The following is a 144,179-nucleotide window of genomic DNA, read 5'->3' as shown; positions in this document are numbered from 1 at the left end:
GTCCGCTAGCTTTCTTGAGTCCCTTTCATACTCCCGCACCAATTGAAGGGTGTTCCTCCCAAAGTGCAAGGCAATATGTCTGTGTAGATGGAAACCAAGGAAAGTGGGTGAAGAACCTATCAGACAGGGTCCTCACCAAACCAGAAGAAAATGTGCTAGCCAAAGGACTCAACTTTGCCATAGCCCCACAACAGCTTCCTATAGTAGACCTCATCACAGCAACAGAAACCGCTATAAGAAATAACAAACTTTCTCATCCTGTAGCAGAACAGATCAGGATGAAAGTTTCAGCCACTCTCTCCAGTGCAAGACTTCCTCCATCCAACCTCACCATTCAGGAGAAGAAGGCCATCACAGCCCTAAGCAAGGATCAAAACATCACCATACTGCCAGCCGACAAGGGGAGGTGCACGGTTGTGCTGAATTCATCGGATTACCACAACAAAATTACTACACTCCTCAGTGACAACAATACTTATGAGGTCTTGAGACGTGATCCCACAAGCAACTACAAGAAAAAAGTTGTTTGCTGCCTGCAACAACTTGAAAAGGAAAAAGCCATTGACCGCCCCACTTACTACCGCCTGTACCCTGGAGAAGCCACTCCATGCATTTATGGACTCCCAAAGATCCACAAAGAAGGAGTCCCACTTCGACCCATTATCAGCAGTATAAACTCGGTCACCTACAACATTTCCAAACACCTCGCCACCATCTTATCACCGCTTGTTGGCATCACACCCCACCACATTGAAAACTCTACAGATTTTACTAACAAGGTCCAGAATCTTGTACTGGATCCAGATGAAACCATGGTGTCCTTTGATGTGGTTTCACTTTTCACTTGCATACCTACAACTGAGGCAGTGGAGACCGTCAGAAGACGACTACAGGAAGACGATTCCTTACTGAACAGAACCAGCTTCACCCCAGATCAGATTTGTGCACTTTTAGATCTCTGCCTTACCACAACATATTTTAAATACAATGATGGATTCTACAGACAGAAGCATGGATGTGCCATGGGCTCCCCAGTGTCTCCCATTGTAGCCAACCTTTACATGGAGGAAGTGGAAAGTAAAGCTCTTGGTTCTTTCAAAGGGAAGGCACCTAGCCACTGGTACAGATATGTAGATGACACCTGGGTCAAAATCCAAACCCAAGAAGTAGAAGCCTTCACTCGTCACATTAACTCAGTGGATAAATACATACGTTTTACCAGGGAGGACACCAGAGATAACAAGTTACCATTCCTGGACTGTGCGGTGCTTATCGAGGAAGATGGAAGCCTCAACATTGAAGTTTACCGGAAGCCCACACACACAGACCAGTATCTCCTCTTTGACTCCCACCACCCTCTGGAACACAAACTTGGGGTGATCAGGACCCTACAACACCGTGCGGAAAGTGTTCCCTCTAAGGCAGAAGGGAAGCATAAGGAACACACACACATTAAGAAAGCCCTCAAAACATGCGGTTACCCCAACTGGGCCTTCATCAAATCAGCTAAGATGCACAGGAATGAAGGCCAAACACAAACTACAGAGAATGGGAAGGACAAGAGGAACAACATTGTCATCCCATATGTGTCAGGCTTGTCAGAGAAACTCAGAAGAATTTTCTCCAAGCATGACATCTCAGTATACTTCAAACCAAGTCACACCCTAAGACAAAAACTGGTTCATCCCAAGGACAAACCCGCCAAACACAAGATCAGCGATGTAGTGTATGCTGTTCAGTGCAGTGAAGAGTGCTCGGACCTCTACATTGGTGAAACCAAACAGCCTCTTCACAAACGAATGGCACAACATAGAAGAGCCACCTCGACAGGACAAGATTCAGCAGTACATCTGCATCTGAAGGAAAAAGGGCACTCTTTTGAGGATGCCAATGTCCACATTTTGGACAGGGAAAACAGATGGTTTGAAAGAGGAGTGAAAGAAGCCATCTATGTCCACTGTGAACAACCATCATTGAACAGAGGAGGTGGATTACGTCACCAACTTTCCCCCGCTTACAGTGCTGTCCTGAGCTCCCTTCCCAGACGTCTCAACCCCCATTCACACCTTTGTTCCAGTGACCTCAATAGGCCACAGGAAACAATGGAGCGGAGTCCTAAATTGGTTTCAACTGAAACCACTGATTAAATATGACCCACGCCCCCTTCACACCTGGGCACATGTGTTCAAGCACATGATCAATAGAGGGTCATACTGTAACCACCTCCAGGGGACTACGCCCACAGGGGTTTAAATACCTGGGTCTCTCCACCATTTGGTTGAGAACTGAAGAAGCCTTTCGGATGAGAGGTGAAACGTCTTCAAGAAACAAAAAGAAGTCCAGTCGCCTTTTTCAAGCTCCAGAGACTACTATGACCTGGATAACTGAGAATCTACACAGACATGTGTTTACAGTTGTTGCGTCCAATTAAAGTTCATTTGCGCCTGCTTCCCTGTTGTCTGGAGGTTGTGGTTGCGGGTGCAGCAGATGTTTTGGCTAACCATGACTTTGTCAAACCACAAAGCACTGGGCTGACAGTTGAATGGAGCTGTCCAGTGAAAGACAGGAGCAAGATTTACTGCACTGAAGATTGCAATCACTAAACAAGAGCCAAGGGAGTGTATGAAAATTATTATGAGAGTGCGACAGTGAAAAAAGGGAGCGGTATTGACAGCTGGTGTTTTGTTTGGTCAATTTTAGTCATGTTTTCAGTAAGATATTAAATGCAATTGACCAAATTGTTCAAATTAGGTGCTACCATATTAATATTTACTATGTTGTGCAGCAACCACAACATGGTAAATATTAATATACCAAAGAAGAATAATCAAAGGACAACCCCGGGTTAGGCTCTGCTTGCTTTGATCAAACAAACTGCAGAGCCTGCCTCCCTGCCTTGTTTGGGTTCTCTTGAGTATCTGAGCCTGCAGTGTAAGTGTTAGGCCACTAGGTGTCACATCTCATCAACTGTCACAGTTGTGTAGCGACTGTAATTTGAGAAGGACAAAGCAAATGTCTCTCAACAAGATCAGAAAAAAAAGAGTTGTTTTTGCTCTTAGCACTCTCTCTGGCATCTGCTCTCTCATCCACATATCATCTGCTGACTTCAAAGCATCTGAAATGAGCCTGACCATATACTTTAAGCACTGTAGCAGCATCTCCTAAAAAGGACAAGATGATTCACTAAAATAAGCTTGAACTGAACAAAGACTAATGATAAGTGTTTCCCCCCTGCAGCCAGGTGAAGGTAGTTATTTCCACTAACAGGATAAACTGATCCAGATGGCACGAGGACTCAGCTCCAGCGCCATTGTGACCCTGTCTTCACCTACCACCAAGAAAGGTATTATTACCAACAGACCAGAAAACATCTGCTTGGAAGAGCAAGCAAAGGTCACTGTGTTGCACATTTGTCTCCAGATTCTCCTGGTTTGATAAGATGGTGTCTAGGCCTTAAATATGGGTCTAGTCAAACTTCTTTGAAGGCTGTGGGCAAAAGTGAAACTGCGAGTGTCATACTGTTAATCATCTGAGCATGAAGATAGGCTTGTTGTGAAGCGAAGCTGAATATATTGGCTAGTGAAGCACAATGATACAATGTGCAAACTCCGCATTGGTTCAGCACAACAAGAAAGAGCAAACAGATGAAATTTTGTAGACAAAGCATCTCTCACACATACGCGTTTTACATAATTGGGTGTGTCTAAAGCATTGTGCGCAAAAAGTGTGTGCGCTTGTGTGTGTGTGTGTGTGTGTGCGAGAGAGAGAGAGAGAATTTGTGAATGTAGATCATGTACAGGTCTGCAGCTGTGTAAGCAACTGACCGGACCTTCACATTAGCAAAGAGTCTGGTCTTTAAACTTGAACACATGTACAGCATGCACATACACAAAGGCTGTGTGCAGGAACATATACATGCTGCACATGCAGGGTAGAATTAATGACATGCAGCACTGTGTATGTAAACTTACTGCAACATAATTAAAAGCTGTGTTAACCCAATGCCAAGACCACCTACTGGATGATGGGGGGTGAAATTAAAACTGGAAAAATTAAATGACGATTTGTTGCTAACTCAGTTCTTCAGTTCTGACGTATCCAAACACACCTGTCAGTCTGTGCCTGTGTTTGCCCAGGCCTGAAAGGCTTTCCATTCTAGGAAATGAATGCTAAAAGTTTTTTCCCTTTGTCTTCAACTTCTTTTTTTCTATTTCTTTTCTTTTTTTTAAGAGTAAGTGTTGTTGAGCATCTGCTGCAAATGAAAAAAAAAAGTCACCTAATAATAGAAGAGACTGAATTAATATTCTCGCTGCCAAAAAATAAGACAAGCTGCACCACAAATCCTCAGCAGTTGGTCATTTTCACCTGAGGAACTGTCTTGGTTTTTTTTTTTCCTGACTTTCTTTCTCTTACTTTAATTTTCTGCTTTTTACAACAAAATGTACTGTTAGAAAAGTATCAAAAATATTTCCTCTGTACTATTCCTCAAGGTTTGCATGTTAATGACAACTTGATCCAGTAAATAACTAAAATAAAGATCCAAGCATCTTTACAAACAACAGGCAGCTGACCCTGGAGAAGGCTGTGGGAACCTGATAGCTTACGACCTTTCGTCTCCAGGCCTCGACAAATCCCACAAGTCTAGAAAGAAAACAACAGATACGCACGCAGGTGTCAGCCTCTGCAACCGACAGGTGGGATTTGTTGATGGGAAACGGATTCCATAACAGAATAATCAGTGAAAAAATTTTGTTTTTGTATTGCTTGAAAGGATGTGGCGATCCCTTGTGAATAAGGGAGCAGCCGAAAGTAGCTTTTCATTGCTTGAAGTGCCTACGGGCAGGAAATTTGACCTCCTGTCATAAGAAAAGCCAACAGAATCAGGTCTGTGTCCAATCTCACTCCTATTCTTCTAAAGCAAATACCTGTATCACCTTTTTGAAGCATTAAACAAAACATTTACCTATTTTTCACTTATTTTATTTCACATCAACATGTGAAATAACTGACTGCTATCAGTTATTCACTAAAAACTGAAATAATCTGAAACTTGCACTAAAACTATTGAGCAGCTCAATATAAAATTGTGGTACTTCAGCACATTAGCTAAATTCAGTAATAATAACAAGGTTTTATTTATATATATATATATATATTTATTAACCAACCTATGTTTTATTTTTAAAAAGCAAATGCTAAGCTAAAGTGGTGCCAAGATTGTTTTTATTTCTATCTATACAACCTGTGTGGCCATCAATCAACTTTCTTTCAACATTTCTCCCCTGAGCTATTTTATATACAGATGCTGCCATTGCTATTGCCACCATTAAAAAAGCTCATTGTATTAAAAAAAACAGTTCATGTTTCCTGACAGAAAATGTTCAAAGTCTTTGCAAACATGACATTTATCAAATATTAACACTCCCCTCTAAACATAAAGCATAGGAAAGCACACGCGGCATGAGTGCAGACAAGCCCTGAGGCAAAGTGTTTTGCACATTCACACATTTACATACCTGGAGGCCAAAATCAGCTTCTTCTAGTTACTCTAAACCGGTGCAGTGCATCTCAAATTACCACTCATTCTCAATTGTCTCCTAATTTAATGATCATTAAAGCTTGATTGTACTATTTGAAAAAAGTAAAAAAAAAGAAAGATACAGTTAAAGAAAAAATGAAGAAATGGTTATTTAAACATACCTTGGTGCCTTTATGTGACTTGCCCAGCTACCACAGGAAAATCGTTTGTGCTCCGTGCTGTGCAAAAGTGCTGGAGGCTCGAAAACATTGGCGAGCAAGCTTTAACAACAGCCTTGACCCGTGCAACAGGTGTACCCTGCAAATAAGGGTGGAGGAAAGGAAAAGGAGGAGGGCTTAAACCAGAGGGAGACAGTAGTTTATTTGAGGTGGATGAAACATTGTGTTCATGCTACAACAAGCCCAGATGTCCTTTAGTTCACTCTCTTTCATGGTTGTATTTGCAGAGGGGTCTGGTTGTAAATGGAAAACATCGCTGTCACATTTGGTTTTTGTCTGAGAGAGAAGTCCATATTAACAGTCACACAGTCTTTTAACACTGTTTTTAAAAAGTGCAACACAAGAAACAGAGAAATTCTGTCCTCGTTGGAGACTCTGTGGAGAACACACTGGCCTTCATAGGAGTTCAGCTGTGGTTGCTGGAGGTAACCTCTTTTGAATAAATATAGCTGTGTACTATCTCATGCACAGCCCGACCCTGTTCTCACTGTACCCAGTGTGCCCCCCCCCCCCTACCCACCCCCCCGTCAGTGAAAATGGAGCTCAAAATTTGGGTCAAGCAGCCCCAGGAGTCAAGAGGCCATCTTATTCAGATTGCAGCATCTTTGCATGTAAAATAGTGTGTCTGCTGCATTTATCATAATCATAAGCTTCCTTTTTTACCTTTATGCAACATTACTGAAATCAAAAACCATAAAGAATTGTTGAGCATACACGTCAAAGTGGATTTGTGGGTTAGAACAGTGAGAGGACATAATAGACGTACTTACATTTCTTGAAATAAAGATCGCTGTAAAGCACAACCACCCAAATGCTTCGCCTTTCCATAGAAGCGCTTTGGCTTCTTGAAGAACTGTGAAGAATTGTTTCAACTCCAACAATGACAAGGTGACCCCTTTAACACTGTTAACAAGATACTGTATTTTTCCCTGTGGAGCTGCTTGATTTACTGCCTTGTAAAGGCAGAAAAATCAGGTAAAAAAAAAAATCTGTAAAAGACCATTCAAGTCCAATCTTTATACATGACAAGCCAAGCCTGCCTAGCAATGAATCCTGTCATCTAATCTATGTCTATGCTTTTAATTTACTACATAAAAAGCTTTAAAAAGGAAAAGAAAGGAAATAATTGCTAAAAAAAAAAAATATATATATAAATATGTGTAAATATACATACAAAATAGATCTATAAATATAATTGTATTTTGATGCCTTGGCAATATTGTTTTTAGAAACTGTTATGCCAGTAAAGCACCTTTATACTGACTTGAAATGAACTAAATTAAACTATATCTTCAAATAATAATTAAATTATAAGAATTTTAAGTCAGAAGTTATCTGGTATCAGATACCTTAATCACCACTATATAGTATCTTATTTCACCAATAAATAAAGAAGTATGAAACATTAGTTAGCATATATGACAACTCATGAATCAGTCCCATTATACTTTTTTTTTTAACCTGATACCTGACTATTTCTTAATTTCCCATTTTTGCCCTTTTCTTTCTTTCTTTTTTTTACTCAGTATCTTACAACTCCCAGGACTGCTCCCTGCTCACACACTGCTGGCACGCAGTAAAGTGTTGGCTGTTGTCTATAAAAGCACCGAGCTGCATCCTTCACCATACTCTACAGAAATGACTTTCCACCGGCCCGGGGACTGTGGCGGGTACAGTTTAAGTTTGTTATTGCCATCATCTAGTCATATCATGAGGGTTAGGGGTTAGTAATTTGTTCTATTTCTGATAGAAATGGTCCTCTGTACATATATAATCTTTGTCCAGAGAAAATAGTATGCTGTCAGAGACAGATGGCATGCTTTTAGACAATGAATTGGATTTACTGACTGTTGCCTCGTGTGCTCAGCTACACAGTAACTGCAGGCACCATGCAGTATGATGCATGCTGCATACAGAGCCTTCCACTTCTGAGACTGTCTCAGCATGAATATACCTCCTCCTATAGAAAGGATGTTATCTCCAGCTTCTTGCTGTGTTGTTCATGTGGAGATGTAGGCCAGTTTAAGTCTGAGCACTAATCCTTCCCTCTTCAAGTCTTTAATTATTGAGAGTGGTTCAGAGACAGAGCACAGACCTGATGTCTTTTTACTCTACATGCTATGCCTTCACTTTGGTGATCCGCAGAAGCTCAGAAACACTGAGTAGAAAGCAGAGTCATGATTACAAACTGCTTTAAGTGTGAGACTTTATGAGATTTATCTTAATGAAGAGAGTGGAATTTGAAAAAAAAAATATCTGAGGATTTGGAAATATCTTCAAAAGGAGGAAGCTTTCTGTTCTTGAGATTTCCACGCTGCAGAATTTAAAAAAAAAAAAAAAAGAAACAGAAGTAGCATCACCATAGCAAGAAAAATGCTGTGACAGGAGATTTTCTTATGTTCAAGCATGCATCCTGATTTTGGTGAAGGAAAGCCCTCAGGAAGTTCAACAGATGGCTCCTACTGGACACAGTGGCAGGTAATAGGTGTCAAGGCACACAAGAACAATCAGGTTGTTTTCATTACAACAAGGCAAATATAATTTCTTGTTATTTTGTCTCCCTATATCCTGACACAGCTATTTTTAATAGCTCTCTGCTGCCGCATACATTTGATTGAATACCCAGCAATTGCCTTTTCTCTATATCTATTTTGCTTCTAGTTCACTGATGCTTGGTTTCACAGGGTAAAGCTTAGTTGCAATCAGCTGGTTGTTCTTCAGTGTTCACAGCTAAATTTACCCTTGCTACCTCTTGCTCACAGATATAAAAGATCTTGCTCCAGGCAATCCAGATATATGCAACAAAATTACTAATGAAAGCACTTGATATGCAATGCTGAAGTGCGTATGCTGCTTCAAAAACAGCTTGTAACACAAACAGAAACACTAATGAGTTGGGTTTTGATCTGCTGTAGGAGGTGCAGGTCTGAGACCAAAGTAAAATATTTGAAATTCAGCATTTGGTTGTGTTGCCTTTCAGATCTTATCAATGATATACGTGGTGATTGCTTACCCAACCATGACTACACTTGCAGGAATACTGCACGTCCTTAGGCTAACTCAGACTTCAAAGATGTGTAGTTTTGGCAAATATGACTCATTTCCTCCTGTCAAGACCGAAGCATACATTTAAACAGGCATGTTGTTGGAAGCAGAGATATTTTTATGCACTGTATGAATGAAATATGAAAAAATAAACTATAATAATAATTCTCCAAATCCATACTGACGATATTTACGTTGATCATGATCACAGTTGATCGTGTTTTTTTTTTTAAAAAAAACTTCAAAGGATGCTATAACTTGCCTACAAGTCTTCAGCGGGTGTTCGGAAAACATTTTATGAAAGATTTTAGTGTTTTCATAGAAGTTGATTTTACCTCCAACTTGGATGTCATTAAAACTCTCACCATAGGCCCAATCAAACCAGACGGTCCTGCTGTGCAGCTGCTCTGAGAGGAATTTAAACTGTATATGAAGAGCTAAGCAATAAGGACTCCTCTCACGATGTCAAACTAGAATACAAATTATCAGAGTGAAACAAGCTCATCACCAATAGCATGCTTGCCTTAATATGAACATGATTTTAAATTAAAGGCTGCAACTTTGTAACTAATAAGGCGTAATATGAAAAAGCAAACATCATTACCTGTTTCTGGCCTAAAATCCAGCCCATGCCAACTACACGAGCTGCCTCTCAGTTATTGTTGTTGAATACTCTATCTGATGTGAAAAAGGCTGTTTTGCTTTAAAAAAGCAAAGTGCTGAAATTGTGTTTAATGTTGGAATGATAGATGCTGCTAAAGAGAAAGAAAACATTTTGATACTGCAAAGGTGTGCATGAGCAATAGCAACCTCTAGTGGATCACATGGTCTTGGGTGTGAAGGTGTCCGCCTGGTGGAAACAGTCATTGGGAGACTGCAGATGACTTTGCATCTGTGCGTCTGTGGGCGTGAGAGAAAGTGAGTAAGTGAAGGGGGTTGAGGTGGTGAGCATACATCAATACTGTAAAGACTGCAGATACTGTAAATGTGTGGGCATGTGCCTGCAGAGCTCAGGAAGTTGTTAACACAGAAATGTAGCTGCAAGCAAAAGCCTCTGTGTGTGTGTGTGTGTGTGTGTGTGTGTGTGTGTGTGTGTGTGTGTGTGTGTGTGTGTGTGTGTGTGTGTGTGTGTGTGTGTGTGTGTGTGTGTGTGTGTGTGTTGGCTCAAAGTGTGGGTATTGCTGCCTTGCTGTGTGCGTAACATTTGAATGTATTTAATTTCCAGTTTCACTCATTAAAGAGAGGATGTTGTTTAATGATGGCAACAGAACACAGCACTGCAGTTGCACAGTACTAATGAAAAGCTAGCCTGTTGATACCCACACAACAGCAGTATGGAACTGCCATTTGCACCTGCAGGTGTGGCATTTTAGAAGCAGGCAGTTTCGACATGTTAAAGTCCCACAACATGCAAATGCACTGTCATGTGTGCGTGTTTGATCATTACACCTCTGCAGCAGAGACTGATGAGCACCAAATGATCTCATCTACAGAGACTACCAGCTGTGATGCCATGTGAAGGGATGAATGATGCCTGGAGATTTTACTTCCATCAGATGCTCCAACTTCCCCCTTTTTCATCTTTTTATCCAATCTTTCTCCAGGAAGCTATAGAAAAAGATAAAAATAGGTGCAAGGAAAGATGTGGCAGGGCAATTTTAAGTAAATGGCACATATTAGTACAATTAAATCTAGTGTTTTTTATATTCAAAGGCATGAAGCAAGAAATGAAGACGCAAAGCAAGCAGCATTGGTGAGGAAATGATACATCAAAACATGGGGGGGGAACAAAACATAAAAAAAATAACACCCACTCACACCTAAGACAGTGCAGAACTCCACATAGACCCTGCAGACATGCACAGAAACCAGTAAACAGTAGCTAATCAAAAGCCTGATAAAACAGTTTATTTTTAAACACAAATGAAAATTTTTTTCTTTCTAATAGAATACTGAACATATTTGTCTTGTGGGGAACATAAAGGAAAATAAAATCCCTGTCTGGAATAACTCCCAAAACTAAGGCTTTAAAGTGTGATTGTGGTCACAAAATAACGCTTTATTTAAGGGTTCATGAGCCCAAAAATATAGTTTAGTTTAGCAGCTCCGTCATAATTACATGATTACGTCTAGACAATTAATTCTATTCAAATGAAGTAAGAAAATCCTAATCATTTTCGAACATCACACGCACTGCCAGGGTTAACTCGCATGCAATTAAAGATCATACAGATTCGTGATGGAGTATGTAATTTTACTTTCATTTGGATATAATGACCATGTGTCAGTTTAAAATGAAGAACTGAGGATGACCTAATAATAAGAAAAAAACGATAGAAAGGTATGAGTAATTCAATCCCTGGGTCACATGAGGCTAAATAAAGACACTAAGTCATTAACACCTGAGCTTCTTAATGATCAAAACCAGAGGTTATCAATAGCTAATTTTCAGGTATGAGCTTCACAAGCAGTGACACCCAGTTTTTTCCTATTTTCCTATTATGCCAACAAGTCATATGTGTGTGTGTGTGTGTGTGTGTGTGTGTGTGTGTGTGTGTGTGTGTGTGTGTGTGTGTGTGTGTGTGTGTGTGTGTGTGTGTGTGTGTGTGTGTGTGTGTGTGTGTGTGTGTGAGAGAGAGAGAGAGAGAGAGAGACTTTATTTAATTATTACAGCTTACTAAAAATCTTAATTGTCTTTACTTGCAAAGCTGAGGGATAAGGAGCACTCACAATCCTGTTCCTGATCAGAACAGATGAGGACTGGGACATGAAAAAAAAACTACAGTTCAATGAACTCCAGCTTCACAAAACTGTAGTTTTATAAAGTATATCCTTCTGACCAACACCAGTTGTGTTGAACAATGGGGAGATGGTGAACATGACCAACATAAACAGGGAAAGGCTGATAACACACAGGGAATTTCATCAAGGTACTATTTACTTCAAACTAGTAATAATAGCCAAAGGCCTTCAGGTCCATTATATTTCAAAAGTGAGATATGTGCTAAGCAGTATATAAGTAGTTTAACAGCTGAAAAAAAAAAATCCATTCATACACAAAGGTTCAAAATAATTGAGTGCTGTGGCTGATCAGTGGATGAATGGGATACCGAGGGAGGGAAGTTTCAGGAAGAATCACCTCAAATCACATGTGTATCTCACTCTTACATTATGCATTAAGTTGTGAATAAAAAATAAATAAATAAAAATAATAGAAGAACACACACAGAAGAGGAGATTCCACCTCCAGAAGAGCTCAGCCAGCACCACTAGGCCCTCAGCTTTTGAGTGGAACAAAGAAAAGAAAGTATACCTAATGTTACCAAACTGTCAATAAAAAGCACCCTGTTAATACTGAAAAATACCAGAGTTACTTACATGGAAACACAATCCACACGACAGAATGAAGCTAAACAATTTACTGTTAGCACAAAACTTGACAAGTTACGCATGATTCAAAACATTGAAAAGAGCACTGCTTTTGTTGCCAGAAAAGCAAAAAATGTGGCTGTCACTTTAGTTAAAACCTAGCAAATCAAAAAAAAAAAAAAAAAAAAACCCTGTAAAACAGTTTAAACAATGTAAAAGCATGGCAAGGTCAAACATAGCCCATAAGGCCAAACATGAGAAAAGCATGGGCCTATAAGGCAAAGCATACGCCTGAAATGTAAAGTAAAGCCTATGAGGCAAGTATCAACCTACAGTATGAGGCAAAACTGGGGCTGGTAAAGCACATGATGTAAAAATAAATAAAAGACCCTTCCTGTTTCTAGGCAAGATAAGCAATAGAGTTAGCAGCGGTGGCTCGAGGGTAAAGCTATTAGCCACCAACCCAGCTCTGAAGTCCCATTCAGGCAGTGCCTTAAGATTAAGGTAGGCGGCCTATACAGTGATTATCCAGCTACAGCCGTCAGTCCACAAAATGGATCTGGACAGCTAAGAACTCAGGTGACAGACAACAGAGTTGATGAATTTTATATATACACATAAAAACAAAATTCCCCACTCGCCCTGCAGGTGGTTTTTGTTTGTCCTTCAAGCTCAGGTCCTCTACCAGAGGCCTGGGAGCTCGAGGTTCCTGCACAGTATCTTTGCTGTTCCCAGGACTGCGCTCTTCTGGACAGAGATCTTGGATATCATTCCTGGAATCTGCTGGAACCACCTCCCCAGTTTGGGGGTCACTGCCCCAAGTCTTCTGATTCGTCTTCTGATTCCCAAGGGGAGAAATGTTACCTCCACCTTCCACATCCTCTCTAGCTCTTCTCTCAGCCCTTGGTATTTCTTGAGTTTCTCATGTTCCTTCTTCCTGATGTTGCCATTGCTACATCTATAACGGTTTGTCCGCCTCTACCATTTCAGGTTGGTTAGCCATCACCAGTTTGTCTGTCTTGTTTGTATCTAGAAGTCCCACAGGATCTTAGCTCATCATTCTCAACCACCAGTGGGGACATATCCCATTCTGACCTTGGGGCTTCCAGGTCATACTCAGCACAGATGTTCCTGTATACTATGCCATTTGGTGATGGTGTTCCATGTATGCCCTGCCTGCTAGCATCTTGCACCCTGCTGTTATGTGCTGGATTGTCTCAGGGGCATCTCTGCACAGCCTGCACCTGGGGCCTTGCCTTGTGTGGTTTCAATATCAGCAACTTCTTCTATTTACCGGTGGTACGTGCCTGTCCTTCCACGATGGTTATGATTCTTGCTCCTCTTCTTTCTCGGGTTTCTGCTGCCTGAGGTATTCGATAAGCACGTGATCAGTTGTGGCCATCTTCCTGATGTACATAATCATGGATCTTTGTTGTTTCATCCTGGATAATGGTTCTGACACTCACTCGTCCTCTGCCTCCTTCCTTCCACTTAGCATACAGTCTCAGGGTGCTGGATTTGGGGTGAATAATGGGACTGACTGACCAACTACTTAACTATTTAACCCAGCTGAATATTTGTGCTTCTGTGTGTATTGATAAACATGGGTTCTGTCTAAACTTAGCTCACAGCATAATGTCAGTGACATGATAGCTAACCTTTCATGTCATAGGTAACACTATAAAGATACAGGGCTTCTCTAGATAACGCAGTATCATATTTGCTTCACTTTACTAAACCATTATCATATTGAGAATCGCAATTATGGCCAGCTAATAAGTGTAGCACTGTATTAAGTGCGAATATTTTAAACATAAATTTTAGATATTCAAGCTAAGCTCAAACAGTGCAAAGAGGCAGCGTGTACAGTTTGAGAACTCCTGACACATTCACCTCCTCATCTCTACATTTCCTTTAAATTTACCAATCAGCAATGCTGCAGCTTCATTTGTGTCTAATGTAGTATCCCACAAAGCCAAAGAAACACTTTGCATGATTGCACCAAATGTTTCCATAATCTTGTAGGCCTGACTAATATATTAATGCGCTGGTGCAGAACAGATACAGAGTAGCCTATATATTTATAATGCATGACAGACATTTCAGAGACTGAACTAGCAGCTGTTGCATTTTTTTTCCCCAGAAGTATCATGACTTACTATTTCACATTCATGAGGATTTTCTGCCCTTTGTACTCAAAGACACAAGTATTATGTATTCCATTTGTTCTTCTGTGACTAGTTCCAAATCTGCTGAAATGGGATGTTGTACATTTTTGCTCTCTAAACCAAGCCACTAAGCATCTGAAATGCATTCGTAGTGTTGTCTTCCAAAGCATGTCACTTTGTGGACAAGAAAGCATTTTTTTTAACATAAACACATATCTATGAAGTCCCCACTCTAAAATGGATACTCAAGCGCTTCATTTATGATCTTCGTTTTTGAAATAGACCATTGGCACCATTAGCTAATGGCCACCATGCTGGACAGAATTGTCTTCATCTGCTCCTAAATCCTTCCAGTAATCTTTGTTTAAACCACAGCTAATCCCACACATGACTGGCTGCAGCTGACAAACAGTGATGACAACAGCTCAGAAGAAGAGAAATTCCATGTTACTTTTATTTAATGCAAACAAGCAACCAAACGTTCGAGCTTTGTTCGCTTTGCACTCAAGCACTTATGCTAATCCACCAGTTTCTTCTCCATCGTTGTCAGAAAATAGCTTCAGCTCCCATTTGGCTGATTTCACCCCCCACCCACCCACCCCCATCTCTAAATGTCCATGCTAGCATTAAGGAACCATCTGTGGCTGTGTTTCATTGGACACTGGCTCAAGGCTCTGATTTTTAAATAGAAGCGATGGAAGACTTAGCCCTAAATGGAGCATAGTTAGGCTTTGTATGTATAAGCATGAATGTTTGTGGGCATTACAGGATAAACATTTTTAAATAAATACACACTAAACATCAGTAAAGAGTAAAATGGACGCGCTGCAAAACAGCAACACGTAGGCTTTAACCATACACAAGTACAGTAACTGTATGCTCACATAGAGAAAGGGTGGACTACAACTGTGGCTCCTCTTAACACTGCTCATTGCCTTTTTAATTGCCGTTTGTCTTTGCACCCCGCGGGAAATTTCAGAACCCATAAAACCACAGAGAGAGCATGCAAACTGTGTTGAGAAGGTTATTGGGCCACAAGACTTTATTTCTTCTGCTGATTGTCCTTTATAGGTTTACTCTGCATTACCCGATCATCTATTTTGGAAAAGAGGACTTCAGGACACAGGACTCATTGCTGGCTAGAGTAACACATGTAAAAGCCTTTTATACACTGAGAACTGAACAGTTTGTGCACACGACCGTGCATGAGGGAGTTCAGAGAAATAAGCCCATTTCTTCTGGTGAGTGAAGAAATGGGAACATTTTTTTCTGACATTTCTTATGATGACATTTACAGTCTGACTGGGAGGAAAGAGAATAAAGAGACAAAGAAATGTAAAAACAACACAATGTAGCAATTTGGCTGCTCATCTCACAATTGACTTCGGTAGTTGGTCTTGCTTTGCTCGGTTTTTGCGCAGGAAATAATTGGTGTGACCTGTGGGATTCCAGCATAGATCAATTATCTGTGTTTTTGTGTCAGAGCAGTCTTGCTGCAGTCTGACAGGGGAAAAGGTCAGAGAGGCAGCTAATTGAGCAGGTACTCATTCAGTGGAAAACGTCGAGGCAGGGCGCCTGGGCAATAGGTGAAATTTTTAAAAAAGGGTTGCAATTTAACACCAATATATTTTGAATATAGCAACATCTCTGTAAACACAGCAGATCTTTGGTTTCATCTCAAATAGAACGAGGAACTTGGTGATTGTGGAGGAAGGTACTGCTGGAAGATGAATTGTGTAATATGTTTTAGTGAGAAAATAGAAAAAAGAGATAGAAGTGACATTTCAGAACAAACAAAATAAGCTACAATGAAGACTGTGTGAAACTTTATTTGTATAATGGTTAGAAAAAATTTGGTCTAGGGCAGAGTATAATAAAAGTACTGTGTATATATAAATATATCACGCAATATATCATCTGCTGTCTGTTTTCATTTATTGTTAATCAAAAAGGAAATAGCTTACTCTGACTGCTTTCGAGTGACAGAGATAAATGCATTTCATTTTCACTCAGTATGGGATAAAGAATACAGCTCACACTTTATTATAATGATATACTGCATCATTACTATTATCCTTACCTAAACAGATTATTTATTAGGCTATAGCAATTCTCAGAGCACTTTCTTCTGATTGCACAAAGATAAAAGTTCTCCTTCCACTGACATGAAAATCCTGAGAGTTTTGATTGCTAAAAGCCAAGGCAGTCACCTCTGCCGGGCATAATCAACCAACAGCTTCTCCCAGTGCCCCATAAATCCCCCTTTGTTCCTGCCTCTGACTTCAAGTCTCATTTTTCAGCATTCACTTCAAGGACGAGAGTTACGGAAGGAAACCTGCCTAAAACCACAAACAAGCTCTGCACAGTCCTCCTGTGACCCACTGTTAAATTGTGAGCCCTGAAAGGCTTATCCATTTCAGAGCTGTGGGCTTTGGAAAATGTTGGATCTCTAATTATCTGTATAATTAATGCTGATTGCATTTATTCTGTTGTAGTCCATGTGTTTGCTGTCAAAATTGCCATGGATGTGACTGGGGAGATTTGAACAGCACAGTTTGAACAGCCCTAATTGTTGGCACAGGTCAAAAAAGCAAAATGTACAAAGGCACAGCTCTCATCATGTGAATGAAACAAAGTGAGTTCTAGTATTAAAAGGAGGTTCGTCTTGAGAAGAACAGCAGTGTGTGTTCCTGAATTGCAATGCCAGTCTGATGTGTATGGAAGCTTGTTTCGCCACTGAAAAAAAATTGCTTTGCCATCATAACTCGAAATTTCGAGTAATTTTCTAGAAATTTTGATTAAGTTGAAATTGAGTTGAAATTTTGAGAAGTTGAGTCAAAATTTTCTATGGACAAAATTTTCTATGATTCATGAAGGATGAATCATAGCCACTCTGATCAGCCATGATTTTTTTTTTTCTGTAACACAATAATCAGATATTTGGTAGAAGGTAGATACTGATATTTCAGAGTATGACCAAAGGCTACTGTAACTGCATAGTTGAAAGCTTCAAAACTTTAATTAGAGAGATAACACCTTTATTACACAAAGTGCTTCACAAAACAAGTTTATAAAACCTTATTAACAAGCAGTTAAATGTATTTGACAGTAAAATAACAGTAATAGATAGATAGATAGATAGATAGATAGATAGATAGATAGATAGATAGATAGATAGATAGATAGATAGATAGATAGATAGATAGATAGATAGATAGATAGATAGATAGATAGATAGACTAGGAAAGGTAATTTTCAGCTACTAAACACTAACACATTACTGTGTTATAGTTAACACCCTAAAGACTCAGTGGCAGAATGTGGCTGAAAAACATTCAAGGTTCAAGTGCAACAGGTCAGTATGATTAAATCCAAGGATTCCTCAGATTCATTTTATCTAGGTTTGAGTTCAGTTCGCACAGGTTTAAACACAGGTAAGTTTCTTCAATGGGAAAAAAGCAGGGCAGGCAGGAACTACCAGAAGCAGGAAGGCTCATCAACCAGGAGGGAACCTGTGATGAAGACAGGCAGGCAAGGTAAGTAAAGCAGGTAAGGTCAACTGGCAGGTTAAGTACTAGGAGCCCTGAGCAAAACTACCACACTAAGTAGTTCAACAATCAGGCAGTGGGTGGAGAGGAGAGCCGGGGTCAGTGAAAAACATGTGCACCAACTGCAGTAGTCAACAGCCGTGCCTAATTCTGAGGAGGTACGCAGAGTTAACCACACCCACACATAATGGAGAGGGAAAACAGATGGAGCAGGTAGGGGAGAGAAAGAAAGATGGTGTGTCCACACCTGAAGATAAAGGGGACTATGACATACTGTCCTCATGTTAGATCAAACACTGCTGTGCATGTGTATAGCTACTCAGTGAAGAAGCTACACGCAGAATATACAAATGTATCTTCAAATAAAAACGCAGCACCCGAGGTGGTGGTGAATCAGATCAAATTTGTATCACATTGATACGGTGGCAATGCATAGCACAGAACTCTGAGTCTGCAGAAATCTCACATATAGTATAGAGCTGTGCTTAACACATTCTGTAAAACAGTTTATTGCAGGCACCAAGCGCTCATTAGATGCGCTGAGAAATACTTTTACATAACTGTTTTTCCTAAAGACTGGTTAATCAACATGCAGTGAGAGAGTGCTTTGAGTATCATGTGTGCAAAGGACAAAACACGGTAGAAGGCTCTCAGCATATTTGTTATTACATGACTATTTTTGGCATTAATACAGTATTTGCCAGTTTTAGCAGTCCAAGAAATGTATTTGTCAGGCAGCCTCTACCACAACATGTGAAAGCAGCTTTTTTTTTACATTACAATCCAGTAAAAACAGAACAAAACCTTTTTTTCCAGTAAAATCTGTGATCTTAATGCTTAACAAATAATCATAACTGTGGAGGCCTATGGAGGATGGATATGGCTCAGCACTCACACCACAGTACAGGTGCTTGGCTTTTTTGGATGTAGCAGCAGCATTTGTATCAAACCAATTAAAGGATCCTGAATAGAAATAAATTAGAAATTTCAAGGTGTAACATACATCTCTGGTTGCACCATCTTCACCAGTGCTGCCACCAACACAGCTGGCCAGATTGCGTTGATTAGTTGACCATATCCTCTCTACAGAGTGGGAAGCTCTAAATTTGGAATTCAATTACCCAGTGAGCAAAAAGGTGTGCAACCGACACCAGCTGCCTATTCAGAAGGGAAAATTTAGCAGAGGTGGACAGGTGCCTCAGTGTGACTGCATGCGTGTGTGTGTGTGTGTGTGTGTGTGTGTGTGTGTGTGTGTGTGTGTGTGTGTGTGTGTGTGTGTGTGTGTGTGTGTGTGTGTGTGTGTGTGTGTGTGCGCGCGCGCGCACGAATGTGAGTGTGTGCACACACGTGTGAGTGATCCTAGAGGAGGACAGGTGTTTGGCATGTATAGATTCTCAGAAGTGGTCACAGCATTTCCAAAGTGCAAGTCAGTAGGGAAAATCTCAAACTGCAGGCTTTTATGTTTAATTAAAGGGATAGTACTCCAAAATAAATAAATAAACCAACACACTAATTTTATTATTAAATAGCTTTTAAGCAGCACTTCAAATCAACTGTAGCTGAATTTCAGAAGGAGTGTTTAGTCTGATTTATTTATTACTAGCAAATATGTGTTTTAATTTATTTTTATGTCTTTTTTTAGTCGACAGTGTGGCTGGTATTGTTTTCACCCTTTGAGTGTGTTATCGTGGTTGAATGTGATCCTGGTGATGCCTTCTGCACAAAGGCAAAGTGCTTTAAGTAATTTGGCAGGTGTTTGTCTTGACAATGGTGTAGCTGACATTAAAATGAAGGCCATATTTGAAGAACTGACAGAAGGGGGCCAGAAATGTGGCATATCCAACAAAAATCCAAAAACTGCTTGCAACTTGTTAAGAAAATGTGTGGTGAAAATTAACATCTTCAGTAGTGAAAGCTGAACATGCAGTGATGAAAAGCTCAGATCTGTAGCATAGCTCTAATGCTTCAATTTTTGTTCCCAATTTGTTAATAAGCTGTCAAAGCCTATTCTTACACCACATGCAGTTAATCAGTGTTGTCAGGGATGTTGATGAGCAGGTGCAGACATCATGCATAAACAGAACTATTTCCTTAATTAATCACACCAGTGTTCATGGAACAGAGTGAAAGGTCCTGAAAGGTCCCATCATTTCTGTGAAATGACTACTAATTCTATGTAACTCGAACCAGCAACCTACTGAGGTTCCTACTGTGTGTGTGTGTGTGTGTGTGTGTGTGTGTGTGTGTGTGTGTGTGTGTGTGTGTGTGTGTGTGTGTGTGTGTGTGTGTGTGTGTGTGTGTGTGTGTGTGTGTGTGTGACAGAGAGAGAGAGACCATCTGTTTATCAGCTGGACCACCACATGGCATTACTGGTCTGCCACAGCTACTTTCGAAATATTATTTTAATTTTTAAATTGTAAACATACATTACCTCAAAAATTGACATGAAACTTAAATGTATTCTGAAGTACTGTGCCAAATAAGGTCAATTAGATAAATATAAACTAATGCTTTTAATATACACTCATCGACCACTTTGTTAGGTACAACTGTTTAACTGTTAGCACAAATATCTCATCAGCCAGTGGCAGAGCATGGCAGAACCAAATGCATTTAGGCATGTAAACATAGTTAAGACAACCTTCTGAAGTTCAAACTGAGCATCAGAATGGGGAAGAAAGCCGAGTTAAGTGACTTTCAACGTGGTGTGGTTGAAAATCCCTGACGGGCTAGTTACAAAGCTTGTGGATGTGCAGCTGACAAATGTGCAGCAACTATGTGATGCTATCATGTCAATATGGACCAAAGTTTGTGAGCACCCTGTTGAATCTATGCCATGAAGGATTAAGGTAGTTCTGAAGGCAAAAGGGGGTCCAACCCCACTAGAAAGGTGTTCATAATAAAGTGGTGAGTGTATGTGTTTATATGGTGTAATAGAAGTTGCAATTACTATCTTGTAAACAAATGCTTTGGGAAAGATTAAATAGATAGTCTCTGATTACATATGATTACACTCCTGATATATTGCCCTCATACTAACATACAAAACCCACCTTCCCTAATTAAGCAGGTAATCCTCCCTCATGTTCCCTTCTCATAGCACAGATGCTGCTGAAATACATGCTTAGAGAGAGGCAGCAGACAGGAGATGCTTTAATTTAAATGCACATGAGCTGGGATTATACAGGCTTCATGTTGCAGCAGACATGACACGAACACATGTAGAAATGCCTGCCATGTCTTGCGAGGTAAAAGGTCTGGATCTTGAGACCTTTTACTATCAGAAAATCTCCTTTTAGCTTAATTGTATAAGGCAGCAGAGATGCCAGAAAATTGATGTAAAATGCCAAGAGACAAAACCAATCATTTGTTGCACCCTGGTGTGTAGACTCTTTTCTTGCTCCAGGTGTCAAGTGAATAGTGGCTCAGCCTTCACCTCATTACCAGTTCAGTTTGAAAATTTTGTTCTCCAAAAAAAAAAGTGTAGAAATGTCTAATGGAAGAGTGATCAATAAGCAACAACACTGTCCTGTTTTAGAGAAAATTGGTTTCTGTAGTCTGTAGAAATGGTTTGAGAGAGACTGATGCTTTGGAATAGATCCACATTCTTCTATTACCCCAGCATTCTTCTAGCTGAGATTATTTTACTGCAGACCTCAGTTTAAAGCATTGATTTTTGTACTTCAAATACAAGAAAACTAAAATATCTACATTTAGCAAAAAAAAAAAAAAAAAGTGAGACTAAAATAGATGTAGAGTGGTATTTTGTAATCGCATCTCTAATGAGAAAACTAATGAGCTAATTATGAATGAGGCTAATCTAACTGTGAGTGTGTGTGAGTGAAAGAGATTTCTGTGTGTAAAAGGTAAAAGTCAACCTTTTAACAAACACTTGTATTTTCCCCTGGCTTTAACCTCCCCAGGGGACAAGTGCAATCGAACGTGACAAGTGGAAACAGGCCTACAATAAAGCCATAAAAATGCAGTCCTCCTCGTGCATTAGCTTGACTAAATCTTCACTGATCTCTCGCCACACTTGATCTGCCTCCTCATCTTTCTTAGCTAGTTTGTTTCCCTCTTTCTGCCTTAGTTTGTGGATATCATGATTTTTTTCTATAGTACAATGCCTCTAATCTTAATATAAGTCTGTTCCAAGCTGAATTTAGATTAACTGACACAATTAAAAAGGCGACAGCAAGAACAAGAGCAGTGTTTGGCCTAGTTAGGCTGCAGACTGTGAGCTGTCCGTGGTACTGAATCATTTCACATCTCTGTCTTTTGCTCACTTTCAGTTCACTTCAGTCTGTATTCTTTTTGTATAACATACAGACTTCATACAGTGATAAAGAAGAGGGCAACAAAATGAATTACCTTCCCTGTGCCAGAGACCACTGATAAAAACAGATGGGCAGATGCAGTGTTGTTTTCTGTTCATTATGGTTCCCTGTGTGGAACATTTATCTTGCAGAACAGGACTCCAGTAAATATAAAAAAAAAATATATATATTTTTTTTAAAGCTCACCTGAAAAAGCTTTCACATTATCATATGATGGACAATATATTAGACATATTTTTAAGATTTTGAATCTGCATTTTTGTATAGTTTTGGTGCAGCCAATGGTATCTGTTAAGGGTTTGAAACAAACCACAGAAATCTGTCTGTGAGTAGTTTTGTGACATTTTAATTGTGTGATATTTCAATTTACAGTATGTGCGGGCTGGTTCTGAAACCCTTATTTTTTTTGCTTGATAAAAACACCTTTGATGAAGATTAAATAGGCACACTTTCCCCAAATCCATAATGGATTTTACATTTTTCCAATCATAATCTAACCTATTCATCCCAACTGGAGCTTACAGATGAAGCAGGAAAAAAATCTTACAAATGTAAAATGCTGAAATTTTGCAGATGGTTTTAACTATGGAAAATGTAGAATCTTGTGTTTTTGTCTCATAATTTGGATATAACTCAGAACAAATCCATTATGGTCGTTAGTTAAGAGTCTCCCTTGCAGATGGGAAAGGCAAATTAAAGCCTTGCTAATTGAAGAGAAGTCAATAGCTTACTTGTGCATCTCTGTCTGTTACTCTCTCACTCCCTCTCTCTCTCTCGCTCTCTCTGGAGTTTGTTGGTTGGTTGCAGCAGTGTCTCAGTCTCTTTCCTGGCTTGTCTGACAGGCAGAAGCAGTCCTCCTCTCCTTCTACTTACCTATCTGTGTGTCTCTCCCTCTCTCTGTCTGTCTCTTTGTTGATGTGCCTGTCTGTCGTCTTTAAGCGTAAAGGTGAATCTAGGGCTCGGTAATGGAGACCACCGTGGACCGGGGTTCTTGCTTTTACCCCCGCGAGAGACACACAAACTCACCGGACAAATAAAGCGTCAAAGGACAAAACGCCGGGTTTCAACGGAAAGCGCCCGTCACCGCTGTTTACCACAGCGGCGCTCGCAAGTGTGATCTTCTTCATCCTCCTCCTCCTCTTCCTTTCTGTCAGCATATCTTGAAAAACAGATGCCCTGCTCGGGAAGTTACGGACTAAGCACGGATAAATTCTCCAAGTCGTCTTATCCAATTTCCAAGAAGCGCTCTCACCCGAAGGTAAAAACGGCTCCACAGAGACCAAAACTGTTGAATTACTCGTTATTGTTTGTGTCTGGCAGCCTACGTATCGCCCACTGAATCTCTCTGTATTTTACATATTAAGTAAAATCTGTTAGACACGAGTGAACATTTCGTCCAAAGTGGGTGGGAAGGTGACTCATGCTGATTCAAAACGCTGTTTTGGAGCCAGTATTTACACTGCGCCTTTGCGGGTTTAGAAGACATAACAGGCTAGAGGCTATTTCTTGAAAATTCACAGGCGCCCTCCCATGATTTGGTGCTTGCTGGTTTCCGTGTGGTTAAATAAAACAACACGGGGCCGTGTGATGTTTTGATGTGTGTCTGAAATGATTGATGCAGTTCCTCCTCCACAGCTTTCTCAGTATGATATATTTTTTAATTAATTTATTTTTTTGACAGGTACTGAAATGCTTATTGGAGGTTTGGAGATTATGTAGTAATGATTACCGCATGCAGGTTTTGTGTATGGGAATGAATAGAAATATAACACACAACTGAGAGAGAGTCTGAAAGCTGATATTAAACGGTTCATTCTTACTAGCACTTTTTTTTGTCACACATTGCCTGTCAAAGTCAAGAATCTTTTCTCCAGCACTTATTTAGGGTCAAGTGATTCTAATGAGCCTGACTGTCAGCATCATCATCAGCATAATGGTTAAAAACATCCCAACGCAGACCATCTTGATGGTCATTTATCAAGTTTTTTTTTTTCTTTTCTTTGGTGACTTTATCACACAGTGAATTGAAACAGCTGCAAGTACCATCTGTTTTGTGGCTACTGGGAGCCATACATTTTGTGAAATATTAGATTTATGTAAATATTAATAATGTTTCAAGTGCTAAAAAATGGGGGGTGGGGGGGGGGGTGGCTAGATCAGAGCTAATGATTTAGCTCAGACTCCCAAGTTCCATATTTACAAGGTCAATTACTCCACAAACTCAAATGAATCACCCATCCCACAGCACGGGCGAGTGGAGCCAGCTCATCATTATTGAGGATAGAGAAGATGTTTTCAGCAAAAGGAATCGGCAATGTTGACTAAAGAGTTTGGCAAACTGCAACCTGAGTGGCATAAATACTAAGAAGAATGTGGCAGTCTCTGTTTGGCACCTTAAAAAAAAAGGAGCAGCACTGTTAACTGATCCAGAGCCAGCTGTCCTCAGCCAGTAATCAAGATTTCTAATTCAATCAAATTAACTCCAGTGTGGTTGTCCTGTACACATAACATGATGACACGAGACAACTTGTAGTGGCTTGATGTGCCGCAGCATGCTTTGATCCTTTACTGGGTTGCAGTGTCTTTCATTCCATCAAATTAACAGTGGATTTAGGTCTAGCTACCCTTTTAGTACAGCTTTTTGAGTGACCTGAAAAGCAGCCTAACTGCTGCGTTAGTGGCCTCAATTTGCTTCAACTGCAATAAAAAAAAAAATAGTAGGCCATGCTAACTCATAGCCATTTATGTCTATCTTCTCTCTCTTGTTCTCTCGCTCATTCTCATCCACTTTCACACACATTACCCCCCACCCCCACCCCACACACACTAGTATGCACTCACTCAAACTGTGTCTCATCGCATCTCATCACTCAGCAGCACTCTGCCCACCCCTCCTGCTTGTCTCCATCACACATGCACGCACATGCACACATGCACAGAAAGAAGCATACCAGCCCTCAGCCATGTTGTTTCATTATTTGATGAAATCTGTCATGCTTTCACTTACTCGTGTGCACCAATTTTTTTCGTGTGTTGCCTGCTCTTCAAGGCAGCCCTTTGACCTCAAAAAACAAGGTTATTAATGTCAAATACTGTATGGACGGAAAGCGCAAGCACCAGAATAGAACTTCCAAACCTTGGTGGTATTTCAAGGGCAGGGCATTTCTAGCTTTGCTTTAGAAGGAGGCCACAGTGTATTGCTTAGGGCCATTTATTATGTATAGAACAGCCGTGTATTAAATATCTGCTCAGTCAGGGGGGCTAGATTACACCATATTGCATCAATGAAGTGATGAAGGCAATATGGGGAGAAAAAAAATCCTTTCCTTCTTGGGTTTCTACAGAGAGTTGCGGGGAGCTGTGACTTGTTGAGTGTGTGGGCTCAGTGATGATTAATATTAAAATGGAAGTTTTAACGTTAGCGCAGTAAATATGAATTATTATGTTGACTTCCTAGAGGAAGGGTTCAGGACATGAAGCTGATGTCACTGCTGCTGAAGTTCAAGGATGAAAAACGTAAAAGGAAATCTGTGATCACAAATCAACAGATTGTTGCACTGCAGGAACAGCTAAAGTAGCAGAAGTCTATATTTAAATGGCCTCACTGGAGAAATAAGATGTCGTCATTCCTCCCAGTTGGAAACTGTGTCTGCAGAGGAAACCAAATTTTTTATATCTTGTGTTCCTTTTTCTATTTGTTCCCAATAAAACTTTTTAGAAATAGATCACAGTTCTGCGTCTATTTACAACATTGTTTCAGGCTGTTTCGGATTAAGAGCGTGTTAGTGTTGGGGGGGCAATTATTTGCTTGTTTACCTTCCATAACAGTTGGGATGTCGAAGCAGCAGTCAAAACTGATCAATGCACACACTGAAAATGCCAGAGAAACCTTTTTGCTCTTTGTCGGTCTGTTATTGTCACTTACAAAAACATGCCTGTGAGATGTTGAATGACAAGCAACTGTCTTATTATGTTCTAGTAAGAATTTTAGCAAGAATACCATCAGAAAACTGGATTGTGCTAAACAGAAGCTCAAAGTCTCTATTAGTTAGGCCTGATTTGTTTAGAAAACTGCAGTGATATCCGGGAAAGATAATGGAAGTTTTGTTTGCCATTCAAATTGTCAATGTCTGCTGATTACAGAATGCAGCATTCAAGAAACCAAAACTGTGTGTAATTTTAGACAATTATCATGTCAATGTCACTGCTACAGTTTCTTGTTTTGCTTGCTTTTTTTTTTTTTTTTTTTGCTCTTATCTGCCAGACATTTAAATTTCAGCTGTTCCAAACTCTCTCTCATTTAAACCAAACACCAAACCAAAAAACACACACAAAAAAAGGTTGTGCTGCTTCTCCTACTCCAAATGCCTCCATTTTCCTCAGTGAAATCACAACAGTGCACAAAGTAAGACACTTCTGACACCAATTAAAGCCTCCCCTACTTGTCCAAAACACCGTGCTATCCACTCTAATTAAACCTTACGTCTCACTTCTCCAGAGGCACCAGGCTGAGGAATGACTGCCAAACCCCCTTTCCACCTGCACTGGAGCTAATATCCATGCACGTTGGGATAGTGGGGTTGGCACAAGTTCAGGCTGGCCAGGGGGAGCTACACCACCCAGGCTGTTGTAATTCTGCACACAACATGATGAGCTACTATCGCTGGTGTGATGCCAGGAACGATCCACTGACAGTATAAAAAGATTGTTTTGTGCAGCTATTAGCGAAATGTTTTGTTTTTTTGTTTTTTTTTTAGCATGAATTAGCACACTTTTTACAGTGAAGGACTCAACAAACCATGGAAAAACACATCATGTTGTGTTAGGCACATGTACTAATAGTTCCTGTGTTCAACAGCAATTGTTTGATTTTTTTTTTTTCCATGTAGTGATCGACAGGAGAAGTTTTGTTTTTCAGCTGTTTTGGCTGACAGTCTGTTTCCTTTGAGATGATTAGGTGAGTGTAATCTGATAGAGTATGAGAGCAAACAGCAGTGACTGGAGGATTTCACCAGAGTGTAAAATGTTGTTATAATGAATCCATGTTGGTTGTGTATTTTTGTATCTGTATATATGTATGCAAATGTGTATATGTGCGTGTGAGACAGCAAAAATCTGTTTGTTTGTACTTGCTGGTGGCTGTGTGTGGCTGTGTCTTTTGAAGTGTTGTAATAATATTTTTGTTCTGTCTGTGTGAAATGATTTGCCAAGCCCTCAGCCAAGTAGAGAGGAGAGAGATTTTTTTTTTTAAAGACAATCATCTATTACAACTGTCAGTGGTGAACTATTTTTAGTTTGCACTTTATTAGCGTTCTTCACATCAAGAAGGAAAAATCAGGAAAGAAAAGAAAAATAATTTCACCCTATTAAGGACAAACCTGTTAAGCATTAAAAATGCAGGGGTGAAAGTTACCTTTTCACTGAAAAAAAATTCAGTTTTGAAGGGTAAGATCTTTGGAAAACTACTAACCACTGGATTTTAGATAGCAAATGCCTTTATTTTCACAACCAGCCACCCACCCAGCCACTGCTCTTTTTCTAGAGAGCCTCCTAATAACAAGGCTGTTCCACACTCAGGCCTGCATTAAGATGCAGACCCTTCTCTCTCCTACTCTTTCTCAATGGCCTTAATCCTTTCCTCCTCTGCACTATGAATGATAGCCTCAGCAACTAGTCTCCTGTCTCTGGCAGGCACAGGCCCATTGCTTAACATAATGGTGAGAAAATGGCTGGAGTCAAAAGATGTGTCGTGGTGAGAGAAGGTCAGCCTGTCAGCTGCTTGACCACAATGGTTGGGGCAGAGATCTGGGAACCCTGGGGTAGAGAGAAGTTCCCTGTTGCATGGTAGATGCACACCCCTGTGTTTAATGTTTATATTCTGTAATGTAAGATTACTAAGTATAGTACAGGAGATCAGAAAAGACCGGTGCTGTGGTTGCACACTTCCAGGAAAATTTAAGAACCTGCTCGTTTTGTTTAGAATCCATGAAGCCAGCTCTGTCTTTGAATTCAGATCAGATTTGTGACTGAACAGTGTTTTCATGAGCACCTCAGCTGTCTCGTCACTTTAGTTCTGTTACTTGTAACTGCAATAATATACAAGGAAGAGACCAGGCGCCAGGGTGGCTCAGTGGATGCGCAGGTGACCATGTACACCAGGGCTCTTCAACTCCAGGCCCCGAGGGCCCCTGTTCTGCAGGTTTTAGATGTGGCTCTGCTTCAACACACCTGAGTCAAATATAGAAGTCATTAGCAGAACTCTGGAGAACTTGACTGCATACTGAGGAGGTAATTCAGCCATTTGATTCAGGTGTGTTGAATCAGGGACACATCTAAAACCTGCAGGACAGGGGTTCTCGAGGCCTGGAGTTGAAGAGCCCTGATGTACACCACACACCTGTGGTGTGGGCAGCCCAGGTTTGCGTCCGATCTATGGCCCTTTCCTGCATGTCTTCCCCTATATCTCTCTCCCTACTCTCCTTTCTCTTCACTGTGCACTATCAATTAAAGGCCAAAAAATATCTTTAAAAGAAGAGGAGCCTGACCGATATATCAGCTGTTATATTGGCCGATATTATCTATTTGCCAATATATCTGTATCTGCCTTCATAATTGCTGATAAATGGAAAATGTAAAAAGCAATGCAGAGGTGAGAAACACCCTTCAGCTATGTTGTGATTGTTGATATTCTTGTAAAGTGTCCACCAGAGGGCATATTGCATTTTCCTTGTTGGCAGCATCTGTTTGGAATGCCACAAACACAACAAGCAGAGTCTGGCAGAGTTTACATGAGTAATACCCGACTTGTTGTGATGTTTTTAAACTGTTTGTCACATAATCATAGTAATAACTACACACAGCGGATATTAGGGAAATCTGTTTATGTTTCATGTGTCTGAAAGCAAAAAAAAATCAGCCAATCACCAAATATTGGTATCGGTATTGATCTTAAAGATCCTATATCAAGCTGTCCCTAATATAAAGCCATACATTAACTGCTTTGAGCTGCTAAGATGTGAGTTATATTATTGTGATAGCAACAACATTGGTTAAGACTCTCTGAGCTGTATATTTTATATATAGGTCTTCAGCTATTACTCTCTATAAGAAAGTAAATAAGTGTTTCCCAAAATATCTAGCTATTCCTTAGCATTAACTCCATTAAAGCTATACTGTAAACAACCTTTTTTAACTCAACAAGACAGTTCTATTTATTATTTCAATTCATTAAAGAATGCCCCTTTGCTCTCCGCTTCCGCCATGTTCGTAAAGCATGACAGGACTGTTCTTTATTAAAAGCCAGTTCACTTCCCAGCCAGACGGGAACTCACTGAGATCTAAGACCCCCGCTGGAAAACAGAGTAGAAAAAAAATTAAATTAGAGGACACGAGAACAAGCCGAGAGGCGACCCACCTCTGTGTTCAATTTACTTGTTAAATCTACTCACGATGCTTGAGCAATCATCTCTCCCTGTCACTTACACACACATACAAAGACTCAAGTACATACGTTGTGTGGAGAATGGATTCACTTGGAAACTGTCTATGAATATTGCATGCTTAATATTATCTGTGCTGCTTGTGCAATGCAGGTGGAAAACTTGTCTGACTGATAAATTACAAAAGGCAGCTGATAAAGGCTAGCAGTGGATGTGGGGTTTTTTCGGTTTATGTACCCTTTCATGTTACGCTCTCACTTTGTAACAAGAATAAGGTAATGTGAATCAATCAGCGCACAATTTCACATATTTCTAACATACCTACAGAAACATGAAGCACCCGATCCTGTATTTGGGAATCTGGCAGTTAATCTAACCCTTCAAAGCGCGTGGACACACACACACACACACACACGTATGCACGCACACACACATGCACACACACACACACACAGACACACACACACTACAAAAACCAATCTGGTCTGTGATCAAATTAATCGGGGCTTGATCTTAACACCCTCCAGTGATCTGTAACATGCTTTTAAACACTGTGTTGCTCTGCTACTGCTCTCCTGTGACTTCAGAGAGCCCATCTCTAAGCACCAGATACAGTTTTAAGCATACAGCAAATATCTAAGAGCCTTCACTTTAATTAAGCCACTGAGTTAATATATTAAAAAAAAAAAAAAAAAAAAAAAGCATTACTCCTCTTAAAAAGGAAAAATGAACTGTAATCCAAGATCTGCATTAGTATATTTCCTCATCTGCTTCACCCTGCATGGTTTCATCTCTGAAATAAATCAGGTGATTCCTTTTTCTTGTTCTGTTTTCTCTTCTTTTGAACTGTGATTGCCTTTTTTTTTCCCTTTTCTGTATATGTAGTTTGTGTGTTAGGCTGGAGTTTCTGGTCATCCCAAAAATGAAAAGACTTTCATCACTTAGTACCAGAGAAATGTGCACTTGTTAGTTGATGTCTAGAACAGCTAATAGCATCAAATGGTATCCAAATCTATCATCTCTGGCTTGTGGCAAAACGGGAGTGCTCTTATAAGACGATATCTAAGATTGCTATTTGACAGCAAAATAAAGTGCACGAAATCCATGACGCATAATTGCATTGTTACAGTGGGCTGACTTTTTGCCACCATTTGTAAATTAACTAACGCAGTGTGGCACAAATTAATGATGCCAAAAAGACTCAGGGAACCAAGCGGCAAAAGAATATGGAAGAAAGCCTCGGTTTCCTCGCTAATTGCCTGACATGATGCTAATTGAGCTGCTGCTTCTGTTACACAAGACATAACTTATTAGTTGCCACATCACAACTGTTTATACTTGAAGAGGTTTTTTTTTTTTTTGATTAGTTTATGCAGCTCTCTAGAGTGATTTAAAGTCTCATTTCTTAACTCAAACCAGAGTGTTTCTTCCTAATGAGAGCTGGAAATGGCCAGGTTGATAGTTTTCTGGAGCCAGACCTTTTAATCGGTCTTATCCACCGAGGTGAGTGATTGATTCGTCTAGCGTCTTCACACGAAACAGCAGTTTCTCGATTAAAAAAAAAATGTTCGACCAGCACTACGACAGTACAACAATTAGCCAATCGGCACAATGAGTGGGATTAATACTGTTGTCAAGTCGTTGTCAAGTGTTCTCGGTCTGTGAAACGCTGCAGTATCAATTGCTTGCCTGTTTTTGGCTCCCCTGAGGCGTAGCTGCTGAACGACAAATGAAGGAACACGCTGAACTGTTTTACTTTGTTCCACTTCACTCTTTATAAGCTTCGGCAAAACTTGTATGCCGACACAGTTATGCCTCAGTGTCTGCTTACAGCAGAGTCAGGGTTGATAGGCTGGCCTCAAGTGATTGGTTAGGGAAAAACAATAACCCCCCCCCCACCCCACCCATCATGGATATTGGTTTGAGTGGACACAGGAGACAGAAGCAGAGTATAATAAATTCTGTTTGATAATAGACTAGCTTGATTACACTTTGTTAAGTGCTTCTTTAAAACACATGACAGGTTATGTGGTCTAATCAATATTTTCTATGCTATCTCGCACACTGAATAGATCCTGGTATGGTGCAGTTTATCTGAGCAACATATTTGGACCAAAAAGGAGACTTTCCCATTTGAAACTGAAATCCAGTCTTACACCTTTTATGTTCTTTCCTCATTTTTAAAATTATTTTTACCTTTCTTTATTCATTCTTTTTATGCAAAGTTATCTGTGCGTTCTTTTAGTCTGTTTTGACATTTCAATTCTTCCTTGTAAAGTGCTTTAATATACCCTGTCTTTGAAATATAAATAAACCTGCCAGGCCAGTTGTTCTGGAGTAATTACTGGAGTCCTCTGCAGCACGGACCTGCAGCTGACTCATAAAGGATATTGCCGAGTGAGAGGAAAAACAGGAAAGCAGGAAAGTGAGAATAGTGGAGATAAATAGACAGACACTGACACTGCCAGGTTCACATGTCAGCTCTCAGAAAAAAATAAGGATGAACAAGGATGAGGCAGGAGCTCTTGAGACACACTCATACTTAATGTACTGTATTGATAAATCTATGTATCAGGGCAATTCTTTTTAAACTATAACCATATCGACATAACTGGTTCATATTCAACAATTTATCATTTCTGTCAGTGTCATTCATAGCTTGTTGCTTTTTTTTTTAACTGCATTCACTCTTGCAAGTGCAATTTTTATCAGATTAAAAGCTGATGATGTCTTTTAAATAGACAGAATGCAAAAACCCGTGCAATACAATCGGTTTACTGTAAAAATGACAAGTTGCTTTTTGGTCATCAGTTTGTTTTATTTATACATTTCTGCATCCTGCATGAAACATTTATATAAAAGATTGTCCCTTGGTTCACCACTAAGTTATCGAAATACTAATATGCTAGACATGGTGGGATAGGCACCAGCATGGATGGATGGATGGATGGATGGATGGACAGACGGATGGATGGATGCTAAACACAACTAAAACTTCTAAACAAAATTTTAGTATTGTCATCATCCACTTTTACACGTGCACTCCAGCCCTGAAATTACTGCAGTTGAATGGGACAAAGTCCATGCAGTGTTCAACTGAGGCCATGTATCGATGTGAAAGGTAACTGAATTAAGTGAATTCACAGGGAATGGTCTTTATGTGTCCTGCCTCCTCTGTGCTCTACCTAGCCAGCACCTAAACCAAATAAAACCAAATAAAACATTTTCTGTCTGAAAATGACTGAAGTAGACTATCTCCTTATGGGTACACCGCAAATGAGAAAGAGCAACTTCAGACCATTTCCCAGCATGATTGTCCTGGCTGTTATCAGTGTGTTGGCATGCTGATGTTAGTATTTAGGTGGAAGCACTGCTGCATCTAAGTATAGCCTCACAGAGCTGTGGTTGTAGATTCTTGTGTAAATAGTACGTCTATCAGCCTAAGATTGTGTAGCAACCCCTTATGCTTCTGAAATAGCTCTGACAATTGAGCAATGGATTCCACAAGAGCTTAGCAGCAGATCATTTAAGTCCTGGAAACATTAATGGTTTATATTTCTCTTTCTAGCACATTCTATTGATGTGTACAGTTCGAGTGAGAATTTTTGAAGCCGAGTCATCACCTTCAACTCTGTCATGTTCGTCAAACCACTGTTTAACAATTGTGGCTGCATGGCATTGTGCATAAACCTTCAGAAAGAGGCAGTTGCTATAAAGGGGAGTGTGTGGTTTGCGTCAATGACCAGATTGGCTGCATGTGTCAAAGTAACAGTCACATGAATGCTAAGACCCAAGGTCTCTCAGTATAACTTATATCCAAGCATACCTTATTCCCATAGTGCATCCTACTGACATCTGTTCTTGAAGTGAAGAATACAGCCAGCTAACAACATAATGTCAAGTAAACATGATTCATCAGACCAGACCACCACTCTTTCATTTCTAGATGGTCCCATTCCTCATGACTTTCAGTGATGTTTTGGCAATAATCCAATTCAATCCAATCACAGTCGCTCAGTTCCTTGCCTCGTCATTTGCTTGTTTTTCCATCAAGAAGTGACTGTTTACTTGCTGCCTTATATGTCCCATCCTTTAACAGGTGCCATTGCAAATAGCCTGGCTCATGTATCGTTTTGACTTCACTTGCTTTTTTTTTTTATTATTATTATTTAGTTTTGTAAATACATCCAATTTGCTTTTAGACACGCTCTACACTGCACTTCAGAAAACTGTGTAATCCTCTTTAACCAGCCATACTAAAGATTTAACAATATAAAATATATCATGTCAAATTTAGCCTTCTCAATAACCGCAGCAGTCGTCAACCATTTATTATAAGCTGAACTCTTAGTGTAACTTTATCCATGCATCCCCAAGTGCTAATCCAGTCATAGAGGATTAACAAGGTTATCTATGCCAGTCAAATCATGGGTTAGCTTAAATCAAATGGCCTGAAGTAACCTTCGCTTGTATGAGAAGAGTGAAGCTAATGTTATATCACCCTTTTTTGCTGCGTCACAGTAGCTCAACACTGGGGAGCTAATTCACGCTAACCTTCTTCCGTCACTCTCATGGTGCTGAGTCATTGATGATTTGTCAGTGCATTTGAGAAGTTGTGAAGGGAGCAATAAGCCCTCTTGGCACTACAGCTCTAATCATATTACACCAGCTTTGTACTGCACCCACAACAGTCAGGATAAAGGCTCTCAATATAGAATTTTAGGATTTCTCATAGGAAGCAATAAGTCATAACTTTGTTAAGAATTAGGTTTGTGTTGATAATTATGTTGCAGTAAAGTGCACATACTACAGTTGATATTTCAATTTAGCAATTTATGTAAACTCTGGAAAGCTTTTCCAGTGTGAGAAAAACCTGAATACACTGCATAAAAGCATTATTTGTATGTCGCTTCCTTATCCTTGCTCTATCAGTAATAAGCCTTGGCCTGAGCTGGATCTGTATTAAAGAGTGTAAGAGTTCAGACACATAACTACAAAATAAATGTTGTCAGTAACGCCAGACAAAATCTGCAGCAAATTCAAAAATTGGATTGCTAACAAACTCATGCCAGAGTTGTGTGATGGTTAAAAAAAAAAAAAAAAAATCCTGCCTGCCTGCTGTATTCTGCACTGTAACAGGGAAAAAATGCATGCCCTTTACTTGATAGTCTCTTCTCCTCTCCTCTAAGACACAGCCACAGCTTGGATCTATTTGGTCTCTGGATGACTTTATTAGAGTTGATGCTCCGACTGATGCACCTGTGGTGGAGGTTATTATACTTTTATCAGTGAATCATAAAAGGTACAAGCAGGTAATGAACAGCAGTGCCACACAATAAAAAAGAAAACACTTCATAGACAAGTGCATCTGATATATGATCGCTCAGGGTCTGACAGAAAACATGACACAATGTGGACTCAGCTTTTTACCACTGGGGATTCATCCACAGTACATCAGTACCTAACAATTTAAAAAACTTATCTGATGGGATTGTAACCCCCCCCCCCCCCCCCCCCCCCCCCCCCCCCCCCCCACCACCACCACCACCACCACCACCACCACCAAAAAAAAAAAGAAAAATGAATTTTGTAACAGGTGTAAATATATTTATCTGATTACCTGCCCCCTACCAGCATTAGCAGTAAGTAAAGACAGAAAAGCACAAATTCGCATCCAATTTAGTAAGCTTTACTCATAACAGATTATTGCATTTTATGTTTCTGATTTGTGATGTTTTTTTCCTTCTAAGTGTGTAGACTAAAATAGATGTGCTCTGCATGGTATTGACTTGTTGCCTATTTTATAAATAAGGTGGCTAAATAGCGTATGCAGAAAAAAGAATTTTACTGCTGAGTATTTTATTTACCTTAAAAGTGCTGCCTGATCCAAACCTTGTGTCATGTGGCAGCAATAATGCACAATGGTTGCTATAATTTTAAACAGGCTTCATCATTGTGAGACAGAGGTTCATTTCAAGTGACTGAATCACCATGATATTAATGTTCCCTTTAGTTCTACTGTGAATTTGTGACATTTCCAATATTAATAACATGATGTCATGTCACTGTATTGTTTCCTGCCATCATATGAATCATATTAAATGCCCATGACCTGATTTTTGTTTTTGTTTTTTTTTTATGCTCTGTATGTAGACTTTGTAGGCATGCCAGCTGCATACAGCAAGCTTGTATCTGGCCTATATAAATTAATGCCATTACTGAGCAGATTATAATGCAATCATATTTGACCATGAGCATTTGTTCATACAGTTAAATGAAAAGAAAAACACAAATGCAATCTTGTGCAAAGTCCAGTCTTTATAATGTGTTATAATACAATGTAAGCCTTATTGTAGTATTTGTGAGCAGCATGATTGATGGTCTACTGCAAATATTTCTAGCCTCCTGTCGTTTCCCATGTCTTATCAGTAACATCTAACGCTGTTATTTAACTGTGACAGCGGTAAAAAAGAGTCAGAGAGCAGTTAGTGAAATTACACAAAATTACAAGCGTGGCACATCAGCTGATTTCAGAAGAAGAGCAGCATTCCCTGCACTACAGCACTTTGTGTGATTAACAGCATGAACTGACTAATCACCTGTCCTTGGGGTCTTGTGTGAATGTGTGTTTAAAATAATTTTGTTTTTGTTTCACTTCTTTTTCTTTTTCTTTTTTTGTATCTCTTTCATCCAGTTTGGAGCCGTGCTAGCACCTTTGTGAGACTGTACAGACACGCCTGTGCTTCGAGCTAAATTTGAATGTGTGCATGCTAAGATGTTCACAATTACAATGCTGAGCACTTTCTTTCTTTTTTTTTTTTTTTACCATGTTCATAGTAGTTCAGCATATTAACAATTAGTACAATTTAAACTTTTATAACTAGTAAAAGTTAGAGAGAAATCCAGTATCACTAATTTAGGTGTGAAAATTGACTCAACTTTAAGGCTTGATACTCAGGTGAACACCGTGGTGAAGTCCTGCTTCTTTCAGCCTCTTCTATCCAAAGGTATTCTCGAAACAGTCATACATGCTTTTATAACATCTCGTCTTGATTAGTGTAATGCACTTCCGATTGGAATTACCCAGGCCTCCATTGCTCACCTACAGCTGGTGCAAAATGCTGCTGCTCGATTTTTATCTGGTGCAAGCAAGTGAGAGCACATCTCTCCAATTTTAGCTTCTCTTTACTGGCTTCCAGTTCATTTATGAATGCATTTTAAAATTCTTTTATTTGTTTTTAAGTCTCTCAATGGTCATGCCCCATTTTATCTGTCTGAACTGCTGCACCCATATGTTCCATCTCGTTCCCTTAGGTCAGCAGACCAGATGCTTTTAACTCGTTCCAAAGACGTAACGCAAACTCAGAGGTGATCAAGCTTTTGCAGTTGCGGCTCCAAAATTATGGAATGATTTGTCGTTGTATGTCAGACAAGCTCCTTTTTTTTATAGTTTTTAATTTATCTATTTATTTATTTAACTCTTACACTTTTTGTTTGATTCTGTATTTCATTGCCTTTCAGCCTGTCTTGGCCTTTTCTGTTTGATGTTATTGTACAGCACTTTGGTCAGCCCTGTTGTGTTTTTTAAATTAAGTAGTATGGTAAAAATGTGACCTGAGAAGTGAGATGAAACCACAGTTACTGCAATTGATCTTGATGGGCTATAAAAGTGTGTACAAAATATTTAGTCAGTCATTTTTTGAGACAAATGAGTACTGACTGTGACAGGATGGTCATTGTTACCTCAGGACCTGTCTATTCCTCCTCCTGTGGTGGTAAGTGCTTATCCTAAAGTCACTTTTGTATAATCCTGACCTGCAATTTGGGTCAAGTTTTTGGTTGCAGGAGAAAGGTGTAGGGATAAAATATAACTCGCTGCCAGAGTGAAGATTACTGTAAGTTTCCAAAAGCAGTGATCAATAGTTATGGCCCTAAACTGAGTTCTGAACTGCGTGCTCGCCTCATTTGATTATAGTAATACTAAAGTATAACAAAGTGTACTGGAAGTCATTTTAATTACTAACTCATTAAAGCCTAAGAATCTGTGCAGACTGTAAAAAGAATAAGTACATGATATTATTTACAAACAGCAGCTGTTTGTGGACTTTTGCCTGGCTTGAAGTGGTAATATTTAGGACAATCTAGATACATTAGATCACTTCACTGTTTTAAGATCAGTGACACAAGTGGTAATTAGTTCTTATAGAGTGCCGGGCTTTAGTCCATTCTCTGACTTATGTAACATTTTGTGGGTCATGTTGTGTGACAGAATTAACAGTAGAACTCGCTCTCTGTGACACTGCAAGTAAATACATATGACTTAGTGTGCTGAGCCATCTGTACAACCACTGTGTGTGTCCAAGAGGCAGTAAGAGAGGGTTGACCTTCACAAAGACAGCTCTGCACTTGTCCTGGGCTGTTAGCTGGCCACATGTGAACATGCATATTTGATACAAAACCTCACTTGACCTCTCTGAAGGTGCAACAAGAAGCATGCCTTGTGACACACCTCTTCAAGTGTGCATATTTTTATTTATTTATTTTTTGTGTGTGTGTGTGTGTGTGTGTGTGTGTCTAAAACTTTTGTGCGTGTAGCTTATTTGTTATTTACTATAGTATTAGCTCTTAAATGACCAAGCAAGCAAGGGGCCCTGAGTTCCTCATGCTTTAAATAGGCCAACTGCTGACCTGATTGCCAGCCCTGCTGTCAGTTGAAATAGAAGTGGTGCTTCAATGAGGTGAGGAGCTAAATGATGCTAAATGAAGAGGAAGGATATGGAAATGTACATGGGTCTAGGCTGTGCAAACGGTGAAAATGGCCAAACGTGATCACTGCCTATATGAGTGCGCACACACAAACAAAGACACACACACACGCACGCACATGCACACACATAGGCAAAAGCTATGTGGACACCTTGATAAAACTGACATGAGGTACAGTAGAAACTCCTCCTTGGCAATCTGTAGCCCCAACCAAGTGACAGTTTTTGTTAGACAGAGAAAATAAAAAGACGTGTGCGAGCATGACAGTGAAGTGGTACCATTCTGGTGATGGACAGCCTGAGTCTGGAGTATATACTATGTTTTTGTGAGTGGGGGAAAACAAAGTGTTCATGCATAGATTATGTCCATATGTGTCTATTGTGCCTTTTGACTAGCCTGTACCAATCTGGCTGATAGGAAGCTATCAAATGTGGATTATTTTAGAGTGGAAAGCTCTGATTTGTCCAAATCCATGCTCTGTTCTGAGCAAGCTAATGCCAGGGTACTCTGAGGTCAGCTTCTGTCTCTTTTAATGCTTTTGCATTATTCTCCCTTTTATTCCCTCTGCATTCTTTATCTCCTTTCCTTTTCTCGTTCCCTGTCCCCTCCCCCCTTCTTTCCTCCCTCCCCCTCCAGAAACTGCCACTGTCCTTGTTTTTGACCTATATCATGACCTGGACAATGTCCTGACAACACAAGGAACCATCAGATTTTGTCCCTGTGCCAGCTTTAGCTCCACTCAGCCATGAGCCACCGTGGTTTAATAAGACTGGATTTCGTCATCACTGACTCATAGCAAGACCAAAACACTAATGTATTTTATGAACAAAATGCAGGCTCTTACATAGGCTTAATTTATGTCATTATGCCTTCCAAAAATGTTGATTTTAATAACTGACACATCATCTTCAGTCATTTCAGTTTATTGCTTTAGCATTTAAATATGGGAATTTCATGCACTAGTTTCCATTAGCACAGCCAAACCATCTCAAGCAAACTGTATGCTGCCATACCTGGGAATATTTGTGTTGAATATGCAAGGAAAGAGCAGCACTGTGAGATCCTTGACTGAAGCTGACTTACTTTTTAGTTCCTTTTGTGTCTTGTCTAGTTGATCTATTACAGCAGAGCACTTTGTTCTAATTTAAAGATGATTAAAGGAAGCACAATCTCCTGAGGAGAAAAATAACACAACAAAAGCAAACACCACATAGCAACAGAAGAGGAAGCTCTAAACTTCTCATCGTGACAGCTGCAACAGGATTAGTGAATCACTATGACAGCCTGACATCTGAACCCAAGGGTAGAGCTAGCTGGTAAAGTTATGCTGATAGTTGTTAGTGACTGGATTTTGACATTGCCTGTTGGTATTATTATAAACATTGGTAGCGCACCAACAGTATCCATGCAAGAGCTTGTGTCATGGTTTTTATGATGAGGGCAGATTTAAGAAGGATTTCTGGTTAATCCTTTAGGGGTTGCCCGTGCTGGGAGATAATAGCTCACTTCAGCTGTAGTGCTGAGAGTACAGATGAAAGGTGGATATCTCCTCTGGTCACAGGGCACTGATGTGTCGTAAAAACAATATCAGGAACTGGTATTCTGTAAAGCATTTTTCTAAGTATTTTAACAGAGGGAGGCTATTTAACTGTCAAGCTGTGATCTAATTCAAGCACAGCAAACACAGACATCCCATAGACTGTATGGATGTAGCCACTGTGACCCGCCCACTGGTTTGTGCTCTACCATTATAAAGTCTCAAGTTTAGCATTTTTGTTTATTGAAGCCAGATGTCTGGACGATAGGGCAGAGCAGTCAGACTAGACTACAGCTGGCTAGCTTGGTTGTCCAGATGCTTCCTTTATTCTGTATTTTTAAGTGTGATGCTAGTTTTTGGCTAGCAGGCTTAAAATTAAATGTACTCCCTAAAATACGTACCTGCTGCATCCTGTTAGTTTGACCAAGTAAGGTTTGAATCTGAAACAGCTTGTTTCAGAGGATAATGTGAGGGGCTGCACAAAGGGCCAACTGCTAATCCTTCTAATACAATCCTGGTATAAAAATATACAGGCTGGAAAAGAGTATGACACTTCCCCTTTAAAGCTTGTGATTATTACACTCTGTATCGTCCTTTGCCGGATGACTGTTGCCCTGGAACATGTCAAGCATATAAAATTTTAGGTTTTACTAAAAATAGCAAAGCTCATATTAGTGAGATGCTTTTAATGTGCTCTACAAATTAAAAAAAAAAAATGTGTGTCTGATAAGCCTGATCACTTTCACCCACCTTTGTCTACTCCTAAGTGTACTAATGCAGCATCCCAGCTGTGCCCTTTGCTAAAATGATAATCCGATTGACCAGACCCTTAACTGAGCACAGAGTTCATTATCTGACCACTTGGTAACCTCTTGGTGACCAGAACCTTATCTGAGCGCAGAGGTCACACAGAGATTCATTCAGCTCATTAAAATAATGTGCCACTACTGCATCTGGACTGCGCTTTAAGCTTGTGAGTCAGCTTCATCAAGCACTGACCTCATTTGGCGATTTATGATGGGTTATGTGTTTATTCACAGTTGCTGTGGTATAAATTTGGCTGAGGAACTTCCTTGTGGCAACAAGGCAATGACATTTGTGGCTTTAACAAAAAAAAACAAAACAAAAAAAGTGGCATTCAGGACATCGAGTTATTGCTTGAAAGGTTTTAAAGGTGTAGTTTGCATTTTCAGCAGCAAAATGTTAATCTGATGGAATATTGGGCGATTGACACTTTGATTGTCTTACACAGTTAAAGGGATTGCTAGTTAATTAGCGAATATATATTTTAATGTTAACATGTCAGTGTGTTAAATTAAAGCACAATAAAGCATTCATTTTTGTCAGGTCGTCACAAAGCAGAGGTATGATTCTTAAAGTAAGTCACCACATAAATCTGTCACAGAAATTTAATGCAAGTAACAAAATGAGTGTTTTGTCCTAAGAGAGTTAATGTCCCAGAGTGCAGAGCAAATTCCAGATTATTATAATTCTGTGCACCCCCGGCTCCTTTTTGTACTTTCCACACTAATTTAGTTTGCTCTGTGTTTGCATAGTTTACACCTCCACCACAAACGTAACAACATATTCATGTGCCTGCAGTCAAAAACAACTCAAAGCAAGATGTGACAAATTTATGTGTGCATAATTTGAGTTTAAAATATTACATTTGTTATATGTTTTGTATTTCTCTTTATCACTGTAATTTTATTATGGATGGTCCATGCACTATAAGATTAATTAACAATGTGCGTGAAATTGCCAGCTTGCTATCAGTGCATTTATCAAGCACATATACTAGGATTATTATTTTCTTATGAATTTAAGTAACATGTTTAATTGAGTCTTGTTTACCTTTACAAATGTTATTTACTGATATTTGTTTTCCACTGTAATAAAAAAGAGATAGAGAGAGCTGTCAAACTAATCACACTTTGCTATCCGTAATTTAATTAGAACATTTAATTAATTGTAAGGATTTAACTTTGATAACTGGAATTAAGAGATTAAATTAAAAGTTTTACACTGAAGGACATAAAATAATTTGCCTGTACATACCAGTGGGAGAGCAGTTGTCTATATTAATTATCTGTAGCGATATTTTACTTTCCTTTTTTTTAATCCAGTGGATTTATCATATAAAAAGAGGTTATTTCACATACTGAGGGTAGTGCAACAGATAAAAACAACACAAGTCAAATAGAGGAAGATGGTATTACTGCATTTCAATGAGTGTCTGAAACACATTTCCTAACAGCTCAAAGTAAAAGATAATGTCAGCAACAATGACAACAATGTCTCCTTCAGGACAGGCTGTAAAAGACCTTTAAAAATAAGAAAAGCAACTTTGTGTTGCATGCGAAGTTTAGCCTGCTAGTATGTTGTTGTCAGATGAAGATCAAGAGGCAGCAATTGCTGCAAATTATGTCTTGTGTCCAGACATGGCTACTTTCTTAATACCAATCAAACTGTTTTTTTTTTTTTATATGGCACCAGCCTAACTTACTGTCATCCCTGCTCCCACTGCTTCACTCCCTCTCTGTCAAGTGCCCTCTCATGCTTTTTATCAATGATGGGGCTGAGATACAGAGGTGCTGCCATCCATCTAGTCCTCCACAAATAGCTATTATAAAGCACAGTTTGTTGCAGCCACACTGCTTTTATTTAGTGTTGAAACAGGCCAACCATTACATGTGCTTATATGTGCTCATATAGACACAAGTAAGCCCACATACCCTGCACTTTTGTTGTGTGTACACAAGCATGTGCACAAACCCACATCAAGTTATTGTTTCATTTGTGGTTTTGGCATGTTTTTACCTTTGGCATCAATATACAACAGTCCTATGAAAAAGAAAATTTTTATAGGACTCTGTGCAGTCCTATAACTAAATACACCCTCAATTCTTCTATAGGAATTAAGAGGGTAAGTAGCAACCAGCAACTGCTAATTTGATTGATTACTGCTACTTGATTAACTGATCACCAACAAGTGTGAGCACCTCCATAAAAGCAGATGTTTTGGCAGTTTTTTTGGTCTGGATCATTCAGGTGCGAGTTAATGCCACAATCTTCCCATGTTTACCCCCCAAAAATTCACCTGAAGGTCAGACCGTGCAATGCTCAGAAAAACTGCAAAAAAAAAACCCAAGAGCTTCATCTCAGACTCCCCAGGCTTTGGTTTGCATGTTAAATCCTAAAATTCAGTACAGTTAGAAAAAGACTGATGAAGGATAGCTTGTTTGGAAGGGCTTCTGGTAAAAACCGTCTTATTTCTAAAAAAGCACAGCTTAGGTTTGTAAAGTTGCATCTGAGCAAACCACAAGACTTCTGGAGCAATGTCCTTAGGACAGACAAGGCCAAATTGGAAATGTTTGGCCATAATGCAAAGGGGAGAGGTGATGATTTGGGTTTGTTTTGCAGTCACAGGACCTGAGCACCTTGCAGTCATTCAGTCGACCATGAACTCCTCTGTATGCCACAGTGTTCACAGACGAATGTGACAGCTAGAGCTTGGTCAAAACTGGGTCATACAACAGGATGATCCCAAGTACGGCAGCAAATCTACAACAGAATGACTGAAAAAATAAAAAGAGTCAAGGTGTTGTAGAGGCCCAGTCAAAGTCCAGACCTCAACCTGATTGAAATGCTGTGGTAGAACCATAACAGAGCTGTGCATAAACGAATGCCGGCAAACCTCGATGAATTGAAGCAACGCTGTGGGCCAGAATTTGTCAACAACAACGTGAGAGACTCATAAACAGACTCATAAACAGACTGATAAAGTCATACAGAAAACAATCACTTTACGTTCACTTCAAGTTATTACTGCTAAAGGTGCTTCTACACGCTACTGAATTAAGGGGCGTCATTAGTTTTTCACAGGACTGCATAGAGTCCTGTGAAAAACGTTCTTTTTCACATGAATTTATGTGTAACTTGTGGACACAAACCCAATAAGACTTGGCACACAAGTGTGCAGTTCTCCACAGCTCATTTTTTAAAGTTTATTTTAGTGTCTTTCAGCCAATTGTTTTGGTTTTCCACCTCACACCTTTTATCTTTTGGTTGTTTCTCACCTCTCTCATGAGCAATGTTAGCAAAAATGCAAACCTGAGTACTGTATACCAGCAAGCTCAGATACTTTAACTCTGCCTGCTCAGTACCACATCAGTAGGTTGAAACTTAGTTCACGTACTGAGGAATTTAGCTGCTATAAATCCAGTCTCTTTTCTCAGGGATTGAGGGAGACCAAATCAATGTTGCAAGTTGATTAGATTTATATTCACAGTGCAGGTCCAAGTTCTGTGAATGCTAATGTTGCACCTTTTTTGTTTGCCTTGTGACCTTTATAAAATGGTGAATAGTTCATTTTGTGTTTAGAGCTTGTTAGTTTGCAGAATAAATCTTATAGACTTATAAGCCCATGAATAGTAACAATAGTACATACTGTACAATTTGTACATTATAAAAAATGCAGACTGTTTTCTGACTCGTTTAACCAGCTGTTTAAATTGGAAACAATGTGCAGTACAATTCTGAGGTTATTTGAATCAAGATTAAAGTGATGCAGTCTGACTCAAGTTACACACTGATTTCTACTGCAGTCTGAAGTGAAGCTCAGCAGCTTGCTGCACCTGAGGGAGTCAATGAAAGAGGCAGCCAGAAGTGTTTCTTTCTCAAATAGTTTATTAAAAATGAATTTGGCCAGTGGCTTTTTCGTCTTAACATCTGTTCTCTTTTTTCTTTCTTTGACTTATTTGACTGGTGTTCAGTAGTTACTGTGGTCCTGTCATTGTAACATAGACTGCAGTGGTTCGCATGCCGTACAAATGTGTGCGCTGCATTGCACAAAATAAACACATATGTTGAACATAGGCTCACTGCACTAGTTCTGACCAGGTTAAGCACTACTGTGTCTCTTTTTTTAATTCATATAAAATATAAAACTGTTGCAATTTACTGCTTAAGTATTCCTGCTGGAATGTTGCACATTTACATTTACATTTACATTTAGAATTAATGCCTAGAAAAAAGGATGGCCCTAATATTGACAGGCAGCTGTGAATGTCTCTGCCTACGTCTCTGTGAGTGACGCATTGCAGACCTGATTGAATCTCACATACAAAACAACCAGTGGGCAGAAAATTTGTCAGTGAAAAAACATGTTTTCCTTTTTTGGAATTCAAATGACTTTATGCTGCTGAGTGTTTCAGACACTTTCTGTCTTTATGTCTGTGAAATAGAGAACAACAGTGTCACATTGGAGGGGCAGTATGAATTTCTTTTATGGTTTTTTTTACTCTTTTGTCTTTTAAATGCTTTTCCTGTACGTGCCACAGCTGGATTATGAAATCATAGTACAGATCTGTGCAGATAAAGACAATAAACTAACTGCTCATCAGCCCATTTTTGTATGTGTATAAAAGCTGCAGACAAGCTCTAGCTGTATACAAGCACATAGGTAGCTGCATTTGCACATTCACTTTTTCTCACCTTATCAATTTTTGATCAAGTCTGCAACAGAATTTCCATGTGCGTTTCTACCAGTAAAATGAGGTCTTAAAGGACAAGAAATACAAGTGTGTTAGCTACACGGAGACAAAAGTCAATGTATTTGCTTGCCATCTGCATTATTTTCCATCAAATCTAGTACTTTCATTAATTATGGTCAAATCAGTGTTTACAGCTGATGCACATTAGCATGTGACTGCGTTTTAGGCATATTCGGCTGAGTAGACTGCTGCTGGACACAGTGCACAGTGTGTCGTTGTTTGCAAATTATTTACTATATTGCTGTCAGTGTTTTAAAAAAAAGCCCAACATGCTGGTTCTGATAGAAAGGTGTCAGAATACACAGTGCATTGCAGTTTGTTGTGTATGGGACTGCATAGCTGCAGACTAGTCAGGGTGCCCATGCTGACCCGTCACCCACCGAAAGCACCCTATGGGATGAAGGCGAGCCGGCGGAGGCACTGTGATGCTTTGGGCAATGTTCTGCTGGGAAGCCCTGAGTTCTGCCATCCATGTGGATGTTACTTTGACAAGTACCCCCTACCTAAGCATTGCTGCAGACCATGTACACCCTTTCATGGAAATAGTATTCCCTGATGGCTGTGGTCTCTTTCAGCAGGATAATGCACTCTCCCACAAAGCAAAAATGGTTCAGGAATGGTTTGAGGAGAACAACAATGAGTTTGAGGTGTTGACTTGGCCTCCAAATCCACCAGATCTTAATCCAATCAAGGATGTGCTGGACAATCATGTCCGATTCAGGGAGGACCCACCTCGCAACTTACAGGACTTAAAGGAGCTGTTGCTAATGTCTTGCACACCTTCAAGGTTGTAGTGGAGCCCGTGCCTTGATGGGTCAGGGCTGTTTTGGCAGCAAACGAGGGGCCGACACAATATTAGGCAGGTAGTCATAAGGTTAAGCTTGATCAATGTATATCCTCTGAAACAAAAAAAAACAAAAAAAAACTGTTTAATTTTTTTAAATGCAACCTCACAACTGATTTTAATTAAATTCCTTTGTTCCAGGACTAGATTCCATGCTTACCTTGGAATTAACAAAGTAACAAATACAGGGAGCGAGCACGAGAGAATAGAAGTATTATAGTAATCTGAACCTGAGTGATGGGATCATGAATCTGGAGTCAGAGAAAACATGTCTATAGTGAAGCTGCCTTCACCCCATTGCTTTCTCATCACTGCCTTTTCCTGTTAACCCTCCCATCCCCCCTCTCTCTCCATAAGAATCATCCAGCTAGATGCTGTCTCCATGGCAATTCTTATGGATCCCTTTGACAAGGTCACCTTCACTTGAGAGAAAAAGTTAATAAGAAAAGAAGGCAGATGGCATCTTTAGGAAAAATAGAAAAATATTAAAAATTTTCAAGACTGTGACTAACAAGTAGAAAATGAGGAGAGAGGAAGATAATTGTTTTCTTAGTGGGGAAGAAAGATGTCAAGGGAGATGGAAGAAGATGGTGGAAAACAACAGAAGAGAAGCGCAGGAAGGGGGAAGGGCACATAAACAAACAGCTTCATTAGCAGACCTCAGACTTGAGAACCATGCTTAGTGAATGGTGCATAACAAGGGGGGTAAAAGCCACTCATGAGTTCACGCTTTCCTCACACACTTTCTCAGATAAAGCTCCAGATTACCTGGGAGCAAATTACCAGATGCATGTGAAGATGCCAGCTGGCAGTTGGGATAACATGGTTTTTCACATATGCACACATACTCCATCATTTCATGTTTCACTGTACCTTGCCTCCATCTGCCATGACATTCCTCATGCTAAAGTTAACCCACTTTGACTCGACCTGACTGTGGCCACAGCCTGTACCCCCTGCAGAGACTGCTGGAGGTTGCCATCGCCTAGGGACATCAATATTTCAGGCTGTCTCAGCACTCTCACTCACATGGGCCACTCACAGCCCAAGGGGAGGTGCTGACGGAGAGACAGAAAAGCAGGGAGAAGGTTAGAGCTGGAGACTCATAAAGAAAGGTAAATTACAGTGTGAGGCATGAGGCGGTGGAAGCCATGAGAGAGGTGAACGGATATGATGCAAAAATTACAGTGTGCAATTCGAACAAATGAATAAGATCGTAAAGAGAGAAATGGAAGAATCACTAGGGTGGACGAATGACAATAGGTTGATAGATGGGGGAGTACTAAACACATTGTTTCTGTTTTCTTTTTGGACAGAAGCTTCTGCTAGAAATGAGAGAAAGCGGGAAATACTGTATTGGTGATGATGGGAAGAATTTGTGTATTTATATAAAATCCATTTGTTTGAGGACAACATTAAGCAGTTATCTTTTCACGATGAGGCAACGTACAGATAAGACACAGATGAAGAGATTAAAAAATCAGGATGAATTAAGAGGAGCTTCACCAGATACTAATTCATGCCCCATCTGACTGTGGATGACAGAAAGCCTCCTGCCCTCTCCTCCTCCTCACCCTCTTGTCCTTTTGTCTCAGCGTGAAATAGCTGCAATAGCCAACTGTTGCTACGACTGCAGCTGTTGCCACAATGGTGGTCATTAGTTGGGTTGTTACCGTAGCAAGGAGTCCCAGGGGCAATTAGACAAGATACATTGCTAGCACAGTGATGGTTGATACACTGAAGTTGCGTTTAGATGTATTTTCTAAGTAGTCCTCATAGTGATTAATAGTTCTCTAGACATTATGGTGTTCTCATTGATCTTTTACTGACCTGTGAGCAGATGTCGAATTCAAATATATAGCCAATGTGGCCCATCCATATCGGCATCCACACCACACAAAATGTAATGCCGAGTGAATATTTCCAGTGTCCGATTATTTGACTGCACTGGTTAAGCTGGATAAAATATTTTACATTGCATGGCAGTACACAGTCATGTGAAAAATAAGTAGAGCCCATGATTCAGTGGCTTTTAGAACCATCTTTAGCAGCAATGACTTTAAATAATTGTTTTCTGTATGACTTTATCAGTCTCTCACATCACTGTGGAAGAATTTTGGCCCACTCATCACCCCGATACCGTCGTTTGTGCTGATGTACAGTTTTGGTTTTTGCCAAACACGGCACTGTACATTATGGCCAAACATCTCCACTTTGGTCTTTCTGTCCAAAGGACATTGTTCCAGCAGTATTGTGGTTTGTTCAGAACCTATTTAAACCTAAGCCATTCTGCCATGTTCTTTTTAGAGAGAAGAGGCTTTGTCCTGGCCACCCTTTAAAGCAAGCCATACTTGTTCACTCTTCTTCTAATTGTACTGTCATGAACTCTAAGATTTAACAAGTTAACTGAGGCCTGGAGAGTCTGAGATGTAGCTCTTGGGGGGACGTCTGACCTTAGAGTGAATTTGCTGGAGAATTCACTCCTGGGAAGATTGAGGCATTGTGTTAACACACATCTGAATGCTCCAGACCAACGAACTGCTAAAACTTCTGCTTTGCTTATGATCAGTTAATCAAGTGCATTTGATTAGCAGCAGCTGGCTGCTACTTATCCTCTTAATTCCTATGGAAACAGTAATGATGTACTTGGTGTTCCACAGGAATGCATAGAATCCTATGATTTCTTCACATGAGTGTGTCTAAGGGTCATCTCCCATGCTAGTAGCTCTGTTAGGCTTCTTAAGGACACAGCAAAGCTTTGAAGTTGTAGTGAGCAAGTGGGACTGAGAGCAGCTGCAGCAGTGGTCAGAGTTAATGTGAGAGGAAGTGGTGTTAGTATAAACAAAGCAGTGAATGTACAATCGTTTTCTGATTGTTTCATGTGTTAAATTCTAAAACATGATGAAACACGCCCACCCTGCAGCAAGGTACTGCATTGCAGAATTTTGTTTAATTGCTGTCTAACTGCATGTTTTATCCAGTGTAGCATGGTTTCGCTGCTTTGTGTGTGTTTACAATAGTTGATTAGATATTCATATCCAGAAATTACACCTTCAAGGGGACCCAAAAGGAAAAGTCCAGTATACCAGGCTTGTTAGCACTCATGGTCTCAGAACCATGAATGTCTCTACCAGTTTTCACAGCAATCCATGTATTAGATATTTCAGTCAAGATCATATTGGTGGTTAGCTGGTGCTATATCTTCTCTGCTATACCCTTGCCTTTTGTTAAATTAGCATTTAAAATATTGTTTCAGACAAGTTAAGTACAATAAAACTGAAATTTTTTAACAGCACCAACATTTGTCAGTGCTGATGGACTAGCTAAAGAAAGTATGCCAGAGCAAGGTTACTTATAGGCCACAAGAACTAGAGCAGGAAGTAGAGCAAGAAAGTAGCACTCACATAGCAAACCTATACTAAAGCAGCATTTTGCAGTATTCTCCCAGGAGTGGGCTTCAGCAAGTGACATTTGATCACAATAGGGATAGTCAAATATTGCTGTTCTGAACAAAGGAAAGAATGAGAGAATACTGAGCACTCTGACCTGTAATTTAATGTCACCATGGAGCAAAGTGAGTGTGGTTGATTTAAAGAAAAAAAAAAAACCACTAAAGGTTTTGCTGACATGACTAACAGATGTAATGACCACATAGTCACCTAGAGGAAAAATTAGCATCATACTACTCCTAGTGTGTGTGGGTGAGAGTGAGCCTAGTGGTGGTAGTGGTGGTGGTTGGGGTGAGGGTGGGATGTGAGTGGGATGTGGGGGTGTGTGAGGTTGCAGCGTAGCTGTCACTACATCTGCAAATAGAGAGACTGATTTAAAAAAATCAACTTTGGAATGTGTGATCTCCCTAATCCTTTCATGGTTTTATCAAAGGCTTTATCCCCACCCCACCCCACCCCCACCCCTCAAAAAAAAAAAGCTGAGAAGCTGTGTAAAATATATATAAAACAGAATGCAATGAGTTGCAAATCCCATAACCCACAGTTTATCAAATGTTTAACCTGAGAAAATGATCACATGTAATCTACTGAGAAGATAGATAGATGTCATAAGTATGTACAGTTTTGTATACACTAGAGACGGTAAGAGAGAAACAAATGAGACAGTAGTATGATGTCATGTTTTTTTTATTTGAAAATAGCATTTTGGCATCAGTTTCTCAGTGGAGTATTCTCTGCTGGCATTATGCCTTTTGTTATGTGATAGTGAAAAAGAAAAGAGCAGGATTAAGGGGAGGAAAGGCGGGTGTTGATTGTTTATTTGCAAAGCAGCTCCTCCAGTCAGATCAAAGCAGGACTGTGAGTGATCAACTCTCAGCATGCAAAAAAGATAAGAGAAAGAAAATCTGACAGATGAAAAGAGACGTGCGCGCAGGGTTTATGAGAAAGCAATTAGACAGAGTGGCAAAACAAAAGTTCGGTGGCCGAACAATAAGAGACGGAAGAGATGAATGGGCGATGACAAAGACCAGGGGCTGATGAGCAGCAGAGATGCTGTGTGGCCCCGCCGTGAAATGCTTAGATCTGGCTGCCTCGAAGCTGAAAGTGTGTCACAGGAAAGCTAGGTTAAATCAGCAGGATAACGTTGCTTCAGTGAGTCCTGCATTTAGGCCTCCTGGTTAGAACTTACTGTTACTGTTTGTGCAAGTCAAGCCCTGAGAAACCAGAACAGCGTGAACCACAATGAGGAGTTTAGCTTGTACATGGGCGAGCCAGCCCTGCGGTAAAACTCAGCTGTGAGGATCTGCACTCGTCACTAAACACGGCTCAATCACTTGAAATGTTTTTTTTTTTCTCCTCATATGACCCTAAAAGCTCCAGAGGCTGGCAATGCACCATAATTCAAAATGCAAAAATCAAAGCCTTGTGCACTTTCCAAGATCAATGTAATATTGACAGAATTAATGACCTCAATATATGCAGTAGTATAAAGATAACATTTACATTGCTGATATATTACCTATCACATTATTATTTCGTTTTCTTTCAACTTTTGTTTTTCAACTTGAATGAACATTGAGGTACTGACCTCATTTGCAATATATATGAAAAATGATCATTTCCCCAAATCAACAGTCTATCAGCATACAACTTGTTTACAACATTATATACCTGAGGCTGGAACGATGTTATCTAAATGTAAATCTGAATGGCATATTATCAGTTTTACTGAGTCTTGACATACATATTTCCTTATGCAGTCATATGCCTAATGACACAAAGTCATATAAAAAGGCACATTTATGCCTTTATACACCTATGGTCATGGTTCACACATTTTATGTTTTTTTTCTTATGAGTTTTATCTATCTGGCTGCAGCTGTTACTGCCTCTTACAGTCGAATGAAATAGTTAATATAACGTTGGCATCTTCGTGTGCGTGCTGCTAGAGCAAGATGAAAAAATTATCAGCCCGTGATCAAACGTTGCTCAACAGCGCCACTGGTGGTTGAAGACAGTTGCTCAAATGCAAGCCCCCGGAGTGTTAGAACTGATGCTGAGAAATTTTTGTCCCTGGAAGATATGCTTGTTGGTCTTGTTCATGTTGTTTGTAATATTACTATGGTGAAAAGGTTAATTACAGTTTCATGAATGCTACAGACACATTGATTATGGCTGATGGCTGTCAATTATACTTCAGGCAAAGAAGTGGAGGGAGTTGTAATTTTGTGTGTGTGTGTGTGTGTGTGTGTGTGTGTGTGTGTGTGTGTGTGTGTGTGTGTGTGTGTGTGTGTGTGTGTGTGTGTGTGTGTGAGCTCGTTCATTCTTGCCAATTTTGTCACAGGGAACTTACCGTGGCATATTAACGCACATGAATCGCACAGCTGACCCGTGGCTAATGAAAGATGAACCCAGGGGAACAGAGCAAAATTATGCTTGGATTATTTCGGGTTAGTTCTCAGTAGCTGCAGGTTCACAAATCAGGGAAAGGTGTAGGTCTTAAGGTTACTGATCAGTCCTTCCTCTGTGGCACAAACGCCTTTTCTGAAACTTAAATTTAAAAATACAAAATTTTGTAGCGTGCAGTGTTAAATCCTTGTTGTTATTCGCACATCATAAAACCAGTGCAGGAATGCTTTTTGTTCTAAATAGTAAGAGGTTAAACCTATACTGTAAATACTTGACTGCAAACACAAGTATTATGTGTTGAAGTAGAGTTTACTTTGAACTGCTAAGCTGAGCTTAAAGTATTTGACAAAATTTGAAGTCGATCAGAGATTATTTTTGTATCAAGAGATGAAATTATTCCTTCAAACACACATGACCATCTAGTTTTCAAACATTTGGTTCTCACGCATTGGCTATGCTTACATCATTGGTATAATTTGAAAATTGTATGTGAAAATAGAATACAAGTCTGTTCATTATGTAGAGTAGTTTGAGGCAGCACGGTGGTGCAGTGGTTAGCACTGCTGCCTCACAGTTAGAATACCATCTGGAAGGCCTGGGTTCGATTCCACCTTGGCCCAGGCCTCTCCCTCTCTCTGTGTGGAGTTTGCATGTTCTCCCCGTGCTTGCGTGGGTTTCCTCCAGGTACTCCGGTTTCCTCCCACATTCCAAAGACATGCACTTAGTGGGGTTAGGTTAATTGGCTAATCTAAATTGCCCATAGGTGTGACTGAGTGCGTGAATGTGAGTGTGAAAGGTTGTCTGTCACTCCGTGTTGGCCCTGCAGCAGGCTGGCGACCTGTTCAGGGTGTACCCTGCCTCTCGCCCTATGACAGCTGGGATAGGCTCCAGCCCCCCCGCGACCCTTAACAGGATGTGCGGAAGCGAATGGATGGATGGATGGAGTTTGAGAAAGATATCTGGAAGCCATTCTTGAGAAAGGCAAATGGGCAGAAAAGGCTGAAATATGCAAAATTACACAAGAACTGCTCTAAAAATTGGTGATGGTGGATGAAATACCATCTTGGCAATGGGAAGTGGTCAAGTTAAAGTTTTCTCATCTTCAAGGCAAGCGACTAAAGTGACAACCAAGTAGAGTGAAAGAGGCTGATGATTGACAGATGACAGGATGGTAAAAATGTTAGAGAGTTACCTGGGCAATCTGATCTGCTAGCAACAAAGTGATGGGCAGTGAGTGAATTGCTTCCTGTGTGGACACCCCTAAACAACTCAGTCCATTAGATCACTGAATATTCTGTCGCTTTGTCACAAATTGTCACCAAACTCATACCAAATGCTCTCCCTTTGGAGTGGGGAAAAAAGCTTACATCCTCTGCATCTTCCTGTATTTCATTATCTTTTCCTTGCTGCACAACCTCATATCCTTATTCCTCTTCCTTTTACATGAGACTGCTATTTCCTCTGTAAAATGTTTATCTGAGCAGTTCGCTCCATGTTTACAGTTGTTAACTCTATTGCACTCAAGCTCTCTAAATAGGTTAGACAATACTTGGGCCCGTGGCTTACAGCTGTGAGCGTGGCAGATTAGATGGACCTGTCAAAATGTCAAAAACATTTTTGAGAGCAAAGCTATTCAGCTGTATTCTGGTAGCAGATACATACACAGACTTACAGTTATGCTTAGTCATTTGCCTAAATGTCCTGAAACATCTGCAAATATTAACAAGGGAGAAATGCTTTTTTTTTTTTTCTGATGTGCACAAGTAAACTGTTTTGAAGGATTTCACATATTGTTTTGACAAGTTCAACCTGTCATTCAGAAGTAAAACATAATAATAATAATAATAAAGTCAAGCTAGAGTGACACGGCAGTTTAAATTTAGTGCCTGTTTTGCACTGTTTGTCGAATATTTGACTTCTAAATTTTTGTATGGAGGTCTCAAAACTGGTTAAAGTTGAACTGGTTAAAGTATTTGTTGTTGCAGACATTAAAAAGAAGAAAGGGCCTTCTTGTTTTTGATGTACATAGTCAAATTATCCCTCTATAATTTTAGTGAGCAGTATGGCAAAGTCATATTACGTAAGCAGAAAAAGGTTGCTCCTGTTCCAGTTGCTGTGATTTTATTGCCTCCAGAAGCATTTTCCTAATCTAATCTATGGTTTCTTAATTAAAATACTTTATCTCTTTAGATGTGATGTTTCTTATCTCCAAAGGCTTATTGAATTCCCAAATGAATGAAACACAATAAGCAGTTTTGAAAACAATGAAATACATGAAGAAAGGACTATAATAATGCTCACTTCTGCAAGTCAAAGCTAAGCTGTCCAACAAGTCTTAGAGGACTTTACTGGGAACATATTAAATGTACATTGCTCTGCACATTCAAATTACACAGCTTATTATGAGCGCTGACGCTGATGACCCATCTTTGTTTTGCAGGATTTCTTCCTCTATGAGCCAACTCTTCACTGACCTCAAAAAGCAACTCTTCAGCCGCTCCAGTGAGGTACTGTAGATCTGCTCTCAGGTCTTTGTTATTCTGTCTTTATTTGTTGCCTATTTTAGAATCTTATTGACAGGAATAGAGTGTGCAGTGCTGATGTGATGTTAGCTGGCTGGTTGCTGTTGTTGGATATACGAAAGCCACTTAATCACCAGGAGAACTGGCTCATAAAGAGCTACATAAAGACAGCACGCCTTGACCTTGCCCAGACTGATAGATCCTAAAGGCTGTGGGAGGCCAAACTTTTTGTCCTTTGTACAGACTAATAAATCCCTGAGGGTGTGTAGTCGCAAAGGCCAAAAACAGATCATGTCAGTGTTTTGATGTTAAATAATTCGAATCTAACACAAGTACAGTAAGTGTACTAGTGTTGTGTTGTGTTGTGTGGATGAATGGACATGTTTTGTCATGTAGCTTGTACAGTGATGCCTGCGAGCAGCGAGCACTGATGGAACGTAGCTGTGGTGCACAGCATCATGGCTGTCCTCGCTCTCACGGGGCTTCCCTGAGGTACAGCACTGGACTGATGATTTCACTCTGGATTAATTTCAATCTGAGCACAAATCTCTATTGCAGTAGTATCCATAGGAGAAAACTGCCACTCATTCTGTGGAGCAGACAATTTCTTTATATAGCCACAGAGAGCGATGCAGGCAGGGGATCATTCTTGGAAAGACTAAGATGGATGCTGCATTTTAAATGTAAAAGAAAGTAGACACATAATGTTTTTCTTTTGAAAGTGCCAATGGAGAATAAGAAAAAGTGCTGGAAGCTTCTATAAATGTGTATCTTGTTAACTTTCCATGCCATTATTGGTACCTCCTTGCTGTTTGTACTCAAAGACACAAATCAATACTCTTCCTGCAGTTGTTGCATTAGTGATTTTTTTTTTAATTTCTTTTGCTTCACTGAGCTGCTACAAAAACATACACAACAGTGACCCATTCATCGAGGCATACTGAAACATCAAAGGTGAAAAGTTTAAAAGCCTAACTCTTTTAGTCTTACAAAAACACCTTTAATAAATGTTTGAACAAATGCTGCCCCCTGTACTGACTGAATCAATGTTACCTAAAAAAAAAATAAAAAAATAGAGTGAAGGGAGGAATCATACCACCCTAATCCCCCAAAAATCTGAGAGACTGTGTAAAATGTAAATGTTTTCAGTTGGTGAAAGGTCTGGATTGCAGTCAGGCCAGTTCAGCACCCTGACTCTTCTACTGTGAAGCCATGATGTTGTAATAGATGCAGTGTGTGGTTTGGCATCATCTTGCTGAAATGTGCAAGGCCCTCCCTGAAAAAGATATCCTCTGGATGGGAGCTTATGCTGCTCTAAAACCTGTATATGCCTTTCAGGACTGATGCTGCCATGTCCAAAGGCACTAATGCACCCCCATACCATCAGAAATGCAGACTTTTGATGACAGGAAGCCAAATGGCTCCTCTCCTCTTTAGTCCAGAGGTCTGGTGTCCATGCTTTACATTTTCAATTTTGATCAATCTGACCAGAGAACAGTTTTCCACTTTCCTTCAGTCCATTTTAAAAGAGCTTTAGCCCAGAAACCCAGTGGTATTTCTGGATCATGTTTCCCTGATAGAGCTTTAACCTGCATTTGTGGATGGCACAATGAACTGTGTTCGCAGCAGTGATTTCTGGACGTGTTTCTGAGCCCATGCAGTGATTTTTATGACAGAATTATGCATGTTTTTTTATTGCAAGGTATAACTGTTTGTCAGATAATTGCAGTTGCTTCAGAAAGCATCAACACTAGATATATGGTAGGATTTGGTAAATCATATTAGCTGAGGTGAGGTCTAGAAGACAGCTAGCAGTCATACAGTCATAGCCACTTGTTTCTCCATCCGCTCATCACTCACTGAGTCTACACCCTTAGTAAACCTTAACTTTCAGCCTCAGTACAATTTAAGCAGGTCGGTCATATAAAAGAAAAAAAAAACAATGTAACAATGCAGGAATGTTTTTGTACCATGTTTGTACCAATGTTTTTGGCTATGAATATGAATATTTCTGCTGTACAGTTGAACATTTTAGCTTTTGAGTCTGTGGGAATTGACTCACTATTAGACATAACCCCCAGTGGCCATTTAAGGAATCACATCTGCACACTGCTTATTTTTTTCATCCAGTCCAATAAAAATGTCAACTGATTTTTCTAGCACACACTTTTATGATCCCGTCACACATTTTAGACTAAAACAACTATTATTTTTTTAATGGATTTAAAGCACACAAACAATATGCATCAGCAGAGAGAAAAACAAGATATGCCTCTTATATTTGACTTTAGTAAAATCAGCCACTTCTTAGTTAACAAATGTACTTTGTCTCTGTAATTTACATAATTCCCAATTTTAATTTACATAGTAGGACATTTAAAGTGCCTCTCTACTCACCATTTAGTACCTCTTAGGATTTGATCCAGTATTTCAGTTCATTAATCACACAAACATTACATGCTGCACTTTAACTTGCTGTTAAATCAACAGCAGTAAGAAGCACCATCATATATAATACTGCATGCTATATTAATGCTAATTAGATATAAAAACAAATCACTATGTGCAATATTTTCTTTTGATGATGTCCATTATGTGCATTTAGTTGATGATAATGAACAATCGATGAGCATAAAACATTCCAATTGAGATTCAAATGCTTATTGTCATAAATGTGCATGTTAATTACGTGGATTCTGTCTGTCAAAGATAAGGTGTATGCATTTATTCAGGATTGTTTATGTAAAGCATTCCAGTATGTAAAACAAAAAGGTCAGAGCTCTTTGTGATTATGCGGGAGAAGCAATTGTACATAACTGCATCGAACATTTGTATTTGTCCTGCTGAACTGAGCCGAGTGTACAGTAAACATGCACACATTGTCTTTGTTTTCCTTTTCAGGAAAATACCTTTACACCCCCCACCCCATAGTGAGTTATAGGAGCTTCCGTGTTGACACAAGGATTATGGTATATTCAGTTGGTTTCTTCACAAAGCTAGCCCTCGCTAAATAACAGACAGCTATGCCCAAAGCTACAATCACACTGCCTTCATTCAACACGCGATCAATTTTTTTAAACAACACTTTTGCCTTTAATGGATAACATTACTATAAAGATTGACAGGAAAGCGCGGGGGGGGGGGGGGGGGTGCAGCAAAGGGCCACAGGTCAGACTATAAGCTGCATTTCAGCCATGTGGCCTATGGTCGCCTGCTCATCCACTGAGCATCCCCGTTCCCTAATCTGCAATCAATTTTCTTTTATCACATGTTGTCACAGTGTCTATATGACAAAGTGTTTAAATTATTTTTACATATTACTCTGACAGACAAAACTGACACAGTGACTGTCTTTATGACTTTCTTATTCAGGGTCCAAATTTGTCAGGTTTTACATTCTAATGTGTGGCCAGGAATATCTTCAGCCTAGTCAAACATCTTCTACTATATTTCCATTCTTGTTCTAAACTTAAGCTAATGACACAGTACTGTAGATAATGGTGGAGAAAATTATGTGCCTCTCAGCTGTATGTAGCAGCCTGAAGCCAAGGCTGCAGTCCTGCAGGGGATTTTGTCTCTCATGAGAACACTTTGTTCTATTAATTTGCATAGAGGCAACGGATTGGCTTTAATGGAGTCGCAGTACAACGCCTCACACAAGGTGCTTTCATAAAACTTGTTTTTAGAATGCTGAATCTACTTTGGCCAAAAGAACAGAAGTGTTGCTGACACTATAAAAGTCACTGCGGCCCTATCTTGGTACAGTGAGTCATTAGATGTTTTAAGGCTTTTGCATCAGTCAAGTTTTTTTCTTCATCTAGATAGATAGGTGTGTGTGTGTGTGTGTGTGTGTGTGTGTGTGTGTGTGTGTGTGTGTGTGTGTGTGTGTGTGTGTGTGTGTGTGTGTGCGCGTGCGTGCGTGCGTGGTGTGTGTGTGTGTGTGTGTGTGTGAGATGAGAGAGAGAGAGAGGGTGCTGTGTGCACTGTGTCCAGTTTGCGTAGGCATGTGTTGTGTTGCATTAACATGGTTTAATCCTCTGCATGGCTTATTGGATACAAATCCTTCCCAAAGCTTTTAAAGCTTCTGCCTTTTCATTTCTCTCCCCCCCCTTTCTCTCCCTCCTTCCCTCCCTTAGTGTCTTCTTTCTTATTTTTAACTTTTTTCCTAAACCCACCTATGTTGTGGTTTGAATAGAATTTTCTTACCCCAGTATTAATAGGCCACTCCTTGTGATTACTGACCTGACATTCAGTCTGTCTCTTTTCCCTTTGATAATGTTTCAGTAAAAACATCCCTTTTGTAGAAAAAAAAATAGCCACCATTTAATGGCTGAGCAGCAAAAAAATCACTCTTAGATTGGATTACTTGTTTGATGACATCTACAGAAATCGCTTGTTGGTGCCTGTCCCTGATTACCCTTTCACCTGTTTGAGTGTTTGCCATCATGAACCACTACCAGCTTCTCCAGCTTTGCCTAGAGATGGATTTAACCAAAAATAGGAATACATTTAATGGTGATGACAAAGTGTTATTTTTCAGCTTATATATTATGAAATGAAGAGAGAAAATACACGTTTTATTCTGTCAGTCTTTTTGCTCATCATTCTCATTTGGCTATTTTGTGAGACAAATTAATATCTGGGTAAGTGTGTCTATTATTAACCCGTGGATTCTATTTTAATAACTCTCCTCTTCCAATTACTGGTTCCCTTAAAAATCTCTATGATATGAAAGATGTAACCTAATTACTGTGACAGTGATGGATGCTTCAGTTTCTCATGTGTGATCTCATTTCAGTTAACAATTGAAGATAGAAAGTACATTTAAGTAGACATGCCAACCCTGTATTAATATTGTTTTAATATAGTTAAAGTATTTTACAACAGTTACTGCAGTTTGTGACTGAGAAAGGGTCATTGAAATATCTAGATGCTCACTATGAGGACCTAATGCAGAGCAACTGTATTGTCAGAAGTATTTGCTCATCTGCCTTCACACACATATGAACTTGGGTGATGTCCTATTTTTAATCTATAGGGTTTAATATGATGCAGCTATAATGGCTTCAGCTCTTCTGGGAAGGCTTTCCACAAGGTTCAGGAGTGTTTATGGAAGTTTTTGACCATTCTTCCAGAAGCACATTTGTGAGGTCAGACACTGGTGTTGGATGAGAAGGCCTGGCTCACAGTCTCCACTCTAATTTAACCCAAAGGTGTTCTGTAGTGTTGAGGTCAGGTCTTTGTGCAGGCCAGTCAAGTTCTTCCACACCAAACTCACTCATCAATGTCTTTATGGACCTGCTTTGTGCACTGGTGCGCAGCCATGTTGGAACAGGAAGGGGCCATCCCCAAACTGTTCCCACAAAGTTGGGAGCATGAAATTGTCCAAAATGTCTTGATATGCTGAAGCATTAAGAGTTCCTTTCACTGGAACTAAGGGGCCGAGCCCAACTCCTGAAAAACAAGCCCACACCACAATCCCTCCTCCACCAAACTCTACACTTAGCACAATGTAGTCAGACAAGGACCGTTTTCCTGGCAACCGCCAAACCTAGACTCGCCCATCAGATTGCCAGACAGAGAAGTGTGATTCATCGCTCCAGAGAACACGACACCACTGCTCTAGAGTCCAGTGGCAGCGTGCTTTACACCACTGCATCCGGCGCTTTGCATTGTGCTTGGTGATGTAAGGCTTGGATGCAGCTGTTCAACCATGAAAACTCATTCCTGTTCTTAAGCTAATCTGAAGGCCAAATGAAGTTTGGAGGTCTGTAGTGATTGACTCTGCAGAAAGTGGCGACATCTGCACACTATGCACCTCAGCACCTACAGACCCCACTCTGTGATTTTACATGATTTTACAGCTGACTGTGGAATATTATAATATAATTTCATGACTGGACTTGTTGCACAGGTGGCATCCTTCACCGAGCTCCTGAGAGTGACAATGTTTGTCAAAGCACTCTGCACGTCTATGTGCTTTGGGTTTTTTTCACCTCATTTGTATTCTTACATCCTCATTTTACATGGAATTAATATCAAAGTTCCAGATAAAGTTCTTGTCTGAAGGTAATTTTTTTTTTTTCATCCAAGTAATTTATTTATAAGCTCTGTCTTATCTGCCACACTTGGAGACTTTTGTAGATTATCCCACAGTATGGCTGCTTTGCCTGTTATTTTTATCACCACCGAGGAGTGCAGTCATAGAAGACAAGTTATATTTAACATTGAAATTAAATCTAGCAAAGAAAGGAACAGAGCTGAGGTCATTTGTCCCTTTGTGGGTGACTGTGGCTCCCTGTGTGTGTGTTGTTTTGTTTTGTTTTTCGCATACATGTGTTGCTGCTTTTGTCTTGATACCTGAATTAGCCTTTATCTCACCCCCACCCATGCATAATTCAACAGAGAGCTGTATTTTTGCTGTATGTGATGGCAGCAAGTTGTCAAGGAAAGCACTATGACTTAACATCTGAGAGCCAATGACAGCAGGAGCCATAGCCTGTCATTTTCACTGACTGCTTCACCTATGTGAATGTCTCTCTGTGATGTCTCACTCCTGAAAAATCTTCTCCCTTCCTATTCTGCACTTTTGTGTTGAGGGGGGTTTTTTTTGCACTCAGTTACTCTTCTCATTCCTCTTTTTATTGTTCTCTCCATTTTCCAAGGCCATCTGGTCCCCTGTCCTGAGCCTCATGTCTGCCTATAATATCCTTGCTTTCTGAATCCATTTGACAAGATTAATAGATTGAACCTCAGAGAGCTGCTCATTTGATAGGGATCACTGGGAGGAGATGAGCAGACAAGGAGTTTTTTTTTTCCTCCCTTTCCCCCCCCAATTTGATATTAAATAGTATTCTGAGAGAAAAACAACAAATCTCTCTGATGTGAATTGAGGATGACACGTAAGCACGACGCTTAAAATGTGATCCCCTTTATCACCTTTGTGTCAGACTGGGTCACAGACACATTGAAACCACCCAGCTGGCAGGATCAACGTCACTGCCCTGAACTGTATTCAGATGAAAATGCTGCCAGGTGGAACCCCACTTGATAAGCTGATTGGTTTGACGTCAGCTATGTTTTATTATCTGGACAGAGTAGGATCAATATTATTGATTATTTTATTTTAACTTATATTGCTTTGCAGTATAGTATATTACTAGTATCAAATCTTGTCTAATTCTAATAATATATCACTACATGGTAGGTTGGCGTTTCTTTATTAAACCACTGACATGGGAAAGGAATAATATTTTTACATTACTCCCAGGAAAAATTGGGTTGTGACTCAGCACATTAGTTAGACATGACAAACTAATTACACCGTGACAACGCAAGTCGGTTGATGGGTGGTAAATCTCCAAATAATAATCCAGTCACTCTCAGACAGATTGGCAGAGTTTTGCAAATAATTACCATCTAACAAGCCCTTCAACCTCTAGACTTTTTATTTATTTACTTACTTTTTTTGTAAAACATCTTTGAGTTTCTTGAAATCTATATAAATCTAAGTTATTATTATTGTTACTATTACATCCATTTTCTTTCACTTACCAACTCAGGGTTGGGGGGGGGGGGGGGGGGGGGGGGGGGGGGGGGGCTGGAGCCTATCCCAACACCGACAGATTTGCAAGACGGCAACAGATTTGATTTCACTGTTATCACTGTTACCTTTTTTTATCACTAACAGACTGACTCATCTCATTGTTGTTTCATCGCTGTCTTGATGCAGCAAAGATACTTGAAGATTTCGACTGACTGCGAGGGGTCGCAGAGCTGATCCCCCTCATCAAAGCAACCATTTCAAAGGCAAAGAGATTCCAAGTTCATTGCACAAGATCACAGTAATTTCAGTTGTTCCATGGTCTCCAACCTTTGTTTTCCCTAGTCTGACTGTGGCGTTTTACTTCTAAATCCAATCTAGAGGGCCTATTCTATACAGTAGGCCCTGTGTGCTGCCAAACAAAATGCCTCTGGTTTCTGGCACTGTGTCTGTGGGGCCAAGGCATTAGCATTCTGCTCAAGTCCCCTTCTGACTTGAGCTGAATACAAAGATAGCACACAGACCCTTTCACAATGTAGTGATCACTAATCCTACTATCTGTGACATTAACACTGCATCCATCCATTACTCAATGAGAAGTGACGGATTTAGTAGCACAACACAGTACAGACCTGTCTTTTCTCTTTATGCATTTAGTTTTTTTTTCATAATTCTGTTTATTAAATATTCAAATATAAATGAAGGAAGAAGACATTAGTAATGCAATGGGCAATACCCTGCACTTGCACAGTGGTTTGTTTAAGTGAAATACTACAAGTAATATGTGAATCCAATCCATGTACTTTAGTCCAAAAATGCTGTAATTGCCCACATCATTGTTTAAATTCAGATTATAACCAACCCCTGGTAGTCCCAGTGGACTGCCCCATTTCTGCTGAAAAGGATGAGTCCATCCAATGATATAGTGTCCAATTTTTTCCATATTCACATGGACTCTCTGACCCACTTCACCTTTATGATTTCCTTGCTAACATTAAAAGAGACTGGATCACATCCTCTTTTTCTCTACGAGAGGCGGGAACCTTCCCAAGCAGACAGAATAGTGGATTTGCCGAATCCTGCTGACTTATTGCTGTCCCAACAGTTGAACACAGTGCCGTCTGGTGTCTACATGAGATTTACATTTGGGGCAGTTTGGTGAAGTACCCTTTCTGTACTTACATAGATATGCAGATATGATGCAAAATATTATGCTGAAATTCTTTATACCTGTTGCAAATTGAAATTCTGGAAGGCAATCACAAAATCCCGTCCCACACATTTGAGCAAAGTACAACCAGGATGTTCTTAGCCAAGAAAGTTTATCTGGGTTCAAGCTTAACATCTCAAAAATTTGGATATAAGGTATTTCAGTTGCTTGAACTTAAGAAAAAAATCTATCTAATAGATGTGATACATCTGGAATTTGTAGTGAGTTGTAATTCAGATCTGTAAATATTTGTAGTAGTCTTGATTTGATATATTATACTGAGCTTTCGGTGAGTCAAAGGGAGGTTTTAAATCCTCTTGTTCTCAAAGATGTCAAGATTCTAACAATAAGTGTGAAATTTGCTCCTGTTCCCTGTGACAAAAGCTCTGGGTTATCTGTCAGCCTTGCTATAAGATAAAGGGTGAGTCTTTATAAATATTTTTGCGACTTTCCTCCAGGCCCACAATGCATTAGTATCAAGATGGTTGCTTTTGACAGTGTGTGGCAGCTCTTTCAGGCTTTTACCCAACAGGTTCACAGGAGAGAAAGGGTTTACAAACAGCTGACTTGATGTCAAACCAGGAGAGTGTAGACATTCATTCACCCACAAAGAAATAATCCTGGCTTGTATGGACAGCATATAGTATTCTGCATTTGGTGTGCCCCACCCACCTTGCTCTTTTGGAATTTGTAATATGGCAATTTTAACCATAGGTTTTCTACTATTCTGGATAAAGTCTGATATTGCTTTATTGAAGGTTCTAGCATTGTTTACATTTCGATTTGCTAACAGCATAGACATGCTATATAAAATTTTGGAAGGAGTGTCATCTTGATGAGGTTGATTTTGCCAAGAAGAGATACAAGGAGATTTTTAACCAGAGGCTTAATGTTTTCTGTATACAGCTGATTCATTTTGGGGGGTGACTTCAATTCCTAAATATTTAAACCCTGAAGGAGCACAGTGCAAAGGCCAGATGTAGGCTGGTTCAGTACTAATTTCACCGATCAGGATCTTTCAGGATTTCTGACTTGTCAAAATTTATTTTATGCCCAGATGTTAGGCTGAATTCTTCGACACGTTCAGTTAACGCTGCTAATTTAGAAGTGTTTGTCATTGTCAGAAGAATATCATCAGCATACAATAAAATCTTGTGTTGTTTTTGTACCAAATTGTTACTCCTTGTATATCTGGGTTTTGCCTGATGGCCAATGCTAAGGCCTCTATTGCAAGAGCAAATAAAAAAGGGGACAGCGGGCTTCCTTGAGTTGTGTTTCTTTTTATTTCAAAGGGAGCACATAGCAGACCATATCAGAATCGAGGCTATAGGTGCTTTATACAATAGTCTGATCCAGCCCACAAAGCCAGACCCAAAACCAAACCTTTTCATTACTTAATGGAAGTAAATGCTTTTTCAGCATCTATGGAAACCACAGCACCCAACATTTTATGGGTATTGAGATAATGAATAATGTGGAGTAGGTGTCTTGTGTTATGATACAAGTTTTGACAACTGAGCCAGTGTCTTGGACGATTGATCTATATGAGGGGCATAGCTCTGGGTTTGTGTTTTTCTTTGGTATTGATGTTATACTGGTTCTGTACATAAATTCAGGGAGTCTGCAGTCCTCGAATGATTTATTATTCATTTAGTTTTTAACTAAAATGTCTGTAGATATTTGTAGAGGTTTATACACTCTATTGAATGAGCACCACTTATTAGGTGTCTAACTCAGTGTTTGCTTGGATTGCCTGAATTAAGCTTTTTCTTTTTCATTTTGAAAATATGCAGTGATAATAGACAATGATTGTGCCTTTGAGAGTCAGTTATGACTGCTTCAAATATATTTAAATTTCACATTTAAATGTTCCTATCTTCACTAAAGACTGGTTGTTTTTCTTTGTTTTAATTGGAAAAAGTAAAATTTGTGGGATTTTTTTTTCTGTTTCCGTCCTAATCTGTTGATCATCATCTTACAACCCTTGGTGGAGGTCTCAATCACCCAGCTCATTATTCACTAGTCCAGTTGTGGACCTATGATGAACACCATCTCTCTCTCTTTGGTGCTTTTACTTTCACCACTATAGTAAAATACATAAATCCTCACCAAATGTTTTATTCCATCACATTCACAGCGCATGCTATCCTCAGGGAACCTCAATAAAAAATGTTTTTATTCATTTTCTGAGTAGCCAGGTCAGCTACTAACCAGCCGGATGTACTGGAAATAATGCCAACTGAATATTGCTTTTGAACCACTGGAAGTCCTGAAGCACTCCATTCAGTGAATGCCATTCGAGGTTCACTCCTGTTTTACTTTCAGTTTCTCCCTTTTCACCTCCCTTGTCTGCTATCACTACAGGTCTCTTTTTCCATTGTTATTCTGACTGTTCTACCCTCCATCATTTCAGCTACACCTGGGGACAGGTATCATTTGGTAACAGGGAAAGAAAAGCATTATCCTCTTCCTGTTTTGGTTGCAGAAATCAATTCTTCATTTCCCCAGGAGATTTTGTACCCAGTGGCAGATAGAATTGCACACACTGTAAAACCTAACGGTATAGCTTAATAAAAGGAGTAAGTTCATTTAACTTAATCAGCTGAAAAAAGTTGGAGCCACTCATTCCCATAAATTAAATAGAATTAAAAATGAATTGTTGAAGGTCTAACTCAGTTGTTTTGAGTACACTTAAATTTGTTGAGTATTTTGAGTTGTGGTAATGTAGTTCCAGTTAGCTCCACTGACTCATTTTCTTGGAGTTCACCTTATATCATTACAAAAAATGTAAACACCACTTCATCTTTCATCTTTCAGTTGTTGTTTCTATTTCAGTTTTTAAATAATCACATACCAAATATGCAGATAATTGTTCACGAGCCCCCAAAGTGTAAAGATTTGATGTTGGTCATATCAAAAAGATAGACTAATTAATTAAATCAGTAACTGTTAAATAAGTTGATTCACAGAAAATTCACCATTTTAACAAATAATGTTTGTATAAGTACATTTGTAGATTTAAAATAAAGAGGCACTCCTGAGCGCCCGGGTGGCTCAATGGAAGAGCAGGTGACCATGCATGCCATGTGGCAGGTTCACATCCCGTCCTGCATGACTTCCCTGTCTCTCACTGCTGACTGTCAAGTAACCCCCCCCCCCCCCCCCCCCCCCCCCCAAAAAATGGCAGTTATTCCTCAAATAATTTCAGTTGAACTAACTCATCGGATTTTACAGTGTAGTGAAAGCTTACACACAACCAGTCTGAATGCTGATAGTGAAATTGCTCTATAGCCACTTATTTAAGTAAATATACTTCATAGTAATAAGTTCAAACAAAAACCAGCAATGTGATGATGTAATCACTGTGTCAACAGTAACAATTTTGTGTGTGTGTGTGTGTGTGTGTGTGTGTGTGTGTGTGTATGTGTGTGTGTGTGTGTGTGTGTTTACAAGTCCAATTATAGTTTCAGACACCCTGTGTTCTTTAATTTTCTCCACACGTCTCTCCTCCTCACTTGTGTTTCTTTTTTTCAGCAATCCAATTTATGTTGCATGCTAATTAACAAGACTGGCCTCAATTAAAGCAGTAATTGGACCGTATGGAAAATTCAAACTGAGAAACATCACACCGATTCTTTGTTATTCCCCCGTGAAGACCTCTTACCGAGCCTAGCTTGTTTTAGCAGTGATTTACACAGGATCTAGAGGGACATTTGTTTGTTGTAGAAATATGGGGCTCTTTGGTTGGACAAAGGTTCCATTTATTATCAGTAAAGTAACTAATGTCAAGATAGGTTACTGTAAGAGAATAAAGGCAAGCTGATATTACTTGCTATTTTTTTAAATAATTAATCCGTTCTAAAAGAGAGGAGAGAAGCTCCCAGATAAGCTGAATGAAAATAAATAAATAATAATGCATTACTGCTGTATAAAATTATTTCTAAGATGTTAAACAGCTGGTTGTTCATACACCTAGCAGACCAACGTGAACTCCTTTCACTGGAAAAAGCCTTTACTTCGTCCACTGTTAGTCACATCAAATGACCAAAATGTGTAGGGTCATATTTTGTTGTTTTGTAAAAATATTTTACTATATGAGTCAATAGGGAATAGTACATTATTTATCTTTGGAAGCATGTGCTGTGATTTCTACAGGTTCTGAGATGAGAGAGACTGCTGTGGCCTCTGCAATAAGGCTTTTCCTTAGTATTTAAAGTTAATTAGCGTGTTAATCTCCTGGCATTCCAGTTGCTTAAATGCATAACATGGAGTAATGCATATTTCTCTGCATCACCACTGTGTTTAAAAATGTAAGTGATAGTTTGATATTCAGCAGCAGATGTGCATCATTTCTCATTCTTTTGTTCTGCGTTCTGTGACACTGAAAACTCACAGTGTAGTTTTTACAGAGACAAAGCTTTACTGCTCTGCAGGAGAGCAGCTCACTACAAAAACTTTTAACAGTAGGCTGCTCACCTCCTCAGCCTTTCAGAGAGGCTTTTCTTCTTTTTAACTATGAGAGAGGGGCTGTGGAAGCATTGCACTTTGTTCTTTATAGTAATGGATAGATGGACACCATACAGTTTGTATCACTCTCATCCTGAAGAGCTTTGGAACAATTAGCTGTGTGAAGTTTGCAGAAGAAGTGGTCATTCAAACTCCCTCGGGAATGTGAGATTAGGATGTTAAAAGTCAGACGGAGGAGGTGAGACAACAGCATTTAGGTATCCTAAGCAGCAGGAGTGAGAATATGCAAATAAATGCAGTGCTAAATGCCCCTGTGGAGACAAGAAAAAGCACTGGGCAGCTTCCTGGCAGGCTCCTTCTCCTCTTACTACTTTGACTGTGCAACTCTTAGCATTTGTTGTTACTGTGATGCTCTACAGACATGAGATTCAGCGTGTCCCTACCACAACAATGGAATTATAACTTGCTTTTTTTTTGTCAATTATGGTCCCTTCATAGATGATTGGCAGCTTTCTTATATCGCGTTATTTCTGACAACTGTGGGAGGAACAGAAAAAAACTCACGACAGAGCGACAGTGCTTCTTGGACTTTGATCAAACTCGATTAACAGATGTCTTTACAGAAATCTATTTGAGCCAAACCTGTTTCAGACAGCTATTAAAAGGTTGTTGGTTTTTTTTTTTCTGTAAATGTGTCACAGTCACTGCTGTAGTAGCTAGAAATATCTTTGCTAAAATTGTACCTTTGTTTCAAGATCCACATATATTTTCAAAGATATTTTCTAAGACAATAAGTAGTCCATTTTTCTCCAGGAAAAGAATTGAAGAATTGATCTAAAGCAACATGTTAGCAATATTTCACATTGGACTGGGCATTCCATTCCTTTTCTCAACTCGCTGATGCCAAAACATTGTGAGAAGGCAAGATAGTTTTCAGGAAGTCCTTCAAGCTGTCATTGTGTAATTTTTATAGAGACTGCTTGAAATGTTGTGTTACCAGCATCGTCCACCATACATCCTGTACAATTTACACTGTATATCGTGTTCCCTTGATTATATCCATACAGACAAGGAGACTTCACTAAGCATGCATGTTAAAATAAAAATGTCCATTTTCTGTCTCACTTGTTACCTCAAAGGCTTTTATGGGGAGATATTTTATCCATGTTTGCCAGCTTGCCTATTGCTACTTTATATCTCAAACCCTCTTTTTTGACGTAACACTGGCTGACATCTGAGGTGGGGTTCGTCTAAACGTAAGTGTGATTTTTTTTTTTTTAAAGTGCAAACCCGGCATTCTGATTCATAAAAATGTTTCTGTGCTCACTGTCTCATCATAAATGCCACATTTACTGTTGCTGTTCATTAGAAGAATGCATTAATGTAGCCCCCATATTGCTCAGGGGCTTTTACCTCCTTCTACACTTAAGTCTATGGAGGAGGAGGTATGTACACAATCTCTTAACCTGATTAATCTTCAGCTGATTTTTAAGCAGTTTGGCTTGTTGCAAATTCTAGAAATTTTTATTAATGTGTGTGCTTATATGCCAGAGACCATGTTTTGATACTTATCATAATAGTTTTATAATTTCAAAGAATATTTTTGTGTTCAGTAAAGTGTAAAAATTGATGGGATTACGCTCATATTTTAACAAGTTTGTTGTGCCGTTCTGTTAAAGTTTGAATTGATTAATTATGTTGAATCATGTGGCACAAAGTCTCTTCCCTCCTCTTCTGTAGCAAAACAAGTGTGTATGTGTGTATGATTCACTCGGGGTAGCGGTCTTTGGCCAATTTATTGATCTCTGATTTGCATAAAAGTAAATATACAAGATCCAGAACTTTAAGAAGACTGCATTTAATGAAGGGGTCACCAGATATGACCAAAGTCAGAGGCTTAAAAATCAACAAACACAAAGCAGCATAAAATGTTACAAAATATGTTAAAAAATAACGATGATGATGTTACTTTGAATCTCAGATTACCTATGAATAAGACGCAAAGTTAATCAAATTTCTGAAGGATTAGGGTTAATTAAATCAGACAAAATCAATGAAATGTAAATAATTTCAGATTATTTTCCAACAACATCAATTTTGATCATATGGCCGCTGAAGTTAAGTTTGTTTGCCTGCTTGTTGATGTCATCGTCTGACTTGGGTCAGATCCACCTCTCTGTTAGCTGAAGATGAGCAGCGATAACTACTTTCCATAATGCAGCTTTGCAGGCCTCGATTTGTGGCCGTCTTTTAGAAAGCGTGGCAGTCCAGAGTGGATGAAGCGGGTCCCGGCAGGGCACGGCAATGTGTCAAACACTGGTTGGCAGGATGCTGCTTTTTTTTTGCTTTCTTTAACTGCACTGGGCTTCAGAATCTGCAGCGTGGGTATTTGGTTTTACCTCATCAAAATAAAGAAAACTGCATGGATCTGTGGAGAAAAATTCATTTTAACTTCAAAAAGAATTATCATTAAATTAAACTTGGTAAAGGCAAAATGTGGAGAGCGCTTATGAAAAGCAAAACTTGTAAAATGAATTCTTTGAGGTACTTGTAGAAAACTTGAAAAGATAAGAAAAATGAATTTACGAGTAAGAGCTGAGAGTCTAATAAATAAGCCAGCTTTTGTCATGCTGATCTGGTAGAGGTTTTGGACTCTGCACACTAAATAAGAAATAAATTATTTCCTGTGATTAGTTTAAACTTTGGGTTTGATCTTCCTTTCATTACAACCCATGAAATAGAAAGTGAAAATAAATAAAGAATGATGTTAAGGACACATTCTGGAGTATGAAAGAAAAAGCATTCAAACATTCACATTTTAAAAGATAACGCAACAGTTCATGCTTGATTAATCATTATTAATCAGTAATATTATAAACAAATGCAATAGTAATACAATCATTTAACAAAATGAATATTCTCAAAGTAATTCATGTACTTCTTAAGAATCACAGCTATAATTGATTGTGATTTTTGGAACTCTCAAGGCTACAAAAACCATATTAACCACTTTATAAGAATGTTGTAACATTTTCTTTAGTGATGTAAATGTAATCTATCCACCTCTGGTATATATGGCTATGATGGGGCACGAGGAACATATCCTGTGTGTGAGTGTGAGTGTGCGTGTATGTGTGCCTGCGTGGGTGTGAGAGTCAGACAAAGACATAGAATGTCCTTTCAGATGTTCTGAAGAGGTATGGAAATAACACAGAAGATTAATTTTTTTGTTGAATTGTCCATTCTTACAGTAGATGATAAACTCACCAAGAAGACATTTTCTAAGTTATTTCAAGGTCTTGCAATTAGAACACAGTCTCATTTTTCAACTTTCTTATTGCAGATGATCCGCAGTCATCCCGAATTCTCCTGCAATTCAGTTGGATGGCTTTCTGACGTAGTGGGGAAAGCTCTTCCTGGGTCTGGGCAGTGTACAATTAGTCAGGTTTATGGTCAAGACTTTTGAGGTTTAGGCCAGTTTAGTGGAATATTAGTGTATGCTACACTTCTGAATTTATCTTTTGGGAATCTACACATGAAACAAGTGATGCTGAGCACACTGTTAAAAAGAAACTGTAATTTAACAGAATTTATTCTATAAATTTTACAGAATTTTGCTGTTATTTTGAAATATGTGAAATATCAATAAAATCACAAAAATAGACAGTGAATTAACATGTTTAATGTAAAATTACATGAAAAAAAATGACCTGTGAATAAACATGATTTTTTTTTTTTTTACAGGAAATGGATTATTTTTTCACACAAAAGGACTATAAACATACAGTCACACGAGTAACATAATTTCTTCTCATGTTTATGACTGGAATATTTCCATAATTTCATGAAACAGAAAATTTCTTTTTTATTTTAAAGGAAATTTTTTGGCGCCCCTGCTGTCAGAATATTTTTGTGATTTGAAAAGATTTTTTTTTTAACCGTGCAGCTCTGCCTTCTTTTTTAGCTACAGTTCGGCATTTCTTTCATTATAAGTCTGCCATTTTATATAGGAATTGCTCTGAAGCCATAGACAGACCTCTTGAGTTGCATTTCCCAAGTCCGGATCTGAAACAGTTCACTTCTTTAAAAAAAAAAAATGCTGTCTCATTCTTCCTGACCGTGAACATAGAGGAATCCTGTAGTCTGAGAATCTGACTAACTGCACAAACCTTTTTAAGACGGCGTGCACTATTAATCCTCCAGAAGGAAAAAAAGGATTTAGAGTAAGCTCCAACAGCTGCCACGCAATGCTAACTTTAGCATTATCAACATGTCACTTCTGGGAAGCTTATTTAAATAATGAAGAGCGGGCTTGCACTGTAAACTTATCAGTAGTGCCCAGCTAATATTTTACTTTGCACCAGATTGAACTGCATTAATGCTCTCCTGCGAATATAATCAACAAACACATTTGGCAAGAAGACTGCGTGGCTGTGCTTTGGTTTCTGTTTTAAGGCTGTCTTTGCAATAAGGCTAATGCATGTAAATGGAAAATAGACACTAGAGGGGCTGGGGGAAGATGAGATTAAGGCCACATCAACTGGATGCAGCTAGAGCTTTGGCATCATCAACACGTCGCTGCAGGATGTCAGAATGTCAAGCTATGTGCAAAGCTTTATTAAAACACTCCTGTCCAGATCATCCTACTAAGAGCTCTTTTTTCTCTCTCTTTGTGTCACACAGACACACACAGAGTGTATATTATGATGTTACTGGCTGTATCCAGCTAGAACCAATGGGTTACCGGACTATATGTTCACCATCTCAATAACTCACCCGTTTCTCTACCTTTACCTTTTAAAATGAACTGTAATTGTGTTATCGTCCTCAGTGTGTTTCTCTGACTCACTCTCTCTACCTCAGTCTTTTTCTACTACTGTCTTCCTGCCTTATGTAACTCCTTCTTCCATCTGTGATCAAACTGTCTTTTACCTCCTGTCCCACCCCTTCAGTAAGCGACAGCCCATTAGCACAGCATTCTTTGAGCTTTTCTGGAGATGTGACACGTGACCATGTCTGGCTTAGTGTTTTAAACTACCTGCTGTCTGCTGTGGGAGAGATGGTTAGCTGAAAATGGTAATAACATGCTGAATGGTCAACAGGGCAGCAGATGTTATTTTTAGCGTGTGTGTGTTGGAGTGTGGCACTTCTTACTTGCTTGTTTGTTTTCCTTTTTTCTGAGCCACAGTTGACCATGACCTCCAGAGGTCTGATGCAAGGGAGTGGAGGAGCACATCTGGTACTTGGATGTCTGTGTTTGTGTCTGCCTCTGTGTGTGTGTTTGTGGATTGTGTGTAAGTTGAGCATCCCATCTGGCCAGGCAAAAAAAAAAAAACGGGACTGAAGCCTGGAGCAGGCTGTAGGAGGGGGCTGTCACTCATTCTGTGAAGATGCCCACATCTGTTTATCTTCCTTATAACAAGGAAAGTAAATAATAACTCAGCAAATAACTGAATAATAGATACAACGCACACCATAAAGCCCACTTTATAAGTAAATATATATAAGTAAATATTTTATTGTGGGTTAGCTTGCACTCATGCTACAGTAATAGTATAAGACATATCTAATGCTGCCAAATGCACCATATAGGCCTGAGGCAGGTGTCCAACCCCGAAGAAAAGATCAGCAAAAATAGAATTCCCACGCAAACACACACAAACTTGCACTTAGACTGACTCTGCGTCTTAGAGGCTGTAAATATCGACCTCTCACAAAACTAAGCCTCTTTTTCTTCTTCTTCTTGTCTTCTGGAGCATAGCTGAAAGTATTTCTTTGACATAATTAAATACTTGTAGGTTATATTTTATTTTAAAATGCCAGTGTGTTTGTTGCTTCAAGTGTTTTGGCCGTGAGGTTTTTGTGTATGAATATGCATCACTGTCACAGCAGTCTGTGAACTTAATGTATGCGTGCAGTCACACAGTTTGCAATGTAATGACATTTAAAAGAGTCATAGAGGAGACTTCAGTTTTATCTCCATGTTAATATAACAACTTTCTTCTCTGAATAATTTTATTATATTTAATGAGAACACAAGTAAACAGAACAGTGAGTGTCTAGCCGTTGTTTAACCAAGTAACAGGCATGATTGGCATGCCAGAGGCTAGCAGGCCAGAGGTCCTCCGGCTGCCTGCTGGCAATCTAGGAAGTTGGCTGGGCCTAGAAGGGTGAAGGTTAGCCATAACAGGATCAGGATCTGCTGCATGACATAAAAGTAATAACATTAAAAAAAGCCAATGTTGACTCTTTACAGTTTGACCTTATTTTGGCTCATATACATGAAAATGAGCTGAATTAGCTTACAGATGTAAAGCTGCATCCACACTGGAAGCCACATGTCGACCAGAGACCACAGAAAGTGAATGACTTCAAGCGACTTCAGGTGAAATAACCTCTTGCGATGGAAAATGAGCGGGACTTGAGAAACTTCTTATCTTCCAGGTGAACAGCTGAAGCAGCTACCAATGAGAGTGGAAAATAGTGTTGATTTACACATGACCTGGTAGTAAATACATTAGAGGGTTACTTGGCAAACAGAGGCTGGAATATCCGCTAGCGATCGGAATTGTTTTTGGCAAAGTGATCCATCCATTCTCTTCTACTATGGCCCTTCATAAATCCTGTTGACTACAGTCTATTGACCAATATGACTGAAGATATCACCCTTAAAAAAAAACACACACATAGAAACATTGGAAATCACTTTTTGGCAGTCAATCACTTTGTGGCTCAACATCCAGCCATCATCTGCAACGCGGTATACGCAAGTGCATATGCAGCTAAAGGCTGGACAACAAAGAGGTGCTTTTTACTTTTTTTTAATGATGTATTAGGAAAGAAAACACATTCCCTTTAACTGCTTGATAGTCTTTTGGCGCAGAAGGTGTGTGGTTTAACGGATGTGAGTCATAGGCCTGTTTAGATTGAGCACCACATGGTCAGGGTCTAACTGGACAGAATGCTGAGGATAAATAACAGATGTAGCTAAATGCTTTAAAATGGTTAGGATTTGGTGTGAATTTGTATTCACTGATCTTCAGCTACACCAAAGTCCAAATATAACAGTGTTAACAAAGAGAAGGGCTGACACGTGCACACAGACTCGGTGCTATTTTCAGTCCACCGTCAAAGTTATTTGGGGATGAGATCTCACTCAGACATTGTTTTGATTCGCTCTTAATCTTTGGATTTCATTCGGAAACAGCCATTCTGAACGTGGACCTTGTCAGCGTGGGTGCCGGGATGAGACACTTCCCTGCATCCTACAGTCACCCCACCCACCCCCACCAGAGATACACTGTGTACTTGGCACAGGAAGTGGTGCTATCACATTCTGTGTGACAGCCACACAGTCATATTAAATGTGAGAGGAGGACAAGCAGTCTGGGAAATATGAGTCAAGTGCTTTTTTTAAAAGCTCTGCAGAAGTCATCACATCAAGGTTGAGCAGAAAGAAAGAAAGCTGAGCTTACCATAGCTTACGTACCATCTTCAGCTACTTAGTATGTTTCTGATTTTTTTTTTTTTTGCTTGTTTTTCTTTTATCATCCAGCATTGCTGCCATTCACTCCCTGCTATGTAATTTGCCTTTGCTTCCAGAAAGCATTTTGTCCCAGTGCATGAAGCTGCTGAACAAATGACTAAATCAAATTGAAGTGACAGGTCAGCTGAACCCAGTGTACTTTGACAAATATGGACACTACCACCAAAGTGCAGGGCTTTTCTCTTTTTTTTTTTATAAAGTTCCCTGTAACAAAACTTTGTCCTGAGTGAGGGCTGCTGTGCTCTTTTTGAGTGATAGTTGAGTTGATTCACTTAATGTTGAAATCCATAAACGGGGTAGAAGCACTGACGTAATAAATGGAGCAATGTACAGTTGGGACAGGGGCAATGGGGCATAAATGAGGGGGCACAAACACTACAAGTTGATATTTAAGCTTTTACTATGTGAAATAATTTAAGCAAATCAGTGTGTAGAAAGGGCGTACAACCTGTTGATTGTTGTGTTTTCTATGCCGATACCCAGCAACTACACTGCTGATAACAGTAATGTTTCTTGCAAACATGTCAGACACTGAGTCAAGGTCTCCTCAATTTGACTTGAACAGATACCTGTCTCTGCACAAAGCAAAGGCATGTCGAGTCTCTTAAGTAAGTGAAAGCGTGTGTATTCGTGTGTTTTTGCTGCCTCCTCCTGCTTTTAAATTAATGCGATGAATAGTTACAAGCAGGGGCGATGTATTTTCAATTGATTAAGCTTGAAGAGGCCGGCCATACCAAAAAAAGATGTGTTTTCTCAACACTTCAGCTGTCAGGACCAAACTGCTGTTGGAGCAATGTGTTACTGCTGAACAAAATATGCACTAGGTACAACATTCCAGCCTTGCATTAAAAACTGTGTTTGGACAAATTATTACAATTTACAAACTTTTTAACAGATGTGGCAGGCTGTTTGTCTACAAAACCTCTAAAAAAACTGATTAGGATATTAAATTTTCACACCAAGTAGAATATTTAACGTAAGTATTTAGTTGCATAGTGGACATATGTGTTTAAAAACTTCACATCCCTTATTTTTAAGTCCATCTATTTAATAGTTAAAAATGCATCAGGAATGAACTGAGTGTCAGCTTGCAGTCGGTGGACTAGAAGCTTGCCTCCTCCTCTTAGCTGCTGTAGCAAAGACGTAAGCTTCTCAATTAGCTTGGGATTGGTTTGAGTGAGACAGGCTCATGTAATATGTCAAAGTGGTTAAGCCCCTGGGCATCTTTAAAGAGCTTTCAGCAGCCACGCAGGGAGAACGACGGGACAGAGGGAGACAGGGGATGAAAGGATAGAAAGAAATGCAGAACAACAGAGAGAGTGGAAGAGACCTTTTTAAGCACAACCATGGAAAGTTGAAAGTAAGATATCATTAGGTTAAAGTGGCATACTGCAGCTATTAAGAAGAAGACGGACAGATTTTAAAGAGAGAAAGACGAGGAAGTCAGTAATCTCACACTAGCAAACAGAGAACTTGGAATCAGAGATGACTAAGCTTTATTTCTGTGGATTTGTCCGTGCCTGAGCACCTCTAAAGCCTCTGGCAGTGACACACTTATGTTCCCACTCTTCAAAGGAATCTCCCAGTTCCTCTGTGATTTACATTAAAGACGACTAACAGAGTCTGTGTAGTAATAGGTGACATATTCAGTTCTACTTAGCATTTTTAATGAGTTGCATTAAGTCATGGTGGGCGATGATAAAGAAACCAACCCTGTCAGGTCTGACAGACTGCCTGTTTAGCAGATGAGTATATATCAAAATGCTTCATTCTGACCCAGAGCCTGGACCACAGTGAGAGGCTAGTGTGCTAGCACAGCTCTCTCTTGGTTTAGCTAAAAATGGCCCACATTGAAGTGAATCACAGATTGACATCCTGACTTACAGACTCTCAAAACTGCTTCAGAAAACACAGATTCCATGCGTCTCACCTGTCATCAAATGAACTTTAATGGTAAATGGACTAGTTCTTATATAGCGCTTTTCTACTCTAGCTGAGCACTCAGAGCACTTTATACAACACGTTTGCATTTACCCATTCACACAAGCACTTCATTCTACAGCTAAATGCTTACTATCTAACATTTACACACATTCATACTCGGACGGTTGCATTGGAGACCAACTTGGGGTTTAGTATCTTGCCCAAGGATACTTTGGCAGACTGGACCAACGAGGAATCGAACCACCAACCTTCTGAGTCACAGATGACCTGCTCTACAGCCACCCCCATTAAGCGAGGACCTGATGTGCTGATAAATAGGCTTTCTTTTTTGCAGGTGCCACTGGATCATATTGTGACAGGATGGCATGGTTGTTAGTCACAGTTTCACGGCTTGACTTAGAATATGAAGTGGAAAATTAAAGGACAGCCTCAAGCAGGATCAGACCTATTTATTCCCACCCCTGGAACAGATTTTTTTTTTAATTTATTTATTTATTCTCTGAGAGAAGAAAATCTGTATGAATAAGGGAACTGAATATCTTAAGTGTAAAGTATAGAGTGTGCATCCATCGTTGAGGTTATTGCTCCATAAATGCAATATTTGCTACAGTGTGTGTGTGTGTGTGTGTGTCAGAGGTGTTCTATTGGATTTAGGTCAGGCGAGCGTGAGGACCAGTCAATGGTATCAGTTCCTTCATTCTCCAGGAACTGCATACTCTCACCACATTGCCGTGCACCAGGAGGAAGCCAGGAACCCACTGCACCAGTGACAGTGGGTCTAAGGATTTCATCCCAATACCTAATGGCAGTCAGGGTGCCGTTGCCTAGCGTGTAGAGGTCTGTGCATCATTCCATGGAAATGCCTACATATGGAGAGTTATAGTAACATCAAAACATTAACAAAAGGTGAATCCTTTTTTCCTTGTTTTTCTGGCACTTATCAAATTAATCCTAATGAATTAAGAATACACCATCTAATGGCTCTACTGTTAACATTAACTCTTCTGTAGTTACTAAAGTGATGTCAGGATAACCACATTCTTCAGCCACTAATTTATCAACAAGAATTATAAATTAAGAGTAGTGACATACATAAAACTTAAAAGTAGTTTGTTAGTAGGTTATGAATTATTATGTCCACCAAGGAGGTTATGTTTTTGGTAGTGTTTGCATGTGTGCGTCATTCTGCTCGAACTGTTTTGGATAAATTCTGATAAAACTTTGTAGGAGTGTAGAGTGGGGTCATTTTAACAATTCATTAAAATTTGGCTTACTTCCGCTAAGGTCTTCAAGGTCAACTTAACGGTTTATGATATTGGGGATTCTAAATATCACGTTACTTTGGACCTCTGACCTCTTCTTCAAGGTCAAATAAGGTCAAACTTTCATAAAATGTCTTTTGTCTTTAAAACTCTGCTTAAAATTCTGCTGTCAGTTTGTACTGGCAACATTTAGGAAATGATGCTGGTACATGGGGATTCTAAATATCAGATTATAGTTTGCATCCAAATATCATGTCACATTTGATCTCTGACCTCACTTTTACATTTCACGTCTGCCTTTCTTTCAAGTTGACACCAAAAGAAAATATTCTCAATAAAAAGAGAATGAGCAGGCCTAGTTAGTTAGAGTATATTATATATACTATACATATGCAGTATATTATATAATAAGCTCAAGTTATCCATGTCCAGTTATTTAAAAAATCAATACCTATTATCCATGACCTGCTCTTACATTAAGTTTGTGTAATCAAAGTAAACATCTGTCATGCTGCCCTTACTACAAACTTCTTAAAGTACATTTAAAAGACCAAAATTAATATATGCAAAGTAGAATACTATTTCCTAAAAAGTAAGTAGTGCTCAGAGAGTGAGCTGCCTCGGTGGAGGTTTGCACACTCAGAGTGCTTCTTCTTTATTAATCAGTTTGTTTCAGAAAGGCTTCAATTTCAAAACCACAGCATGAGATTAGTTTTAAGAAAAATACATTGTTTTAGGGAATCCTTTTTAGCCATATTCAGTTCAGTTCTGTTTTGCATGTAATTAGGTGCCTTTGTAGTGTCCAAACCACAGAGTTAGCCAAAGCAAGCATTCACAATGGAAATTCACTCTTTAATGATATAAAGCGCAGATTATGTTACTCAAATGGGCAACAGAGACAAAAATGATCAAAAAATCATGCTAAATCACTCTTTAGTGTTAAACTCAGTGTATAATTTTCTCAGTGCCAATAAAGTGGACACAGTTTGGTGTATTTAAATGTTTTAGCTTAAACGTAAAGTGTTGTGTTCGTAGTCACAATACCAGTAACATTGGTTCAGTTCAGCAGAAAGTAGACTTTCAGATGACAGTAAATTGTGAAAGCATTAACCATCATAAAAGTGATTCTTGTGATACTACTGTATGATGTTTTTATTTGGAAACCCCCCTCTACACTGTTGTAGGAAGCTGAGGGGAAGTATATCAGCGAGGATGACTCGGAAAGCTACGGCGACTAGCGTCACTGCAGCGCGTCAGTGCTGTTTTCAGGAGTCCCCTGGGACTGTGTCACAGATGTGGAAATAGAGATCTGGGGCACTGTCTGATTCAGCTTAGACTTCTTCACTTAGAGAAACAATGATTAAACAGACAGTGGGACCACATTGTTGGATGCTTATGATGTTGCTCGAAGCTGAGGGCTGTCTGTGTTAAGTAACCGTTGTCATGTACCTTTTCTCGAGACAGTCCACAACTGCACAGCCAGAAGCCTTTGAGACTGTCAGTTTCTGGCCCATTCCCAGTCTCCACCTTATGGCCTTGGTGCTAAACTCTCACAGGCTCACAGACTTTTCTTTTGGTGGTGGTTCAGTGAGGTCTTAAGCTTCAATATGTCATAAACTCTGATGTCAACTGTAACAAGTGTCAGAGGTTTAATATCTCAGAGGCCATCTGCTGATTAATTTTGTTGTATTTGTTTTCTCTTTATATATTTTCTCTTTTATATTTTCTGTATTATGTTTATCTTTCTGTAACTCCGTGTGTGGATAGTTTAATAAGACGACCACCTAGTGGGGTCTGCACACAAAGAACAGAGCCGTCTGCACATCTGCATGAGGCGCGTTTCTCTTTTTTGTGACTCCACTTGCGCTGATTGCTGGAAAAGTGCTCAACCTTGTACACTTGCCGCAGTTGATAAACTAGTTAAGCAAGTCCACAGATGCGATTACTTTTCAAAGGTTTACTTCAATTTTGGGATTCCATCATGATTGGCATTTCATTTCTAATAGTGTTACTCTTAGAAAGAAATCAACATTTCCTCTTTTCCTTTTTTTAATTCCTTTAAAATGAACCTTTGTTTCAAATGTTAACAGATGAGTCTATTTTTTTTTTTTTTTTTTGTAATAGCAGCAAATAATAATTTCCAAACCAAACTGATCATGGTTATTTCTAATTTGAAGAAATCTAAATATTCCTGGAGAAACACCTGTACAGTAGTATGCACATTATCTTGTTGCTGCTGATATGGAGCAGATGTTTTTGCCAGCTCTCAAAGACTGTCCAGATGTCTGCTTCATGCTCATCTTTATTTGGAAGAAAATCACAAAGCAGACTGCAGGGCACACATGGACCATTTAGAGACCATTATTCTGAGGGAAAGCTCATTGAGACCATCCTGTATTTAGCCTAGATTCCTCTCCGTGACCTTCTGTCCCACTTTCTTCACTTAAAGTGGTTTACTGAAGCTCCTTATTCTTTAGCATTATGACTGTGAAAATAGAAGGATAAATATAATTGGATTGCATTGTTTAGGAAATTTCAGGTGTTGAATAAAAAGGGACTTTTTAAACTGGAAACCTTATTTGCAACTGTGCATGATTTCCATTCTAGGCTTCTAAGTGAAGTGGCCTCAAAGCTGTTGTATGTTAGTGAGACGTGCCAGGTTTATGAAATGGCCATGCACGTGACCAACGAGCCACTTTAAATCACCACCAATGGGAAAAAAGAAAAGGGTGCATCATGTTCAATTTAAAGTAAAAACCTTTAATATAGGTAAACTACTCTGTTGCTGCAAGCCAATATAAATGGCAGAAACAGCTTTAATAAAAGCTGATGAACACACATGCCGCACTCCTGCTGTTTTGCTGTCTTAACATGCTGTTGTTCCGGCTCAGTAAATGCAGCGCTGTGCTGTCAGTGTGAGTGGTCTTTCTTTATCTGCGAGCATCCCGTGGGTTTTTACAGTAGGCCAGCCTGTTCTTGTCCTACTTTCCGGCGTGCCTGTCCTCCCTCCTTGTTGTCTGTTGAATATGACGTGCTTGCTCTCCTTTCACTGACCTCTCTGAGGTATCAAACAGCGGAGCCAGTAGCTGTGGAGATATAGGGTGGCTCGGTCTGCATCCATCCATCTTGTTTGCCTCTGTGAAATTCAATTCTCTCCTCTCATGCTCCCGTCCCCGCAGACACTCATCCATCTTTTGCTTCCCATAAATCTGTGCCGTTTGGTCAGGAGCTGCAAGCACGTCATTTGTTTCAGTTAGGGTTTTATCCCTCAGCCTACTTTCTTCTGTACTCTATTCTCTCTCTTTAAATAGCCAAGCCACTGGCCTGTAGCTCACAAAGGACCCAGCGATGCTATGTCCACTGTAGCAATATCCCTGTGGCAGGAAAAGAATGAGGTTTGAGCTTTTGCCGTGAGCAGCTGCTCTAAACCAGTAAACAGGATGTTAAATTGAGAATCACTGCCATAGCCAAGTTGTTGGCAGTACCTTTGGCCATAATCCAGGAAACAGTAATAGCATCATTGGTAATGCTATGGGTATCAACGGGCTGTAACTGAATGTGGCTTATTGAGTTATACATATGAATCTATGTCTCCCACTATGGCTTGGAAAGTGCCTCCTGTGGTTCACCCTGCAATAAAGACAGCAGAGAGTTTAATAAAAGCAACGTCAATTTAATGGTGGGTACCTGCCAGAATAATGGAAAATATCTGGTGTCATGTTGCATCATTGTGTTCAGTGATATAATACTATCCACACATTGTTTTAGATGCTGAATCACGGCACGTCTCTCCGCTGTTTTTATTGCACACTTCTCAAACAGCATAGAAAACAATCTTGTTACCAGTAGCATCGCACACTCACACACAGTGGTTGGTCTGATGTGAATACTTGTTAACCTGAGGCGCACGTACCATTATCCACATTGCCATTCAGCAACCTTGCTGAGAGGCAGAACGGGCACATTGTTCTCTTGTAGCTTCTCTGACAAGAATTTGCCTTGGTTGTTTACAGAGCTTGGCTAGAAGCTGTAACCTGTTGTTGCACTGTTGTAGTTGCCAACGAGGTTACTTAAGCGCAGAACACGAATGACAAACAGTGGGTGTCTCTCTGTCTGTCAGCCTCCACCTTTGTGCTTTCTCGCTAAGATACCTCCAGGAATAGCGGTGCTGTTCTGTCAGTCCATCATTCCACCTCTGTGCTTCAGCTTAAACATCATGGTCCATTCATTCAGAGTAGATGGCTGATTTTTTTTTCCTCTGGCAATGTGTGTGATTGAGATATGTTTTTAAGTGAACTAAGTACTGAATGGATTGGCACGACAATCATCAAAAATTTGTAAATCTGTCTTAGCTTTTAACTTTTCATTTTGTGCAACCATCAAATTAAAACGACACTAATGGCATTTCCATCACTGGTCAGCTACAATGAGTCTGTGTAACCTTATTTGGGAGAAAACTATGCATTTTACTGTTATTGTTCATTTTTACCACATGGATTACATCTGAGATGAAATTGTAAAAAGGGGGGAAATCACGTGGGCAAAGCAGGTAAGCTGACAGAACTCCATACTATACTTAGGCTTTGTGGTTAAAATGAACAGCTATACAATTTGCCCCACTCATTCTTTTAAATGACAGATTGGTTTTTCATTTCCCAGTCTAGAATCTCTGCTAATGGGTCACAGTTCACACTTGTGCTAGTATCAGTAGAAGCATCTTTATCTAGAGCGGGTTATTGAAAAGGGGAATGAAATAACAGTGAAATGTATGTACACTTGCAAGCAAATGTCAGATTGTATTTTTCTGTATTTCATAATGTATTCTTGGACATGTGTTGCCACGTCTCTGTCTTGTGAGAGTGTGCTATTCAGACGGACACAGGTCACGAGCAAAGGGATTTCATTTTCTACTGAGTCGTCTGGCAGAAAACATGTATTTTTAATGTAAGAACGTTTGGATGACTTGTGACAAATTGGTCCAATATTTGCTTTGGATCTCTGTGGTGAAAGAGTCTGTTAGAGTTAGTGCTCAGGTTCACATCTCTGCTTGAAGTAATAAACTCAAGGCCTGCCACTGTACTGCTGGAAAGAGGTGGGGCGGTTGCAAGACCCAGCTAGCAAAGAAAAATGATTCCTCACTGTGTCGTCCTGTTTCTGAAACACCTCAGATCCTTAAAACCAACGGGAGAGATTCATAAAGCCTCACTCTCAGTGGTAAAACTGGAATCTTATGAGCGCCGGCTTCAGAGTTGTGCTTTCAGGCCCAGAGAAGAGGAATGCTGATTTGCTAAAATGGGAGAGTGTGTCCAAACTTTTGACTGGTACTGGATCAGTTATCTAACTAAAACAGATAAGGTTTAATAGAAAATCACAGCCAGGTGACATCTCACGCACAGAGTTGTGTTTTTACTTTTAAAAACCAAGTAAATACTCAGGGGGCAATTCTGAATGTTTAAGATTTCTAGAGTATTAAAGTGACAAGTGTCAGTGGATCTTGTGGTGAAGAGCAAAATAAATATCAGTTAATAGTTAATTGAATAAACACTTGAACACTTTTGTTGCTGGCGTGGGATAACTCAGTGTAGCCAGGTTAACTGTCCCTGTCAGTCGTGATGTAGTTAAATTTGTGATCGGGGAATTATATTTTGCAAGTGGCAATGAATACATACGCCCTTGAAATACATTTGCTTGGGACTAATATCACTATGTGCAGCCTCATGGAGCCAATGGCTCTAGGCTGAAATTATATAACAATAGTTGTACTAAGACCAAAATTTTACACCAGTTTTTTTTTCTTATAGATGCAGAATTTTCTGAATCATTCAGCATTTGTGGTATTAACAGCTCATTATAGATACTTGGCATGTCTTTGCTAGATGGGAAATCACCTTAAAACTGTTATTATTATGTGAGAGATTTAGCCAGGATGCTCAGACTATTAAAAGCATGTTTTTCAGGCTTTATAATAAATCAGCAGTACATTGGAAAATATCCTCTGTAAACATTGGCATTAGTTTAAGTGAATCTTTCACTGCACCTTTCTGAAATAAAAAAATCTCACAAAACTGCACACACACACAAACACACACACACATTCATTCACAAAACACAAGCACACAAGTTTCTGAATCTGAGATGAAAATAAACTTAAGTCTAAATTTGTAAGGGTTTCTAATTACCATCTTATCAGCCTTGATCACACAATTCCAAGTACGTACTTAACAGTCTTGTTACCACTTAATTCTTAATGTACACACTTAAGAGCACTTTGAAGAAATGTCATGTTCATTCCCAGCGTTTTTACCCCCTCTGCCATGCTGCACTCACTCTCCATCTGTCAGTGGAACCCTAGACGCTTGTCATCTGTGTTGATCCGCATGTATTTGTTTTCATGTATGTGTGTGTGTGTACGTGGTTGGTAAATCACATGCGAAAGGCTGTACTTCCCTTTCTCTGTCTTCAGCTTCTTAACATTTCCTTATTGCTGTAGTCTTACAGAGAGAAAGAGAGACAGGCATTCAGGAAGGAGACAGGTGTTTTCCTATTTAAAGTTCCTGCTTTTTTTTTTGTCCTACATGTGTGTCAGTGTGTGTCCTGGGGTGTATTTTTCTGTGTAATTGTGTATGTGTGTCAGTGTGTATGCATTTTGTGCTTTTTGGTTTCATAGTGTATGGATCCATTTGTGTGTGTGTGTGTGTGTGTGTGTGTGTGTGTGTGTGTGTGTGTGTGTGTGTGTGTGTGTGTGTGTGTGTGTGTGTGTGTGTGTGTGTGTGTGTGTGTCTATTAGCTGAAGGTAGTGCCTCTCACTCCTGAGCCAGGTCCTGCAGAGTTAGCATGCTGCTTTCACAGTCAGCCTGCATTTTATCAGCGGTCTCCATTTATACCGTCTGCCACTCGACTGTCCACGGCTGAAACACAGTATATGGATTCTCTTGCTTCCAACATGTGCCAATGAGGGCAGTGTAATGTGGAATATATTTAATGTTCAGACTTATTAGAATAAAACACAGTAGGGTCTTTAGTGTTCAAAACAAAGAGAGTTCCTTACAACCATAATTAGGGTATTTACTGGCATGTCTATGAGTACTTGTGGCATTTGTTGAGTAAACAGAGTCATATTTAGTTTGTATTTTATTGTACTACATAATGCACTGCATTTTTTATATTGCAACATGAAACCTTAAAAACTGTACTGTAAAAAATAACTGTAAAAACTTGTACTGAATGACAGAGGGAGCTTCCCAAGTTCGAGCAGAGTACATGAGACCTGGGATTGGTGTTTCCAACTTTTTTGTCAACTCCTGGTTTCCTCCAGAGGTTCCATTGAATCTAACTTTTTCCATTATGATGATCCAGCCAAAATAAATCTTCTTCTGTCATGACTAGTGGTGTGGAGGAGACTGAAGGAAAAGTTCACAAGTTTATTTACACCAAGGTGAACAAATGCCACAAATAAGTCCAGCTCTGCCAGCTGAGGCTCAGGTGCCGGTTGGGCCACGCTCCAAACAAAATCCCCTGTGCAAACAAAAGCACTTCCTCCCTGCACTCTCCACAGCTCTCTCAGGTTTTCCTGAGCAGAAGAGAACAGAAGATGAGGGAAAGCCAACATGGGAATAGGTGAAAGTTACTGAAGTACTGTTGTACGCACAATGACCCAGCATCAAGTGAAGGTCTCTTCCTCATGTAAATAGTTCATAATCAGCAGATGGCCACCAGATGAGTAAACTAGGAAGGCAGGACAAAGGTTAGGCCCGCCCCTGAAACACAAGGTGAGTTCAATAAACACAAACAAACAAGATAGAGAGGAGAGAGAGCTGAGAGGAGAAAAAATTAAAGAAAGGGGAACAGAGGACCATGACTTCTTCTTTCAGCTGGTCCCTGCCTCCATCTCACCCTATCCCTAGCATCCTCTTCTCTCACACCACCCCTCTGCATGTCCTCCTTCACTACATCCATGAATCTGCTCTGTCTTCCTCTTCTCCATCTTCAGCATCCTTTGTCCAATATATCCACCATCCCTCGTCTGCACATGTCCAAACCATCGTAACTTTGCCTCTCTGTCTCCAAACTGCTCAACCTGAGCTGTCCCTCTGATGTTCTCATTTCTAATCCTGTCCATTCCGGTTACCCACAATGAAAATCTGAGCATTTTCCACTCTGACGCCTCCAGCTCGACCTCCTGTGTTTTTGTCAGCGCCACCCTCGCCAAAACATACATCAGAGCAGGTCTCACTACCATCGTGTAAATCTTCCCTTTCAGTCTTGCTGCTAGTCTTCTGTCACAATAAATAAGTAGACAAGCTGTGCAGGTTCTGTATGGGTTCTAGATTAAGCACTCCTCTGTTTTATAGAAATTTTGGGAAAAAAAACTTTGAAATTTGGTGCTTAGTCAAATTATTAAATCAATATATCAAATAACTAATGGCTTTCCACTGCACTGCACAGCGAGGCAAAGTTGTTTACCCAATGCACTAATGAAGTTCATCTAACCGATAAACACACTGAATTTGCAATATCTTCTTCACAAATATATGCCATTATTTTGCCAGGGGAGAGCTTTTAGTGGGCATTAGCACCAACTTAACACAGGTTTGTTAAGACTAAGATGTCAGAATAAGAATTATGCATGTTTGAATGTGGGAGGCAGGAGTTAAAATTAAACTTCAAACCACAGCGATTTAAGTAGAGCCTATAATAGTATTGAAAGCTGGATACTGAGAGGCTTTTATAAACAACTTTTTGTTGGGGTTGGGGGGGGGGCTGAGATTGGTGCTGCTGTTATCATCAAATAACATACTTGTGTGTTAACCCAGAATATAAATAATATATAGAAAATGCAGACCAATTGAACCTTATACTGCATCCCCTGTAGACCTAATGTTTTATACGGGTTTATTGGAACCCAACTGGAAACTCATTAAAGTTCAAGAGCCGAAACTTTTATTTTCAACGTATTCATGTGTGCAACTTTTTAGCTCATAGGACGGCCTGAGCTGCCTGTTTTCCCACCGCTTTCTCTCCCTCATTCTCTCTGTATTCCAGCCCCCCTCCTCAGTGCATGGAAGCCTGGAAGTTCAAAGAATGAATATGAAAACAGACGGTAGTTCTCGAACATTGTTTTCATACGCCGCAGAGCAGTGGAGCGCTGTGCTTTCGCTGAGATCAAGTAGCTTGTGTGAGCATTAAATATTCTGAATGCATCTATGTTCAAGTTAAAGACAATTTAACTTATACTGTACCTTAAATACCCATGGTAGTATTTTTTTCAGTTCCCACATAATTCCCAGGTTGTTGCCTCCTTATTTCTTGACTTTACATCGTGTCCCTTGTGTACCACCTAAAACACTGTCAGCAATGCAGGATCTGTTTGCTCAGACTCAAAATGCTATATACAGGGACATCTTGTTGTTGAGAATAACGTTCTGGACTATACCAGCTTCTTATTTTCTGCAGATTTTGAATAGCTCTATTAACAGTCTGTTAATTAGCAAATCTCTGCTTTTCATGAAGCAAAGCATGTCAGAGGGTAACTGTTTTTAAAGCTGCCTTTGCATACAGCCACAAGATAATGTTGCAAAACTGTCTTCCTTTCATTTGGATAAGAGACTCAGAAAGGTCATTTTCAGTTCAACAATAAATGATGATATGAAGATAATGTCAGCAGATGTTTTATATGCCCTCGCATACCTCTCACTCGCACCAGGCATACACACACACACACACACACTCCTTTAATTATTGCAGAGATCACATTTAATCCAGTTGCCGGATCTGCTGCCAGCTACTGAGTCATTAGAATAATTATAACATGCAGAGATTTTGCGAATGAGCGTGTGACTCTTTCCAAAAGCGTTGTCACACCGCCTCACTTTTGGGATTTATCTTCAGTCACACTTAAGTTGCCTCCCATCTGCTCTTTGAATACTACAAATTGTATAAGTGTCCTGATCCTGATCCTCCTCCTCTACATTTTTACCAAATGGCTCAACAGATTTCTTAAAGATACTCACACAGCTTGGACTTTTCGCCAGTCTCTTTAGCATTTGTCTTTTTAAAGCATTTATGTTACTGGGTGGTCAACCATTGGTTGATTATGCCTCTTGCAATTGGAGTTTCACACTGTAGAACTGATGACATGGAATAGATTCCATGTTTTTTGCTTTCCATCTTTACATTTTTTTATAAGTCCAAAAAAATTGACAAAATATATTATATATAATAAATATCGTGTATCTATAAAGTAGTAACCAGGTAGAACTGCAAAAACAAGATGGCCATTGTTGTCATAATAAATTGAAGAATATTACATTTTCTACATTGTAATGTTGTGCTTCATGACTATCTTTTAATGAATAAAAAATACACGATTCATAAACTGTTGAACCTCTAGACATAATGACATTCTGTTTCCCTGCATTTATTTTAAGGATGCATCTGTTAGGTATTTTCCTGGCGCTGAACAAATATGCATATGCAGTCTTACAAATGCAGTCTTGGTGCCCATTTTGGCATTTTGCATTCAAACTTGCTCAGACCGCCTCTTATTGCAGGTTTGCTTGCTTTAGTTGGCAAACACACCTGCATGCCAAAGATAAACTACTCAAAGAGAGAGTTTGCTTCCACCAATATTTCTAGTCAGGATTAATAATAAGAAGCAATGTGAATTCTACTAGGAATTATTTCTATTATCCATGATTATTATTAAATAAAAAAGAAAAGTTTTATTAAAAGTTTTATGTTTTGGCACTTACATAGACATTTGCAAGTTTATTATACACGTGTATCAACATATCTGCTCAACAATGGGAAAGCTCTGTACTAACAGATCTAAACCTGCTGTGTCTAAATCAGTTCAGGGCCTGACCCTTTTATGCCCCTGTGTCCTGAAGGTTTTGGGGTTGTTTTTTTTTTTTACAAGTTTTCTCAATTATGCTTAGGCACAATTCATAAACTGGTTAGGGTTTTGGTTAAATGTAAATAAGCTATAAAGGGCTTAAACTTAATCAAATGAAGTGCCTAAAAGTAACTGTAATGAGTTGCTGTAGTCACAAAACACGGACATGTTCAGTTAAGTTTATGCAACTTCCAGTATTAAATATTTCCTCATTCCATTAATACAAATTGATTACGTTTCCCTCAATTTGCTGTTTCAGTTCAGGTATGTAGAAATATAATTTCTAGTAAGCAGGCTTGTAATACAAGACCTGACCTGAATCATAATTAAATTCAGGTTTGGATATTGTCAGTGTGCAGATGAGTGAAATTATGTTCATTGAGCTATTGGCAGCATATGTAAGGTATTAAATACCATTAGCTGTCCTTTTGTCTCATTTTATGTCCTCACTGTTTGAACATCTTGAGGGAATTTCTTCAAATTTGGCTCAAACATTGGCTTGGATATACTGATTGGTGGTCATTGGTGATTATTTATTATTATATTATTGTTTTTAAATGGGATGAAATGAAGCATGTGATCAAGGAAGCTCTCTGCAACGCCACCTGCTGATTCTGTACTTCTTTTTACTTCACCTGGTTTGCAGCAGTGCCTTGCATCTTAGACTTTGGCCCTCCTGCCTGTTGAAAGTTAGAATGTGGTGTGTCTTCATTCATGAGCTGCTGCTTTTGGTTTTCTACAAAGAAAAAAAAGTGGATTCAGAATGTGTTGAGCCACTGGAAATTTCAGCTATAATGCAACAAATCAACAAGTAACAGTTACATAAAAGGAACAGCGCAACAATATCTTAATAATCATTCTCGGTCTGGTTAACTTATAAAAGAGACTCTACAGGGCTCCCTAACTTCCTCTTCAGACCGCAGTGAAAGTCAAGCGCTCTTAAGAGGTCCTTAATGGCAAGCATTTTATTTAGTTCTATAGCCTAGTGTAGTGTGCTCGAGTGTGTTCATGTTACATGCACAACATGTGCCCAAGCTTCACTAAAATACACTTCAGCAATGCATGATAAATAACTCTTTTCACTGATTATAATCCATGTTTAGCTGTTATGAGAAATCTGCTGTAATCTTCAAACATCAGTGCACTCTGCACGTTGCCATTTCCTGGTTCGTCCCCCTTTTGCCTTCAGAACTGCCTTAATTCTTCATGGCATCAATTCAGCAAGGTGCTGGAAACATTCCTCTGAGATATTGGTTCATATTGACATGACAGCATCACACAGTTGCTGCAGATTTGTCGACTTCACATCTATGATGCAAATCTCCCGTTCTACCACAACCCAAAAGTGCTCTATTGGATGGAGGTCCGGTGACTGTGGAGGCCATTTGACTTCAGTAAAGTCATTGTCATGTTCCAGAAGCCCAGTCTGAAATTATTTGAGCTTTATTATCCCACTAGAAGTAAGACAGGTACACTATGTTTATAAAGGAATGGATATGGCCGGCAACAACACACAGTGGCATCTAAGCAGTGCCTTATTGATACAAAGGAGCCCAAAGTGTGCCAAGGAAATATAACAAACACCATTACACCAAAAAACAGCCTGAACCACTGATACAAGACAGGATGGATCCATGCTTGCATGTTATTTACACCAAATTCTGACCCTGCCATCTGAATGTCTCAACACAAATCGAGACTCATCAAGCCAGGCAATGTTTTTCCAATCTCCTAGTATCCAAATTCTGGTGACTCAGTGCAAATTGTAGCCTCGGTTTCCTGTTCTTAGTTGACAAGAGCAGCACTGATGTGGTCTTCTGTAGCCCATCTGCTTCAAGTTTTGATGTGTTGTGTGTTCAAAGATGCTCTTTTGCATACCTTGGTTGTGGTTATTTGAGTTACTCTTGCCTCCCTTCCCTCCTCTGACCTCTGGCATCACCGAGGCATTTTCACCTAGAGAACTGGGTATTTTCTTTTTTTCACACCATTCTCTGTGAACCCCAGAGATGGTTGCTGATCTACTGGGATTTTCCTGCATAGTTTCTGAAATACTCAGACCAGCCCGTCTGATAAAAACAACCATGCCAGGGTCACTTTAATTACCGCCCACCCCCCATTCTTCCCTGTTTGAACTTCAGCAGGTCATCTTGACCATGTCTACACACCTAATTGCATTGAGTTGTAGCCATGCGACTGGCTTAGATATTTGTGTTAAGGAGCAGTTGAACAGGTGTGCCTAAAAAGTGGACAGTTAGTGTGTTTACCTGCAAAATTAGAAATGTCTACTCTCAATTTAGGCCAGTTTCATCACGACTTCCTCTGTATACGTGCAGTTCAATGCATTCCATCAGCTGGACAGATATTTATAATGCCTTCCATAAATGAAGAGCCTAATCAGCAGATCCCTCCAGCCTGATGCCTCAATCGGTTTTCTAATCTCATTTCTAATTTATCTTACAAGCCCCAATAAGCCCGGTGCTGTGAAGTGCATTTTGACATCAATCCTTCAACTTTGCACTGGACAGTGAAGCAATGCAAGAGTGATTTGGCATGAATCCCATTCACAATTCAATGCATAAAACTCCATGAAGTGTCCTTCATTTGTCTTCTGTTCAAGTTCATCATCTGTGCTCTATGAATGAGTTTAAAGGTGTGTAGATGTTTCTGCTCTCACAGGAAGTGGGAGAAATACTGAGGATGCATGGGGCTGCCCATGAAAATATGAAGGAGAATCAACTTTGCCATTAATATTAGTCCTACTTTTTCCTCTGCGTCAAATAAATGTGAGCCATACTGAGGATTGTTCTTGTTATGGGCCAGATTCTTGTTCTTGCCATTTAGATTCTTTTGAATAACACTTAAAAGCCAATATGAGATGACCTTTAACACTGTTAAGAGGTGAGGTGTGTGTGTTGTGTGTGTGTGTGTGTGTGTGTGTGTGTGTGTGTGTGTGTGTGTGTGTGTGTGTGTGTGTGTGTGTGTGTGTCTTTGCAATTTTTCTTGACATTTTATCATGAAAGGTCACAGCACTTTTGAGTTTTGTGTTTGTTGATTCTGTCCCGAAAATCAAAGCTAACCTCTGTGGGGTTTGTTTCTTACAAATTTCACAATAGTTGTAGATGTTCAGGGCACAATGCTGTCTCTGAGTTGCGTGGTTTAAGAAATATGACATTTTGTATAAGCGTCCACCTCTGAATGTGGCTAAAGGGCCGTACCATGTTATTAAAGCCAACAACAGGGACAATCCCATACTTTGAGCCAACACTACCTTTTGGCTTCAATTTAAATTCATCCATTCCCCAGTCTGGTCAGAGTTAGCTTTTCTTTTCTTTTTCTTTTTTTTTGCCATTTTGACAGTACCTTAACAGGTTCTGTTATTCTTCTGGTTCTGCCACTCAGACTTACGGGTATGACAAGATGATGAGGATGTCAGGGGTCACTAACACTAACAGTGTTTTGCCCATAGAAAGATTTAACACTTTGAGGTTACACGAGTGAAACCAGCTCAGTTAGTTCACGGTTCTGTGCATTCAGATGTCTGAAAGCATTACAGTTTATTTGTGCAAACACACATAGTGACTAAGAAAATATAACTCTTTTGATCAACTGAGTTATATTTTGCCACCTCAATTCTAAAACGTAATTGGTCACCTTTGTAAACATCCAAAACAACCAGTGTTTACTCAAGGACTGTTCTCGCTCAGATAGGAATGCAGTCGTGGGATGCTAGCAGCACAAAACTTGATGAAAGGAGGGCCAGTCGAGTCCCACACATTTTGCTGTTGTCATTCTGTCACCTACCAGGTAGCATTTCTCCCTAAAACTTACCCAAGTAGTTTGAGTTGCCTGAACTTTAATATAGTTATTGGCTGCAGATCAATATTTTCATGCTGCTTGGCTGGGGCGCCATATTGAAAATTGCTCAAACAGGGGATTTTGTATTTTAATTACCTTCATGTATTTGAAACAGTAAGGCAGTCTCGTCACTTTTGACTGACAGCTCACATGTTGACTTATTATATATTTATATCTAAACGTCACTGTTATCTTGTTATTTCTTCTGTATCATGTACATCCAAGATCCTGTGGGAAATGCATGTTCATTTGCATTAAAACTTGTGTTTTTTGTGTGGCATCCACTCTCTTTGTTTGCTTCCCACCATCAAATATTTCAGCACACAAATGCATAAAAACATCAAAGAGAAAATTTTCAAAAGTTGTCATACTTTTTGATGAAACCTTGCCACACTCTACACACTGAATGCTAATGCCAAGATTGTGCCCTTCTACACATTGTATATTTTAATCCTTGTGGCATTGATGAACAAAGCCTTCTTTTCACTGAATTTCTGAGGAGAGGCTTGATCCATAATGCAAAATAAGAATTCTGGGATGCAGTTTGATGCCTGACCTTAGAAAGTGGTTCTCCCACAGTTTTAGATGGCACTTGTCAGAATGTGGACCTTTTGTAGTTTCCGGTGAGAAGCTTGAACTCCTTCTCTTCTTTTCCTAACTGAGCCAATACGAGATAAAAAGCTGTCCAAAAGGCACAACAGTACACACACACACACACACACACTTTTTCTTGTGTCCAAGCACTGATCAAACTCCTCTGTGTGGACTCTATATCACAGAGTCCACACAGGACAAAACAGCGAGTGGACGACTGCTTTCAAAGGCCTGGGGTCAGGATCCAACGTTGTCATAGTTTCTGTGACACTGCAGGTGTTATAAAACCAGACGGAATATGGATGAGTGGGAGACTGCCGTGATTGAAATGTGCTAAAGTGATTCTGTGCCTTTGTAATATCCTCTACGGTGTGGGAGAGGCAAAGGAGAGAGAAAGTAGGACACTCAGGAGTAAAGCAGAGACAACAAGGTGGAGCTGCTTGATACTTTGCTGGCCTGAGCCTGCATACAAGTTGCCCTCAGGCACTGGTTCACAATCAGTTTATTTTGTCCTGATTTGCAATGCTGCATGGCGAAGCCTTATCCTCAGCTCTGTGTTCTCGCTGCAGTGTGTGTTAGTGTGTGTAGGTGTCTGTTGCGAAACAGCTTAGGCCTTCTTGTCACTTAACAAGGAAAGCATGACATGATTGTATGGGTTCGTAACACACATAAATGTTGAAACACTTTTCTTTGTATATCTTCCAGGAAACCTCCCCCAACTCAGATCAAGGCTTCTGAGAAATGAGCTGCCAATGTAAGTCCCTTGGCTGACCTCAGCACTTTGCTGGTAATGTTGCTTTTAAATTAATTAAACTGACTGAAAGTTATAATTGAGTACACAAACACTCACGCATGCACAAAGTCATAACCTTGTACCCCAAATCCTTTACTCACTTCACCTCACTAATCATCAGGGACAGGACTTGCCACTGACATACACTAATTTATTAGTAGCTAATTGCTATCCCCTGCAGACATTCTGGTGGGACATCAAAGGATGACGCTCTGCAGGAGAAAAGATTCAAATTCAAATTTCAAACACTACCCTTTCCCTCTGTATTGTGCTACAGACCTGCCGCTTTTGGTTTTAGTTTGTCATCCCAAGTGCATGGAAGGCTTAAGGCTCCATCAATAATGGATGAGGATGTGAGACTTTACAGTGGGTTTTCCAAGAGATTCAGCGCTTCCATTTAAAGCCCTGCAAGACTGGCACTCTGTATACCTGGAAACTGGTGTTGTAGCTTTGAAGCGGTTCTTGAGGCAGTATAGTCGCTCATTGCTGCTTACAGAAAAAGACAAGAAGCTGTAACTTTCAGAGAAGCACCGTGGCTGTACACATGGGGTTTTAGGTAGAAGACTGTGCTGTGGTCTTTCATAGTGCATTCCCTTTGAAATGCATGTTGTAGCAATCTCAGGCCCAGAGAACAAAGGTGCTGCAAAAACATCCCACTTGTATCAAATTGTAACCCAGAAGCCTCAGTTTCCTGTTCTTAGCTGACAGGAACACCACCCGGTGTGGTCTTCTGCTGCTGTAGCCCATCTGCTTCAAGGTTTGACTCAGACCTAGATAACAAAGGCACTGGAAAGCATGCCATTTGCATCAATGTGATTTTTTTTATTTATTTATTTTTTGGCCAGCTTGGGGTAGTTCAATAACCCGTTGAAACTTTTGGACATTATTTAATAGTGATCAAAAAGTATATTTCTCATTTACTAACTAGCAGAACTAGCAGACACATCAGCAGAGCAACAGCAATGAGAGAAACAAAAAAAAAAAAACCAACAACCAGTTGTACCACATACTATAGAAACTGCCTCCACCTGGCAACAGCCGCTCTCTGCAGGTAGACGGGCTGTCGCATCCATGCTGTCCCCCCAATGCAATGCCAACAGAGAACCACGCTGAGCCCATAAAGTAGTCTGCAGAACAGAGGACCTCAGAGGTGGGTGACCACAGGTTCTCACTAGGATCGCTAATCAGCCGTCTCCCATCTCTCCGTTCTTCCTTTTGCACAGGTCAGCCTGTTTTTTGTTTGTTTTTTCCCCTCATTTAACTAGGAACTACATCCTGAGGAATCATCATCATCATCATTATTACAGAAGTCTTTCTAATTTGAAGTGCTCCTTCACATTCTTATTTTTGGTTAAATAGATTCAATTATCTGCCTGTTTCAGCTTGTTGATTCTTTGGCAAACAGCGTGCCCTATTTTTCTACCACAGTTTGTTTTTCCGTTATTTTAAAATAAGTATAGAGACAGAAATGACTACAGATTTAGACTTTTTGTACAAATCTGGCATAACTGTGTAATGTAATAATATTATAGTGTGGAAATAGAGAAAGCACAGTTGTAATATTTAGATCAGTGAACATCGTGTCTGCAATGTCACATTTTTGTGGAGAGCAGGAGTTCAAATTCCAGTGATGTGACTCTGCCTCATTTATTTGGCATATTCTCCAATTGGTCATTTTAATGGAAATTTTTAAACTGCGTCCATATTTAATTGAAGGATTAGCATACAGTATAATCCACAAATTGACTAGCTCTCATATATTCAGTACCATTCACATGCACATACACCTAAACAGATATATATATATAGAAGATACAGTCTTTATGGTTTCTCTGTAATATTTACATCTATAGTTCCTATGTCACACATACACATAGAGAAATGCATTAGTATGCAGATATGGCTCCTGACATTCATACACACAGGCAAATGAAGAGACACGTCTACAGGCCAACACATAGACACACACGTTCCCACATATTGCCACTTTCCTGCAGAAACAGAAGTCCTGCCAGCTGTGCTGCTGTGGTACGGCGATAACAGGAAACTCCAATCACAGGTCTTCTCTCAAACCATTCCGTAACACCCCTGATGGGAGTCCCCCTGGGGTGGAGGACGAGTGGGTATAGCAGGCATCACACTAAAAAAAAGGCCATGCTAGAGGTGTTGGAATTGGATCAGAAGGTTGCATTTGACACGGGCTTTTGTACAGTACCTGTGTACAAAAAGTGCAATGATAACAAAATTAATCATACGACATTCTTTCCATTCAAGCTCCATTTGCCAAGAAATAATAAGACCAGCGATAGCTTTGCAGAGGAAAGGGGAAAAGGATGCAACTGCAGTGCTCAAACACTGTGATCAAAACTGAGCTCACCGTGCATGAGAAGGTAGGGTTGAGAGCAGGGCTGCGCTGCACAGCTATGATTGATGCATTACTCTGACCTAACTGTCTGCACACAAGGAGAGGAAGACTGTGGCAATTTTGCTCAATCGCAGTGTAAAACATTTTTTCTTGTCTCTTCACTTTCCCACTCCTATTTTGTCCCACTATACACTTGCAATATGAAGAGCTCATCCTTTGCTATTAAAAAGCCTCTTATGTGTGCAGACAGTAAGAAGCAAGCGTGGAAATACTTTTTAGCATTAAAGTGCTCTTACTGTCCTGCACATAGAATATAAACTTATCTCCTCCAAAGAATGCAGACTATTTCATCCCATTTCCTGCTGCCTTTTAATATGCTACACACAGTCACATCATGAGTGTTATGTGAACCATTCAGTTTTTCTGTCCTTTGTTGTTTGATACCTAAAAAGCAGAAATGAAATGTTTTCTCTCCAGAGATGAGATGTGCTTCTGCCTTTGAAATCTGTGTATTTTTAGACGAGTCACTCGAGAGAAAACATTTGCTAAACGTACACGGTCTAATGTATCGGGATGAATTTGCTCACAAATGCACAGCCCTTCTTGTCAAGGTCAATAGCTTCTCTGACTCAGAAATCCTATTAGCGGAGATCCATATTACCTGTTTTAGTGCAGTTTAATAGGGTAATGAGTCTCAGTGGTGATATTCAAAAACAGAGGGAAGGAAACCTCATGGGAAATTGTTGATTAAGCAGACTTATAAAGTACTAACATGCCTTCCTTTGTAAATCACACCCTGAAACAACTCAAAAGAGTAAGAGACTTTTGTTCGGTCCTTACAGATTATATATACAAAGACACAGCACTGAATTAGGGTACCTTTGCTTTTGTGAGTCAGTAGACAAGTTATGGCTGAATATGTGCAGAGCCAGTGGCATTTTTATCAGTCTCTATTTAGCTGTTGTTGGCATGCCAACACATCAAAGTAAAATGTTGAATGTAGTTGGAACTGTTACGTTTAACACCAGCGTGATAATGTTTTCACTGTGACCCTACATCGGCGGGTTCATGTTCACTCTTGTGAATGAATATCTCAGCTTTGGCACAAACACTGACTTGGATTTAAGTTGATCAGAAGCTGATTGTCAAACAGCAACAATAATTTAAATGGTAATTAATGCCAAACTTAATAAAATGTTTAAGACAGGATACAGTTATGAAGTTATGATATTTTAATGTGTTAATGCTTAAATGTCACCTTCATAATTTTCTGAATGAAAAAACATCCTTGCCATAATTAAACACTGTAACTCAGGGGCAGAAACAGGCATTTTGTCCATATTTAACTGATATTTAATCAGGGTATGGTTTTGGTACAGGTCAACTAGATGACAGCCTAGGGTGTCGACAAGAGTACTGCAAAGGAGGGAAGAAATATTTGTTGCTACCTTTGTTAAGTCTGACATCCTGTATATAATTAAAAACGTTGTTCAAACTGCAGTAAACATCTAATACTGAAAGGAGACTACAGGAAGCAACTCTGCAGATGCTGACTGTCACACAGTTTGACTCTTTCAAGCTTTTCCAACCCAGTGATTGCCCACACTGCTGATTACTGAGCTGAGGATCATGTATGAGTAACCAGCTTCCTGTTATTCCCTGCAAAAATTAGTGTAATATAATCCAGTTCAGTCAGACTGATCAGTTCCTGCGTCAGTGCGGATGAGTCCTCCCCTTCTGTCTCCCCTACAACTGCACGCAGCGGCTTCATTGACTCCATTAAATGAGAGCTCAGTGAATTTTGGTTCCTTTGCTTTTGTGACTTTCAAAAATATGGAATATCTTATGCTGCTCTTTGTTCATACTCAGTGAATTTACTGACTGTCTGAAGGAACCATGCTGTCAACTTGCTTGTTGTTATTGTTGACTATGGCTGAATTCCTCATGAGCACAGTCAGGATTGGGGTGTTAGCACTGCCACCCGTATATTTCCCTCACAGCAAAAAGATCTTGGGTTTGAATCGGGTAGGCTGGCTTTTCTGTGTTGAGTTTTAATGTTTTTCCTGTTCCTGTATATGCGTACTCTGCTCAAGAATCATCTCCCATATTGGATGTGATACAACCATCGGTTAGGGGGAAATATGGATTTCCTGGAGGTTCCTGGAGGTTTCCGGTTGCCTCTGGATGAAATCAGTTGCAAAGAAGGTGCTGCACCAAAAACCTCCTAGTGGTTGCTTTGGTTGCTAGCAGATTGCCAAGGTTGACAGACTGGAAATGGAGAAGGTTGTGCCTGTTGAAACATGTTGGCTGCAGCTCTGAGGCACAGTTTGACTACAGCTCAGAGAGTGGCTGGGCAAAGTTTGTAGACAAGTCTGTCACTTCCATTCAAACAATGACCACAGCAATATGCTAGCAAACAAAAGCAATCACAAGGATGTTTTTGCCCACCGGTTGGGGAATACACGTTTCCCTAGCAAGAGGTGGTTGCCAGGGGGTCACTGACCAGTCTGTAGGTCTGCATGACTGGGACCTTAGCAGTCATTGTCCCTGCAACTGCCTCCAGCAACCACTCACAAGCGGTCAGGGAATGTTCATTTTTCCTGCAACTGTCTGGTGAGACAAGTGAGATGAGAGTCTGTTTTACAGGTAAATCGTTTTCTACAAAGCGACTTTCTTCAGGTTGACCTCAGCTCCATCACAGCTGTCAGGATATTTGTATTTTACTGTCAGTAAAGGTCTGATAGGTCTGATTTGTCCAATCGAGTTGTTGAAACACAACAAAAGTGCTAGAGCTAGACATGGATTGTACCCCTTCAGGGACTTCACTACTTTTTCTAGAAAGGTTTGTAGGGGCAGTTTAAATATTAGGTAGTAATTCAAGCCCTAAGCATTTTTGCATCTTGATGTTTGGCTCCCTGCACCGCTATGTCTAATAGCTGCTATGGCTTAAGGCAACTAAGTCACATTTGTTTCCAAAGAATAAAAATATACTTGCAGCAACTGGTCGGCTGCTATATTATGAGTTCATCAAGTCTAAGGTACAGCTCTAAGCTTCAGAATCAGGCAAAACTGAGAAAATATTTAAGCTAATCTTTTAAGTTACTCTCATAACATGAGCCATCCATTTATTTCTATGCTGTCTGCTTTGTGCAAACATTCAGCCTGTGGCAGAAAGTACTCAGTATGCATTATGCAGTACCATTTATTTACATTTTCTAAATTTTAAAATTATCCTTTCTGCAGCTGTCAGTGATGATGACGATGATTAGTGCCTGAAATGTCAGTAAGCCAGTAAGAGTATATTACATAAAATGGTAAAAGTGTTGCCAAAATATCATAGTCATTATTAGCAGGAATACCGCTTATTGAATCTGTATATTTATGTATCTCTATACTCTGGAATACAGTAGACTTACCTTTTGTAAAGACATATTTTTTAACATGCACTCATGTTACTTCAGCAACAGCTATGTTATGTGAAGGCTGTGTCTCATGTTTTCTAAATGTCAAGGCTCTGTTTGAGATAAAACATTATATATGTAACCATCTCTGCCTGTCCTGCTGACTTTATGACATGAGAATGGCTTATCCCAGCACTACTGACAGGTTGATAACTTGACAGACTGCCATTAGGGTATTATTGTGATGTCGCATGGGGATTGTGAGTCATGAACGCAGGGTTGACCCACTTCCTGACGATCCCACACCTCCTGACAGGAAGTGACATTTCACTCTTCGCTTTTAAAGCATAAAACTGCATTGCACTGCTGCTTCTTTTGTGTGGGGTCAAGGCTGTGTGCATATGTCAGACTGAAGCACGGCTACTGTGTTTAGCGCCAAGGGCATTTTGACTAGTGAAGCTTATCCCGGTTGAATTTATAGCGGCGCTGTGGATGTTCGTAACAGTCTGTGGCTGACAGCTCCAAGCTCATACACGTGCAATGCAGCAGCTCACAGACAGCACAGGATGTCACTGAGATGATGTTAAGCAATAAGGTTTTAAAGCGTATCTTTTAATATTTCAAGTTTACTCTTGATTACTCAGGAAACCAATCAAATAGTGGCAATGGCCAATTTTTCTGAGCTTCTGGTGTAACCAGACCAAGGTTTCCTGTTCTGGTCATTCTTTACAAATGCAAATATATTTATGAAAAGCTAATAAAGGGTTAAATCACTGTCAAAAGATAGCTAATGGTTATGTAATGTATTTTTGCAAACATCTTTCTTTTGCCCTCACGGCTTGTTTATCTGCATGCAGTCAATCAGATTTAGCTTGACTAAACAGACTAGCTAAATACGGACCAGAACTGCTGATCACTGTTATTTATAATCTTTGCCATGGCGCATATTTAAAGACAGACTTCACAGCTGTCTGATTTGAAAGAAAAGCTGAGGGTAATTGGGTTTTCATGGTGTCTTCAGTGTAAAGGATACCTGGATCTTTTTTTGCCTTTGAAGTACATCCTGGTGTACAAAATGGGTCTCTGTGTGAGAACATGTTCTCAAATGGTGTCTTTGCATTCAAGCATTTAATATACATTCATAAAAACACGCTACTGTCTCTGTGTTTGCATGCACGTCTCTCTGTCTGTTTGCATTAGTCCTTCAGATTTGCCCTAAATCCAGAGATAGAGGCCACAGCTGCAGTCCACAACCCCCCTTTGTGCTTCACTGTGTGCAGCATATTCATTTCTATGTTAGTCCCAAATATGAAAATCTACAAAAGTCACAGTAAGCAATGTCTTTCCTCTGCTAAAACTTGGGTTCAGATTAGATGTATAACAAGGTTTTTTTCTTTGGCCACAGCGCCTTTATTAACAGTGGAGAGTGACAGGAAATTGGGAGGAGAGATATGGGGGAAGACACGCGGGAAATAGCGACAGGCCAGGACTCGAACCTGCACCACCCACACCGCTACGCGGCATATGTATGTGGTCGCCTGCTTGACCTCTGAGCCCCCAGCGCCCCAGATGTATAACAAGGTTAATAAGGAAGTTTTATATTTTGGATTTTATATTAAATTTTACTTCTGCAGTGATGGAGTCTGCCTCCAGCTGTCTGTGTTTTTACACTTACAGGTACATTGTCCCAAATGGTTGTGAAGGAGTCATCAACAAGTTCAAAAACATAGTTTATTTTGGTGACTTTGATGCACTCGGCACCTGCACTCTGTAACTTTACGTAATCTACGTTGCTGTCATTACCAAGCACATCCACATTGCAATAATAGCACTTACAGCAGATTGTAGAATATCCAGGAGGGAAAAATTCATGAAATGATGTGCAGAAACCTTCGTATCCTATTACAATACCGTGCTTGAATTCAGTGAACTCGTTAGCACAACCCATTCTCTCACAAATGTTTGTAAAGGCAGACTACGTGGCAGTGGTGCTGAAGGCACACCTCAATTCCCAGATTAAGAGGTGTGGCCCAGTACTTTTGTTCACATAGTGTACCAACTTCAAAACCAAAAATAGGTTTGAGGACATGGAAAGTTCCATCACTGCCATCCTAAGTAGTGAAGTGGTGCCACTGTCTTTCACTGACTTCCTTTCTGGCTCACAGTCTTTAGAGAAGGGCTAAAATGAGTGGGTCATCTATCACAACAGAGGGGAGAGTGGTAAATTTATAGCTGTGAAAATAGGCCAGAGCACAGCACTGATGGAATAGATAGACTGTAATTGGGACAAGGTTAGCCTGCTTTGCGCTCACACACACACACACACACATGAATGCACATACATATACGCTATTCATTTTTAATGACATGACACACATGTGCATCCAGGTATGTGCGTGTGCGTGTGCGTGTGTGTGTGTGTTCGCTCACACACACGCAAATTATTAAATTACTTTTCACCTGAACCTGCAAACCCTTACAACTTAAAACAAAGGTAAGAAAATTCTAATATCTCAGCCAGTCGTAGGTAATTATTATCTCTCGCACGCATATGTCTCACATAATCACACTTATTTACACCCTCACACCTTTCTGCAATAAACACATGCATCAGACAGTATGCTGGCACACATCTCCTCCTCCAGTACCATCTGATTACTGTTCCTCAAAAAAAAAAAAAATTATCTTTCTTTCTTTATCTTGGCAAAGAAAAATTGAACTCATTGAAAACCTGAACTCATTGAACTCATTGCTCTCTTGGCAGCAGCTTTTCTCTTTCTACTTCCTATTTTTTTTTTTTCCATCTTACCGATTTCTGTTCTTTTGTTACTGGATTTTTACCTTCTCCCCAGTGCGCAGTTTACAACACATTGACTCATTTTCACACCTTCTCCTTCCCTTTAGATTGCTTTCATTTTCGCTGCTGTCAAAACCCACACCTTTCTCCCTACAGCTTTTCCCTCACTTCCTTCTGTCCCTTCCTCCTCCCCAGCAGTCTGTAAGCATTCATCTGTCTTGTTACTGTCACACACACATACACACTGCCTTTAGACACAACACACACACACAAAGCTGCCCCCTGTCTTTCAGGGCAGTGCTGTAAGCCTATGGAGCAGATGGGCTCAGGGCTGACTGACTGAGCTGTGCTCTGACAAACTGCCTCTCTGGATATTGTTGCTCAGATGAGGGGATGATTTCTTTTGCACAGTCTCTCATCTAAAATTGTCCACCCACAGACTTGCCAATCTAAAAACTGGCAACTTGTCTAAAAAAATCTGAGTACTCTTGCTACAGCTTCAACTTTTTGATACAGAGTTCAGCAACAATCTTAATATTTCCTAGATGCTTGGGATTGTTAATTAATGTGTTGGGAATAGCAATTCTCACTATGTATTAGATCAGGGACCACATTTGAATTTGGAACTAGTTTGTGCCAAAAATCATGCAGTTTGACTAAAATTAAGTATAATAATTGTCTAGGATCCTCAGACTTACTTTAGGGGGAGACTAACTCCTGGAACTAAATCACTTACATAACAATAAATAACTAGACACAATCAGATCTGAGAACATACATAAAACAGTTGAAATGTGTACTTTGACGTGATGGATTGACAACGATCATTCATGCAAAGGATGTGAGAATTTCCTGAATCTGAAGATGCAAGGAGCAGACTTGGTAAAGGTGGATGAGTTTAAATGCATGGGGTCCACCATCCAAAGCAACCAACAGCACACAGGAGAGGTAACGAGGTGCAGGCAGGATGGAGCAGGTGGAGACAAGTTTCAAGGGTGATTTGTTGACAAAAGGATGGCAATGGCACTTTTATTTATATAGCATATTTCATTATACTTCATCTCTATGTAGGTTTGCAGTGCCTTAAGGATAGCAGAAAGCGTCAAAGGGACGATTTACAAGATGGTAGTGAGACTTGCGAGGATGTATGTTTTGGAGATGGTGGCACTAACAAAAAGACAGGAGGTGGAGCTGGAGGTGGCAGAGTTGAAGATGCTAAGATTTTCATTGGGAGTGACCAGGATGGGCAAGATAAGAAATGAGTATAATAGAGGGACAGCTCAGGTTGAGCAGTTTGGTGACAGAGAGTCAAGATTGAGGCGGTTTGGACATGTGCAGAGGAGGGATAGTGGATATATGAGACAAAGGATGTTGAATATGGAGCTGCCAGGCAGGAGGAAAAGAGGAGGACCACAGAGAAGGTTCGTGGATGTAGCGAAGGAGAACGTGCAGAGGGCTGGTGTGACAGAGGAGGATGCTGAGGCAGATGATCAGCTGTGGCGAACCCTAAAGGGAGCAGCTGAAAGAAGAAGGAGAAAAAGAAGAAATGAGCACTTCCTGAGTTGCTGCAAAGGAAGGATCCAAGCTGAAATACTGCAACTTTCTGAAATTGGAAAAGATACTTTGTTGTGGCTTTGGGACCTTTTGTGTTTAATTATGACTTCATCATTATTTGAAATCACACTGACATGTTTTTTATCTATAACTGATAAATTATTCTGTTGGCTCTGACTTGAACAATTATATTAGCAGAATAAATACTTCTATGTGCTGTATGAAAACATCACAAACACAGTGGAACTTGGCAGGAACCCCAGTACAGCTTGTGTTGAGTGTGTCGCCCTCTTCTGGTTGATACCATAAATTGCCTGTAGCCCTGACATTGTGGTGGCTGAGAAATTGAGTAAGGTCATGAATTGGACACAATGCCAAACGCCCCTTTTCCCATTGGAAGAGCAGATGGCAGCTCCCCAGTGCACAAGGCAGGGAGATGCCACCACCAGACGCTCAAGGCAGGGTGTAGAAGCACACACAAACACAGACACATTAACATTTTTGTATGCATGCGTTTGAGAGCACACAGAACACTACGCCCGCGCACACAGACTCATGTCTAGGACCCAGCTAACAGAGGCTTGACCTAAATTCCTTAATTTCTCATGTCTGAGGGTCAAATTGTCTCTTCCCCTATCTGTCACACACTGAAGTGAAGCTGTGGCAGGTTTGCATCATAAGCACTGACATCATTGTGACGTATATACATTAGCTGCCAGGCTTGATTTTGCTTAATAACAATCATCGTGACATGCAGTGACTACCAGGCCCATTGAGTCATCCTGGTGAACTCAAGCCACCATGTTAGCCAGCATTTCCATGCAAATCTAAACACCGTGGGCTTATTGAAAATATCTACTTTTCCACTGTAAGACAGAATGAACTATAGTTCTATTTAATGATTAATGTCATTGTGCATTATAAGCCTCTGTGACATGCACTGGTAAGCATTCCTATTTAAACTTTTTGTTTCTCCACCAATGTTCTTGTTGTCAAGATATGAAAATAGTGCATACCTCCCCCACCCCAGCTTAATCATCAAGCCTATTTCACCTCATCTACTGTGTGGGAACCCAGTGCTCGAGGACCTATGAATTAGCAAGTCTTCTTATAATAAGCACTTCATTAGCACTTTATTAAATACGGATGCACTGGCATGATCATCCGCTACAAACATGCCGGAAATGTCAATTAACGAGCAAAATTTACTGTGTGTATTTCACCACATATCCTTGATTAGAGTGCTTGAGATCCTGGGCATTTAGGCATACAGATTTGTCACATTGCCTCCGATACATAATAATAATGCAGCTATCAGTGTCAGTCTGAGCCATACTGGTTGACACATTGAGGAGGGTATGCTAAGCTTAGCTGAGTGGCGTGTCACGGCGGGATATGAGGCAGTTAGCTAATGTGGTGTAAAAGGATTTAGAGGATTTGACCCTATCAGCGGAGATGGCACTCAGAAAGGCTCTGTTAATGACACCAAATGAGTCTGTGCCTGCAGCATGCTAATAATGGTGGAAATAAAGCCGGTTCATAATTTACATGGAGATTTTTTTATTATTATAATTTATTTATTTTTTGCAGTGGGGTGGGGTGGGGCAAATGGCTAATTGTGAGAAGTGTGTCAAAGTAGTGCATACTTTAACTAAAGGTGAAGTAACACATGTAACGTTTCAGTACCTTCTCTGCGACAACGAATTGTAATCAATTCAAATTGGCCTGCAAATGAGGTGTAATTGTTAGGTGAGCTGCTTTATCAGCGCTTGTTATCTTCCTCACACTGCGCTGTGCCATTATCTGATTTTTATTCAGGTCTGTAACGTTCTTAAGGTGACAATAGAGATTTATGGCAAATATCTCCTCACCATTTTTCCAAACTGTCTGATTGAGAGAAACTCTGACAGAGAAAAAGAAATATCTGTTTCTGGTCTGGTGATTGGTTTCCAATTTGACTTTCAAATTTTATGACTAGGATAATGGTATAAAAAGCCATCAACTGCTACCCTGACAGTTCAAGTAAGCTTCCTCAATGTGGAAACTATGAATGATGAAAATTAAAGAGCAATGTCATTTTTGTTGATTATTCTCATGGAATGAGATTACCTGACCAAAATTAAAATGAGGAAATGCTGGTTATTATCTGGCCCAAACCAATAACCCCAAGACACCGCGTGACAAACAGCAGTCTGCAGTTTTGTAAATGAATACATTTTCAGTGAACTGTTGTTGTCCTGCAGAGCTAACTTTCTCTGAAAGTAATTACGATTAAATGTACTGTGCCGGACAAGAGATTAATTTTTAACAACATTATTAGTTTTCTTCACGTCTGCTCTGGAGGTAGGCTCTAATATGAATGCTGTCATAATATTCTTCTGGTATTTATTAACAATGTGAGGGAATTCAGCAGAAATGTACACGTGTATTAGCTGTCCACTAAAATATACAAAGAATTATTCCAGTTATTAATTCACCTAACAGCACCAACAGAGATAAGGAAGCTGCATGCATACTGCTGTCTAAGTTCCTTTAGACAAGCTAAATAACATTTAAAGATTTATAGATACTCACTGTGCTTATATACTATTGCTTTGGCTCAAAATGTAAGCAGAAATTGAGTAATAATAATTATAATTTTCAGCACTTAATAATCACATAGGAGCCTAATACCTGTCACTATCACCTTTGCATGACAATCCTCCCTTAGAATTGTTCAAAGTCCGTGACTAGAAGTACCATCCTTGCTGCCTTGCCAGGCAGGGCATTGGCACAGCTTGACTAGGAGCACAAGGAGTTGTAGCTGCCAGCTCCTGCCGCCCACCGCCCACTGGTCAAATCCTCTTACTGGTTTCACTATGACAGTCTGCCCGCCATCTTGGCTCACCATGCAAGGCTAGGACAGGAGCTTCATCACTCGTGCCAGGGATACCCACTGGAGGTGGGAAGTGGAGAGAGAAGTGACAGTGGCGGAAGAGAGAGAAAGAGAAACAGATGGAATAAGAGAGACTGATACGAGCTGAAAGCAAGGGCTTTTACAGAGATTTGGCCATTCTGTATCACAACTTACCTGGAGGAGATACAGTAAGTCAGCCAGAGACAGCAGGTAGTGTTGTCAACTATCATTTTTAAACTGCCTTAAGTCTGTAATATTATGTTTGGGTGTTTTTTTTATTAAAGGAAAGGCCACAAATCAGATTTTCTCATGTCTACGTTGTTTGTTGGTGCTCATGAAAGGAAATGTTTGTGCAGTGATTAATATTCTCCTGACCTTTTTTCTGAATGTGATTAGACAGAAAACTGAGATATTTGTTCATGAGAGCTGCAAAGACCCGCATAAATACAGAGGCGTCTTGAGTTACTCAGTACTGTCAGCATTTTTTTTTCTCCTACTCATAATGCATGCCCTGACCCACAAGCTACAGCTCTCCTTTGTTAAACATGTTTTTCTATCCATTTCCAACATTTTAACACAGATGTTCACTGTGGGAGAGAGTGGAAAGCTGGCTCATTCACTGCACAGCCAAAAAAAAAAAAAAATGCCTTCCAGCAACTCTGTTGTAGTCTGGTTTAGCACAAAAGTGGGCGTATTTGTGTGGCTGAGCTGATGTGGATGGTTGAGTTTGTGTTATGTGTTTTGGTACAACGCTGCATTAATCATCTCTAAAACCTTTTTCCTTCTCTATCTTTGTGTTGGGTTGTTTGTCTCTCTCTCTCCTAGGAAATATCTTCAAAGTAATCTCTCATCTGGCCCGGAGGTCTTCTAGAGGGTTGGACCTCCTCGCCATCATGAAAGGCTTAGGGACCAACCGCAGCAGACACCTGTCTGAGTCCTGCGACCCTTCTGCAGACCACTCAGAGGCCCTCTTTACTCAGAAGACCAGCACGCTTCCTCGCAGCCCTTACTTGCTGAGTCCCACAATGGACCACTATGGCACCATGGACCCCCACCTTTACCCTTCAACCAACCCAGGCTCCCTTCCACCAGACTGTATGCTGCCCCTCAACAACCAGCTGTCCAACAGCAGTACCTTTCCTGGGATTCACTACAACTCCTATGACCAGTCTGACTTTTCTCCTCCTGGGGACAGTATTGGAGGAATAAGCACAGGGACCTTGGGGACTTCCATGTCCATGGGCATGGGAACAGGAATGGGCATGGCAGGACTGAGTGGACGAACACCTATGATTACAAGTGGCTCGGCAACAATATCGCATCATATGACCAAGAACCAGACACCACCCAGTCTGCTTGAATTTGATAAGCAGCTACCTGGTGGCCGTGATGGATTCAGCACATTGCAGTTTCATCGAACATCTGCCGCCGCTGCTGCCAAGCAGCGTACAGACAGTCCCGGTCGTATTCGTTACATGCTGCACTCAGTGCAGAAGCTCTTTGCAAAGTCGCAGTCACTGGAGAGCCACAACATGAAAGGGAACGTTAATGGACGCTCTACTGGCAGTGGTGGCGGCTCGTCCAGCACAGAGGATGGAGGGAAGCACAATCGCAGGTCCAAAAGTAAAGATCGGGGTACAAAATCAGAAGCAACTGCCAAGCGACGGCCTCGGTCCAACATGTCAGGCTACTGGAGCTCGGATGATCTGGATAGCAGCGATTTGAGCAGCTACCACAACACCATGGCCATGATGACTCTGGGGCGTCCATCTGGTCCTGACAGCCACGGGGGGCAGAACAGATACATCCACAGTGGCTATAACACTATCAGTTCCTCTAAAACCAGCAGTGACCTGAAGTATCAGGCACTTATGGGGCCAGGGGGAGGAGGAGGTAGTGGGTTAGGCGGACCAGGAAGTTTGGTGATGAATGATAGTGACTATATGAAAGGAGGGTCTTGGTCTACATTAACCATGGGCCAGCCAAGACAGGTTATCCAGAAGGGCTCAGCTACTCTGGACAGGTCCATGCTCAAGTCCAAATCCTGCCAACAAGAACTAACCTGCAACTACCTACAGGTTGGAAGAAGGGTGAGTAGCCCACAACTGGAAGTAGTACACAAGAGAGGAGTGGATAAAAAAAAAAAATTCAATTACAGTGTTTACTGTATGTTTATGTAAGCCATTACTATCAAGAGTACCAAGCCAGCATAGATTGTTTAAAACTAACTGAAGACTCATTTTATTCACTTAACGGTGGCTATAGGGTGATTGGAGCAGCTCATTAGGTCGCAGCGGGGGTGCCAATGAAATCCCATGCCGGCGGATGCGGAGTGGTAGCTATGTGAAGGCCATGGGAGACATGGAAGACAGCGATGACTCTGAGGGAAGTCCCAAACCCTCACCAAAAACTGCTGCTCGCCGCCAGAGCTACCTCAGGGCTACCCAGCAGTCTCTGAGTGACCAGTTTCCCCCACGCAAGTAAGAGTACAAACTGAACTCTGGTTTATTACGCATAAACAATAATGGAGAAAACCTTTACAATACCAACCACGAGCCAAAGAAAGCATGTGGTCAAAATATTTTAAAATTTGCAGGGGGAAAAAATTTTTTAAAGCATAACTTAGTAATATTTAGTATTAAACTACAGTTGAAAGAAAAGTTACTTATTGGCCCTTTAAAATGAATGAAGCTTAAAAAAATTAAATAAAAAAATAAATGGCTGATTTTCAGAGAACGCCCAGACACTCATAAGAACACACAGTTATAAATACTGATTGGTAAAAGCTCTCAACAATCAAACAAAAGTAAGCAATTTCTGTGTGTACATACTGAAGCCCAACCTCAGTGTGCAGGAAAGAACAGACACACGTGCACACACACGTATACACACGTACACACAGTCCACACTGCGCTTACTCACGCATAGAAGTGGTGTCAGACTCCCTGCTGTTGTCCACATGTCACTCTTACTACGGTACCTCAGCTGTGATTTACCTACTTACTATGGGCCCTAGAAAGCATCACTCTAGGTAAGATAATACAGACTACATTAGCGTAGTTTACACAACATGACTTTGATTTTTGTTTGCATTCAGCCAGTAAATCAGTGCAAATCAGCCTGATCGCTCTGGGATTGTGTCTCACTTGCTTTTGAATGACATGCTTTCTGGAGCAAAGCATTGCACCAATATGTGACACAGTGCTATTTAACTGTGCTTTTTTTTTTCATGAACGCGAGAAGATATATTCATATTGTTTCATGCTGTTTATCCACAGCAGTGTTAGATGAATTTAAGTCACAACTGTTAGGTTCTCTAATGTATAGTAAACTTTTCAAAAACTGGACTTCCTAGAGAAATGCTTTCAATTTCAGTATTCCAGGATAATGTCTGTTGCCACTAATTATCAACATTTGAAAAAATATACTGTGTTTTGTATTTTTTTTTTCGCTAGTGGCTGTTGCATACAGATGCATACATGCAAATTTATAGCTATTAACTAATAGATATGAGACAAAATCCTGAGTAATATATTATATTTTAAGATATGTTATGATTCTGGTTGGATCAGAAACAGAGTGCAACTAAAACAAGCAATGTGTTATTTTTTTGGAGAAACATGGACACAGCATACCTATCAAAAAGGCCTCCACCTATCACAAGACTAATCTATTTTAAATTTTAAGATTTATTCTTCCTCAAAGTGCGCTTGAATGACTTACCCTAATACCCCCCTGCTAATTCCTGATCGTCCAACCCTACTTTCTCCCGTTCTGCTCCTACCTGATTGGCGTGAGCAGCAGAACCCTGGATTACACCTTGTTGCAAGGGGAGCTAGATGCCCTGTGGTCTCCACTCCACAGTGTGTCCTCTCTGCACCAGCTGGGCAGGTCAATGAGCAGGTTAGTGATAGGCCTGTAAGCCATTTCTCAGGGGTGCGGTGCAGAACACTTCAGATTGGATGATCTATGATCAGTGACTTTGCACTGCCCCCCTCAGATGTCTGAAAGTGGAAACTCCAAATGCAAAAATTCATGTCCTGCTGCCAGCAACTGCTAACCTCCCATCTGTCCAGTGCTTTTAGGTGGAAAGTAGCTGCAACACGATTCAAATTAGGGAATGAGGGGACATCTGTGTCCATACACTTTGGCATGGCACTTTACTGCCATGCTACTATCACTGTGTGCCAACAAAAAAGGTGTATAACTTTTTTTTTTTTAGCTTAATTAAACCTAAACATATTCCTTTGTTTTGGCACCATGATGGCATAGAACGCTGTGCACTGTACATGCCTCACCTGACATCATTGGCTTTGCATGCTGAGATGCTAAAATGACTAATGCTAAAATTAGATGAAATAGAGATGAGATTTGGACTTAAACATCAAAGTGGGAATGAAAGGGATGAGTTGAATAATAAACGTGTCCTCCTTTTATCTCTCTTTCAATTTCTGGTTTTGCTGGTCACTCATTTTTTTCTCCCTTGATCCATTTTACCCTTCTGCCTTTCTGTCATCGTGCATTAGCAACAGCACATCCTGTTTATAATAATTTTTCAGTTTTCTCATATCCCTAATGCATATTCTTTACATCATATTCTTATATCGTACTTTTATCTCGCTCCCCTTTCCAGCTGTCTTCCATCTCTCAGAGAGATCTCAAATAATCGCAGCCTAGACAACCTAGACTGTATTGGGGGTATGAGCTCATCTTTGCCACCGTGGGATGACGATGACTTCAGCCAGGCTTGCAGCACCCTGAGCAGACGCATGGGACAGGTCGGTGCTTCCCTGGAGGACTGGAAAGGAATGTGTAAAATCTGTTATCTGTGAGAGGTCAAAAAAATGTTTCTCGTTTCTGTCTGTGTCTCATTTCCTTCCATTACCTTAGCCAATATTTTTCTAATGAGTTCTGAGTGCATTTGTGCTTGATCATAATTTACATTATTTAGCTCCCAGCAAACTTTCTTCTTTCACATTACTGGTCAACGACCCCTTTGTCTGCCTGGAGTTACACTCATACATTTTCACAGATACAGCCTGGAATAAAATGAGCTTCTGATGAACAAAGATTCCCTATTTCCTGACTGTATCTCATTGATAGTTTAAATTTCTAATTCATCCACTTACACAAGAACTATTAGCCTCCCAATGTCAAGGTCGATGTGATGATGAACAACTGTGCAGCGCGACTCTGATCTTGCTCAATGAAAAGAGGCAGTGCAAGCTATTAGTATAGGATTTACAGCCAATCTCTGACAGGTCACTCACTGCAGTATAACAGATTGGTTCAGTATATCAATTTATGGTTTGAACTTACATGCACACCAGCGAACCATACAAATTCATTGTGTATCATATTTTAGATTTAATGAGATTAAGTGGTGGATTTTTTTTTAAACTTTTTCCAAAACAGAAAAATGGAAATTACCGAAAACATTTGCATGATTGTGCGGGTGTGTGCTATTCCTCAGCTTTTAAACTAAGTCAGAGCAATAGCTGAAATTATGGAGTGACTACATGACAAAAAAAGAAAAAGAAAACATTAAAGTCATGTCTCTGAGCTGTTAAACTGTTTAGTTTAATAATGTTAATGCACACAGTTCACAAATGACTAGAAGTAGAATTTTCTTGAATGCAGACAGAAAAACAGGCTGGAAAATAAATCACAGTCAAATATATCGTAATTGTACATCATAATAACATAAAACATGCATTTATACCAAATCAAACATACTTATTTAGAAATCAAGCCATGCACTTACCTGCAACTATGCACAAATACACACATTTGGTGGTTTTACTCCATACCTAGAGGCTGCCCTTTGCAGGCACTCTCAAATGGAAAGTTCAGTTAGCGGTCACCTCGAGTGCTAGAAGCAGCCGCAGTGAACAAAATGAATAATACTGTACCGACCAGTCTCATTTGTTCCCTTCGCTCTAGCTACGAGACCTGGAAAGGAGTCATCATTATGAAGACCGCAGCTCAGATTCTACATTTAGAGATTCCCGTTCCCATTCTCAGGACAACTCAGAGCCTCCAGATCTACCCATGCCAACGTGCTTCCGATCCCGCAGCCACAGCTACTTGAGAGCAATCCAGGCTGGCTGTTCTCAAGATGATGACATGGCATCCATCGACTCAGGCTGCTCCCCACCTCCCATTGATACCACTGTTCGCACCTACAGCACCAGCACTGGTAAGTCACAGACACAGATGTCACAAACAGATGATAAATTTGCTGATTTTATTTATAAACCCAAGCAATATTGGAAGAATAATCACAACAATTCACAGTTATGTATTCCCAAACTGATAACCCCCTTTTTCACTCCTTTTCAAGAGTGATACAATCACGAGGCCAAATTTTTTGCTTTGCTTTGTGTTTTCCATTGTATTACTTTGAATGCTCATTATAGCCTTGGTCCTTGGTGGGCAGCTTATCCTCCAGCATGCACACAGCATTATATTTAGCTCAAATTCAGCCTCTTTTGCCCATGCTAGACGACCTTTCTGCACAATGGAAGACATGGAAAGAACAGTTTGGCTCTTACCTGATAGCCACAGGCTTGGACAAAGAACCAAAGGAGAAACAACTTGCAATTTTTCTGCAGCGTTATGGGACAGACAGACCCCGCATCCTACCCCCACGCACAGGTAACAATTTGAAATCAGCCCCCTCTCCCCATAAAATCTGTCAATTTACCACTTAATGGATTACAAAGAAAAATAAAAATGTCAATCACTACAAATCTAAAGTTGTCAAACCTGTGACCTGCCAGCTGCTGGATTAAAGTCATGTTTTAAGTATACATTACTGTGTAACTTGTAATTACAGGACATAGTAGCACAAGAAGGCACTGGGCAGTTTGTTTGCCAGCCTAACGTTTAATTTCACAGCAGTGTTTTACTGGTTGTTGACATTTCAGTGGCCCCTGACGCTGAACTGGAGTATGGATTTATATTCTTGGGTTATGGGTTATTTAAAATAAATAAATAAAGCATCCACTTTGTGGCGCTCTTCACGCAGTCTTCTTAGCAGACCATAGGCTGCCTTCATGGTCATGGGATTTTTCAGTGTTCCTTAGGGATAGTCCGTGTTTTCAGGGTAATTTTTAAAGAAAATGAACACTGTGTTTATTTGCACAAAAACGCAGTAGGAAAAACTGTTTAAAATATTTATTTCCCAAAATTACATCTGCACGTGCTTTAATTTCTAATTTAAAGCTTTTGTTTTGTGCTGTGTGTTATAGTGCAGCCTTAAATGCATCTGATATGTGTGCTTTTTCAGTTGTTTAAGAAATAATGTAGTAATACCACAAAAGGCTCTCTGTTGTTGCAATTGCAACAATACTTGATTTACTTAGGCAAACTTTAAGGGATTATAAAAATGGTTGCATATATTTATTGTAACAAAAGCTTCTAGAATGGCATCATTGTTGCATTCATATGTAAAACAATTTCATGGACTGCTGTTAAAGTCCATCGTGCAATACTTTACAGGTAGAGGAGGAAAATCTCATTTTAGTTCTCATTTTATCTCGGCTGTCGTTATTATTACCCTATAATTTATTTTTCTGATCTTAAAAGTGTAGGATATTACCCATGTTTTTATTATCAATTAAAAAAGAAAACATTATTTGTACCAAAATCACACTTACCGTCTTCTTTTTTTTTCCTCTCTTTTACCGTCTTCTGACGGTGGTAAAAGAATGTCCGAGGCTCTCCTGAAGGCATCAAGTAGCCCTACCACCACGCCTCTCTCTGTAGCTCAGAGACACTCCAAACAAAGGGCAACAAAACCCGGCTTTTCGTCTCCACGGGCGTGACAGATAGTGAATGTCGATAGCTGTCATTGAAACAATCTAAGTCTTGACGCGAGACACCGCGTATTTGTTGGCTAGCCTTTGAGAACAGGGTAAGTAATTTAACCGTAATTTAACCGTTCTCAGGTTACGGATTGCACCTTATCACCAATTAAGCTCAAGTTTGGTGTCCTCGGCTTGTTCGGTGACTGGATGACGTTTAGCTGTTTCTCCCTCTTGGACTGCTTTGTGGTGTTTCACATTTACCATGATATTGAATATTCCCGTTCATAGGTTCAGAGTACCATGCTGCTGGAGTTACAGTAAGGTACGCTCCCCACTGTGTGGGCTCTTTTGGCTGAGATGCTCTAAGGAGGGTGTCAGGATAAGTGGGATGCTTCTTAATGTGAGTCTAAGTGGACGGTTAAATGTATTCGTATGTCTTCATTAAAACTGGCCCTCACTGGGGAAACTTTAACCCACTTGAGGGCCTGTGGACATATACATTCTAAAATTAACTAACTCATCAAATATTCCAAACCTGGTGGTGGGAACTGAACATATGAGTGCACTTCCAACAGTGATGCCATTGTGGGAACTGCGGCTGGTTAATCATCTCTCTGAACTTCCCATGCCAAATAGTAACATGCTATTAAAAGAAAGGAGACCGCTGTTTGTCCTGTAGCACATGTCCTATTTTTCTGTTCTTTTTTTTTTTTTCCTTCCATTTTATTCATTTTTTAATAGCTAAGATATAATTTGTTAATGGGGATGGGTTTTTTTAAAAAAACTGATTCTGGTGAGAGTGGTCAACAGAACCATTGTCCAGATGGCATCAAAGCAGCAGTGTTTATTGCCCACTCCAGATTCCTTTTTGGCACCAAGCATTTTTTTTGCCCCCCTCATGTTGTTAAAGTCCCCTCTAAAGAGCAACTGTGTTTTTATATGTTTTTATTTCTGTGCATCTCTTTTACACATTTCACTTCATTAAAAAGCAGCAGTATTGGATTGATGTCAGTTTTGTAGCTCTTTTCTGTGGTACTGAACGAATGCTTGGGGTTAGAAAGGGCTTTGCTGGCTGCAGTTTTATTGTGCACATTAAAGAATGAGTTTTCTGCTTGCACAGCTGTGCGCTTGTGTGGCTGAAATCTGTAACATTAGCAAGTACTGGAAACAGTCTAAAGAGAAAATGTGCCACTTGCTGTTTCTCTGTTGTTTATGCATTTCTGCTCTGGGTACTTTCTCTGGTAGTAACAGGCTTTCAACGCACACTGATTTGACCCTGTTTTCTATGCAGTGCTGCATTTTGCTTTTTAGCTTTGGTCATTAATCTGTGTGAACACCAGTGGGTTGTGTGGGTAAACTCCAGACTTGTTTAAAACCGGTTTGACGACTCGTGCGGTCGTGGATGTCCTCGCTAATCTGTATCTGGAGGAATCTGCATATTCTCATCTGAGCATTTTCACAGTGACGGTGCTCAAAAAAAAAAGAAAACGCGCAAGAAAACGTTTGACAGTTTGTGGAGGAGACACAAGTTGCGTGAAAGCTTCAATATTTAGAGAAAACTAAATCTGATATAGTATATCAGTCTGCATCAAAGTGCTGGCTGACCAACATTGCCATGCTCAGCGAAATCCCACTGGAATGGCTTAACCAAATACTTGTTACTTCTGTCTGTCCATCTAAAATACACCATCTTCGGGATTAATGTTTCTTGTTGTTTATTTGACAACATGCTGATTGCATTTGCATGGCCCATTTGTTGTGTCCAGCTCTGCTACTTTATCTCCTGACTAATCTCAGAGGCAGATGTCAGTTATGACAGTTATGTGAGTAAAGCAGATTCGGCAGTATTAAGACTTAAGAGGGTGAATTCTGGTCAGATGACGAAAGCGTGATGTGACACTTGGAGATCTGCAGGGCAGGTGTCCAAACACAGATATGCACACTATATGTGCCCTCTAACACCTCGCCACGGTGACAGTTACCGTGCATGCTGGGATGCATTAGTAGTGCCAGTGCATCACACCGCAAACTGTGCCCCTGTCCAGCGTCTGCCTCTGTCAGGAAACAGGAGAAGAAACATGAACCTTTCAGCTGTCTCAGCAAGGATGTTGGTCATTCTTGGTGGATGATAGTGAGAAATGCTAAAGCAGCGATTTCTTAAAGGTACAGCAATCAGAGACAGCCATCCAACATCCCTCAGCAGGCAGCAGCAGCATCCTCAGGCTGCAAGAGCAAGAGGTGAGGCGTATGCTGGAAACTGTGAACCCCAGGAAAGCTGTGGGGCCCGATGGTGTCTCTGGATGGATACTGAAGGTCTGTGCGGCTCAGCTGGCTGGTATTTTTACCAGCATTTTTAACCAGTCCCTGAGCCAGGCTGCTGTCCCTTCCTGCCTGAAGTCCTCCATTATCGTCCCCATCCCCAAGAAGAACACTATCAGAGGTTTGAATGACTACAGGCCAGTAGCACTCACACCAATTGTTATGAAGTGCTTTGAAAAGCTTGTCCGGGCTCACGTCATCTCCAGTCTCTCCCCCAGACTAGACCCCCACCAGTTTGCCTACAGAGCCAACCGGTCCACAGAGGACGCCATTGCCACGGCCCTCCACTCTGCCTTCTCTCACCTGGAGCAGGGGGGGAACTACGCTCGGCTGCTCTTTGTGGACTTCAGCTCGGCGTTTAACACCATCCTTCCTGGCAGACTGGTGACTAAACTGTCAGATCTGGGGATACCACGCTCCACCTGTCTTTGGATCAAGGACTTCCTGACAGACCGTTCCCAGAGGGTAAGAGTAGGTCCCCACCTCTCTTCAGCCATCAGCCTCAGCACCGGCTCTCCACAGGGCTGTGTGCTGAGTCCCCTACTCTTCACCCTCTACACACATGACTGCACCTCCATACATGCCAGTAACTGCATCATTAAGTTTGCGGATGACACCACTGTGGTGGGGCTCATATCAGGCGGGGATGAGTCAGCATACCGGGACGAGGTGCAGCGGCTGTCAAGGTGGTGCAGTGAGAATAACTTGATCCTGAACACCACTAAGACAAAGGAGATGGTAGTAGACTTTAGGAGGACAACACATGTCATTCAACCTCTGTTCATCGAGGGGGATGAAGTGGAGCTGGTTTCAGATTTTAGGTTCCTGGGAGTACATCTGCAGGATGATTTGACCTGGAGTATCAATACGACCAGCATTGTCAGGAAGGCCCAACAGAGACTGCATTTCCTGAGGGTTCTTAGGAGCAACCATCTGACCCAGAATCTGCTGGTGTCCTTCTACCGTTGCTCTGTAGAGAGCATCCTGACCTACTGTCTGTGCGTGTGGTTCAACAGCTGCACAGCAGCAGACAGGAAAACACTCCAGCGAATCATCAACACGGCTCAAAAGATCATAGGCTGTCCCCTGCCCTCCCTCCAGGAACTGTTCAATGCCCGCTGCCAGAGGAGGGCACAGAACATCCTCCAGGACCCCTCACACCCTGGACACTCCTTGTTTCAGCTACTGCCATCAGGCAGACGTTTCAGGACAATGAAGGCCAGAACAAACAGACTGAGGAACAGCTTTTATGCCAGGGCTATCATTGAACTGAACTCTGTGTGGTTTGGACAGTGATGTGGGGTGGTAGTGCTGACTGTGTGCGTGCGTTGGTGTGTGTATTGGGGCTAGATTCGTCTGTTAATTTACTATTGTGCACTGTATTTTAGTAATCATTTTTATCACTCATATTTTTATTATTTTATTATTTATTGTCTGAGGCACCTAGAAAGGAATGCATTTTAAATTTCGTTGTGCAACTTCTGTGTACAATGACAATAAAGATTCTGATTCTGATTCTGATTCTTAAATGGCATTTGAGTTGACAGAATGTTTGTGTGGCAAGACACCAAGAGTTGGATAGGAGCTGTCCTGAAATAATGGCAAATGTTGGACCCTTTGGTTGACATACAGTTTATTGTTTTGACTGGTGCAGAGTTGGTGGATCCCATCTTTTAAAATATGCTACCTCTATCAATGCATCACACTTTCTCTGGGAAAGCCTGTTCCAAGGAGCCTGTTCCTATTACAGTTTTGGCTGTGTTAGGTTTGCTGCCCCCTAATAACCTCTCTGCCCAATGGACAGTTAGCCGGTTTGGTTCATTTTAAGCCATCATTATAGAAAATGTATCTCTGGTCAGCAAGAAGAGTCCAAACTGGTTATAGTTTTTTTAAGTCTGATGGGGAAACACGTCAGATTTTTGTTAAGCTCTACGAATGTGTGACGACTCAAAAGTCAGTGAGTAATCTGCTTAATAATCATGATCATTGACCATTATTTTTCAGGCTCTCGCCATAATCGCAGCGCTAATTTGCAATGATACCTTTATTGTCAGTTCACATTTACTATTAGGAAAGGGCGTGGGAAAGGGTGTGCATGATTTTTTGCTTCTCTGTGAAAGACATTTTCCATGTCTGGAGGTGGGCCAGTTTAGGCGTGGCTTGGGTGTCATCTCCAGTGTTTACAAATGATATAATTGTTCTGGCTTCACTGGAATGTGACCTTGAATGCATCACTGTTTAGTGTCACAGCTTGGACAAAGGGCAGAAGTGGGACTTCTTGGCTTTTGACAGGTATTTTGTATCCTCTGCATTAGTGTGTCAAACATTTATCCAAGTACTGAATTATTCCACTAAGATATATTTGTGCTACTAAATAAAGTAACAGAACATTTTACAGATGCACACAACCAGGACAAGCCAGAAGGATCTTGGAGCTAATTACGGTCCAGTACTCCAGGCTAGTAACTGACAAGACTGACTCACACTTTATCAGATTAAATTGATTAAATAATTTGTGAGGTCAGATGAGTTGTGTGTGCAGAGGTAAAAGATAAGGAGCAGATTACGGTGAACAGCGACTCTTTTGTTAGTGCTTTCAGAGCACCTCACGTTTGCTGGAAGGCCTTTTAAAAATCCTCGTTGGGATTTTGACCACAGCTTTCAGTGAAACTTGACGAAACACAATGTTGTTTCCTCTCATCTCAAATTTAAAGCTTTAGCATGCAACTCTAGGAATCTGTGATGATGTACTGCAAGCCAGGCCTTTGATTAGCAAGGCTTTTTGGTACTGAATAGCTGAGCCTTGCTATAATGAGGAATTTGAATTTGTACTAAGTTACACGTTATTGCAAGCATAGTAGTTCCTGTTAGAAAGCATTAGAACTGCAGACGGTTTGATCTGCATCAGAGCTGGTGTTTGAAAGCCGAATATCCACTGTAAAAAAAATCCAGATTGTGGAACCCCAAATTAAATAAGCGTCATTCTGTATCCAAGGCATGTTTTTTAATAGAAATCCAGTTATGGCTAACATGCGGAAGCTTTTTAATGACGTCAAGCTGCGCTCATTCATGCAAACTTACATTTCTCTTCTCCGCTTCAGAAAGCTGTGCTTTTCTCATCACTAGCTGTTTTTCCTGGTGTTTTATTCATTCCTCTTTTTCCTTGTGTGGTATCAAATGAAGCATCTGGTTGAGGGATTATATTGCAGCCACAGGGTTCACAGTGTTAGAGTAAAATTCCCTGTTTAGATTACACGTTACATGATCTTTATGGGAATCTGTTGTCTTGAACTGAACATCTATACAGTCTGTTTGGAATATACACACTCTGTAGCCAGAGACTGCTTTGGGTATGTTTTTTTTTTTAATTTATGGCTAAATGTTCTATTCTGATAGGATTTTTATCACAAATCCCTCGTCCAATTTCACTAATGTAGATCAAAGGGTAAGGAAAACTCTCAGCCTCATAGTTGCCTTGGCTGTTAGAGAGCTGAATGAATGGCTGTGCTGGTAGTGAATCATCGTAGCCTAACAGGCAGAGGACAGACCTCTGTGTGAGCAGTAAAATCTGTTTTTTATGTTGCGTGATGTTCCCATGTTGTGTGGATTTCATGTAAGTTAAGGAGCTTGGCTTCAGATTTTTAACCTCGTGCATGGTACACTGCCACATGACCACGAAACTGCAGCATTGTAAAGTGGTGCAGCAACACAGCTAAGTGATTTGTTTGTCCCGGTCCATCGTTGTCAAAGCACGTAGACTCTAGCCAATTTCAGACATGCGCTTCTTTCCGTTGATCTGACAGCACCTGAACGCATCGGGTTTAATAAGTGTCCGTAAAAGTCAACACGGCACTCTAACTCGCTCAGACCGAGTGCCGAGTGTGTGGTGTGGGGCAGCTGCTGCATCACAGTGCTGTCACTGATGTGTCTGACAGAACATTAAGAGTAACCTGTGTCAGAGTGACTGACAGAAAAAGATTGTGTCCCATGTCTGAAAAGCGCAACATAACATTAAAAAGTGGTTGACTACTTGTTTGTTTGTGTGTGTGTGTGTGTGTGTGTGTGTGTGTGTGTGTGTGTGTGTGTGTGTGTGTGTGTGTGTGTGTGTGTGTGTGTGTGTGTGTGTGTGTGTCTTGCCAAATTGTCATTTATATCAGAGGATGCAGACAGATTTTTTTTGAGTGGTTTCTCTCCCTCCTTTGTGTATAATGTTCTCACTACATTGTCTTCTATAACTGGTCTGACATTGGTGAGTGCTACAGATAAATCTATCTCCTCAACTGTTCCACAATGTTTGGCTTTGAGTATCAAGTGGCCAGAAATTGGTTTAGTGATTTCATCACCTGTCTTGTAATTGAGTCTTTGAAGCACGTCGGGCGTGTGTGTGTGATTTAATTTAGCAACCGTTATGGGATGATAAGTTTGTTCAGTTTTCTGCCTGATTAGATTTTCCACTTTACAGGATGCTTCCCCAGTTCTGCTGGAGCTCCAGCTTTCGTGCAGCAGTGTGTCCATGTATTTATGTGCAGCTGAAGAGTTTTGCTTTTGGCATGTAGAGAAAAGTGGTTAGTGAGTTCTTCGATTGGCCCTGATAATCAAAAGCACAGTGCATTAAGCTGTTTGCAGTTCTACTTATACATTTTAATTGTCTTTTTTTTTTTTTTCTTGTTTTGTGCTCAGAATCCCTAGACGTGACTGGCCAGTTCAGTGAAACTCATTCTGTAATCCTTTTTTCTTCTAATTTCTCCCTCTCCCCTCTTTTCTTCTTCAGTCTCCACATGCATAACCACTTGTAAGAAAGCTGCTCCTCCACCAGTGCCGCCCCGTACAACCTCCAAGCCCTACATCTCAGTGACCGTGCAGAGCAGCACAGAATCGGCCCAGGACAACTACTTGGACCAGCAGGACAGGAGGTCAGAGGTCAACAGCCAGTCTAGCCACGCTCAAAGCAATTCTTCTGACAGCCTTGACAGCACCCGTGCCAACAGCCTGGCCCGGGGTATTCCCCGCCCTCCGCACATCATCCCCACTCCCATTGCTACCCCAAGAGAACCAATTGCCCCCACCACTGCAAATGCTTCCACTGAGACAAGTGACTCAGTAGTCCAGCATGAATCCCTAAAATTGGGATTTAATAAAGGAAATCTTGCAGCAGAGGAGCCCCTAGTAGCCCCGGTGCCCAGGCGGAAACTTTCCTCCATTGGCATACAGGTAGGACAGGGGTGGCTGTACCACTGTTGCACAGTCGTGTAGAAATCAGATGTTGCTACACATCTAACACAACGCAGTGCCAGTCGTCACATTGTTGACTGAAGTGTAACTTGTTTTGCCTGTTGAGCTCGAAACTAGGAAGGAAATACTTTTTTTTTTCATGATCCCTGTCTAAGTGTTTCCCATCAAGCCCAAAAGTATGCTTGAAAGTCAAAGGTCTCATTACTGTGATTCTCGCTCTATCATTACACCTGGCTCGAGCTATTTTTTTTTTTTTTCCTTCTGTGGTATTGAAGGCAAAATACATATTTTAGTTTCACCCTCTGAAACAGTAATGTTTTATCCATTTCCCAGATCCTGCTCTCAGTAACTCAGTAAGACCAACCTTTAATTGTGGCATTTTATTGAAAACCAAGCACAAATTATACAGTTTTCTTTGTTTTTCCACTGATGTTTTGTTTTGTCACTTGGAAACTGATATGCTAGTTAGAAGTCAGTGATTGGTGGTGTCTTGATTGGTTTGCAGTGGTAGTTTTGACCAAGGCTTTGGCTATATTTTATTCATGTCATTGTTTATTACTTTTTAGGTCGATTGCATTCAGGAAGTTGCACGAGAAGAGACTCCGCCCCTGACCAGATTTCAATCAATTGGAGTACAGGTGGAGGACGGGTGGCAGTAAGTCCTCTTCCTGTCCTTTTAACAACGTGAGGAATTTATATTATAGCCACACATACTCCTCTGACTGCTCTTTCCCTTTACAGGAGCTTTGTAGAAAGCATCCTCATTGTCTCTGTGTTTTGTGTTTTCAGTGTTGGACCATATTCCTGTAATGAATATTTACTACTTTAAAATCCCCTCCAGGCATGTCCAGATACACAAAAACACTATTCTTTCTGTGTAATATGGTGACAAAAAAATGAATTACCTAGTTGTGGAATATGAAAACCATTTTTTTAATCTTGATTGAAAAGTTTAGCAGCTTTTGGGTTTAACTGCCCGTGTGTGCATTCGTTGCACGCTGGAACAAAGTTCCCTCATAAAGTAGTTTGCTAAAGTAATTAATGCGTAGGTCCAAGCTTTGAACTCAGGCTTTAGGCAAGCACAGAGAAGCTTTTGGCTTATAGCAGTAAATGTGAAAATATTCTTCAGGTCTTAAACTCTGAACATGCATAATACAGTTAAATGTGAAATATGCACATGAATTAAACTTACAACAGGGTGATGATTCACACAGTTTCTACAGATTACATTCAAGCTTTGCCGACAGTCTGGAAGGTGCAGATTGTGTGTTTTAAGTATTTATTAGATGTGTATATAATCAGTTTTCTTATATACTGTAGTAAGTGACTGTCAGCTTCCTTGTCTGCATATAGTCTTTGCAAAGGGCTTGAATGTAATCAAGATGAGGGAGAATGGGGAAAACTGTCTCTGGCATCGACTACTCATCGTGGGAGACTTGAAATCTGTCTCTGTTTAATGTGTAGTTGAGATTCATTTGTTTGCTTCAGTGTAGTTTGCCTTCTGTGACTTGTGTTTGTATTTTTCTGGTATCGTGCCATATGACTCTGTTATGTCAGTTTGGGATCATGGATTACAAAAATATGATTCCCCATACTTTGATTTCCTCCCTTTAATATTGGTTGAGTGTTTATATTTCATCATCTGACTAAACTGCAAACTTACATTAATTTTCTAACTGAAAACAGTAAACATTACATAAAGCATTTCTAGTCAGCCCTGCAAAAACAAGAAGCTGAAACCCCTGTCCTCACAGATCATTTGATGCCAGTCTGAGTGCTCCATAATGTATGCAAGGCTCAGACTCCATTAGATCCTCTTTATTTATATCCATGTTGACCAGCAGAATTGGCTCACCGCCTAAACTAAGAAATGCCTTTTTGTTCCAGTGAGGAACAAACAGGTTTTCTTTGTTCATGCTGTGCACATAAAAATGTCAAAAAGTTACAGGTTTTTTGTTTTTGTTTTTTTTGTTCTAATAAAAACACTCATTTATAACAGTGTCAACTACTTTTGTTTCAGGCCCAGTCACTCCAGTAGCATGGCCTCAAAACAAGAAACAGACTCAATCACACAGCACATCCCTGTCATCTCCCATGTCACTAATGCCAAACACACTGAAAAGAAAGTCATGGTCAATTGTGCCAGCCAGTCCATGAGCTCCCCTCCTGGACAAGACTCTTTAGACGGCGCCGACCCCGCCGGAGACACCTCTTCACCTCCACCTCCCAGGCAGATTCTCAACCGCTCCACCACAAGAAGCAGCTCTTCCTCTTTCTCAGAAAGTCTAGACCCAGCATTGGACCCCTCTTCTCTTCCACCGCCAGACCCCTGGCTGGACAGTGGGAATGCCAATAACAGCAGTGTCCCTCAGAGTGGAGGAGGGGGAACGCTGTGTCGGAGGGACGGCCAGTGGTTCTTGAAGCTGCTGCAGGCCGAGACGGGACGCATGGAAGGCTGGTGCCAGCAGATGGAACAGGAAACCAAAGACAACCAGCTCTCAGAAGAGGGTAAGGATGGTAGGGTACTCACTGTAACACAATTTTCTCATTGTTTAAGTGCTGGCTGGAGAAGGTTGCAACATAGGAGAAGCATAAAACAGGGTTACTTTATGTGTCACTTTTGGTTGTGGTGCCACATTTTGTTAACATCTGCAAAAGTGTGTGTTGAATTCCCTGTGTTCTGCAGAGCCCGTGACTCCTGGGTATTGTTGTGTACCACTATGGCAAAATTACAGAAAAACATGATTTTTCAGCACCTGAGTGGCTTAGTGGTGAAGCCGACGACCACATAAACACGCCACGTTGCGGTGCGGGCGGCGCGGGTTCGCATCCTGGCCCATCGCCTATTTGCTCATGTCTTCCCCTGTGTCTTTCCCCCATTTCCTGTCTCTCTCCACTGTCACAAAAAGCCGCTGTGGCCAAAAATGCAAAAAAAAAAAAAAACCCCAAAAAACATGATGAAATAATTAAAGCTTGTGGCCATAACACAAATTTACAAGTTTGTGTTTGGGAGCATAAAGGAGTTGTAATTGAATCAGTCAGGAAAAAAAGCCTGTGAGCTTTTTTTTAATCATAACTTAGCCCTTCAGTGGATCCGGTTGGCACCCACATTCCAAAAACACAGACTCAGTTAATTGGTGATTCTAAATTGACCGAAGTTCGAATGGTCACACACATCCTGAATGGTCTCTCTCCAGGTTAGCTCTGTGAAGGGCTTGTGACCTGTCCTCTCTGCTGCCCTCGAGTGACTGGATGAATGGCATAGTGCAAAAAAAAAGATGCCTGGGGTTATGGTGTTATGGCATAGTTTGTCCAGCAGGATGCGCTCTTACTCTGGTTTTGCAATGGAGTAAGTGCAGTCTGCCAGCAGTGTTTGCAGCACATGTAGCAGAGTGCACATTACAGCTGAGCAGACAGTGGTGCAGAGTCAAGTAGTGTTTTCACAGCAGGCTTCGCTTAGTACTAACTGTGATCAGCACTCAAATGGGTTGTATATGTACAGATGTATGGAGATATATTTAATTATAAGCTAGAGATACAATGATGGTAATTCTGTCATTTTGTTTTTTTCCATTGATGATATGAAACTGCATATCTATGCATGGCATAATCATAATTTAAGCCAGAGGAAAAAAGTTATTTTATCCAGAACGAGTACGTCAAGGCTAAATGTCAAATCATCGCTGAAGTCAATCATGCGCAGGCCTTCTGAATGAGCTCTTCAGCATAAACCTTCTTCCTCCACACGTCTGTTGATGTGTCACTCCAGCACGTGGGGCAGAGGCTCAGTTAGAGGGCCTTGCCTCAGGGCCTAAACTCACTCTTATCAGAGTTACACAGCATGGAAGGGATGAGGCAGTAATACCTGGGGTTACCACACACAAGCAGGCCTCTAAGCTCCAGAATTACACAAATCTAGTCTGGACCTGATTAAACCTCCAGATTAGATTAATGCCTCCACGCCAGCCTGTGGCATACAGCAGTCGGCACACATGCAAATACGCACTGTACACACAAACCAGGCTGTGGGTGGTCACTTTTTGTTAGATGCCTGATCAATATTCAGATAAGACCTGTATGTGACTGTGTGTATTCAGAAATTCATGTTTTGAATGTCTGTGGAAGTTATTTATTTTTTATTTATTTATTTATGTATTTAACAGTAAAATATTCAGAATTTAATCGGATGCAAAGCTGTTTTCCAGAGCCGGGGCTCATAACACTATAATCACATTGCCATAAATTTGAAATGCCGTGATTGGATAGAAGCCCCAATGTTTGTCCTGCTTTTGACACAGCAAAAGACTAGCATAGGGACAAGTGACAGACAGAAGGCTGGAGTATCTATATAAGCTTAGATTCCTTTAAATAGCATCACAATGTCCAATACGCTGTAATCCCCTTCGTGACTTCCTGTGGAGTCTGCTAGGCAATGCAGTGCAGGCCACATCTCTGTCTAGACCCTAAAGTTTTAGTTGATATGATAATGTTCTGCACAAAAGAACAAAGGCCAGTGAGTGTTGACCCACTGAGACTGACTGTATGCATGTCACAGTATGTAAAGTACCACTAGGATGACTCTCTACCTCAGAATATAGTGTATCTAGAAGAAAAAAAATTAAAATCATTGTTACAAGTGTTTGTGTGTTCATTTGTTTTCCCACTTTAGTGCTGGGGAAGATTCGCAGTGCGGTAGGAAGTGCCCAACTCCTGATGTCTCAGAAGTTTCAGCAGTTCCGGGGACTGTGTGAACAAAACTTGGTGTGTATATCTCCTTTCTGTGCTGATTCCACTCTACGAGCTTGCTCACGAGTGTCTCATGCCCGATCCCATGTTAGTTTTTGTTTTTCTGTCGTCAGCAAGATCTGCTTGCCTTGATAATTGTAAAGGCTTTTGCACATATGAAAACTAACTAATCTGATATGCAGCATATTAGGCCCACACATAACAAGTCATGGGGACCAACCCGCACAAAAGGCAATGAGCTTATAAGGCGGCAATAAGCCCTTCATCTCAAGCGTTTTAGTTAAAATGTCTTTATACCACAGACTGTTTAGAACTCGCAGCATAATATCTGACCAGAGATCACAGCAGTGAAAGTAGCTGCTTAAACATAGAGAACAGAGAGAGAAAGCACACACTAAAAGCCAGACCTCCCTGAGAATGCAAACAGTGTCTGAGTAAAAGATCTCAGAGCAGCATTTACTTCATATCTGTCAGGCAGTATCTGTGGGGTTTACCAACAGCATAAGCATACCAGGAACAGTTATGGCTGCTTTAAGTTTAACTTGACACTGGTTCCTTAAGGATTTTACTCTGGAACAAAGTACTGACTTTTTCATTGTGGGTGTTAGAAAAAGTATTGTAGCCTTAAAATAAATAAAATCAAACCATGCTGGGATCCTTGCCTTCAGTCTGATGTTCAGCGCCACAAAAGGATTAAGCTGTGACACAGCTCCCTCTAGTGCTGAATATGAAAAGAACAGCATGCATTCAGATAATTTAATATAATCCTGAATTTGTCTTTCAATATTGGTTTCCTAAGATTTAGTTCCCTTTGCAGCTGTTTCCACACAAAGTGGGAGTGTTCTATTTAAAATGCTGGTAAAGAATAAGTATTGAAAGCAACTTTCTTCTTGTAGGTTTATAAGTAAGATGGGAACAGAGCAAGAATAGCCCTGTAAATAAAAGGTTGCCAGTGGATGAGTTTACAGAGTAGACCATGCAACCACAAGCATACAGCACACAGTCTTGGGTAAAGGCTTTAAGGTTAGGCTACGACACCATGATAGACAGTGTCCAGTGTAGCGTTGTGAAGACGTGCATATACAGTTGTGGTCAGACGTTTACATACACTTATCATGGGCATGAATGTCATGTTCATTTTGGGCTTTTAATGATTTTTTTAACTCTTCTTTTTCCAGGGTGGAATGATACATATTTAATGACTTTAAAAACCAAGAATTGGTGCACGAGTCTGAATTGATTGACGGGCTCACAAATATTTGCTTAAATGTCCAGATGCTTTTGGTAGGCATCAACAAGCTTCTGTCTGGATATTTGACCTCTCTTCTTGGCAGAATTGGTAAAGTTCACTCAAATTAGTTGGTTTCTTGGTACAGACCCAGCTTTTAGACATAGTCTACAAATTTTCAATAAGGTTGAGGTCGGGGCTTTGGGAAGGCCGTTTCCTGCAGCTTAATGTTAGCCTTTTTTATCCATTCTAAAACCAGTTTTGATGTGTGTTTGGGCTCATTGTCCTGTTGGAACGCCCAACTGTGTCCAAGTTTCAACTGTCTAGCTATTGATTTGAGGTGAAGTTGATGAATTTGGAGGTAGTTCTCCTTCTTTATTATGCCATCCACTATGTCCCATGTACCAGTACCACTGGCAGCAAAACAGCCCCAGAGCATGATGCTACTACCACCATGCTTGACACCTGGTATGGTGTCTAAAAGCCTCAGCTTTACTCCTCCGAACATACCTCTTGTCATTGTGTCCAAATAGCTCACTCTTTGTCTTGTCTCACCATAAAGCTTTTTCCCAGAATGCATTAGGCTTGTTAGAAGTTAATAGGCCTTGGTCCTGTCAAGTTAAAAGACATTGTAGAACATTCAGCACCACTTATTAAAATATTTGAGTGTATGTAAATATTTGAACCTGTGTGCATAATTTTGATCCCGTGTGGATTTGAGAAATTCCAAAATAAATTCAAACTTGTGCACTCAGTTCTTATTTTTAAAGTCATTAAAGATGTATGCTGTACAGTGATGAGTGTATGTAAACTTCTGACCACAATTGTAAATAACATTTCCATAATTTAGCTCAACTCAGATTAGCAACAACTCTTTCTAGCCTCAAAAGAGAGGAGGGTTTAAAGCCGCAAAAAAGGGGGACATGTCTGTTGCACTTAAAAGCAAAAGGAGCAAGGCAAATAAGTTCTCTAAGTAATAAACTATTATTTCATTTAAAACCAACAAACCTAGAGTTGGTGACCTCCTGAGCTCCAGAGGTTGCAGTGACAGATTGGATGTGATGTAAAGAAATCATTCCACCTCATGGCACGTTATGGGCATATCTAGGACCAGACTGCTCTAGTTGTTACTCACTAAGATCATTTAAAAGAGAATAAGCCAACTTTACATTTTCAGTGGTTAATTTTAAAAAATGTTCCATTTTCCCATTGTGCATTTGATTCACGGGCAAGGCTACTCTAAGGCTGAACACAGGCTAATTTGTCAGAAACCGTGGCTCATTTTTTGGAGCTTTAAAAGCCATACTAGGACAGTACATATGCAGGAAAACAGGCTAACAGGCAGTAGCCCACAACACGAATGAGATTTATATTGATTCACAGTTTGGACAAAAAGTACAAACTCAACCAAACTTAACATGTTAAGGCTTAAGGGCAGTATACAAGCAGTAAGGTATTTTTCCATCTAAGGTTTCAGAAGCAGAAGAACAGTTTGTAATCTGAAACTTCACGCTCTTTGAGTTACTACAGTCAGCCTTTATATCTTGTGATCCTGTTTACACTCTAAAACATTCTGTCCATTCCTCATTGTAATATTCATTACAGTATCATATTCTTACTCCTCATTGATTTTCATTTCTCCTTTGACCAGAATACAAATGCTAACCCACGCCCTACAGCCCAGGACCTGGCTGGCTTTTGGGACCTGCTTCAACTCTCCATTGAGGACATCAGCCTCAAATTTGATGAGCTCTACCATCTCAAGTCCAATGACTGGCAGCCTGTGACATCTGCAGCTGCCCAGTCAACCCCTGAGCGGAAGGTACTTCCCACCCCTGCTGCCCAGTGCCCTGGCTGGGGTAGGAAAGCCGCCGAAACCGGCCTCTCTCCTCCCACCACCACTACCATTTCTCCCACTCTTCTTTTACTCCACTGGTTCCCTTTGTGGGATGAACTCTTACAAGGCCTCCCTGTCCAAAAGGGCCAGAGTGATCCCTTTAGGCATGCATGGGAAAATAAAATCTCAAAGAGGGCTGTCGCTCATGTGTTTTATGTATGAAGCCCTACTTTGAGCATGCATGCGTCATTTTCTGATCTGTGTGTTGCAGCGAAGCATGGCTAAGATGTGCTGGTTCATGTGAAAAAACTTACTTTTGTTTTATGAAAGGCTGTGTGCTTGTGTCTCTTGCTGATTGTTAATAAGTAACTCTGGTGTGTGTGTGTGTGTGTGTGTGTGTGTGTGTGTGTGTGTGTGTGTGTGTGTGTGTGTGTGTGTGTGTGTGTGTGTGTGTGTGTCTGTTTTCTGTGTATTTCTATGTCAGTGGATATTTTACCTGTCGATGAGGTGCTTTTGCTTTTTGTTGCTTGTCGACGTGCGTGCATCAAGTATGTCTCGTGATCCTTAAGTTATAATTTAAGTTTAATGTAATCTCCCCATCAGTTCATGTTACCATTTCATGTCTTTGAAAATTGATATTCAAATGACTGTTGTTTGTTGTTTTTTTTTTTTTCCCCTCAATGTCTGCCTGTTTTTACCAGTTGTCTATACTGTCAGTGTGACCCTGTTTATCATGTAAAATCACTGTGATTTCAATCTTAATTGGAAACAGTTAGCATTGGTGTAATGTCTCGTCAAAGTCTTGTCTGCCTAAACTGAGAAAGGACTGTTTCTTGATTGTATTTTCTCACTGGATGGCATGTCCTTTTTTTTTTTTTTCCCCTCCTTCTTCTTTTCACACATTATTGTTCCCTCTCTGTCACTCCAACACAACAGGGCGAGGAGAAGGTGGCCCCTCCAGCGTCAAAGAAGCCTGGTAAGGCACGACCACCACTGGGCCGCGAGAAGAGTGCCGACTCTTCATCCAACTCTTCCTCGGCCTCGGCGGAAAAACAGCGACAAGAGGCTCGCAAGCGTCTGCTGGCTGCTAAGAAGGCTGCCTCATTTCGCCAGAACTCGGCCACAGAGAGCGCAGACAGCATCGAAATTTACGTCCCTGAGGCCCAGACTCGTCTCTGAGAGAAACTGTGAGAGAGGACCGTTGGGTTGTAACAAAGGACAGATAAGTGTCACTGAAACACCTGGAGAAAGGAGAGGAAGCGTTTGCAATGTAAATGAGCCATCTCAGTAACGATGGGTACCGGTGGAGGGAAAGGGGGGGAGAAGGCTTCCAGTGAACAGGGGCTGGTGGGTTTTGACACATTCGTACATTAATAGGCTGGTCCTGGTGACTTCAAAGAATATTAAATTAAACCGCAAATGAAACATTGGATATTCCCTGGACCCAACGGACTTTGAAGCAGGAAACTCCTCATTTGAGTCTGCCATTGAAAACCTCAGCTGATGAACTTTGTCTTTTCTTGTTACTGTTCTTGATATTAATGAAGGTATTGTAATAATGAAAATTATATCCTAAAGAATCTATATGAAGACTGTTTTAAATGTTCTTGTATCTTGGCTATAAGATATTTTAAGTAGACAGAAGAGCAAGCGTTAATGCTTTTCTGTCTTCCATCGTCCTGCTCGCTTCCCAGATCATTGGCCATCTTGTAGCTTTGCACAACACCGCCTTGTGGCCATCACAGACACTGCACACACACTACAGACTCGCATATGTGCGTCTTCCTCGTATTTGTTTGTTTACTTTATTCACCGTTTGAGTTATATAAATTTCAGTTTAGGTCAGGATATTTTGAATAGCTTTGCTATAATGAAACTGCAAGTCAGGTTTGAGTGGGGTATCTATACAGTTCCTAGCACTTACCTTTTGAATACGAGCACATCCCAGTAATAAGATAAAGCTTGAGGACATTTTAGGATATGCACTATCACTCAAAAGTTTGGGATTAACTGTGAAATGTTTTTGTGAGAGAAGCTCATTTGTTTGAATCTAATTTAGCACTGACCTGCAGAAATGCTGTAAATGACAGTGATGCATTCATATGTCTGTCATGCAGCGGCCCATTATCAGCAACCTTCACTCCTGTGTTCTAACTGCTTGTTATGTCCCCTAATGCAAGTTCATCATATTAAAAGGATAGTTAATTTTAAGGAAACCTCTTTTAGTTATGTTAGCATAGCTGCTAATACTCGTGCTGTTAATAGAAGAAACACATTTGGCTAGTTTAGTAGCTGGAGCTGTTGTTTCTGTTACCGTCTCATTTTTACCAAAAAAAGTACTTTCCTCTGAAACATGTCGAGGTATTCTCACCTTCTAAAAAAATATATATATCTATTCATACAATGTTTTGTCCCACTGCCTGCTCAGAGATGTGCAAACTGGCTCTGAACAGAATAGAAAGAATTGGGTGAGCTCAGCAGATCATTGAGCAAAGAGACATAAATCAATGTTTTAGAAAGCCTTCAGTTGACAGCTTCATTAAACGGTGCTGGTTTGTGAAAAGAATAGTGCACACTGATAGATGACATTTTCCAAATGTAATAGCTGCAAAATCCTAGAGCAAAAACAGGCTGATTTGTATCAGAAAGTTCCTTCTTTTCTTTTCTTTTTTTCCAGGAGCATTTTGAGACAACAATAAAACCCATAAAGGCCGATTCATCAGACCCTTAAATAGCCAATATTTTAATGAGCACTGCAGTTTTTAGATGTTCTAACATAATCAAAGAGCATAAAAATACCAGGTTTGCTTCTTATGTTAGCAAGTAGAGCGGTCACACAGTTTATCTGAAAAGCACAACTCGACACTCTGCATCTGAAGATCCACGGTGTCACTTTTCTTCCCCCATGTGAAACATGCAGTTCTCAGCGAAAACAGTCAGGAGAAAAACATCTATTTATAGTCATATTCTTAACCTAGCAGGGCTGTGACTGATATTTTTCACTATAATGTAAAGATGTGGAATATGTCTGGAAAAAAATATCCCAAATATTATTTCTATAATATTTATATTCTATAATAATTATCTGATGTAATTATGGACGAGTGTACGTCTGTCTATAGTTATATCAGAAACACAGTGAAGGCTATAATTCTATTATTATTAATAAGTTACCTGAATATTTGGCAGAGGACATTTTTCCTCTTGCGTTCTTTCTTTCTAAACTGACAGCTGTGTGTGAAGCACAGCACTTCAGTGATGTAGCTGTCATGCATAGGTAGGTATTGTGCCCTGAGCTGCACTCTTTTAACAATATAACATGCAATTGGTGATGTAATGTGGCACTCGAACACAGGATTGGTGCTGTAAATGGACCCTTGCACACCTTTTTATATATATTCCAAAAATCATATAATATTTAATGACTTCATTAATTCATTATTTTAAAACATTTTTGCAAAATTTCATGTTATACAGTACTTAAAAATTTATTAGACCGCCAACCAATGTTAAGGTTTATGCCACAGCTGCCCTAAATTAACATTATTGGTACCATCTTTCTGTAATGGTTAATCCACCAGTACGCTTAAACTCTTACATTGAACATATTTTTAATGTTAGAATATAATTATTGTTCCATTTTCAAATTTACGGTTTTACAAAAAAAAGCAGAAAAAAATGGTAAAGCACATGATTTTTTTAATTATTACGATACCAGATTACAGTTATTTTCTTGCATTCCTGAACAGAAAAATGAGTTTTAGTGGTTGAAGTTTATGCTTGATTCATTTCTGACAGCGTGCCGGCTCCAATTTGGGTATAAAAACATGAATTCAGTTCAGTGAATTCAAAAACTTTGAGATTTAAACAAGTTTTTGTCAGATTTCTAAAATATTTGGGGTTTTTTTTTTATGACAGATGATGTAATACATTTTTAAGCACTGTATAAACTAATGCTTTATTATTTCATAAGAATGTGAATATTTCTAAATTACCCCCAAACTTTTGAGGGGGAATGTTCATCCCTGAGAATGCCAGTGGGAATAATACACAGAATATTTATTCTTATTGTTGGGAAAAACATCTTTCACTCCTTTTTGTTTTCCTTTTTTTTCCCCACTACACTTGGATTTTATATTTGTGCTGTAACTGCAGTTACATAAATATTTGACATCTTTAAGTGCTTCTGTTAACCTCCATTTAGAATTCATGCAGCAGGCAGAGTGTGCAGGAGTTTCCAGGAGTGTTTTTGATTTATTTTGCTTCCCATCTAAGTTCATTGTTACCACCACCACCCCCCCCCCCCCAAATTCTCAAGAGCACCTAAAATACCTGCACTTTTTTTAATTCAAAGAAAACTTTCTTATTAAAGCATTACATGCATTAGTCATTGTGTTTTCATCATTTATTCAGTTGCTTTTTTCTCCCCACTGAAGACCGCATAAGCCAAAGATGAATTCACTGTTTTAAATTCATCTTGTGTTTAAATGTCAGCTGCAAGTAACTCAACAGTCGACTGTGAAAATAGATGAAGTGCACTGTAGCCATAGCAACATATACATTAAAGATTTTGATAAGCCCATGCTTGAACCGGCCATCGCTTCTGGTCCGAGACTCTCCACTTGGTTCATGAACTAAAAAGCTTCATTTCTGAGGCCTGTAGGGCAACAGTGGTTGAAACTAAATTGCTTGCATTGCTGTCCTGTTTTGCATGAAGGGGAACGCATCTCGTTGATGGCGCATATTCCTCCACTTTAGATTTTTACACTGCAAGTAGCATACCCAGCCAGAGAGTCACCCCTGACATGCCTTAGATCAACCGCTGTCGCTTGCCTTTCTTACACTCTCAGTTGGTAAGCAAACAAACCCCAACTGTCCTCTCCTAATTACTTGCCACTGACCTTAGCATTGCAATTCCTGTTTCTCACATGCTGTGAACCAGAAGTGCATAATTTGAATTGGAAATGCCCAGTAACTAGCACTTTTTACTCTTGATTGCTCGCCATTCTTTACCTGTTGTGCTTGCCTGCTGGGGATGTCTATCAGCCAGAAAAATGGCACAGAGGTGTCAAAAGTTGGCTCCGTGATGGCTGTCAGTACCCCCTTCTCCTTGAGTGGAGTGAATAGGGCCATTAACATCTGAGACCTACAGTGTGACTCATACTTGGTTGTTGGCTTGATTTAATTTCTGAGCGTCTGGAAGAACTCGTCTGACGAAATGTTTTGCTAAAATAAGCATAGTTGTCTCTTTTATGTGTAAACAGGGTGGCTTCTAGATGACAGTGTCTTCACTCTGTGCGCCCACTGCCATGATTTACAATACTTAATAATTATGTAATAGGTTACATAATTTCATATATCATTTTTCTCATTTTCTCAAATATTTTTCCACAGATTGCTTGCTTGCACAAAACTGTAGGACTTGAATGCAGATAAAACACAAATGTGGCATCGCCAATGCACTAAAGGAAGGAGGGCAGAAACAGAGAAAGTTGTTCCATGATCAGCCTGCTGATGTGTGTGTGTGTGTGTGTGTGTGTGTGTGTGTGTGTGTGTGTGTGTGTGTGTGTGTGTGTGTGTGTGTGTGTGTGTGTAAAGCCAAGACATGTAAGTGGGGTACTTAAAAAGACAAAAGAAAGCTCATCTCATACATTTAAACAAAGCCGTTCTTTAGCACACAAATAATCACTGAGGCACACCTAACTATTTCCTGGTTTCTAGGTTTATCAGTGATGTACTCAGTGGCACTGTGGGGGGGTTGGGGGAGTGTTCCTGTAAAACTATTGATTTTTATGGGTGATAATGAATGTGGTTTTGTTGAGCACTAAACACATGATGGGTTTCATATCAGAGCATATGCTTGATGAGCAGTCTTTTGTTTTTCTTTTTGTTTTTGGTCAAGTTTCATTTTGGGAAGTCAGTTTTGATACTTGTATCCAGTTGCATATTTACATGTGTTTCCTTCAAACGGTGTGAATCTAGTGAAACTAACCCCATGCAGCACTCTGAAGACAGGAAAAAAAGAGAAAGCTTAAAAAAAAAAAAAAAAAAAAGCTCTTTAGCATCCCTTCCTTGTTTCTTTGAGTTTGGAATAGAACTGGGAAAGGGGGTGAGGGGCACAGGCAATACTCTTAAACACGAGAGATATGATGTAGCAAAAAGTGTCTGTAAAATACTAGAACAAATATTTTATGAAGCAAGCACATATTTTAAATCTGTTCATTAAACTACTCTATAGGCTGTGTGTAATTTGAGGTTTGTGGGTTTAGTGAAACTGGTTGTACTGTCTGAGACAAAGTTGTGAGTGAGTGGATGTGTTCATAAAGTGAGATTTTACCTAGATTCTTGTCACTATACTCTGGTAATATTTAAAGTATATGCGCAATACTGAGTAAAAGGGTTGTTTGATATTAAGATGAAACTAATAATCTTGCATTCCCCCACCCCCTGCTTCTTTAAAATGTCTTCTGTAAATAAGAACACAGTCAGACTAAAATCCCCATCTTTTACAATGCCATAGAGCTGTTTATACTATTTCAAGGTTGTTCAGATGTATAATGCAGAGACCTAAAATTCAATAAAATGCACACAATACTTTCTAAAAAAGGTCATCATGGCTGTATTTATTTTATTATTTTGATCTGGTTCCTGACTTTTAAACAGGACAAAAGAAGTGTAATGCCTGCTATTACTGAATTATAACTGTACAGTAGTTTTACGCCACATGGCAAACAGTGAAAGAAGATTAGGAACTTTTTTTTTTTAAAGAGGTTTTGTATGTGCTTTCTATCTTCCAGAAACCAAAAATTCCCGCTTATTTGGAGGGGTGAGTCTCTCACAAATATTGAGAAAAACAGTCCTTGTTTTAATGAAACCAGGTGAAATATAGGGTTTAGAAATAACAGTATGAATAATATTTTTGGAATATAACATTGTGAACAAGTGAATTTTGGTCACCAGTCAACTCTTTCGAGGTTTATGAGAATGTCTTTGCTCAAATATATCGCGAAGCCTCCACGATATAAACTGGCTCCCGGAGACGAGAATAAAATGACCATAGCGGTGGAAAGGATTACTGGGTTGTTATATATCTAAATCCTACTTGTGTCAATGTAACCACTGGGGATTTTTAACCGTGTCGAGATAATAACAATGTATAAATGACTGCGCTATATTTTGAATGAAATGGCTCTCCCGTCAGTCATTGTGACACCGAGTCCGTCTGCTGCCTAAAAACGCGCCGTGATTGGCTCGCGTTCGCCTAGGAATAAATGCCGCGACGTGATTGGCTGACAGCTGTGAAAGGGGCGGGATCAACTGTCAAGATTAGCAAACCGCTGCAGGTAAAAGGAAGGAGCGCTAGAAGACAGCCAACATTTATCTTTGCAAGAAAGCAACGATTGCGGTGGAAATGTGACTTTTTTTTTCTCCATACATCTGTGCGGCACAACTCAGGCGGCGACGGGGTTTTTTTCGGTTTGAGTCGGGACGAGAGTCCGACACCTTCAGCTTCTTGGAAGAAAGTGTCGCTGTGTCAACCATCGTTTGGCTCCCGGGCACGCTTTGTAACAGCGAGCAACTTGGACAGCTGCGTGTTTTCAACCCAGCCATCAACAAAGAATGAAAGCAGTCAAACGACGTAAGCTTGTGTTTTTCTTTTTTCTCCTGTTTTTGCCGTGTCCGTTTATCACCAACGTAGCGTCTGTCTGCGAGCCGTGCGTGGCTTTTGCTGTTGACTCTGCCTGGTATGCGGGGGTTTTTGTTGCGAGCAAATGCAGCGTGTGTTTGTGTTGAAATTTGGAGGGACAGCTAGCCAGCTAGTTATCTCTGGAGGCAGGCATGGTGTCCATCTGGCGGAGCGACATGCGGGGAGGCTGTGCGTCCCTGCTCGCCTCCTTTGTGCGATCCAGATGGCTAATTTACCTGTTTTATTTTCTTCTAGGTTAGTCCGTTTGAATGTAACATCATGTTTTATGAGTTTCTTTAAAAAAAAAATAATACAAATACAAAATACAACCCTGATTCAGTGACAAAGCGATCTGTTTTGCAGTGTGTTTTTTATTTTCTGACGATCGGATTTTTTTTTTTTTTTTAAATCGTTACCATGTATTCAACTTTTTACTTTTTCAGGACTTTCCAAGGCACCAAACTGCAGATGCCTACAAAGGTAGAGAGGACATTTTGTAAACACAAGTTGATCAGCGTGATGCTGGTGTGACACTCTGTGCTATCGGACTAAAAGTAAACTAAATCAGCCCTGCACTGAGTTGTATTTGCTCGCTGTCAGTAAGATAGATAGGCAGATTGTCGGGTTTCAGATCTCGAAGGTCCGTGATCCAGTAGTTGTAGTATCACGTACGTCACGCCTCTTCAGGGCACTGCAGGGAATGCCTCAAATCTCTGTCAAGCTAGAAGTCCTGTTTTTATCGGACCCGGTTTGACCACATTAAGCGTGTTATAAATGTCTACCCCACCGACAGAGCCGGGCTGTCTGAAATCATATTAATAATCAATAATCAGGTAGCTGCTACCCCCCCCCCCCCCCCCCCTCTACTTTTTGTGGCAAATGGAGGAATGCAGATTTGTCAATTGCTCCAGCAGCCTTCAGTTGAATTGGCTTGAGGTGCTTTGCATTGTCAATAGATTCCTGGGCCACTAGCTACTGTGATGTTGATATGGCCACAATGTCTTTGTGAGGACAGGCGCTTGCCCCCCACCCCCCAGGGGTCAGGTTTCACCCCGCCCCACAGAAGGACATTTACTGCATTCACTTGCCCACTCCTGGGATCAGGCATGCTCCATTTTGAGGGGAGATTCCTTCATTCCAATGCCAGCCATAAATTTATTTCTAAAAGGCGCACACAACAAAGTTAAACTCACAAAGCTTTTGTAAATCTTACTATAAGTTAGTTACTAAGTAGTAGTTTTTAAAAAAATAAATAAATAAAAAGTTTGTGCACTTGTTTACTGCTTGGTGTTTGATCAAACAGTTGCCTTTGCCTGTCTGTTTACCTGGTGTCTGAAGAACTAGTTAGATTTGTGTGTGCCTGAAGACGGCTGACGTTCTCCCTTTCCTTACTAAAATAATACTAACGACCACCTCCGATAACCCGAGCCAGTCGGGAGCTCTAAAAGGCACAGTGACTGACGTCTCGCCTTCTCTCCCCTCAGCTCTCGAAGAGGATCGTCAACCGGAGCAGGAGCACACCTCAGCGGACAGCGATGACGACTCCCCGCTCGACCTGTCAGGAAGGGGGCTCGCTGGGAAGCGCCGTCGCCGTGGTAACCTGCCCAAGGAGGCGGTGCAGATCCTCAAGAACTGGCTGTACGAGCACCGCTTCAACGCCTACCCATCAGAGCAGGAGAAACAAAGTCTGTCGACCCAAACCAAACTCACTGTGCTGCAGGTAAGACGCAGTTTTTAATGCATTTATTTATAACTGGCTTTTCCCGGATTCTCTTCGCTTCCTAGAGGAAGTTGCGGCACAGATATGAAACGCTGTCTGTTGGTGCAAACTCTTAATATCTTTCTGTGAAGGTACAGTGCATCTACGTGACATCTGGTGGGATTGTGCATGTAAATGCACTATGCGTTAGCATTTATTCGATCAGTTCATGAACAAGTGAAACCAAAGCAATAGCTGGATGTTTTCACCACATTGTTCTACAGAGAATAACACTTTCCCAGCCTTCCCTTTTCACTTTGTTGCGTCAGTAGTACACATTTCCTCTTTCCCTCTCAGCACATAGGCGTGCACAGACAGGCTGCATTAGATAAGGCATTAAAGATCAGTATGAGTTTCTTGTTATGTAGTCAGTTCAGTGGAATGCCTTTGGCTGGCTTTGCTGTGGCTCAGCATATTGGAGCTCAAACCTTCATTGTTGCCAGCTGTATGGGGGGGCTCTCACGCTTGTCTTTCTAATGTGGAAGGCTGTACCACTAGAGGGGGTCAGTAGGGCCTTGAGCACAAGAGAAGTTTTTTTTTTTGTTTTGTTTTTTTTTAGTGTTCTGACACATTCTGAGATCTTTCTAACTTGATGTTAGTAAGCAGAGAACATTATTTGATCTCAAATCTGAAATCTCCCTCCCCCTGCAGATCTGTAACTGGTTCATCAATGCACGCCGTCGCCTACTCCCTGAACTGCTTCGCAAGGATGGCAAAGACCCCACCAAGTTCACCATCTCTCGCAAGGTTGGCAGTAGAAATGAAGGGCACACCTCCAACGGAGGTGGCGTCTCCCTTTCAGAAAGCCACTCCTCTACCAGGCCATTGCCGCAGCGCCCATACGTTCAGTCTACCCGAGTTTTGGACCTTAGTGTTCTTGGGTGCACAGCAACAGCTATTCTAACAGGAGCAGGCTACCCTGGTAAGGATGTATCAGACCAGACACTGATGAAGCTGGATACAATGAGTCTGGTAGGGAAAGCAAAAGAACAAGGGGCTCATTTTGCAGGTTTTGCCAGAAAGAAGGCAGCTGCTAAGGCCAATTGCCTCTTCAGCACACCTCCCTCCTCTCCTGCAGATCAGTACCCTGTCCCGGACTTTAGTGCTTTGCGCCTCCTGGCAGATGTAGCTGCACTGAAAGCTATAGAGTTTGAAAACGAGATGAAACTTAAGAGCCAGAATAAATCCACAGAGACTGAACAAGCAGAGCCACAGAACAGCACTTGCAGTAGAGACATAGGTCTAACACCTCCTCCAGAGGACAACCAACAAGTCATGGATCCTTCCAGGGTGCAGCATCTGATGGAGAAGGCTATGGCTGTTCCAGCATCAGATGTACCTTCAAGAACTGATTCAGTGCCTGTGAGCTCAGAAGCATCTCTTCCAGCTCTCCCAGCTCCACTCTTGATCTCAGCCCCAGCGATATCACCTCTTCCTGTGAATAAAGTTATTGTTTGCCACGTGGAGAAGGATCAGCCTCAACTCATTAGCACCCATCTGCCAACCATAGTGCCAATGTCTGCCTTAGTTTTAAAACAGCCAGATCCTCACCAACCAGCTGCTGCTTCAGTCATCACCACAGCTCCACCAGTTTCGTCCTCGAGTTCAGTTGCAGCTCCGCTTTTCACTACATGCCCTTTAAGTGTTTTAGAGCACACTACAAAGTCGATCTCAGTGCCATCACCAGGCCTTCTGCCAGTCACAAATTTATCTTCCGTCTCTGCTGCACATCAGGAGTTATCCCCAAATTTAGCTGTTGTCCCACCCTCCAGAGGAGTACCACTTCAACTGCCATGTCCAAAATCCCCCTCAACTCCTGTTACAGTAACATGCCCTCTGCCATCTTCAACCATCGTGTCTTCTGAAGCCTCAGTTACAACCCCAGCATCTGCCTCTGCCCAGGTTTCAACTGCTGCCTTGGCTTCAGCCCCATGTATATCCACTATCACACCTCCTCTTGGCCTCAGTTCCCAGCACACCGCTTCTCAGGAGGCCTCGTCCCTGAGCAGTGCGAGCACCAGTAGCAGTATTAGCAGTAGTTCACAGAGGAATTCAGCTGCTGTGCCCCGTGTTTGGAGCATGGTCACCAGGCAAGCCCGCTCCCTGCAAGTGGGGAAACCCCCCATCACCGCAGTGTGGGGCCCACTGCACACAGTGAGTGAAACTGTTAACTAGAATTTTTTTTTTTTTTTAAATATATCATTCTAGAGACCAAACACTATTTTAAAGCTGGACAGCGCAGCATTGGAGAATGTATTTTTCATCACCAGTACCTTTTTGATTTTAAAGCTGAGCCTGCAGATTGTGCATCAGTGAATTAGATAATCAGATTTTGGGGGGGTGAAAAGACTTTGATTGTTTAAAATGCTGTTTTACAACGGAAGTGGACTCTTACACTTTCACATTCCTAAGCGCAGCGAAGTGTTGCAAATTTTTATGCTGGCTTTTTTTTTTCTTTTTCTTTTCTTTTTTTTTTTTTTTAAAGCCTCTTACCATTTTTACCATGTTGTATTGATTTCCCCAGTTTTTGGTGTCATTAGCACCACCAGTAAAGTTGGCCTCTTTAGTAGCAGTACTGGATTTTATTGAATGTACAAAAGACATTGATGACTGCCTAACATCCATTCCCTTCCAGGATGAAAACTGAGGGCATGGTTTTGTTTTTATATTTAGAGCATTAGAATCCTATAGTGCAATGTGTTTGTTTCGTTTTGTTGTGTGTTCTTTTTTTCTTTTTTTTTTTTTTTAAGTGATGTGTGTAGTAGTTTCCTTTTTTCTTTCTTTCTTTCTTTTCTTTTTTTTTTTTTTTTTTTTTTTTTTTTTTGTAAATGTCTACTTGGAAAAAGAGAAACTGATTTTACTGCTGCAAGCCTGAACCCTTTCCTTTTTATATTCCTGATTTTGATTAGTTAAGAGTGTGACTTGTCATTGACCTTCCCTGAAGTACGTGCTTTTTGCCAGTTGTTTTCTGCAGTTATTACTGTAGTTTTTTTTTTTTGTTTGTTTTTTTTTTAAGAGCAGTATTTTAGTGTTTTAGCCAAAAACACATTTTTCTTCTAGGCAATCATCTGTTGACATTTAAAACCTTACAGCTCTACGAAACATTCTGTTTAGTGTGAGAGATTGTACTTCTATGGTTTATAATATTTATGGTTTATGTTTGATCCCCTTTTATTCAGAAGGTAGTCAAATTATCCGTCTTTCTTTGTTCTCTTGTAGGATTTGGTTTGATTGGTGGAAAAGGGTGCACATAGTAGTTGACTTTTTTTTTTTTTTTTTTTTTTTTTAATACAAGAGCATAATATTTTAGTATTTTCTCATCTGTGGTTTCCAGTTTTATTTACAAATGGTTTCAGTAGGCTTTCTAATCATAAATCTGTAGTTTCCATGAAACTGTGTTAGGATAAACCTCAATCTGTGGCTGAATGCCATCTCAACTTTTAACAGTAGCAGTGTTTGTGGGAAAGTTACCTTTGTATGAAATTTAATGCTGTAGCAAAACTTAATCTATGATACTGTCATGTTTGCCAGTGTTATTGAGCTGTGTTTAGCTCAACAGTTAGATTTTTTAAAAATGTGTAGGACCTGATGATGTCATACTGCCAAGCATCAACCACCACAATCATTCCTAGAAAATACATTTTCTCTTGTCTTGTTCTTGGCAGACGTGGAAACTCCAAAAGCGGTCTTACAT

General features: G+C 40.3%; 2 protein-coding genes across 2 annotated transcripts; both read left to right on the top strand.

Annotated features, from left to right (window-relative positions):
* The first annotated feature begins 23,202 nt into the window (after positions 1 to 23,202).
* dlgap4b (discs, large (Drosophila) homolog-associated protein 4b) lies at positions 23,203 to 137,617 on the top strand. Its single transcript, XM_030729262.1, has 15 exons — positions 23,203 to 23,482; positions 54,664 to 54,730; positions 94,766 to 94,814; positions 108,692 to 109,956; positions 110,132 to 110,346; positions 111,668 to 111,769; positions 112,500 to 112,644; positions 113,810 to 114,065; positions 114,371 to 114,523; positions 122,768 to 123,207; positions 123,795 to 123,883; positions 125,249 to 125,736; positions 127,898 to 127,989; positions 130,854 to 131,024; positions 131,976 to 137,617. The coding sequence occupies exons 4-15, from the start codon at positions 108,760 to 108,762 to the stop codon at positions 132,216 to 132,218; spliced, it is 3,591 nt and encodes a 1,196-aa protein (XP_030585122.1). The 5' UTR covers positions 23,203 to 23,482; positions 54,664 to 54,730; positions 94,766 to 94,814; positions 108,692 to 108,759; the 3' UTR covers positions 132,219 to 137,617.
* A 971-nt stretch (positions 137,618 to 138,588) lies between these two features.
* tgif2 (TGFB-induced factor homeobox 2) lies at positions 138,589 to 142,509 on the top strand. Its single transcript, XM_030728802.1, has 4 exons — positions 138,589 to 138,678; positions 140,211 to 140,446; positions 141,137 to 142,088; positions 142,388 to 142,509. Exons 1-4 carry the CDS (start codon positions 138,660 to 138,662, stop codon positions 142,507 to 142,509), a joined length of 1,329 nt encoding a protein of 442 aa, XP_030584662.1. The 5' UTR covers positions 138,589 to 138,659.
* Positions 142,510 to 144,179: the final 1,670 nt, after the last annotated feature.

This window comes from Archocentrus centrarchus, chromosome 5, assembly GCF_007364275.1.
Source record: "Archocentrus centrarchus isolate MPI-CPG fArcCen1 chromosome 5, fArcCen1, whole genome shotgun sequence".
Classification (NCBI taxonomy): domain Eukaryota; kingdom Metazoa; phylum Chordata; class Actinopteri; order Cichliformes; family Cichlidae; genus Archocentrus; species Archocentrus centrarchus.
The sequence above is the reverse complement of the archived record's forward strand: the minus strand, read 5'-3'. Positions and strand labels throughout refer to the sequence as shown.

Coding starts and splice junctions, on each gene's coding strand:
- tgif2 (XM_030728802.1), top strand. Junction 140,447..141,136: donor CCAAACTCACTGTGCTGCAG/GTAAGACGCAGT, acceptor CTCCCCCTGCAG/ATCTGTAACTGGTTCATCAA. Junction 142,089..142,387: donor TCCACCAGTTTCGTCCTCGA/GTTCAGTTGCAG, acceptor GCCTCTGCCCAG/GTTTCAACTGCTGCCTTGGC.
- dlgap4b (XM_030729262.1), top strand. CDS start 108,760: ATGAAAGGCTTAGGGACCAACCGCAGCAGACACCTGTCTGAGTCCTGC. Junction 114,066..114,370: donor CACCTACAGCACCAGCACTG/GTAAGTCACAGA, acceptor TGCCCATGCTAG/ACGACCTTTCTGCACAATGG. Junction 131,025..131,975: donor AGTCAACCCCTGAGCGGAAG/GTACTTCCCACC, acceptor CCAACACAACAG/GGCGAGGAGAAGGTGGCCCC.